The 144179-nt window shown below is 35.9% G+C and overlaps 9 protein-coding genes and 2 long non-coding RNA genes across 21 annotated transcripts; 5 read left to right on the top strand and 6 right to left on the bottom strand.

The window, feature by feature from the left end:
* The first annotated feature begins 1914 nt into the window (after window positions 1-1914).
* VP (pyrophosphate-energized vacuolar membrane proton pump) lies at window positions 1915-6485 on the top strand. The gene is given in 8 exon segments (NM_001308846.1): window positions 1915-2170; window positions 3417-3991; window positions 4080-4459; window positions 4547-4633; window positions 4731-5061; window positions 5310-5720; window positions 5816-5875; window positions 5969-6485. Coding segments are annotated over 8 exon segments (2307 nt in total). The 3' UTR covers window positions 6176-6485.
* Window positions 6486-6868: 383 nt separating this feature from the next.
* Window positions 6869-10201, bottom strand: LOC101202873 (probable 2-oxoglutarate-dependent dioxygenase ANS). Of its 2 annotated transcripts, none has more exons than XM_031880194.1 (4): window positions 9922-10201; window positions 8729-8976; window positions 7412-7748; window positions 6869-7314 (listed from the first exon to the last, which is right to left on the bottom strand). In XM_031880194.1, the coding sequence occupies exons 1-4, from the start codon at window positions 10165-10167 to the stop codon at window positions 7078-7080; spliced, it is 1068 nt and encodes a 355-aa protein (XP_031736054.1). In that variant the 5' UTR covers window positions 10168-10201; the 3' UTR covers window positions 6869-7077. The 2 variants fall into 2 exon arrangements, with proteins under 2 accessions (XP_031736054.1, XP_011655280.1); XM_011656978.2 differs by having other exon boundaries at window positions 6939-7314; window positions 7412-7745; window positions 9922-10200.
* Window positions 10202-11287: 1086 nt separating this feature from the next.
* Window positions 11288-13691, bottom strand: LOC101215876 (probable 2-oxoglutarate-dependent dioxygenase At5g05600). Of its 2 annotated transcripts, XM_031883638.1 has the most exons (3): window positions 12453-13691; window positions 11611-11938; window positions 11288-11534 (listed from the first exon to the last, which is right to left on the bottom strand). In XM_031883638.1, exons 1-3 carry the CDS (start codon window positions 12479-12481, stop codon window positions 11481-11483), a joined length of 411 nt encoding a protein of 136 aa, XP_031739498.1. In that variant the 5' UTR covers window positions 12482-13691; the 3' UTR covers window positions 11288-11480. The 2 variants fall into 2 exon arrangements, with proteins under 2 accessions (XP_031739498.1, XP_031739497.1); XM_031883637.1 differs by having other exon boundaries at window positions 11288-11938.
* A 17789-nt stretch (window positions 13692-31480) lies between these two features.
* On the top strand, window positions 31481-90715 carry LOC116404790. 6 transcript variants are annotated; one of them, XR_004217868.1, is made up of 4 exons: window positions 31481-31797; window positions 31922-31999; window positions 77967-78014; window positions 78833-78877. XR_004217868.1 is itself a non-coding variant. In XM_031888260.1 (3 exons), exons 1-3 carry the CDS (start codon window positions 69703-69705, stop codon window positions 90696-90698), a joined length of 744 nt encoding a protein of 247 aa, XP_031744120.1. In that variant the 5' UTR covers window positions 69612-69702; the 3' UTR covers window positions 90699-90714. The 6 variants fall into 6 exon arrangements, 2 of the variants coding, with proteins under 2 accessions (XP_031744120.1, XP_031744122.1); XR_004217869.1 differs by lacking the exons at window positions 77967-78014; window positions 78833-78877 and adding an exon at window positions 32079-32435; XM_031888260.1 differs by lacking the exons at window positions 31481-31797; window positions 31922-31999; window positions 77967-78014; window positions 78833-78877 and adding exons at window positions 69612-69874; window positions 74224-74229; window positions 90133-90714.
* On the top strand, window positions 41853-42780 carry LOC105435363. Its single transcript, XM_031888280.1, has 3 exons — window positions 41853-41987; window positions 42119-42169; window positions 42254-42780. Exons 1-3 carry the CDS (start codon window positions 41957-41959, stop codon window positions 42763-42765), a joined length of 594 nt encoding a protein of 197 aa, XP_031744140.1. The 5' UTR covers window positions 41853-41956; the 3' UTR covers window positions 42766-42780.
* LOC116404793 lies at window positions 42794-64822 on the top strand. 4 transcript variants are annotated; one of them, XM_031888270.1, is made up of 3 exons: window positions 42794-43396; window positions 48723-48728; window positions 54582-54764. In XM_031888270.1, exons 1-3 carry the CDS (start codon window positions 42820-42822, stop codon window positions 54629-54631), a joined length of 633 nt encoding a protein of 210 aa, XP_031744130.1. In that variant the 5' UTR covers window positions 42794-42819; the 3' UTR covers window positions 54632-54764. The 4 variants fall into 4 exon arrangements, 2 of the variants coding, with proteins under 2 accessions (XP_031744130.1, XP_031744134.1); XR_004217873.1 differs by lacking the exons at window positions 42794-43396; window positions 54582-54764 and adding exons at window positions 47542-47716; window positions 47813-47939 and having other exon boundaries at window positions 48723-48780; XR_004217872.1 differs by lacking the exons at window positions 42794-43396; window positions 48723-48728 and adding exons at window positions 52927-53546; window positions 53643-53769.
* On the bottom strand, window positions 82982-84232 carry LOC116404798. Its single transcript, XR_004217877.1, has 3 exons — window positions 84015-84232; window positions 83792-83918; window positions 82982-83046 (listed from the first exon to the last, which is right to left on the bottom strand). It is a non-coding gene; the product is annotated as an uncharacterized LOC116404798 (long non-coding RNA).
* Window positions 90716-102379: 11664 nt separating the features above from the next.
* Window positions 102380-102757, top strand: LOC116404138. Its single transcript, XM_031886397.1, has one exon. The coding sequence runs from the start codon at window positions 102380-102382 to the stop codon at window positions 102755-102757; it is 378 nt and encodes a 125-aa protein (XP_031742257.1).
* A 2514-nt stretch (window positions 102758-105271) lies between these two features.
* Window positions 105272-117729, bottom strand: LOC116404788. Its single transcript, XM_031888256.1, has 3 exons — window positions 116581-117729; window positions 111405-111410; window positions 105272-105428 (listed from the first exon to the last, which is right to left on the bottom strand). The coding sequence occupies exons 1-3, from the start codon at window positions 117620-117622 to the stop codon at window positions 105379-105381; spliced, it is 1098 nt and encodes a 365-aa protein (XP_031744116.1). The 5' UTR covers window positions 117623-117729; the 3' UTR covers window positions 105272-105378.
* Window positions 117730-118265: 536 nt separating this feature from the next.
* On the bottom strand, window positions 118266-119897 carry LOC116404799. Its single transcript, XR_004217883.1, has 3 exons — window positions 119298-119897; window positions 119075-119201; window positions 118266-118328 (listed from the first exon to the last, which is right to left on the bottom strand). It is a non-coding gene; the product is annotated as an uncharacterized LOC116404799 (long non-coding RNA).
* Window positions 119898-133362: 13465 nt separating this feature from the next.
* On the bottom strand, window positions 133363-133740 carry LOC116404139. The gene has a single exon (XM_031886398.1). It carries the CDS (start codon window positions 133738-133740, stop codon window positions 133363-133365), a length of 378 nt encoding a protein of 125 aa, XP_031742258.1.
* Between the last annotated feature and the right edge of the window lie 10439 nt (window positions 133741-144179).

Below are 144179 nucleotides of genomic sequence, written 5' to 3' on the forward strand. Positions count from 1 at the left end.
GGTTTTAAATATAGTTTTAGTTTTCATACGTTCAAAATGTTTATTTGACTTCCTATACCTTTAACTTTTATATATATATATATATTGGTAATTATACTTTTGACTTTGTCCATCTTTTATTCTTATACATTTAAAATGTGAGAATTTTTTGGGTTGGTTAATTTGATGTTTAAGCGCTAAAATTTGAAGAATTTAAATGAGTCATTTGTTAACCTTTTGAAAAGGAGTAATTTAAATTTTGGAGTAAAGTAGGGGTTAACATAAGGGAGGGTTGGTTATCATGTTTTTATAGAAAAGAAAAAGGAAGGAAGGAAGGAAGGAAAAGGAAAAAAAGGAAAAAGTAGGAAAAAGAAGAAAATAGTTTGGTAATGAAATGGAAGAAGATGAGATTAAAATGTAATTAAGGGTAGATGAAAGGTGAGATTAAAGAGAATAATATATATATATATATATATATGAAGAAAAAAGGGGGAAAAGAAAAAAGAAAGAGAAAGAGAAAGAGAAATGAAAGAAAAGGTGATTCGGATGAATAATAAGAGGATGCGTTTAGTTTACGCTCTCTCTCTCTCTCATGGTGTGTTAAGTTGGGTTGTATCTTGACAGGACTTATCCGAATAACTCCCTCCTTTCTTTGCCACCTCATAACTATTTCAATGATATAATTATAATATCATGTAATTAAATTAAGAACAACGGCGGAGAGAAGGCTTCCAATTTAAGGAAAAACAAACCCTCAGGAGACAGGAGCTAACACTTTTTAACATCATTCAATTTTGCTTTCTTCTTTAAAACGCTGTCGTTTTTCCTTCTCCCAATCTCCTTGGAAAAACCATCCCCTTTTCTTCTTCTCTTTATATTCTATTCAATTAATATTCAAATCATATATATCCCATTTCCTACTCTTTCATTTCTATATTTACACTTCCTTCCCTCTACCCTCCTAAATTATCTCACTACCCCACAACCCATTTATTTTACCTTTTTTCTTTTTTACTTTTACTTTTTACTTACAAACATCTTCATTCTAAATAAATAAAGGCACATTTTGTCATTTTTTTTCTTTTATAAATTGTCAATTTTAACAGCCCATTGGATGCAGTTTGTGTTTTATAATAACAATAATAAATTATGCACTTTTGATTCATTTACTACCTTAATTAATTAAAGTTAATTATTTCTAAACATTAGGCGGCACATTGGGTGAATTGTGTGTAATTATTATTATTTTGTTCTTTTTTTAGTAGCACAATAATATGAGGGATTGGGATTGGGATTGGGATTGGGATTGGGATTGGAATTGGAATTGGAATTGGATTTGAGATTGGTTGAAAAAAATAAAATATTTATTTATAGTTTGAATTATAAAGAAGAAAATGATTTAAAAAAGAAATCAAGTGGATGGCAAGATAAAGTAAATATGAAGAAATGTATGGAGGATTTTGAAAAGGATGGTTAATTTAATTTAAGAAAAAGAAAAAAGAAAAAAAAGAAGAAAAAAGAAAGGTATGTGTTTGGTTACGAGGAGAAGGAAAAGCAGTAGGTGAAAAAAAGCTAAAAATAGAAGAAGAGAAGTAGAAAAGAGAATAGGGTTAGGCAGGTTAAAAAGGAATGTGGGAATAGGAAAACAACAAAATCCAAACAAACCCTAATCCGCAATTAAATCACATTTGTTTGTTCAGGCGCGTAACACGCACAACACATCCTATCCCCCGTTTTTTCTCTCTCAAACATAATATAAATCTGAGTTCTCATTTTCCCTCACAATCTCATCATCTCTCTTCTCTTCTTCCCTTCCTTCATTTCCCTTCACTCACTGCTCCCTCAGACCAACAAAACACCCACACCCCCAAATCCAAAAACCCTCTCTTTTTTCCTCCTGCCTTCCCCCCTCCCTTTTCTTTTTTTCTTTCCGCCATGGGCGCCACCATTCTTCCAGATCTCGGTGCTCAGATTTTCATTCCTCTCTGTGCTATTGTCGGAATCCTCTTCTCTTTAGTCCAGTGGTACTACGTTTCACAAGTTAAACTCTCTTCTGCTCGTGATTCCGCTAATAACAATTCCTCTTCTGCTAAAAATGGCTACTCTGACTACCTTATTGAAGAGGAAGAAGGTGTTAATGACCATAACGTTGTTATTAAATGTGCCGAAATTCAAAACGCCATCTCTGAAGGTATATTTTCTTTTTCTTCTTTCCTCTCAGATTTGTTTTCTCTTCTCTTTTTTATTGCTAGATCTGATGCCTGGATTCTTAGATTTATTGATTTTTTTTTTCCATTCTGTTTTTCTTTTTCTTCTTTTTCCATTTTTTTTATTGCTTTAGGGTTTATCTTTATCTTCTTTTGTTTTTTGTTTTTTTTTTTTTTTTAAATTTATGGAGAGATTTGTAACCTGCAGTTTGGCTTACGTGTTTTTCTAGTTCTTACGCTATTATTATGTGTAGTAGATGTTTGGATATTACATTGGCTCTTTGTTTGTTGTCGTTTAGTTATTATGTTACGATGGAATCTGAGGCATGGTTATCCATGCTTTGCTTCTCCGTAAAATCTGGGTCATTTACTGGTTTCTCCGCATTTTCATGGATGCGTTACTTAGCTACCGTTTACGAATTAATTGTTTGTTTTTATTGGTTATCGTGTATGCCATTCACGTTGTTTTCATGGGTTTTTTTTCAAGATTCTTCAAGGGAACTATGAAATTCTGAATTTATGAAGAGATCTAGAAAATGTTGAAATATGACTGAATAGTGAATAGTTTTTATTTATTGAAAACAGAGCAATACGTTCTGTCAAGTATCAGATGTTTTGGAACTTATTCTCTTATATGGGTGTCGTTTTTATCCTTTTTGGGTTTTGTAATGTTTTTCTTTTAAGTAGTGGATAGAGATAAGTTCATCACAATATCTAGAGCTGATGAACATTTCTTTCTAGCCTAGTTCATGAGATTACCTGTTTCTTTGAATCAGATTCTACGTTAAGTCTTTTGTTTGTCCTGTGTGATAAATTGATGTAATTGTTGTTTTTGTATACATATCCGTACATAAAATAATATCAATACATGTATTTTCTTTATCTCAGAAATTGGAAACATTTCTATGAGTTGTTTTTGTTGAAGTTTCTTTGTTGGTGGCTTTTAGAAATATTTTTATTGACCTTCGATATTTATGGATTCCTTTTATTAAAGATGCATCTTACAGAAATAAGAAGAATTTGTTTCCATTGCAATGAAGAAACGGTGAGAAGTATTGTAGTCTCGTCTTAGACTAATATGTAGGAATATGAAAGGTGTAAGATGGTTTCACCAGTTTCTTTCTCTCTAGTCGATCAGAATGTTTGTTCTTTACAACCTTATAGCCATATACTCTCTCATTGTGTTGATTTGGAGCTATTTCTAACCTTTTTAATTGTTTGATGATTTAGGGGCAACCTCCTTCCTTTTCACGGAGTACAAGTATGTTGGCATCTTTATGATATTGTTTGCAGCATTGATTTTTGTATTCCTTGGATCAGTAGAGGGTTTTAGTACCAAGCCCCAACCATGCTCATATGACAAAACAAAGACTTGTAAGCCAGCTTTGGCAACGGCTACATTCAGTACTATATCATTTTTGCTTGGTGCAGTGACTTCAGTGGTTTCTGGTTTCCTTGGAATGAAAATTGCTACATATGCAAATGCCAGAACCACCTTGGAGGCAAGAAAAGGTGTTGGAAAGGCATTTATTACTGCTTTTAGGTCTGGTGCTGTCATGGGCTTCCTCCTAGCTGCCAACGGTCTCTTGGTTTTGTTTATTGCCATTAACCTCTTCAAATTGTACTATGGTGAAGATTGGGGTGGTCTTTTCGAGTCTATCACTGGGTATGGTCTTGGTGGATCCTCCATGGCTCTCTTTGGTAGAGTTGGTGGTGGTATCTACACCAAAGCTGCTGATGTTGGTGCCGACCTTGTGGGTAAAGTGGAAAGAAACATTCCTGAGGACGACCCAAGAAATCCAGCTGTAATGACTGATGCTCTAGATATCATTTTGTATTTCATTTTCTGCTGATACTTCTGTCTCTTAATTTAATCACTCAATGTTTTGGCAGGTGATTGCTGATAATGTGGGTGACAATGTTGGGGATATTGCCGGTATGGGATCTGATCTTTTTGGTTCATATGCTGAGTCATCCTGTGCTGCTCTCGTTGTTGCATCTATCTCCTCTTTCGGCAACAACCATGAGTTCACAGCAATGCTCTATCCACTCATCGTTAGTTCTATGGGTATCCTTGTCTGTCTGATCACCACTTTATTTGCAACGGATTTCTTTGAGATCAAGGCTGTTAAGGAAATTGAGCCAGCATTGAAGAATCAACTCATAATTTCCACTGTTATAATGACCTTTGGAATTGCAATTGTTACTTGGGTGAGTGTTCCAGCAAAATTCACCATCTTCAACTTTGGAACTCAAAAAGTTGTACAGAACTGGTTAGTGCTTCTTGAATTATTGTCTTATTACAATTTCTTTTATTTATCACTAGTGGTTTGATCCACCGGAAAATATTTGGCCTTCAGGGAACTTTTCTTGTGCGTTGCTGTTGGTCTTTGGGCTGGGCTGATAATAGGATTTGTGACAGAGTACTATACTAGCAATGCATACAGGTAATTGATATATTGGCATTTATCTAGTCAGTTCTTAATGATTTAACTTATTGTATAAAAATGAAAATCTTATCACTCATTTGGTTTGCCTTTTCAGCCCTGTGCAAGACGTTGCTGATTCTTGCCGAACTGGAGCTGCTACAAATGTTATTTTTGGCTTGGCCTTGGGATACAAATCTGTCATTATCCCTATCTTTGCAATTGCAGCTAGTATTTTTGTGAGTTTCTCCTTTGCTGCAATGTACGGCATTGCCGTTGCTGCCCTTGGAATGTTGAGTACAATTGCTACTGGTTTGGCCATCGATGCATATGGTCCAATCAGTGACAATGCTGGAGGCATTGCTGAGATGGCTGGCATGAGCCACAGAATTCGGGAGAGAACCGATGCCCTTGATGCTGCTGGAAACACAACTGCAGCAATTGGAAAGGTAATTTATTATTATTATTTTTTTGTTCTTTGTGTTTGGACGTACTGTGTGGATCGTTCCTTTATTGGCATTGGCCTTGGTCTTCTTAGAATGTCCAGAAGGCAACATTGTCTCAATATTTCGTTTTCAGTCTTTCCTCCAAAGCCTTCCAATGATAATAACATTAATTTTGTGCGTGGAAACAATGCTTGCCATCATTAGTAAAAATAACCCAAGTCAAAACTTGATTCTTCGTTTGCATTTTCCAGGGTTTTGCCATTGGTTCAGCTGCTCTCGTGTCCCTTGCCCTCTTTGGTGCCTTTGTTAGCCGTGCTGGTGTTGTCGTTGTTGACCTCTTGACACCCAAAGTTTTCATTGGCTTGATCGTTGGTGCTATGCTGCCATACTGGTTTTCTGCCATGACAATGAAGAGTGTTGGGAGTGCAGCCCTAAAGATGGTTGAGGAGGTCCGAAGGCAATTCAACACAATCCCAGGTCTCATGGAAGGTACTGCCAAGCCCGACTATGCTACGTGTGTCAAGATCTCAACTGATGCATCTATTAAGGAGATGATCCCACCTGGTGCCCTTGTCATGTTGACACCCCTCATTGTTGGTATCCTATTCGGAGTTGAAACTCTTTCTGGCGTCCTTGCTGGATCCCTTGTTTCTGGTGTCCAGGTATGTGATTCCTGGAAATGCTAGTTAAATGTTTAAAATTTTTGCTTCAACCTTACAATACCTAACTGATTGATTCTTGTTTTTCTCAACTGTAGATTGCCATTTCCGCATCCAACACCGGAGGTGCTTGGGACAATGCTAAGAAGTACATCGAGGTATGTTGAATCCATAAGAGTCATCTTTACAATGTTACAATAATTTTATAGTACAAGATGTAATGACAAGTCGGTCTTAACTGTCGTGGACAGGCTGGTACCTCTGAGCACGCAAGAACCCTTGGCCCGAAAGGATCAGATCCACACAAAGCTGCTGTTATCGGGGACACAATCGGAGACCCACTCAAGGATACATCTGGACCTTCTCTCAACATTCTCATCAAGTTGATGGCTGTGGAGTCACTCGTGTTTGCTCCTTTCTTTGCCAGCCACGGTGGCATTCTGTTCAAGATCTTCTAAGAATGAAAGAGGAATGAATCTTTGCCATTACATCATCCTCTCTTCCTTCCATTGACATAACCTCTCCTCTACGAAATTTTCAATGCTTTTTTTAGACTTCATATTATCATATATTCAAGTCTGTAGCTTTGATTCCCTTTTGAGAAACTTGTAGTTTCAAGTGGCAGAGCCTTTTACCCTTTCATCGGTTGTGATGATGATGAAGAAGAAGAAAGATAAGAAGATAAATTGGTCAAATCTTGTGAAATGAGACTGCGAAGTTAAAATTCTCTTTTTCCCAATTGAGAACAGGCTATTATTGTTATTCTCACTCCTTTTCCTCCCTTTCTCTTTCTCTCTGTTGAATGCTGAGTTCAATTTTGAATTTTGAGGATCTTATACCAAACGCATTCATGGGTTTTGTCTTTGTTGAAAATCTTTGCCTTTTTCATTTATCTAATTTAAAGCAAGCTGTGGTTGGTAACTATTCTTGATCCAAAACATTCTCTTATTTGAAGAACCTGTCTGGTACCTTTTATTTTTATTTATTTTTCATTAAACCTGATCGTTTTAGTCTTGCTTTTAGTTTATTTAGAAAATCGTTTTTCCGAAGTTCTCAGCTTTTTAAAACAAACATGTTTGGATCTGGATGATAATACATTTGAAAGTCTTGTTTGAATTGAGTGTCCAATGAAATTTTAATTGAAATACCAGTTTCAAGTACATAATATAATCATTGAGATTTTCAAAGGCCAACCAAATATAGTTTTTGGAAGCAAAGATATAGGTGTTGATAGTGGGAGACAACCTTGTCAGTTTTTGAAACTGTTTATTCTAACGTGGTAAAAGCACATGAATCACCATGAAATAAGTTATATGTTCCATCTTACAAACACCATGAAACACACAGAAACAGGAGGACTCTAAATCCTCAATCCATCAACTGTTCTCTGTCCCTCTTGGTAGTTCTGGAAATAAGTTTCCAAATAGTTCTTCACACTTCTGAACAATCTTGGTCTCTTCTCGTCGATCAGCCCCTCCACTGGCTTGATCTCAATATCTTTTTCTGGGCAGCAGAAACACACCACTGAAATCCTCTGTCTCTCTGAATTCGTCACCGCCCGATGAACAGAGCTCTTGAAGATTCCATTACTCATAACCTCCATACACATAACACATGGCATTAATGATCCTTTAAAAACCCAGTATGCAACATCAAAAATAAAAAGATAAAAATTAAGTATTTAATATTGTTACTTCGGCTTGTTCCCCAATGACGAGGAGAAGAGAATCAGCAATGGCAGGAACAGGGACTCTATACCACTGATCATCCTTTCGCAATTGGAGGCCTTCAACTTGTTTGTCGAGTAGAAGAATGGTGATAGCTGAACCATCGGAGTGTTCTTTGAGTCCAAGAACAAGATGTGGCGTCGAACATGGTGGATAGAAATTAAACCTTGTGAATAATGTTGGTCGCTCCCCTACCTGATCGGTAAAGCTATTGGGCTCCACGTTTAGGGATCTTGCCATGGCTATCAGCACCGTCTCAATTATTTCCATTATTTTTACTGTATACTCATGTAGATCTTCTCTGCTTGAATAAGGGTAAGCACTCAATACTAATTCCTATTTATTTGTTTTTGGGTTGTTGAAAAGGATGAAAATATCCATCCACATGATGTGTTATTGCATAGTTTTAGGGTTAATGTTTTTAGAGCTTATTATTATTGATATATTTCTATACGAAGTAGGGGGTCGCCAAGGTCCGCATTATGTAATCCTACAAACTTTGTGTTGGTGTTGTTATCGGGATATGTTTGGCAATACTCATTTAGACTAAGGTGAAGTGTTTACACTGTGAATTGCGATTCACTACAGTTCACACCATTACTTAGTGAAGCCTAAGCTAACATTACACTCTCACTCCTTTGATGTGAGTTGTTATATCATAGAGATGACAAGACTTTATACTTGAGAGGAGCTAAAGTAAGTGTGTTTGAGGAGATCTCGAACATAGCTGGAAGAGCTTTTGCAAAAGTAATAGAATCTCAAACTTAGGGAAGCTTATGTCAAAACTAAGAAACTATTATTCTATCACTAAAGTTAACTTGATATATATACACATATACAAGCACACACGTGCACACATACAAACACAATTTCAATTTAAAAACGTTAATGGAATCATATAAAATCTTAATTTTAAATCATGAATGGAATTACAATTGTAGAATTTCAATTTAAAATCCTCCATGGAATCATAAGATTTCAATCTAAAATTATTAAAGAAATCACATGGCAGAATTTGAACTAAAAAATTGTTAATGGAATCACATCACATGGGTATGTTCATATATTAAAATGAAAGGGATCGGATCATTGTTGCTTGTATAAATTAAAATATAGATGGCAGCAACCTTTTACTAAAAATTTGAACCATTTTCATTTACTTCTCTTCCTCTTATCTTTTTCTATATTTTCCTGCTCATTCACCAGAAATTTCAGTTTTGAAAAATAATTTTAGAGAAAGTTGAATTGATTTAAACCTATGAAAATTTAGAGTTTAAAACCAACCTGAAAGATGGAGGATTTAGAGGCCAAAGATCGAGACGTCTTTCATCCTCCGGACTTGTCACGAAATATAAACGATCAGACCAATCTAGAGTTTGTTGGTTCGAAAAAGTTAAATCATTCCCATATCCTTCCATTCCATCAACTTCTCTTCCATATCTCATCTTCTCTTCAATGGGCAGTGAGAAAAATTGCTCACTTATTTTTCTCAACTTCTCCAAAAATGAACTTGAAATGCTGTGATTAGTAGCCTGAAACCTCACTCTCAGATTAATTAATCTCAATTAGTTTTAAATAATCATTTCATATTTGCCCATTTTATAGACCATTTAGAGATGGCTATTTTATTTCAATTTATTTAAAACTATAATTCATAGAAACAAATTTAAAAATTATAAAATAAACTAAAATATTTATAAGCGTCCCAAAATTTTTTGATTCTATCCGTGATAAAAACTGATAGACTTTTATTAAGGATAGAAATTGATAGACTTTTCAAATTAGAGCTAATTTTTGGAAATATTAAGATGGTCAGTAGATAATAAAATAATAAATTTATTGATAAAAGCCATTTCCATTCTTATTTTGTTTTGTGATATAATTTTTAAAATTACTGTTTTAAAAAATAAAGTTCAATTTTGAAAACCAAAGGATTATTTATTTATTTTTGAATTAGCTAGAATTCAACTTTAAATTACGGCAACAAAATAGAAAAAAAATAGATTTAATTAGTTGCCTACCATACCATATATATATATATATTATATTCTTGATTTTAATCTATTTGTACCCATAATGAATTTGTATTTTTGAAATACAATTGGGAAAGTGAAAGTCTATATTATTGATTATTCATAACTTTCGTCTAAAAATATATAGAATTAACATACAAAAAAACAAACAGATATGTGTTTGGACACAAGCAAATAAACAAAAGTATATCTAATAATGTATTTCTTTATATTATCCCATCTTTTAAAAACCACAAACATAATATTAATAATAAGTTTTGAAACTTAAAAATAATTGTCTCCATTTACTAATCTTTCCTCTCAAAATTTAGCTAAAAACTCAAATATATTTTTAAAAAAAGTCGAAATGTATAATTAAAAGTTTGAAGCAGAAAATTAGAAGAAAATAGAATTAAAAATAAAGTTGATATGAAAAGGGCAGTGTTGAGGTTCATGAAAGCTCACCTGAAAGCATCCCCAAGTACTAAGAGCCAAACGGAGGTCGTTCAACGGACCCTCGCCGGCAGACGGCGATGAAAGTTGAGAAAGGTCAACGACCGGAATCTCTGCCAGTGGAAGTGGAGTATTATTGTTGGAACCTCCGCCGTGGTAGCCGCCTTTGTAAATATAACTTTCCGGCGTGTGGCCGCCGTTGATGAGAAGTTGTTGTTGGAGTGTTTGTGTTTGTGTGTTCTGAGAATTTTGTGCCATTATTGTTTATGTTGATGAGCTTCACATATCCACATATATATATTTATATTCTTTTTTATTAAACATTTTTAAGACTAAACTGCCCTTTTCATTTTAATTTATTACACTTATGTCTTTTCAATTCAAGCATTAATTATTGAGCCATGTTATTTATTTTTCTATCACATAATACACAAACAACCCAAATATTCAACCCTCACAAATTAAATTATAAGCCTCCACTCATATATCTATCCCATAATAATTAGCCCTCCAACAACTTTAGTGATAGTTGCAACTTACAAATGACAACCAATATATCCAACCAACCAACCTTAACTCTACCAATATAGTAATTTAATTTCCCTCTCCAAAGATAGGAAACGAGGGAAGAAATTATGAACAATTTTTCCATGCAAAACAAACACACCTAAGCTATAATAGAAAGATTTATAGGATGCACCAAGATTAAGTTTGTGAGGTTGTTTTAGAGTAAGATTATAAATAGTTAAATTAGGGTTGACTTTTCATCCTTATATGCCTATCAAAATTGTTCTTATAAAGATTTCTCTCCATTTGGATAAACTTTTCTTTTTCATGGCTGTGAATTTGGCCTAACATCTCAATCCACTGCATCAATAATATATACACATGTTTTTTTGTAAGTACTCAAGTATCGATTGTTGTGTTTCAGAGCGAGACGCGACACAACTTGGTGAATAAGTTCTAAATCATCAAGCGCTCTCCAAAATTAACCCAACTCCCGATCTTTGAAGCTTGCTGGTCAAAGAATGGAATGGGATTGATGAAAAAATGCTTAGAAAACAAACAAAAACATAAAGGGAGGAGAAAGACATATTTTCTCTCTTTTTTTTCTTCCAAAACTAGAGCATTTTTAAGGGAAAAAAATTGAAGAATTAAACCAAAACCGTTGTTTTAATCAGAATTTCATCTTAAAACTATTTAAAAATGAATTGAGATTATAATATAACTTTTCTTTTTTCCAAAAAGGAAAAGAAAAGAAAAGAAAACATTCAAACTTCAATCAATTCAGTCTGGAGAAAGCCCCCTGCCGGATTAATCAAAATCAAAATGAATTTAGATATGGAGAGCTTTGGAGACAAAATTAATGTGTTGTTAGTGAGGGAATTGTTTGAGATACGGTTTCTCTTTGGATTAATAATTTTGGAAACGGACTGTCTGATGCGCAACCTCCCTTAATCAACCTCAACTCAATGTTGTACAAGAGTTTCATTAATCACCTCCTCTAATGGTTCAATTTCTTTTTCTGAATCTGGAACCTAAAACACTGCCAATGATACCCTCTCCCCCTCTCAGTTTGTCAATACTCTATGAACTGGACTCTTGAATATCCCATTACTTGTGATCTACTATCAAATCACCACTCTGTTTACAAACATGTTTCACAGTGATTTTAGAATAAACGAGTGTTTCTTCTTTTACCTCTACTTGATCCCCCACATTGACGAGAAGAGCGTCCGGAACAATCGAAGCATTGAACCACTCATTGTCTTTCATGAACTGAAGACCTTCTACTTCCTTATCCTGCAACAAAATGGTGATTGCCGATCCATCGGCGTGCGGCTTAACACCGAGAACAAGATCGGGATTTCGACATCGAGGGTAGAAGTTGAACCGTGCGCCGAGTTTAATTTGCTCGCCATATTGCTTAAGAAAACTACTCTCATCTAAATCCAATGATCTTGCCATGGCCTTGAAGATTTTCTCACTTATCAGCTTCACATTAGTAGTGTACTCATCAATAACTTCCCTACAATGAATCCAAGATCAGATATGTTTATGTAGATTCATAAACAAAATCACAAGCAAAACAAGATTTAAGAAAGAAAAAGTAACCTAAATCTTTGAGGATTTGTTGGCCAATACTTGAAACGACCACTTTGGTGTGGATATATAGTAAGGTATAATCGATCAGTCCAATCAAGAATTTATTGGTTTGAAAAAATCATGTCGTTCCCAATCAAGAATTTATTGGTTTGAAAAAATCATGTCGTTCCCATATCCTTCTATTTCATGATCTTCTCTTGAGTATTTTAATTTCTCTTCCATTGAAAGACCAAATAATTGTTTCGTTAATCCACGAACTTCATCAAGATGTTCACTTGTCATTCCATGATTTATAGCTTATGAGAACATCACAAACATTTATGAATATCTTCAATTTAATCTTTAATGGGATCGAAATACAGAGGCACAGAAATCAGAAATTCCTAACCCCCTTTACAAATTAGTGTTTTAGAGAGCAAAATGAAGAGAGATCGAACCTGAAAGCAGCCCCATGATTGAAGTACATGTCGGAGTTCCTCCAGTTCCGGTCCGGATTTGGAGGAAGAGGAGAGGAGAGCAATGTCGATTACAGGAGCTGCCATTGTCGGAGCATTTCGAGCTCCTCGATCGCTTTCTTTATGGATGTATCTTTCAGGGACTTCCCCTTTAGAAGCTGCATCTTGAACATTGCCGGAAGGGTTAGTAACGGCCATGGCAGGCAGTTTAGAAACGGCGGCGTTAAATGTAATTCCGATCGCAAAACAGAGTGAATGAAATGGGTTTAGAATCATTTTCAAAGAAAAATAAAGAAATGGGTTTAGAATTAATGTTGGAGTTATCAGCAGCAGTCTCGAGAAATACAGAATGTTGAATCGGAGCCTTATAATATTATAAAGTATAATATTAAAGACTACAGGAAAAATGAGGAAATTGAATTAGACTTTTCAATCAACAATTTAACGAAAATCTATTCTAGAACAGATCTTATTATCATAAATTTCTTATTATTCTAAGAAATTGAAGCGCCCCACGAAGTACAAACACTCTTAATCACAATCATATCAGCAGAAGGAATTCCATTAAAAAACGAAGAGGAACAACTTTTGAGCTTCGAAATGGCCTTGCAACAAGTGGGGTGAGCAGCAATTGGGTGTTTAAACACATCGATCATACATTTCGTCGCCTCTGGAACAAACGAAAAGCAGGGGAAAAAAGAGATATCCTCTGTTGGGAATGGTTGAGGTTGTGTTGGCGCCATTGCGACCTTCATCGCCGCCGCTGGTGGTGCGAAAATGGCTGTACAGCATATGAATACGAGGATTAGCTTCATTGTAGGTGTTTTTAGTGATTTCGCCGCCATTGTTAGTGAAAATTTTTGATGTAAAAGCTCAGAGAAGGGTTGAATTAGGGGATTTTTTTTTTGGTTTCTGTGAGAAAATTGAGGAGTACGAAGGTTATATATGGGAAGAAGAATTGAGTTTGAAAACGTCTGGTATGTTTATGGGAATTGAAAAACTGCAATTCTGGTAACGAAACTTTGGAGTTACAGAATTTAGTGTTTAATTTGGAAAAATTTCAGCGACCGGAGCGTTTCTGTAACTCGAACGAAGGTTAGATGGCGGTTGAGTATTCGATTGCGCCCCTGTCGCTGTGGCGGCTTTGGCGGCAGCTGCTTTCCGGTGTGTTATCGTTGTCTTAACGGAGAGAGGTGGGGGAGCTGACTCGGTATAATTGGATTTTTTTTTTTCTTTCTCAATGCATACAAAAATAACTATAAAATTTCCACAAAATATTCCATTAGAATTTTTTTAAAAAATAATAGATTTTACAAAATATTTACGATAACAAATTCTACTTTAATTTATTTTGCTATAAATGCCTCATAATTATTTGGTTTGAGATTTTTTAAGAAATAATAGATTTTACAAAATATTTACAATAACAAATTTTACTTTAATTTATTTTGCTATAAATGCCTCATAATTATTTGGTTTGAGATTTTTTAAGATAAAAAATAAATATAAGAAAAGTGCTAAATATCTGCCGTCATATAACAATTAACAAAAATTCATGAACCAAATTACTTATTCATAAATTTCATATTTATTCTTATTAGTTTTGATTGTTATTATTGTAGTACGATTTTTCAATTCTTTCTGTTATATTTCTTTGTTATTTATTCTTCTCTTTTTAAGAGAATTTCTTTCATTTTTCATCTTAGTACAAAATCTAAATGATATTGATACAAAATCTAAATGATATTGGTACAAGATCTAAACGATCGTGTACCAATATTTAAACGATAAGTTGTTTATCTTAGATAGACAGAGATAGATCACTATCACTAATAAACTGTTTAGATTTGTAAAAGATCGTTTAAACTTGGTACGAGTTTGTTTAGATGAGGTATAAAATTATTTTTTCATGCGTGTGTGACCGATTAATCGATGAAGTATTTTTGTTATTTCATGTGAACTTTTTCCTTTTTTAAAACTATTCTATACGATTAAATATTGTCATGCTTTATTCTATTTTTGAAACAACCTCATTTTTAAATTAATATTTGAATTTTTAGTCAAATATTATTTTTGAAAAACTACAAAGAATTGTTTTTTGAATGTTTTAAAATTTCTTTAGTTTTTTAAACAACAGTGAAAAATTTAGTAACAAAAGAAAAAAAATGAAACTTTATTATGAGTATAATTTGGTTTATTTGCTTAACCTTTAATAATTAAAAAAAAAACGTGAAATACACCACAATGTTTTATTTTTTGTTTTAAAAAACCCAATCAAGTTTTTAAACTTCAAAATGTTTGAAAACTGTAAATTAAAATTGAGAAAATATTTTGAAAACAGCATACAAAAAATAAAATTGTTGAAAGGAAAATTTAAATAAATAGAAGAAAATACAGAGTATTTATATTTTATAGCAAAAAAAAAAAATGAAGAACATATATTACTTTTATATTCCTTAGCACACTAAAATATTCGCACGTGATCATTTTTTTTGACGACTTCATTGTCTTCTTCCTTTAGTTTTCTTATGATCTTCTTCATTTTTTTTTTTGGTGACATGGTCTCTACTTGATGATCACACTGACATATCTCTCCAACATCGAAACTCTAGTTATATTAGTATCTACCAAAGTTATCATACCGAAACTCCATGTATATTTTTCAAATTAAATCCTATAGAATTAAATCATGTGATATATAGACTACATATCGCACTAAGATACACATTGATATCATAGAAACTGATACATTTCTATAAGTGTTTATCACTAATAGATACCAATAGAAAGAAACTCCATGTTTCCAATCACAGTTAAACTCAGCCCCGAGATGGTTTGAAATCGAGGCCTCTTAACTTCTTTGCCTTCCATTCCAGTCATGCAAGCATCTGTATTAGCCCGAGAACTCAATGTCTAAAGTTTTCTGTTCTTTATCTTGGTTGGAAAACATTGAGACTAGCCTCGTAATTTCACATCTTTCTTGTATTTCGCCTGAGATTGTCCAAGTTTTATACTTCTTAACTTCTTTGTCTTCCATCTCGGTCGGACAAGCTTTGAGATTAGCCTGAGAACTCAATTTCTAAAGCTTTTTGTTCTTCAACTAGACCGAGAAACATAGTGATTAGCCTCAAAATTTTGTATGCCGAGTGTAGAAAGAAAAAAATCGCGATTAATTTGGATGATTTAAGTTTTTATGAGCTTTTTGGTATTTTACCCTTTGTTTTGAGCGGCTACATAATGGGTTAAAATTTTGCTAAATATTATGCTTATTTATTCTGTTTTTGAAAATACTCTTATTATTTTTTTTTAATCAATTCCAATTAAAATTAAACTTTGAATAAATAAATTACTCTTTTTTAAAAGTAAATTGATCTCCAAACTTAAATAACCCTGACAATTTTAACCTTGTACTATAATGTGTTAGCAATCTACTTTGACAAGCTTTTCTTTCAAAAGATAGTTTGAAAATATATTTTGGTATGATTTCAATGGATTATAAAACATGTCCCGTGCAACTTTGGTTGTGAACAACAATGTCATTCAATAGTTAATATATAGAGACAATTTTAAAAGTAGTAAAATAAATTAAAATATTTACAAGCTATAGCAAAATTTTGAATTCTGTCACTAATGTTAGTCTTTTATCACTATAGTATATCGATGACTATTAGTGATATAATTTATTGTAAGTTATATATATTTGGTAAGCTTTGTTATTTTTGAAATTTTTTCTAACTTTTCTAATTTGTCAAAAATAAATTTTAGTGTTTACTATTAGGAAAAAAAAAGAAAAAAAAGGAAAGAAGTTATTTGGTGTTTCTAATTGTGAGCTTTTGTAATGTAGCAGCACTAATTTCCTTCTATTTTGATGTGAATCGGGTGGAGTCCTAAAATTTATAAAGATGAATTTATTTACTTACAGAAAATAAATAAACAATTTTAATTTAATTAAATGTCTTTAATATTTAAATACTACCTCAAATAGCAATCACATGTTAATATGTCAATTTGATTGATTGCATTTTGGTAGAATAGTTGATGGACTAATTGGTTGAGTTATATGAAAAGATAGATGTGATTTGAGATATTCATTACATTTTTATTGTGTGGTTGTTATCTAATTAATATTTTATTATTATGACAAAACATTATTACAAAAAAAAAAATCATCAAATTTGTCAAAAAAAAAAAAAAAAAAACTAACCAAATAACAATTTGAAGGTAGTAGAGCAATATAAAAAATTACAATAACTTAATAAAATAATTCAAATGTCAATAAGAAGGTAACCAAATGACAATCTCAGTATTTTATTGTTCTGGTTAAGCTTCCTATGCTCATTTTTCATAGTGGCAATGAGATGATCGACAATATGTTATGTAGATTACAAAAATGGATGGTAACCAGAAACTGCTTAGTAATTGACAATTTTTTTTTGTGTAAGATAAGTAAATGAAAATAATCATAATGCAGTAAACAAAAATCCTTACCACACTTGACAAAATATTGAACGTAATCATATAATAATATGATGGTAATCATAAACTACTTAATAATTGACAAAAGTTGAGGTATCCACCTAATAGAGATGTTCGGGTACACCCAACTGATCAATAGTATCTTGTTAAAAAACAACCATGCTTAGCGTTTCTATAGTTATTTTTACTTATTGCTCTTCCAATTGTTTTGTCATTTATTAATAATGTGTGCTAGAAGGAGGTTGTTAACTGATTTATTTTTAATAAGAAAACTGGAGCAGAAATATAAAAACATTAATCTCCATTATAACTTTCTAACAATATAAAAGTACCGTAGAAAAAAAGAAAACTTTTTTATTCAAAATAGTTCATAATTAGCCTAAAGAACCTTTTGATTGTCAAGACAGAAAATGCTTCACAAACTATAATTTTTTTTAATAATATCCATGTCAGGAATATGTTGATAAGTTTTAGAAGAACAATGGTTAAGATCAAAAATAACTTTGCAACAAGAAGGAAGAGGAGCAACTTAGAATTTTATCACACCTACTACACACATTGTGGCATCTAAAAGAAATGGTGTGCAGTTGGAGAAAGATAGATCTTCTAGTGCTAATGTACTAGGTGTTGCTGCCTCCATGCTAGCCTTGGCTGATGATGCCAAAATGGCCATGCTTACTAGAAATAATGTAAGCGATATCTTCATTATGGAGGTGCTCATACCCTAGTTCTTCATTGGCTTTATTTATTTATTTTATTTTTTTTAGAAAAATGAGTGTGAAAATTGAAAGAATAAGAGAATTCTTTGTTTAGTATGTTTGAGAAAAATTGTGAAATGTGGAGGTTCTTATGTAGTAGTGGATATAGACTAAGTAGGTAATAATTTTGTCATCTTTCTTTAATTCTGTCATTGAAAAATACAATGGTTGGATTGTTGTTGCAAGACTAGTTATTCATAGTATCTTTCATTTTCCCTTCTATATTCAACAATATACCGACCAAGTTATCACAAATGTTCTTTTCAATATGCATTACATTCAATTTATGACGTAATAACAGACTTGGTCAGTAAGGGATTTCAAAAAAGATACTTCTCTTCGTCCAATTCAGAGCTCTCTCTCTTTTTTTTTTTCTTTTTCTTTTTCTCTTTCAGTGATGGATGTTTACTCATTACTAGAAACTCCAGGGACTCCAGCTGTTTGAAGATATCATGGCCATTTAGTACAATTGGACAAGACCTACGCTCAACACTTCCATCTACTATTACAAAAACAGGCTCTCTTGACGTTTTTAAACTATCAAGAATCACTATTCTTGACGGTTGTAAAACCGTCCTTGAAGCCAGCGTCAAGAAAGCCAAAGTTCTTGACGATTGAAAAAAACGTCAAGAATAGTTAACGTTGACGTTTTATAAACGTCAAAAATACAAATTTTCATGACAGTTAAAAACCGTCAAGTGTATGAATGTTCATGACATTTAATAACCATCAAGAAATTCATTGGTTATGACATTTTAAAACCGTCAAGAATGCACTTATTTATGACATTTTAAAACCGTAAAAAATGCACTTGTTTATGATATTTAAAAACCGTCAAGCATGTTTCAATTTTTTTTAAAAAATTAATTCAATGACATTTTTGTTCCTGTATTATGCTCCCATAGTCCTGTATAGTTGGACAACAATATTAATATAGTTTCAAAACTTGAATATATATAAATAAAATCTTTCACTATATATATATATATAATCATTTCCAAAACTTTACATATATATATATATATATATATGAATATTTCATATAATTCACAAAAACAATATAAATAACTCCATCAAATTGCCACACTAATTCAACTCAACATCCCAATCAACTAACTTATCCCAAAACTATCTAGCTACAATAAATCTAGTTTCAAAAGTATAACAATCAATATTATGGTAGTCTTCTTAAGTGTACCAATCAACATTTTGGAGCTTGAGTGACACCTCTTGTTTAAGCTTTTTGTTGACGATGACGACATCGTTGTCATCGATGAGGGCATTGTCATCCGACTTCAACCACTTTCAGATATGCATATTCTCAAGCATTTCAGCATCTCCAAATGCTATTGCTGATGTTATCATGGTTGAAGGTTGATTTTCGCTTCGCACATCGAACACTTCCTGCAATGGAGGATGATGTGAACACTTGCTGCAATCTGCATATTTCAAGCATCTCAACGTGAGTACAATTTAATGAATAATTATCATTATGATTAATCCACAAAATTCAAAGAGTAAAATGTCACACACGTATATATAACTGGATCTGCATGCATCAAATATATATTCAAACAGTCAGGTTGGATTCGAGCAAAGAACAATAAAAGCAATAAAGAAATATACCCGCTCATTACAAGATGCATTATACCTTAGTCATGGATTAATCAAACTTATACCATGTGTTCCTACTGGTTGTAATGCTAGCTATGAATGATTAAACAAAAAGAGAATTGACACCTCATATGGATGACAGAACTACATTATTACATATTCACAACTTACTGTTTTTCAAGCATGATCAGTCATTCAACCACAAATTTTGGCTGTAAGAGCATCCTTGATTGGTATAGTTCACAATGATTTAAGTATGTATGTGCTAACAAAAATTGGGTAAGAACGTGTTAAAAGAACATCAAAGCATCGGATAAAAAATTGCTGCCCATGTAAAAAAATTTGTAGTCTATTGTGGAAAAAAAAACTTTTATCACAATAGAAAGCAGTGTTACTGTTCAGTGTGAGCATGTAGAGTTAGTGTTGTGTAGTATATCAATACTACAATAAATATTTATCCAAAGAACATAAAATGATGACATTAAAATTACTATACAGAACATTGCAAATTAGTCAGAGTAACAAATAGTTCACACTACTACTTAAAAATTAATAGAGATTGATTAATTATTAATTAATAAATATAAAAAGAAAACAAAGAAAATAAATAGTGCTATATACCAACCTTAGGCATAGATACCTATGAGATGGTTTAATTTTCTTGCTGGCCCATAAAATCAAAACTGTCATAAAATTCTTCTTCGTGTGAAGTGAAGAAATCATGTTCATCAGCTCAAAGTCCAGAATGACCAAGAGATAAAAACAAATAAGAAGAAAACTAGAATTAGGAGGTTAAAAAAACCTCGTGAAGATAAAATGATGAAACTTAATAATATCACATGTACAAATTGTTTTGGATGTGGAAAAAAGTTAAAATAGAAAACTTGCGTCAAATTGAGAATCTAAAAAATCAATATCCAAATTCCACCACTGTACATGTTCTCGATTTTGAAAACTATATATGTTATATGTACACATATAATATACAACATTAAACTTACCATGAGTCAAATGCCCCCCTTCAAAATATCAATAACTTTGTACTCAAAGTTAAGCCCTAAAAAGTATAAAAAAAAAAAGTCTGAAAATTGATTTAAATTGGTTAAAAATACCACTCATTTTGTGAGTAAAGCTTAATCAAAAAAATCAAAAGCAAATAAACTCATCAAATGTGGAATACCTTCTCATCCATCACTTGCATTCATTCTATTCAATGTCAAACCTGAACCTTAATTCATTGGAAGAATAAAATCAGCACAATATGCCATTCCAGCAAAGCTATTGACTCCTCTAAGATGAGGGTGTTTACGAAATCAACTTCAAGCCTTTTCCATAAGCATTAATGAAAAGTCCAATAACTTTTCTTCATCTGTTAAATTCTTGAATAGTCCAGGAAAAGTCAATTAAGAAGCCATTAGGAATAGAAAGAGATACCAAAAAGCACATCAGCCCCCATCTCCTTTGGAGGAGCGTCTTTCTCAATGTAGAAAATTGTCCAGTGTAGATGTCATTCTCATCCAAATGCCCAATGTTGATCTGAACAGAAACATGGTCCTTGGAAGTAATCAGGGGATTCGTTGCGGAGCTGCATCAACGACACATTAACCCATTAAAAAAGTTCAACCCATATGAAAGTTAACGACAGAACCATCGAAGTCAGACAAATAATAGTTGTGTTACGTACGAACCATTTTCTGGGAATATAAAGCTCTGTGATTTTTCAAGATCACAGCACGACAAACGAAGCACGATGCACGACGAACGGAGCATGGCGGTCAAGAAGCGTTGTTTTCGAATTGATTAGGCAGTGATTTCAAACGAAATACAAATGAAGTTCTTCTCCGATGGTGATTTTGAACGGAGCATGACAAATGACGTTTCATTTTCGAACGAGAGGAGTGAAGGATATCGAGCAGCGATTTATTTCGAAGGAGAGGTGTGAAGAAGTATTTCTACATCAATCCACGCGCGTGTTTCTTTCTTTTTATTTTTTTAAAGTTATTTAATCAACTTGACGTTTTTAAAATGTCAAGAAAATTATCTCAACTTGATGTTTAGAAAACGTCAAGAATTTAATAGATTTTTCTTGACATTTTTAAAACGTCAAGAACAAATATTTTTCGCTTCACGTTTAAAAAATGTCAAGAAAATTGAAAATTTGCTTATCTCTGTCGTTTCATAAATTTTTTTGACGTTTTGTCTTTAAAATAACCTATTTCTTGACGTTTTTTTCAAAAGCCGTCAAGTAATTAAAACTACAAACGTCAAGAAAGCCCTCTTTTGTAGTAGTGATCATGTAGCTTACTTCTACACCAAACATGATTATTTGGAAGATAAGATCGGTATCGCATGTAAGCTATTTTTCTACTTATTCTGAATGACTATCTGGAAGATTTATCTCCCATGCATATGAGACATGTCTGATACCCTTTCGTACTCCATCCAAATAAGTTACCATACACCGAAAAGCTATTAATCGTCCACAACAAAGTTGCTACAAGTGAAAAAACTGACAGGTAAGAGAATCATACGTACAAACACCAAGATTCCATAATTCTTTTAGTTCCTCAATCAATGGTTGGAGGTAAACATCAATTTTTCTACCAGGAGATGTTTGACTGGGCATTAGCAAAGACATGAAGAAGTTAGACTCTTTCATGCATTTCTAAGGTGGCAAATTGTAAGGAATTAACCTCAAATGTTATATACTGTAGGTGGTACTGATATGTCCAAACAGATTGGACCCATCAGAAGCTAATCCCAAATGAACGTTTTGTGGATCTGAAGCAAACTCTGAAAATTCATAATCAAAATGCTTCCATTATCCATTTGCATCAGTTGTGTAAGACCCAAAGATAAATTAAAAGTTAAAAGATAAAATTTTGACTAAATATGTTACTTGGTGTTTTGAACAAGAAGGCGTTTTAGTTCGAGTACGTGTTAAGAGCTTAAGGTAAGATAGTCCGTGAGAGGGATTTATGGTAAGACCTCTAAGTCTAAACACTCAAAAGAGAATAAATCTTCGGGAGAAAAGTGGGCAGTTCGTAAAAGAAGTTATGCGATAAGACCTTGAGAAGCTGTTAAGTGGTTGAAGTTATTCGCGAAATGGTATTAGGCGAGAAGAAAAGTTTGGCGAGAAAATGTCAAATATGATTTGACAAGGGTTAACGTGTAACATTAAGGTTTTAAGCATGGCTAAAACAAATAGATATTTTACAAGTGTAAGGTTGAAGTAGGAGCTAGTAATCAGATAAAGAACTAAGGATGACTAATCCATGTTAAAAGAGTAGTATAAATAGAGGATTTGGGTAACTAAGTAGAGGATGATGAGAATTTCGTTGAAATGCTAAAGTACTGTCACTTGGTCTCCACAAGAAAACTTTGTGAGAGGAGGAAAGTTAAAGAGTGAGTGCTTTTCTTTCAAACTTTTGTGAGTGCTTTCCTTAATATTTATGTCAAATGTTTTCTTATAAATATCTACTGATTTGAGTTAATGATTTCGATTCAAAATGATTTCTAAAAGAGATTAATAGGAAAAAATGTTATGATGTTTAAAGCATGATTTGATCTTAATGTTTGCAAATCATTAGTTACTTCCTTTGAATAAGCTAACTTTTATGTGCACATAAAGAGTTAAAGGCCACCATGAGTGTACGAGACTACTTGGTGATGAAGGTGACTTATGCGTTGAAAGAAGCGTATAATGCTTAGCGGTCTGAGCAACAAGGACGAATCGAGATACTATCGGATGCTGATGATTCAGTAGTCTAAAGCATGATTTGATCTTAATGTTTATGTGCTTTCCTTAATATTTTATGTCAAATGTTCCATGACCTAGCGTAGAAAGTGATTTAGGATCCTTGGCGAAATGAAATAGTTGCGAAATGATTTGTTAAGCATAAAGAAAGGTTTATGTGAAATGAAATTATTTGTTGGTGTGTTTAAATGATTTGATATTATTTTTACGAAATGATTATGAAAAGGTATTGCGAAAGGTTTTCATAAAACCTCCCGAGTCTTTCGACTGATGTTTTCAAAATCTATCTTCCATTACCAGACGTTTATACCAAGTAGAGAAGAGGTTGAAGGATTTGCAACGAGATGAGAAAACTACTAGGTGTTTAAGAGTTTATTTAATAATGTAATTTTAGGTCAAAGTGTTGTAAGTTACATTCATCTAAACTCCTGATATTAGTAAAGTGTAAGTTTTGGCTGAATTGATCACGTTAAGTTTTACGCATCAATTATGTCTTTGAATGTGTTTGACATTCGATACGAATTCTGTTGCGTAATGTTTTCTCTTGGTAGTTTAAAAAGAATTGAGGTTGAATTAGTCGATAAGAAAATTTGAAGGTTGTAACTAAATCGCATCCTATTCTTATTACTTTGGCTGTTTGGGGTGTGACAAATTGGTACCAGAGTAATATGTTCTTTGGAAAAGCATAAGTAAATTTGAGTTAAGTTGAGTATGTTCTGGAAGAATTGAAACAACAATGAACTTATAGGCTAATTCTGTAAACTTCAATGCAAGAAGAGAGCTAGAAGAAGCTCTGTATAATAAAGTTGCGGAAAGGTTGATTGACGTTTTAACTCAACAGCCCAAGGAGAAATTTGGAGATGAAAGACTGAAAGTGTTGGGAGCTATTGAGTTTAGTGGAACCACTAGACCCAAAGAAGCTGAAAATATGGTTAAAAACATTGAAAAAGTTCTTCCACATTATGCAGTGTACAGGGGAAAGGAAATTTGAGTTAATCAATTATTTTTAGTACAAGGAGAAGCTGAAGATTGGTGGACTCTAGAGGAAGGCAGACGAGGAAGGGTGACTTGGGAGGAATTCAAAGAAATATTTTATAGTAAATATTTCTCGTCGATCTATATAGAAGAAAAAAGAGATGAGTTCCTCAATCTAAAATGTGCAAAACTCTCAGTTGCGTAATATGAAAAGAACTATATAGAATTAGCAAAGTATGCTTTGATGTTAATTTTGGACGGACAGAAGATGTAGTTGTTTTGTCAATGGTTTGCGAGAGGAGATCAAAACCCCTATTGTTTCGATTTTGATAAGAAGTGATTACACATAGCTACTAGATGTAGCCCTGCAAGTAGAAATGAGTTTGGGCTTAAAAAGATCAAGTTCTGACTTAAGCGAAGAAGGAGGGAAAAAGAAAGTATGGGCAAGAAAGCTAAAACCACCTTAAGTCAAGTGGTTAAGTGTAATGATTGCGAGAGAAACCACACGGGAGTTTGTAGGAGAAAAAGTGTTACTTGTTACTTGATATATCTGTTGCAAGGAAGGGCATTATAGAAGTGAATGTCCAAATAAGAAAATGTAATAGTTATAGCTTTTATTTTTGGTATTGTAAAGTTGTAACTCCAAAAGTTAAATAATAAAAGCAGTACATTTCTTCAAAGTACTGTCTTTTGTCTAAATTTCAAGGATGAAATCTCCAAGAGGGGAAGAGTTGTAAGACCTGAACATAAATTAAAAGTTACACCTCATAAATTCTAAATTTTCTTCTTGAATAAGTCACATCTCACAAGTATCCAATATTTCAACTTTCACTATATCTAAGTTTAAACTATAAAATCTATCTAACATTTCCAACTAACAAACGTTAGTAGCAAACTAACACTTCGAACAAATTATCATAAACTAAGGACTAAGATAATTCTAAATAAATAACTCTTCAATGTTCATTTTATGTGAGATGGTATGCTGAACGCCTCATAAGCAGAACAACTTCTTACAACATAGAGTTAAACGCTGAATTCATACTTTAAGGAATTAAAGAGAACTTCATTGATAGACAATTTCAGAGAGTACATTTGATTTCTAGTACACAAATTGTTTAAAAAATAAATACAGACTCAAACAACGACTTCACTTTCTCTGCTTAGCTTCTCTATATAGTACATGAGATAAAAGTGGCCACTACCAAAACAATGGGATTCTGGTGGCATGGTGGGCGATCAAGACAACAAGTTCTATGTCAGATGTCTTTCCCTAACTATGGGGAGTAAAACAAACATGGAAAGAGTTGGAAGAAACGTCTAGTGAGTGTGGAATCTCTTTAACAAGTGCTTTATGTAAATTAATCGCCTTCTCACCACACAATCATTTCTTAAATCTATTTACTTTAAAATGTAAATCAACTATTTCGTGGATTCATTTTATACAATTTATTTCGTTTTTGTGTACCCTCTCCCTAACTCAAACGTTTACCACACTCTTTAGTTAAGATGTAGCCATGCAGAGAAATCTCAACGTACTGGTAAGTACCATAAATTTTCCTACGCATAACATGACTTTCCATGTTAGATCACACAACAAGAAAATGTGCATCCCATACCAAATTACACAGCAAGTATGAGGCTTTCTAATCAAGATCACACAACATGAATAAGACATTCTATTTCATATTACACTACAAGAATTTTTGGATCTCCTGACACGTCAATTTAGACTGTCGGGAGAGATGGTATCTTCCGATGAAATAACTAGAGAGCTTCAGAAGATCAAAAAACTCTCGATGCATCGTTGGTGGCGTCAGGAAATAGCAGGGATTTTTTGACGCACGTTTTAATGCATCGAGAGTTATCCTTTAAACGTTTGCCCCCATTTCTGATTCATAGATCTGCAAAGGGAAATGGGTTGCAAAAAAGGTAATGCGAAGGGGAGAAGAAAGGGTTCGACGCCACCGCTCGTTCCACATATGCTTTCTTCTTCACTCAATTTCTACATTCTCAAACGCTTATCTCGTTGACGTTAAAAGGTTAGCGAATTTGTTTCATCCTTCTCATTCTAGGTTTTCATCATTCTTTTATGAATACAAAATTTTAAGGGTTTGGCGAAATTATGGTTTTTTTTCCACATGAGTAAGTTGAGGTTGAGAGAGCAAAGAACAACGTTGATAATTTTTGGATTTTCGTCGAACTTTTGTAGATCCATTCTTTTGGATGGGGAGGATCAAGAATGCTTTGAATGGTAAGCTTTACTTTCCTTCATCCATTGTTTTGTATTCTAACTTTGGAGTTAATGATTCGATGTTCTTGAATCCAAATATTGAAATTAAAACGACCAATGACAATCACTCTTGTTTCTATTGCCTATTGAACTTGCAACATTTGAGATTTTTTTTATATGGGTCTTATTTGTGCTTCAGATCAATGATGATGAGGTCGAATCATGGGTCGTGAAGGCCATTATTAACATTCATAATTAAAAGTGAGCATGAGTAATTTGGAGTCGATTTGTAGGCCAATACACCGTCAACTAACTTAGTCAGTTTCATAAATCTTCGAACCGACTTTGACCATGAAAGAGTACAAATCAAAGCGTACAAATCGACTATTGGTTGTCTATCGATTTAGGTCAGTTTAGGCTTTTGAATTTTTGTTTTAAATTAATGTTAGTTTGGATTTTCTCAAACCAAGAGGAACGGTGACTCCATCCCTCCTTATCTTCAATAGACTAAAACCGACCCCTAACTAAAAGTGAGTATTTATTGAAAAATAAAGTATAAAAAAAATGTAAATTAAATCTTGAAACATATAGACTAAATAAAATTAAAACTCCAAAATCAAGGAGCAAAATCAGTGCAATACATTGAATACCGAGGAGCATAGTAGAAATTAAAACTCATCAAAATCAAAGGTAATTATGAGAGTAATTTTTTAAACCTAAACCAACCTTAGCTTAAAATTAGATAGCAAAGGAATATTCTTTGGCCCTAAAATAAAGCAATGAGTCCCATACTATATTTTCGAGTTATATAAAACATGATATTATTGCATACAATAATCCATAAATAGAATGAACACTTCCAAATCCAAACAATCCTTCAAGACAACGAGTAACAATGGAGTTGGAAACTAAGAGTAAGAACACAATACCTGTACACATAAATGTCGTCGAAGTACTTCTCAGAGTACTGAATCTGATCCATCTATCACTGTGTGGCATTCGTCTTGCAGAGAGAATTACAATACAACGAAGCAGATTCAATGGTTTTGATCGGGGAAATGAAGCAATGTACGAATAGTGAACTTAAGCCTCAACTAGGGCTTCAGAACCTGACGAAAGGGCATATTATTTATATAAATACGTAAACGAAATTCAAAGTCGGCCAATCATTTTTAGCCACATGTATCGCAGTAAGGAATTTTTTCTTTTTAATTTTGTACTTTAAAGTATTTTAGCTGACGGAAAAGTAAACGGAACTCATATTTTTTCCTCTTCCCTAATAGCTTCTAAAAATGTTTGTATATAACTTCCAAAAGTTTTTAACTTTTTTTCGATTTTCTAACAAACAAAAAACTTGAATTAAAAAGGCATAATGAGCAAACGTTCCACAATTATTGCAGCTTATATCTAAAAAAGAGTATAACTTGATGGTAAATGACACGTCTCTTCAAAGGTTGCAGAGGTTCGATCCCCTCCTACCACATATGAATTACCGTTTAAATATTAAATTTGTACCTTCAAGAGTTATCTATTCATCTTACTAACAGAACGTCCTTTTAGAACAATGGCAAACAAAATGTTTTCTACATATTTAACATTGATATTCAATTTCTCTCTTCAAACCCACAATCATGTTCAAATTTAAAACATCCATGATCACAAATTCAAAGAATTACATCATCTGGATGCAAAAAAAAAAAAAAAAAAAACACCAATAAAGTCATAGCAAAATACACTATGGAATTTAAAACCGAGAACAAAATTTTGGAAAGCTTTCTTTATCCAAACACTTTCTTCCTCCACAAGCCTTCACCAAACTAATTACCATCCTTTTTTGTTTTCCTTTTTTTCTCCTTCTATACACTAGCAAAAAAATTTGGTTAAACCTATCCTTCAAGGGTTATATGACCATTTTTTTTGTTACACCCAACAAAAAAAAAAAAAAAAGAGAAAAAAAGCAACACCCCTCCCCTTCCCTCCCTATGTATAGATTTCATAAGAGCAAGTGGGGTTAGTTCATTTGCTTTCCACTGCAAAGGAATTTCATCCACTGTCAGTTACCTAAGTTCTATTATGTTTCATCTTCAGCTTCCTGGATTTTCTGCACTATTAATTACAGATATTTTGGTACTAGATGAAATTTATTTACAGTTTCTTTAAAATTAAACTCATGAATATAGACTCCTAAATCTCTTCTACTTTTTATTCATGTTCAAAAACTAAGCCAAAACTCCTAAATCTCTTTCATAAAAACCAAACCAAAATATAGAAGAAAAAATAGTTATTCAAATTTTATTCTTTCTTTAATGAAGTTGGACCAAAAATGGAACTTTTATACTTGAAATTGAATTTCAAACCATGATTCAAAAAAAAAAAAGTAACCTTACTTTTGAAATTGAATTTCAAACCACGATTCAAAAAAAAAAAGTAACCTTACTTTTAAAAAACCAAACACCAAAAACAAAATAGCTGCTAAATAATCAAGCAACTTAACAAATATAAATTAAATTTAAGAAAAAAAGAAATGAGTGAGGATTGGAAGAGAAATTACTAATGGGCCCAAGCCCAAGTCCAAGCTCAACAACTCAACAAGCAAATGGGTCCAAGCCCACAAATTTTCTCTATAAGTAGAGACCTTTGTCATTCATTCGAGAGATCTTTTGTTGAAGGAAGAAATGAAGCTCTGAAGTACTGAAGCTTTGAAGAATTGAAGATTCAAACTTCTATAGAGCTCTCAAGACGTGCAAGTTCTTATCAACTTCGAGATCATCATCTTCTGAAATATTGAAGACTTGGAAGATCAAAATTTCCTTGAATTCCAGAAGACTGAAGCTGAAATAGACCGAACCATTTAAATTCGGTTTGGACAATTTGAGACAGCAACAAACTGTGTTTTTTGTTTTGTACATAAATGGTGTGGTTTGATTCGGTTTTAACAAGCGGTTCAATTTATACCGTTTAGACTTGATCTTATATAATGTGAAATTATTTTTTTTTTCTTTGAATTTTTATCTAAGTGTACTCAAATTGTATACCATGTTACAAAATTAATTGCAATAAATTTTTTAAAATTTTCAAAAATATCATAAATTGACTAATATTTTATACAAATATAGAGTAAAAATGACCAATTTACTCTTTTTATTATTAATAATATATTAAAAATAAAAAGAAAAGTGAACCACGTTTAAGATTTTCATTTATTAAATATCCTATGAAAATATGGATTAAATTCTATTAAAGTAATATTAATAATAAAAATTGTCCTTAGTTTGCTTTTTATGATTTTATTAAAAAATTGTCCTTTTTTATTTTGCATTCTTTTTCATATATTTTATATAATAATAGTATATATTGAATAATATAATGTATATTTTATTAGTGAAATGTTCTTATATCAATTTATTTATTTATTTTATTTAAATATTCATATCTTACGTAGTAAATAATACATTATGTTTGAAATAATATTAATTATATATGAAAGTTGTTTATGTTTACAAGAACATGAATGAGAAATAATTATGATGAGTATATGTAATATATGTCATTAACAGATTTGTTATTCTCTAGTATATGTAATAGGGGTGTTCAAAATGAAGTTGAAAACTTAATCGAATCACTAATCGAACCGAAATCGAATGCATATGGTTCGGTTCGATTCGATTTCTATTTCAAAAAAACCACATAAAATTCGGTTTCGGTTCAGTTTAAGATGTTAAGAACCGATTCTCAAACCGAACTGAATTGCTTTATTTTAAAAACAAAAATATATATATATATATATATATATGTTAATAATAAGACTTTTTTAGACTTCAAAGCGGGTATAGAGGCAAAAATCAATGAGAGGAACGAAAAGGAGAAGAATGACATAATCAAAACGTAAATGACAAGTTGTCTTGACGAAGTTTGCATGACTGTAGGACTTTTATTCATCTTAGGTGGATTTTAAAACTTCTATGTGTTGTTGGACTTTCAAATTTCAATGTTTGAAACATCTATGTCTGTAATTTTGAAATTTCTATGTTTATAACTTTGTATAAGCCGTTCGGTTTTGATTTGATTTTATTTATGTATATGTGGTTCGGTTTTCATTCGGTTTGGCATAGATGAGCGGTTCGGTTCGGTTTCAATGAAGATTTTTTTTATCATTTTGCGGTTCGATGCGGTTTTAGCTTCAAACCGAACCGTGAACACCACTAATATGTAATGTCGAGATCAACTGAATATGTTTGTAATGTAGGGACTTTGATGAAAGAATTGAAGATTCAGGAAATTGTATGAAAAAAAATGGTTGAATGTTAAATTGACTTATGAATAGTGTATATGAAACAATACATTATATATTTTATGAATGAAATGTTATGCAATCAATTTGTTAAACTGGTTTATTTATTTTATTTCAAATATTTATTTTATATGTAATAAATAATAAGTTATGTTTGAAACAGTAGTATAAGGATATATCATAATATATATTGTTCATTTAAGGTTAGTAAAATTTTATATTTTGTATTTGAAATATACTATGATATATTGAGTACATCAAAGATGACATCATTTATGTACTATTGAAAATATGAAGTAGTATATATATGTAACAAATCACATAAGATATATGTATCATGTACTAGTATATACGTCATTATTTATATATACATACTTAATGAAAAAAAGTAGAGTGTGTGGGACCCACGTATATAAATAATGAGAAAATAAAAAATGTTGGCCCAATGTGATATATATATAAAGTAAAAAATAAACTATGTAGGGTCCACTGCATGAAAATTGTGTAGGGGTACAATACAAAACTTCACCTCAACTCACCTATTTTTGTCAATAGTTTTGCATTCACCTACTTTTGACATATGTTTCAAAATTTACATTATTTTTAAAAAAAAGTTCTATACATAATAAATAATAACTCGTGATTGAAACAAGAGTGGTTATGTGTAATGCCCCAAAGGTATATATATATATATATATATTTTTTTTGTTTTTTATTTTATATATATATATATATATATATATATATATTTATTTATTTATTTATTTATATTTAATTTAAATAAAAAGGAAAAATAAAAAATAAAGAAAGAAAGAAAAAAAAAAAGAAAAAATCACTCTTTCTCTCTCCCTCGCGCGCCGCGACCCCCCCCCCCCCCCCGTTCTCTTCTCTTTTCCTTTCTCTCTTTTCTCTTCTCCCTTCCGTTTTCTTCCCGTCGCAGCCCAGCGGCAACCGCCGCCGATCCTTTCTCTTCCGTTCTCTTCCCGCCGCAGGTCAGCCGCCCCATCCGTTTCCTTCTCTCCGTTCGTCGCGTGAACATGTAACCGCCGGCTGTCTTCCCCTCTCCTTTCTCCTCTGTTCTCTGCCCAGCACCGCGTGACCCTCCGTCCAGCGCCGTGTGTCCCTCTGCCCACCGCCGCGCGACCTCTGTCTCCGCGCCGTTACCCAGATCTGCGTCGCCGTGCCCCGTCCTAATCGTCTCTGTCTCTGTCGAAGTTTTGTTGGTAAGATTGAAGTTATGAAATTGTAGTCGTTTACAAAACAATTTAAGTATGGGTTGTGATGTTTTCAAGGTGTTCAGACGTTACGGATGGGTTAATTGACTAATTTGATAAATTATTCTTGAAGGTGTGAAAGGTAACTTTGGATCACTTAAATTCACAACCAATTTGTGAATTGTTGAGGGTTCAGTTCGCCAATATATCGGTGAGTTGGAACTTACGTTGAGGAAAGTAAGTGAGATATGTATCGTGAAAGTAATTGAATTTTGTGTTGTTGTGCTTAGGATTGTTTCGAGGACGTTAGTTGATTAAGGAGCTTCCCCAACTTTGAGGTAAGGGACTTTCTACTGGACTCACCTAAAGTTTTTGAGTTGTGTTGGACTGTATGGATGATGATTAAGATGTACATGTTTGGTTGCAGACTAAATGTTTAGTGTATGTTGTATTTGACTGGAAACATATATATATACATTGTTGTGTGAATTGATGTGGATTGCCGAAAGTATACATGTGAATGACTGAAATTATGCTTATGTGTACATGATGATATTAATAGATTGTGTTGTATAAAGATTTGGATGTGAACTAGTGAATTTGTTTCGGTTGGATGTGGATTATACTGAACTGTGGTTTGTGCTGGTGAACTGAGGGGTGTATTGACTGTATAGTTTGATTGACTGACGTATTAGTATATTATTGACAGACATATGACTAAAGTGAGTTAAGTTGACTGTTAGGACGTTGAGAGAAAGAACTTTATGTTTTGAAGTAACTGAAAGATGGATTGAATGGAATGAGGGGATAAATTGTTAGATTGTATTGGGATGTTTACCTTGTAGGTGTCCCACGGGATCACCAATTTATTTTGCACCTTCGGGAGCATTTGACTGATATGTGTTTCTGCAGAACACTAGACTGATATGTACGTCCCTCGGGGCGTTAGACTGATATGTACGTCCCTCGGGGCGTTAGACTGAGATGTGTATCCTACGGGATCACAAGACTGCGACTGTACAGGGTGTCCCAATAGAACTTTAACAATTTATTTTCCCCTGACGAGACCAGTAGAGGGTCTCTTACTGAGTATTATTATACTCACCCTTCTTATGTTTAATTTTCAGGCAAAGGAAATAAAGGTGGCAAACCGGCGAGGGGCAGCAAGGAAGCGTGATTGCCATAGGGAATGTGTTATTTTGCTTCCGCTTATGATTTCTTTTAAGGTTTAAGATGTACTAAAACTTAGTTTACAAACTTTTATTTGTAAATAGGGTTATTGTTAAGTTTTCTTGAATATTTGAAAATCAGGCCTTACATAAATTGTTTTTAAATTGACTTATGTTTCAATTTGTATCAACCAAAGTCTTTTGTCAAAAATTAACGATCTCGACTTACCCAGAAAAGTTGGGTCGTTACAACTAATATGTAATGTTGAGATCAACTGAATATGTTTGTAATGTAGGGACTTTGATGAAAGAATTGAATATTCAGGAAATTGTATGAAAAAAAATGGTTGAATGTTAAATTGACTTATGAATAGTGTATATGAAACAATACATTATATATTTTATGAATGAAATGTTATGCAATCAATTTGTTAAACTGGTTTATTTATTTTATTTCAAATATTTATTTTATATGTAATAAATAATAAGTTATGTTTGAAACAACAGTATAAGGATATATCATAATATATATTGTTCATTTAAGGTTAGTAAAAATTTATATTTTGTATTTGAAATATACTATGATATACTGAGTACATCAAAGATGACATCATTTATGTACTATTGAAAATATGAAGTAGTATATATATGTAACAAATCACATAAGATATATGTATCATGTACTAGTATATACGTCATTATTTATATATACACACCTAATGAAAAAAAGTAGAGTGTGTGGGACCCACGTATATAAATAATGAGAAAATAAAAAATGTTGGCCCAATGTAATATATATATAAAGTAAAAAATAAACTATGTAGGGTCCACTGCATGAAAATTGTGTAGGGGTACAAAAATTCACCTCAACTCACCTATTTTTGTCAATAGTTTTGCATTCACCTACTTTTGACATATGTTTCAAAATTTACATTATTTTTTAAAAAAAGTTCTATACATAATAAATAATAACTCGTGATTGAAACAAGAGTGGTTATGTGTAATGCCCCAAAGGTATATATATATATATATATATATTTTGTTTTTTATTTTTATATATATATTTATTTATTTATATTTAATTTAAATAAAAAGGAAAAAGAAAAAATAAAGAAAGAAAGGAGAAAAAAAAAGAAAAAATCTCTCTTTCTCTCTCCCTCGCGCGCCGCGACCCCCCCCCCGTTCTCTTCTCTTTTCCTTTCTCTTTTCTCTTCTCCCTTCCGTTTTCTTCCCGTCACAGCCCAGCCGCAACCGCCGCCGATCCTTTCTCTTCCGTTCTCTTCCCGCCGCAGCTCAGCCGCCCCATCCGTTTCCTTCTCTCCGTTCGTCGCGTGAACATGTAACCGCCGGCTGTCTTCCCCTCTCCTTTCTCCTCTGTTCTCTGCCCAGCACCGCGTGACCCTCCGCCCAGCGCCGTGTGACCCTCTGCCCACCGCCCCGCGCGACCTCTGTCTCCGCGCGTTACCGTTACTACGACCAGATCTGCGTCGTCGTGCCCCGTCCTAAATCGTCTTTGTCTCCGTCGAAGTTTTGTTGGTAAGATTAAAGTTATGAAATTGTAGTCGTTTCCAAAACAATTTAAGTATGGGTTATGATGTTTTCAAGGTGTTCAAACGTTACGGATGGGTTAATTGACTAATTTGATAAATTATTCTTGAAGGTGTGAAAGGTAACTTTGGGTCACTTAAATTCACAACCAATTTGTGAATTGTTAAGGGTTCAGTTCGCCAGTATTTCGGTAAGTTGGGGAATTTACATATGGAGTAATTTGAAAGGTTGAAACTATTTAGAACGATGTTTGATTTTATGAATTGAATTATGTTTAGGATTTGATTCATTGGATTTAGTAGATTGAAGAATTTGCATAGAAATCGAGGTAAGGGATTTTCTACTGGACTCAATTGTGATTGTGAACTGTGATTGTGAACTGTATGTGTGTTGAATGTATACTGGGGTTGACTGAAAATATATATGAATGTATATAAATTGAAGTAGACTTGACGTCGAATGTATGTCGTGATTGTCATGGAATCTATATATAAATGTGTGTATGTGGACAGGACGGAGATTGTAGATTGTGTTTGTATGAGATTCTCGTTTAGATTGGGTGTATGATTACGCTAAAGTATGACTGTGTGCTGGTGAACTGAGGGGTGCATTGACTGTATAGTGGATTGACTGATGTATTAGCATATTATTGACAGACATATGACTGTAGTAAAATAAGTTAACTGTTAGGATGTTGAAAGAAAGAACTTTGTGACTTGAAGTAACTGAAAGATGGGTTGAATGGAATGAGGGGATAAATTGTTAGATTGTATTGGGATGTTTACCTTGTAGGTGTCCCACGGGATCACCAATTTATTGTGCACCTTCGGGAGCATTTGACTGATATGTGTTTCTGCAGAACACTAGACTGATATGTACGTCCCTCGGGGCGTTAGACTGAGATGTGTATTCTACGGGATCACAAGACTGCGACTGTACATGGTGTTCCAATAGAACTTTAACAATTTATTTTCCCCTGACGGGACCAGTAGAGGGTCTCTTACTGAGTATTTAAAATACTCACCCTTCTTATGTTAAATTTTCAGGCAAAGGTAATAAAGGCAACAAACAGGCGAGGGGCAGGAAGGAAGCGTGATGCCATAGGAAACGTGTTTTTGCTTCCGCTTATGGGTTCTTGTGAGGTTTAAAATGAATTGAAATTTAGTTTACAAACGTTGGTTGTAAATAGTATTATTTTATGTTTTCTTGAATGTTTAAAAATCAGGCCTGACTTAAAGATGTTTTGTTTTTAAATTGCTTACGTTTTGTTTTATATTAATCAAAGTCTTTATTTGTTAAAAATTAACGATCTCGACGTACTTAGAAAAGTTGGGTTGTTACAGTTGGTATCAGAGCCTAAGTTTTAGGTTCTGTAGACTGACTTACGATGTAAGTCTATGTTTTTGTGTCCCTATGGCTAACGCGACCCTTCGTCTCTCGTCAGGTATGCTTTATGCTTATATGTATGGTTTATGTATATGACCTTGCCTAAGTTAAACTAGAATTACATGAATGTTATGATTCAACAAGTTAAAGTAGTTGCTTGTGCTCCTCGTCAGTTGAAGAGTCATGAGGAAAATTATACAACTTATGATATGGAATTGACAGTTGTGGTTTTTACATTAATGATTTGAAGGCACTATTTGTATGATGAAAAGATATAGATATTTTCTAACCAAAAGAGTATAAAATACTTCTTCACTCAAAAGAAGTTGAGTATGAGATAGCAAAGATGGTTTCAGTTAGTAAATGACTATGATTGTGAGATTTTGTACCATCTAGGTAAGGCGAATGTGGAAGTTGGTGCTCTTCGTAGAAAAGTATCACATTTTGACAGCACTTATTACCAGACAGGTTTCATTAGACAAAAACCACGAGAGAGCTGAGATTGTAGTTTTAGTGGGAGAAGTCACCTCACAGTTAGCTCAGTTGTCAGTACATCCGATCTTGAGACAAAGAATTCTTGTGGTTCAATTCATTGATCCTTATTTGATTGAGAAGCATCGCCTAGTAGAAGTAGGGCAAGTTAAGGAGTTTTCCATATCCTTTGATGATGAACTTATGTTTGAGAGAGAATTATGTGTGCCAACAGAAAAAGCAATTAAGACAAGGTTATTGGTTGAGACTCATAGTTTCCCATTTCTCATGCATCCAAGTAGCACAAAAATGTATCCGTATCTGAAAAGAGTTTGTTACTAGCGTAATATGAAGAGAGAAATGGAAGATCTTGTTAGTAAGTGCTTAGTATGTCAGCAAGTTAAGGCACCTAGACAGAAACCAGCAGGTTTGTTACAACCTTTAAGTGTGCCAGAGTGGAAGTGGGAGAATGTGTCGATGAATTTTATTTCAGGGCTGCCTAAGACCCTGAAGGGTTTCACAGTGATTTTGGTTGTCATAGACAGGCTTACGAAATCGGCACATTTTGTACCAGGGAAATCCACTTATACTGCTAGTAATTGGGCAGAGTTGTATTTAACTGAGATTGTGAGACTGCATGGAGTGCCTGTATCGATTGTTTCTGATAGGGATGCACGGTTTACTTCCAAGTTTTGGAAGGGACTTCAGACTGCTATGGGTACGAGATTGGATTTTAGTACAGCCTTTCATCCACAGACTGATGGTCAAACTGAACGTTTGAACCAAGTTTTAGAGGATATGCTACGAGCTTGTGTTATAGAGTTTCCAGGTAGTTGGGACTTTCATCTACATTTGATGGAGTTTTCTTATAACAACAGTTTCCAGGTTACCATCGGTATGACACCATTTGAGGCTTTGTATGGCAAATGTTGTAGAACCCCTGTTTGTTGGGGTGAGGTTGGTGAACATAGGTTGATGGGACCTGAATTAGTTCGGTCTACTAATGAGGCTATTCAAAAGATTAGAGCACGTATGCAAACAGCGCAGAGTAGACAGAAGAGTTATGCGGATGTACGGCGAAAAGACCTTAAGTTCGATGTGGGAGAAAAGGTATTCTTGAAGGTAGCACCTATGAAGGGTGTTATGCGTTTTGAGAAGAAAGGAAAGTTAAGTCCTCGTTTTGTTGGACCATTTGAGATCTTAGAGACGGTTGGTGTTGTGGCGTATCGCTTGGCATTACCACCATCTCTCTCTGAAGTCCATAATGTTTTCCATGTTTCGATGTTGAGGAAGTATATGGCCGATACATCTCATGTAGTAGACTATGAACCCTTGGAGATTGATGAGCGTTTGAGCTATGTAGAACAACCTGTGGAGATTCTGGCTAGAGAGGTAAAGACGCTTCGTAATAGAAGTATTCCATTAGTAAAGGTTTTGTGGCGGAACCATCGAATTGAAGAGGCGACATGGGAGCGAGAGGAAGAGATGAGGACTCGTTATCCAGAGTTATTTCAGGATTAGAACTTTCGAGGACGAAAGTTTCTTAAGGAGGGAAGAATGTAACGCCCCAAACTTGAAGGTAAATTATTTTGAGAGAATTATTTCGATTTGTTCAAGATTTTTTTTAAAAATATGTTGAAGGGGAGAAAGAAGATTTGAAAATGTATTAATATAATTAAATATATATATGTATTTAATTATATTTTTATTATTATATATATTTTACATTTTATTAAATAAAAGAAAAGAAAATGAAAAAAAAAATTTACTTTCTTCTTCCTCCCGTACGCCCATCCCTTCCGTTCTCTCCGTTCGCGCAGCAACCGCCGTCGGCCATCTCCGTTCCTCTTCTCCTTCCGTTCGTGCCCAGCCGCAGCCCAGCCGCCGATCCTTTCCCTTCCGTTTCCTTCCCGCCGCAGCCTAGCCGCAGCCAGCCGCCGGTCCCTTCCTTCCATTTTCTTCTTCCGTCTGCAGCCCCGCCGCGAAGCAAGACCGTGCCGCTGCCAGTCCAGATCTGCGTTGCAGTTGTCCCGCGCGCCGATCTGCCGTCTCCATCTCCGTTCGCGAAGCAAAATTGCCGCCGCTCGCCGAACCCAACCGCCACCCTCTCTTTTCTCCTTCGGATCGAAACCGCCGTCCAGATCTGCATCACAACTGCCGCTCGTAACCGTCGGCCGGTTCGTGAAGCCAGCTGCGCAACCTTCGTTCCAACCGCTGCACTGCCGCGCGATTCTCCAGCCACGTCTTCTTTAGCCGACCGCTGACCGACCCACACTTAGGATTTTGCTGCGAGTCGACAGTCGTGCGTTGAGGTGTTGGGAGTAACCTTGGGCTCCCTTAAATTCACAACAAATTTGTGAATTGTTGAGGGTTCAGTTCGCCAGTATTTCGGTAAGTTGTGGAATTTACATATGGAGTAATTTGAAAGGTTGAAACTATTTAGAACGATGTTGATTTTATGATTGATTATGTTTAGGATTTGATTCATTGGATTTAGTAGATTGAAGAATTTGCATAGAAATCGAGGTAAGGGATTTTCTACTGGACTCACTTATGATTGTGAATTGTATGTCTGTATGATTATCTCTGACTGAGTAAAGATGATGAGATGATATATATATACACACGTATGGATGTAGATTCGGTGTTGAATGTATATTGTGGATTGACTGAAAATATATATATGCATATGAATTGAAGTAGACTTAATGTTGAATGCATATTGTGATTGTCATGGAATATATATATGTGTGTGGATGTGGACAGGACGAAAATTGTAGATTGTGCTTGTATGAGATGCAGATGCGATCTTGTGATTGTCGTTTAGATTGGGTGTACGTTACGCTAAAGTATGACTGTGTGCTGGTGATCTGAGGGGTGTATTGACTGTATAGTTTGATTGATTGACGTATTAGTATATTATTGACAGACATATGACTAAAGTGAGATAAGTTGACTGTTAGGACGTTGAGAGAAAGAACTCTATGTTTTGAAGTAACTAAAAGATGGATTGAATGGAATGAGGGGATAAATTGTTAGATTGTATTGGGATGTTTACCTTGTAGGTGTCTCACTGGATCACCAATTTATTTTGCACCTTCGGGAGCATTTGACTGATATGTGTTTCTGCAGAACACTAGACTGATATGTACGTCCCTCGGGGCGTTAGACTGAGATGTGTATCCTACGGGATCACAAGACTGCGACTGTACAGGGTGTCCCAATAGAACTTTAACAATTTATTTTCCCCTAACGAGACCAGTAGAAGGTCTCTTACTGAGTATTGTTATACTCACCCTTCTTATGTTTAATTTTCAGCAAAGGTAATAATGGCGGCAAACAGGCGAGGGGCAGGAAGGAAGCGTGATGCCATAGGAAACGTGTTTTTGCTTCCGCTTATGGATTCTTGTGAGGTTTAAAATGAATTGAAATTTAGTTTACAAACGTTGGTTGTAAATAGTATTATTTTATGTTTTCTTGAATGTTTAAAAATCAGGCCTGACTTGAAGATGTTTTGTTTTAAATTGCTTACGTTTTGTTTTATATTAATCAAAGTCTTTATTTGTTAAAAATTAACGATCTCGACGTACTTAGAAAAGTTGGGTCGTTACATTATGTATGAAGGATAGTATATTAAATATAATAAATTGAAAAACTTTAATTGGTACCGTAGATGAAAATTTATGAAAAAATATAGAAATAAAATAACTAAATTAAAAACTGAAATATGAATATTTCAAATAAAAGTATAAATCAACATACTAAAAGTTTAATAATAAGAAAGAAAAATTAGTTCAATAAGGAAAGCTTGCATCTCTTTCGTTTATGACAGCCACATTTAAAACTTCATTTTAGAATGAACTCTAATATTTTTTTGTTGACCAACTGAACGTTTTACATTCAATGGGATGATGTCAACTTCAATTACTGTATTATTGAATATATGCATTAGTATGTATGTAACAAATCAAATAAAATACTAATTGAATATAGAAAAATATAAAGAAAATGATACAAAACGTGAAGGAAAAAAACTGAACTATATATGTGTCACAAAATACGTGTTATTATATTTATATAAATGTATATATTGATAACATCACCTGTCTATGTAGTGATATATATTGAAATTCAACTATAAATTATGTAGAACTATATGTCACTAAATATTTATGTTGTAAATAAGGTGTATCTATATATTAAATCACATCATAAACATATTATAATTTACGAGTATATTATAGTATATATTGTTCATTTAAAAAATATATGACAAATAGAAGGTATATAATTATACGAAGTGAGAATATGTATGTATGATATTCTCACTGCATATTATATTACACTAAGAATGTGTATTTTACTGTTTTAGTAGTATTTACTATATAAATATATATTTTAAATATTAATTATGATTGATTATGTTTAGGATTTGATTCATTGGATTTAGTAGATTGAAGAATTTGCATAGAAATCGAGGTAAGGGATTTTCTACTGGACTCAATTGTGATTGTGAATTGTGATTGTGAATTGTATGTGTGTTGAATGTATACTGTGAGTTGACTGAAAATATATATGAATGTATATGAATTGAAGTAGACTTGACGTCGAATGTATGTCGTGATTGTCATGGAATCTATATATAAATGTGTGTATGTGGACAGGACGGAGATTGTAGATTGTGTTTGTATGAGATTCTCGTTTAGATTGGGTGTATGATTACGCTAAAGTATGACTGTGTGCTGGTGAACTGAGGGGTGCATTGACTGTATAGTGGATTGACTGATGTATTAGCATATTATTGACAGACATATGACTGTAGTAAAATAAGTTGACTGTTAGGATGTTGAAAGAAAGAACTTTGTGACTTGAAGTAACTGAAAGATGGGTTGAATGGAATGAGGGGAAAATTGTTAGATTGTATTGGGATGTTTACCTTATAGGTGTCCCACGGGATCACCAATTTATTGTGCACCTTCGGGAGCATTAGACTGATATGTGTTTCTGCAGAACACTAGACTGATATGTACGTCCCTCGGGGCGTTAGACTGATATGTACGTCCCTCGGGGCGTTAGACTGAGATGTGTATCCTACGGGATCACAAGACTGCGACTGTACAGGGTGTCCCAATAGAACTTTAACAATTTATTTTCCCCTGACGAGACCAGTAGAGGGTCTCTTACTGAGTATTTAAATACTCACCCTTCTTATGTTTAATTTTCAGGCAAAGGTAATAAAGGCGGCAAACAGGCGAGGGGCAGAAAGGAAGCGTGATGCCATAGGAAACATGTTTTTGCTTCCACTTATGGGTTCTTGTGAGGTTTAAAATGAATTGAAATTTAGTTTACAAACGTTTGTTGTAAATAGTATTATTTTATGTTTTCTTGAATGTTTAAAAATCAGGCTTGACTTGAAGATGTTTTTTTTAAATTGCTTACGTTTTGTTTTATATTAATCAAAGTCTTTTATTTGTAAAAAAATAATAACGACCTCGACTTACTTAGAAAAGTTGGGTCGTTACAGTTGGTATCAGAGCCTAAGTTTTAGGTTCTGTAGACTGACTTACGATGTAAGTCTATGTTTTTGTGTTCCTATGGCTAACGCGACCCTTCGTCTCTCGTCAGGTATGCTTGATGCTTATATGTATGGTTTATTTGCATGACCTTGCCTAAATTAAACTAGATTGCATGACGATAAAGACTTGCTTATGCTTATGATTAAGATTTTGTTAAAGAGTGTTGTTGGTGGATAATAGGAATTATGCCGCCAAGGGAAGGTGTACGTAGAGGAGGTCGTAGAGGCCGAGGTAGAGGAGTAGGAGGCCGAGGTAGAGGAGCAGGAGGCCGAGGTAGAGGAGTAGGAGGCCGAGGTAGAGGAGTAGGAGGCCGAGGTAGAGGAGCAGGTCGTAATCAGCCTACTGAGGGTCAAGCTGAACAGCGAATTCCTGCTGCACCCGTGACTCACGTTGAGTTTGATGCACTGTCTGCTCACATGGAGCAGAGGTTTACAGAACTTATGACAGCTATAGCTCAAAACCAGCAGGCACCTGCAGTCCCACCTGCACCTGTAGTTCCCCCTGCACCAGCAGCCCCTCCTACACAAGGATTACCTAACCAACTTTCTGCTGAGGCGAAACATTTGAGGGACTTTCGGAAGTATGACCCTCAGACGTTTGATGGGTCACTGGAGGATCCTACTAAAGCTGAAATGTGGTTGTCCTCTGTGGAAACCATATTTAATTACATGAGATGTCTCGAGGAGCACAGAGTTCAGTGTGCTGCTTTTCTACTGAGGGACAGAGGCATTATCTGGTGGAGGACTACAATGCGCATGCTAGGTGGAGATGTGAGGCAGATTACTTTGGATCAGTTTAAGGACTGCTTCTATACCAAGTTTTTCTAGGCTAACCTTAGAGACGCCAAAAGCCAGGAATTCTTGGAGTTGAAGTAAGGATATATGACAGTCGAGGAGTACGACCAGGAGTTTGATATGCTGTCACGTTTTGCCCCTGAGCTTGTTAGTAATGAGCAGGCTAGAGCTGATAGGTTCGTCAAGGGATTGAGAGATGAAATTAGGGGCTTTGTGCGAGCACTAAAGCCCACTACCCAAGCTGAAGCACTGCGTCTGGCAGTGGATATGAGCATTGGGAAGGATGAAATACAGCCAAGGAGCTTTGATAAGGGATCGTCGTCAGGTCAAAAGAGAAAAGTAGAGCAGAGAACTGTAGGAGTTCCTCAGAGGAACTTGAGACCAGGTGATCCTTTTCGCAGTTTCCAGCAGAGTTCTGGCGGGGCAGGAGACACTAATCGAGAGAGGCCAGTATGTAATACGTGTGGGAAACGCCACCTGGGTCGTTGTTTGATGGGAACGAGAGTCTGTTATAAGTGCAAGCAAGAGGGACACATGGCTGATAGGTGTCCCTTGAGATCTACTGGGGCTGGATCGAGCAGTCAGGGAGAGAGACCTCCACAGCGGGGTACAATCTTTGCCACTAATAGATCAGAGGCAGAGAAGGCCGGCACAGTAGTGACAGGTACATTACCAGTGTTAGGGCATTTTGCCTTGACCTTGTTTGACTCGGGATCTTCTCATTCATTTATTTCATCGCTTTTTGTGACGCATGCATGCTTAGAGGTGGAACCCTTAGACTATGTTTTGTCAGTGTCTACACCGTCTGGAGAAATTATGTTGTCTAAGGAAAAGATTAAAGCATGTGAAATTGAGATAGCTGGTCGTGTGCTGGACGTAACCTTGTTGGTATTAGATATGCGTGACTTTGATGTAATTTTAGGTATGGATTGGCTAGCTACTAATCATGCTAGTATTGATTGTTCTCGTAAGGAAGTTGTGTTCAGTCCCCCTACTGCATCTAGCTTTAAATTCAAGGGGGTAGGAACAGTAGTACTGCCTAAAGTAATCTCAGCTATGAAAGCTAGTAAACTACTCAACCAGGGTACTTGGAGTATTTTGGCAAGTGTGGTGGATACTAGGGAAGGTGAGACTTCTTTAACTTCAGAACCTGTGGTAAGAGAATACCCAGATGTATTTCCAAAAGATCTTCCAGGACTACCGCCACATAGAGAGGTTGATTTTGCCATTGAGTTGGAGCCAAACACTACTCCTATTTCTAGAGCCCCTTATAGGATGGCTCCTGCTGAGTTGAAAGAACTGAAGGTACAGTTACAGGAATTGCTTGACAAAGGCTTTATTCGACCTAGTGTGTCACCTTGGGGTGCACCAGTATTGTTTGTGAAGAAGAAGGATGGGTCGATGCGTCTTTGCATTGACTATAGAGAGTTGAATAAAGTAACAGTCAAGAACAGATATCCTTTACCCAGAATCGATGATTTGTTCGATCAGTTACAGGGAGCCACGGTGTTCTCTAAGATTGACTTACGGTCAGGTTATCACCAGTTGAGGATTAGAGACCGTGATATTCCTAAGACTGCTTTTCGTTCGAGGTATGGACATTATGAATTCATAGTAATGTCTTTTGGTTTGACTAATGCACCTGCTGTATTTATGGATTTGATGAACAGGGTGTTTAAGGATTTCTTGGACACTTTTGTGATAGTCTTCATTGATGATATTTTGGTTTATTCCAAGACTGAAGCCGAACATGAGGAACACTTACATAAGGTGTTAGAGACTCTTCGAGTCAATAAACTGTATGCTAAGTTCTCTAAGTGCGAATTTTGGTTGAAGCAGGTGGCTTTTCTTGGTCATGTGGTTTCCAGTGAGGGAGTTTCAGTAGACCCTGCAAAGATAGAAGCGGTTACCAGTTGGTCTCGACCCTCTACAGTTAGTGAGGTTCGTAGTTTTCTGGGTTTAGCAGGGTACTACCGGAGGTTTGTGGAGGATTTTTCACGTTTGGCTACTCCCTTGACTCAGTTGACAAGGAAGGGAACTCCGTTTGTTTGGAGTCCAGCTTGTGAGGATAGTTTTCAGAACTTAAAGCAAAGGTTAGTTACTGCACTGGTCCTTACGGTACCAGATGGATCTGAAAGTTTTGTGATTTACAGTGATGCTTCCAAGAAAGGACTGGGTTGTGTTTTGATGCAGAAAGGTAAGGTGGTTGCTTATGCCTCTCGTCAGTTGAAGAGTCACGCGCAGAACTACCCCACACATGATTTGGAGTTGGCAGTAGTGGTTTTTGCATTGAAGATATGGAGACATTACTTGTACGGTGAAAAGATACAAATCTTTACTGACCATAAGAGCCTAAAGTACTTCTTCACTCAGAAGGAGTTGAATATGAGACAGCGAAGGTGGCTCGAGTTGGTAAAAGATTATGACTGTGAGATATTGTACCATCCTGGTAAGGCGAATGTGGTGGCTGATGCTCTTAGTAGAAAAGTATCACATTCGGCAGCACTCATTACTAGACAGGTACCATTGCATCGAGACTTGGAGAGAGCTGAGATTGCAGTGTCTGTGAGGAGAGTCACCTCACAGCTAGCTCAATTAACGGTGCAACCGACTCTGAGGCACAAGATTGTTGATGCTCAGAGTAATGATCCTTATTTGATGGAGAGACGTCGCCTTGTTGAAACAGGGCAGACTGATGAGTTCTCCATATCCTCTGATGGTGGGTTGATGTTTGAGAGACGTTTATGTGTGCCAGCGAACAGTACAGTTAAGATTGGCTTACTAGATGAAGCCCATAATTCCCCATTTTCCATGCATCCTGGTAGCACGAAAATGTATCAGGATCTAAAACGATTTTATTGGTGGCGGAATATGAAAAGGGAAGTGGCGGAATTTGTTAGTAAGTGTCTAGTATGTCAGCAAGTTAAGGCACCTAGACAGAAACCAGCAGGTTTGTTACAACCCTTAAGTGTGCCAGAGTGGAAGTGGGAGAATGTGTCGATGGATTTTATTTCAGGGCCGCCTAAGACCCTGAAGGGTTTCACAGTGATTTTGGTTGTCATAGACAGGCTTACGAAATCGGCACATTTTGTACCAGGAAAATCCACTTATACTGCTAGTAAGTGGGCAGAGTTGTATTTAACTAAGATTGTGAGACTGCATGGAGTGCCTGTATCGATTGTTTCTGATAGGGATGCACGGTTTACTTCCAAGTTTTGGAAGGGACTTCAGGCTGCTATGGGTACGAGATTGGATTTTAGTACAGCCTTTCATCCACAGACTGATGGTCAAACTGAACGTTTGAACCAAGTTTTAGAGGATATGCTACGAGCTTGTGTTATAGAGTTTCCAGGTAGTTGGGACTCTCATCTACATTTGATGGAGTTTGCTTATAACAACAGTTTCCAGGCTACCATCGGTATGGCACCATTTGAGGCTTTGTATGGCAAATGTTGTAGAACCCTTGTTTGTTGGAGTGAGGTTGGTGAACATAGATTGATGGGACCTGAATTAGTTCGGTCTACTAATGAGGCTATTCAAAAGATTAGAGCACGTATGCAAACAGCGCAGAGTAGACAGAAGAGTTATGCGGATGTACGGCGAAAAGACCTTAAGTTCGATTTGGGAGAAAAGGTATTCTTGAAGGTAGCACCTATGAAGGGTGTTATGCGTTTTGAGAAGAAAGGGAAGTTAAGTCCTCGTTTTGTTGGACCATTTGAGATCTTAGAGAGGGTTGGTGTTGTGGCGTATCGCTTGGCATTACCACCATCACTCTCTGCAGTTCATAATGTTTTCCATGTTTCGATATTGAGGAAGTATGTGGCCGATACATCTCATGTAGTGGACTATGAACCCTTGGAGATTGATGAGCATTTGAGCTATGTAGAACAACCTGTGGAGATTCTGGCTAGAGAGGTAAAGATGCTTTGTAATAGAAGCATTCCATTTGTAAAGGTTTTGTGGCGGAATCATCGAATTGAAGAGGCGACATGGGAGCGAGAGGAAGAGATGAGGACTCGTTATCCAGAGTTATTTCAGGATTAGAACTTTCGAGGACGAAAGTTTCTTAAGGAGGGAAGAATGTAACGCCCCAAACTTGAAGGTAAATTATTTTGAGAGAATTATTTCGATTTGTTCAAGATTTTTTTTTAAATATGTTGAAGGGGAGAAAGAAGATTTGAAAATGTATTAATATAATTAAATATATATGTATTTAATTATATTTTTATTATTATATTTATTCTACATTTTATTAAATAAAAGAAAAGAAAATGAAAATTTTAAATATATATATATTTATATATTTTTTATTATAATTATTTTATATATTTTTTTAAATAAAAAGAAAAAGAAAATGAAAATTTCTTTTTTTCCCTTTTCTTCTTCCTCCCGTGCGCCGCGACCCTCCTTCCCCTTCTCTCCGTTCGTGCAGCAACCGCCCCAACCGTCCTCTTCTCCGTCCGTTCGTGCCCAGCTGCAGCCCAGCCGCAATCACCACCTCTATCTTCTTCTTCCCGTCCCGCCGCAGCCAACCGCAGCCAGCCGCCGATCCTTTCCTTCCATTTTCTTCTTCCGTCCGCAGCCCCGCCGCGAAGCAAGACCGCGCCGCTGCCAGTCCAGATCTGCGGAGCCGTTGCTCTTCCGCCGCTGCCCAACCGTCTCAGCCGGTTCTATCTCTGTCGAAGCCACGGTTCTGCAACCGTCTCAGCCGTCTCTATCTCCGTCCGCGAGGCAAGTCGCACGCCTCAATCACAAACAGCCTCGCCGACGCAGGTCACGCCGTATCGCACGAATTCGGCTACGTTGCCGGGCTACTCCCGTCCGCGCGTAACTGCTGTTGAACGTCCGAACCGTTCTGCCTTCGTCGATACCCACCGTCGCGGACCAGTTCGCGTGCAAAAGTGTTTTGCACGATGTCTTTTGTGTAGATCCTACGGCAACTTCTATTTAACGTCGATTGTCAAAGTCTTGTTACAAGATATTGGTAAGGATGAGATTGTTCGGTAATAAGGTCTTACATTTGTAAATACATTAAGATGTGATGTTGTTTAATTGGTTGAATTGATCTTTGTTCTTGAAGGCGACATCGGTGATTTGGAGTTAGTGTCCTTGAGTTACGCCTTAAGCTTTGTTGGAGTTCGATTCTTTACTCTTGGGGTTTGTTTGTTGAAGTTAGTTCGACTAAGGAATTTTACATAAAGATCCAGGTAAGGGATTTTCTACTGGACTCAATTGTGATTGTGAACTGTATGTGTGTTGAATGTATACTGTGGTTTGACTGAAAATATATATGAATGCATATGAATTGAAGTAGACTTAACGTCGAATGTATATCGTGATTGTCATGGAACATATATATAAGTGTGTGTATGTGGACAGGAAGAAGATTGTAGATTGTGTTGGTATGAGATGTAGATATGAACTTGTGATTCTCGTTTAGATTGGGTGTATGATTACGCTAAAGTATGACTGTGTGCTGGAGAACTGAGGGGTGCATTGACTGTATAGTGGATTGACTGATGTATTAGCATACTATTGACAGACATATGACTGTAGTAAAATAAGTTGACTGTTAGGATGTTGAAAGAAAGAACTTTGTGACTTGAAGTAACTGAAGGATGGGTTGAATGGAATGAGGGGATAAATTGTTAGATTGTATTGGGATGTTTACCTTGTAGGTGTCCCACGGGATCACCAATTTATTGTGCACCTTCGGGAGCATTTGACTGATATGTGTTTCTGCAGAACACTAGACTGATATGTACGTCCCTCGGGGCGTTAGACTGATATGTACGTCCCTCGGGGCGTTAGACTGATATGTACGTCCCTCGGGGCGTTAGACTGAGATGTGTATCCTAAGGGATCACAAGACTTCGACTGTACAGGGTGTCCCAATAGAACTTTAACAATTTATTTTCCCCTGACGAGACCAGTAGAGGGTCTCTTACTGAGTATTTAAAATACTCACCCTTCTTATGTTTAATTTTCAGGCAAAGGTAATAAAGGCGGCAAACAGGCGAGGGGCAGGAAGGAAACGTGATGCCATAGGAAACGTGTTTTTGCTTCCGCTTATGGGTTCTTGTGAGGTTTAAAATGGATTGAAATTTAGTTTACAAACGTTTGTTGTAAATAGTATTATTTTATGTTTTCTTGAATGTTTAAAAATCAGGCCTGACTTGAAGATGTTTTTTTTAAATTGCTTACGTTTTGTTTTATATTAAACAAAGCTTTTATTTGAAAAAAAAAAATAAGACTTACTTAGAAAAGTTGGGTCGTTACAGTTGGTATCAGAGCCTAAGTTTTAGGTTCTGTAGACTGACTTACGATGTAAGTCTATGTTTTTGTGTCCCTATGGCTAACGCGACCCTTCGTCTCTCGTCAGGTATGCTTTATGCTTATATGTATGGTTTATGTATATGACCTTGCCTAAGTTAAACTAGAATTACATGAATGTTATGATTTAATGGTGAAGGATTTAATGGTGAAATTTAGGAAAAATGTTGCCATGTAGAGGTGTTCAAAGGAGTTGTCGAGTAGTAGAAAAGTAAGACGTTGTTAGCGAAATTGTCTGTTTTGTGATTGGAAATCTAAGAAAAATAAGTTATGTAGGTGGTTTTAACGAGGACTAAATACACGGTCAAGTTTATACGAAACACATTAAATAGTTTTAGAATGGAGGTATTGGAAAAGAAACAAGGAAGATGAGCATGGTTGTCTTGATGTGACTTTAAGAAAGAATTTTGAGTTTCTCGTGAATGAAAAGTTACTAGTTTGGAGTTTGAAAATTGGAATGTAGTTTAACCATGGGCTAGTTTCAAGTACAAAGAGGTTGGAATTATCGTTTCGCTAAAAGTTATCCCAGCTATGAAGGTTAGTAAGTTGCTTGACCAGGGTACCTGTTGTATTTGACTAGTGTGGTAGACACCAGAGAAGTCGATGTTTCTTTGTTATTTGAATCAGTGGTGAAAAAGTATTATGATATTTTTCTAGAAGAGTTTCTAAGATTACCGCGCTAAACAGAAATTGGTCTTGCTATTGAGATAGAGTTAGACTCGTTCCTATATCTAAAGCTTCATACAAAATGGCCCCAACAGAGTTGAAAGATTTGAAGGTGCAATTGAAAGAAATGTTTGACAAGGACTACATTCGACGAAGTATGTTATCTTGGGGTGCACCAATTTTTGTTTATTAAGAAGAAAGATGGGTCGATGCACTTATGTTTTGATTGTAGAAAGTTGAATAAGGTGTCAGTTAAGAATAAATATTTTTTACCAATGAATGAGGATTTGTTTGATCAACTGCAATAAGTCCGTGTTCTTTAAGATTGAATTACATTCAGGTTATGGCTTGTTGAGGATTAGAGAACAGTGACATTCCTATGGCAGATTTTCGTTCGTGATATGGACATCATGAGTTCATTATGATGTCTTTTGAGTTGGCAAATGCTCAAACAATGTTTACGACTTGATGAACAAAGTGTTTAACGATCTCTTAGACACTTTCGTGATTGTATCTATTGACGATATCTTAATTTATTCCAAAATAGAGACAGCGCATGAGGAGCATTTAACATGGTTTTAGAGGCTCTTCGAGTCAACAAATTGTATGCAAAGTTTTCAAAATGTGAGTTTCGGATGAGGCCAAGTATCTTTCCAAGCCATGTGGTATCTAGAGATGACATTTATGTGGATCTCATAAAAGATTGAAGTCGTTACCAGTTGGCCTCAACCTTTCATAGTCAGTGAGGTTCGTAGTCTTTTTGGGTTCAGCAGGTTATTACTAACGGTTTGTATAAGAATTTTCTCGTATAGCTACTCCTTTGACTCAGTTAACTAAGAAAAGGGACTCTGTTTGTTTGGGACAAAGCCTATGAGGATAGTGTTTAGGATCTTAAGCAGAAGCTTGTACAACTCTCGTGCTTACCGTACATGATGGTTCAGAAAGTTTCGTAATTTATAGTGATGCTTTTAGGAAAGTTTAAAAGGTATTATGATTCAACAAGTTAAAGTAGTTGCTTGTACTCCTCGTCAGTTGAAGAGTCATGAGGAAAATTGTCCAACTTATGATATGGAATTGACAGTTGTGGTTTTTACATTAATGATTTGAAGACACTATATGTATGATGAAAAGATATAGATATTTTCTAACCAAAAGAGTATAAAATACTTTTTCACTCAAAAGAAGTTGAGTATGAGATAGCAAAGATGGTTTCAGTTAGTAAATGACTATGATTGTGAGATTTTGTACCATCTAGGTAAGGCGAATGTGGAAGTTGGTGCTCTTCGTAGAAAAGTATCACATTTTGACAGCACTTATTACCAGACAGGTTTCATTAGACAAAAACCACGAGAGAGCTGAGATTGTAGTTTTAGTGGGGGAAGTCACCTCAAAGTTAGCTCAGTTGTCAGTACATCCGATCTTGAGACAAAGAATTCTTGTGGTTCAATTCATTGATCCTTATTTGATTGAGAAGCATTGCCTAGTAGAAGTAGGGCAAGTTAAGGAGTTTTCCATATCCTTTGATGATGAACTTATGTTTGAGAGAGAATTATGTGAGCCAACAGAAAATGCAATTAAGACAAGGTTATTGGTTGAGACTCATAGTTTCCCATTTCTCATGCATCCAAGTAGCACAAAAATGTATCAGGATCTAAAACGATTTTATTGGTGGCGGAATATGAAAAGGGAAGTGGCGGAATTTGTTAGTAAGTGTCTAGTATGTCAGCAAGTTAAGGCACCTAGACAGAAACCAGCAGGTTTGTTACAACCCTTAAGTGTGCAAGAGTGGAAGTGGGAGAATGTGTTGATGGATTTTATTTCAGGGCTGCCTAAGACCCTGAAGGGTTTCACAGTGATTTTGGTTGTCATAGACAGGCTTACGAAATCGACACATTTTGTACCAGGAAAATCCACTTATACTGCTAGTAAGTGGGCAGAGTTGTATTTAACTGAGATTTGTGAGACTGCATGGAGTGCCTGTATCGATTGTTTCTGATAGGGGTGCACGGTTTACTTCCAAGTTTTGGAAGGGACTTCAGACTGCTATGGGTACGAGATTGGATTTTAGTACAGCCTTTCATCCACAGACTGATGGTCAAACTGAACGTTTGAACCAAGTTTTAGAGGATATGCTACGAGCTTGTGTTATAGAGTTTCCAGGTAGTTGGGACTCTCATCTACATTTGATGGAGTTTGCTTATAACAACAGTTTCAAGGCTACCATCGGTATGGCACCATTTGAGGCTTTGTATGGCAAATGTTGTAGAACCCCTGTTTGTTGGAGTGAGGTTGGTGAACATAGGTTGATGGGACCTGAATTAGTTCGGTCTACTAATGAGGCTATTCAAAAGATTAGAGCACGTATGCAAACAGCGCAGAGTAGACAGAAGAGTTATGCAGATGTACGGCGAAAAGACCTTAAGTTCGATGTGGGAGAAAAGGTATTCTTGAAGGTAGCACCTATGAAGGGTGTTATGATTTTTGAGAAGAAAGGGAAGTTAAGTCCTCGTTTTGTTGGACCATTTGAGATCTTAGAGAGGGTTGGTGTTGTGGCGTATCGCTTGGCATTACCACCATCACTCTCTGCAGTTCATAATGTTTTCCATGTTTCGATGTTGAGGAAGTATGTGGCCGATACATCTCATGTAGTGGACTATGAACCCTTGGAGATTGATGATCATTTGAGCTATGTAGAACAACCTGTGGAGATTCTGGCTAGAGAGGTAAAGATGCTTTGTAATAGAAGCATTCCATTAGTAAAGGTTTTGTGGCGGAATCATCGAATTAAAGAGGCGACATGGGAGCGAGAGGAAGAGATGAGGACTCGTTATCCAGAGTTATTTCAGGATTAGAACTTTCGAGGACGAAAGTTTCTTAAGGAGGGAAGAATGTAACGCCCCAAACTTGAAGGTAAATTATTTTGAGAGAATTATTTCGATTTGTTCAAGATTTTTTTTTTAAATATGTTGAAGGGGAGAAAGAAGATTTGAAAATGTATTAATATAATTAAATATATATGTATTTAATTATATTTTTATTATTATATTTATTCTACATTTTATTAAATAAAAGAAAAGAAAATGAAAATTTTAAATATATATATATATATATATATATATATATATATTTATATATTTTTTATTATAATTATTTTATATATTTTTTTAAATAAAAAGAAAAAGAAAATGAAAATTTCTTTTTTTCCCTTTTCTTCTTCCTCCCGTGCGCCGCGACCCTCCTTCCCCTTCTCTCCGTTCGTGCAGCAACCGCCCTAACCGTCCTCTTCTCCTTCCGTTCGTGCCCAGCCGCAGCCCAGCCGCAATCACCACCTCTATCTTCTTCTTCCCGTCCCGCCGCAGCCAACTGCAGCCAGCCGCCGATCCTTTCCTTCCATTTTCTTCTTCCGTCCGCAGCCCTGCCGCGAAGCAAGACCACGCCGCTGCCAGTCCAGATCTGCGGCGCCGTTGCTCTTCCGCCGCTGCCCAACCGTCTCAGCCGGTTCTGTCTCTGTCGAAGCCACGGTTCTGCAACCGTCTCCGCCGTCTCTATCTCCGTCCGCGAGGCAAGTCGCACGCCTCAGTCACGAACAGCCTCGCCGACGCAGGTCACGCCGTATCGCACGAATTCGGCTACGTTGCCGGGCTACTCCCATCCGCGCGTAACTGCTGTTGAACGTCCGAACCGTTCTGCCTTCGTCGATACCCACCGTCGCGGACCAGTTCGCGTGCAAAAGTGTTTTGCACGATGTCTTTTGTGTAGATCCTGCGGCAACTTCTATTTAACGTCGATTGTCAAAGTCTTGTTACAAGATATTGGTAAGGATGAGATTGTTCGGTAATAAGGTCTTACATTTGTAAATACATTAAGATGTGATGTTGTTTAATTGGTTGAATTGATCTTTGTTCTTGAAGGCGACATCGGTGATTTGGAGTTAGTGTCCTTGAGTTACGCCTTAAGCTTTGTTGGAGTTCGATTCTTTACTCTTGGGGTTTGTTTGTTGAAGTTAGTTCGACTAAGGAATTTTACATAAAGATCCAGGTAAGGGATTTTCTACTGGACTCAATTGTGATTGTGAACTGTATGTGTGTTGAATGTATACTGTGGTTTGACTGAAAATATATATGAATGCATATGAATTGAAGTAGACTTAACGTCGAATGTATATCGTGATTGTCATGGAACATATATATAAGTGTGTGTATGTGGACAGGACGAAGATTTTAGATTGTGTTGGTATGAGATGTAGATATGAACTTGTGATTCTCGTTTAGATTGGGTGTATGATTACGCTAAAGTATGACTGTGTGCTGGAGAACTGAGGGGTGCATTGACTGTATAGTGGATTGACTGATGTATTAGCATATTATTGACAGACATATGACTGTAGTAAAATAAGTTGACTGTTAGGATGTTGAAAGAAAGAACTTTGTGACTTGAAGTAATTGAAAGATGGGTTGAATGGAATGAAGGGATAAATTGTTAGATTGTATTGGGATGTTTACCTTGTAGGTGTCCCACGGGATCACCAATTTATTGTGCACCTTCGGGAGCATTTGACTGATATGTGTTTCTGCAGAACACTAGACTGATATGTACGTCCCTCGGGGCGTTAGACTGATATGTACGTCCCTCGGGGCGTTAGACTGAGATGTACGTCCCTCGGGGCGTTAGACTGATATGTACGTCCCTTGGGGCGTTAGACTGAGATGTGTATCCTACGGGATCACAAGACTGCGACTGTACAGGATGACCCAATAGAACTTTAACAATTTATTTTCCCCTGACGAGACGAGTAGAGGGTCTCTTACTGAGTATTTAAAATACTCACCCTTCTTATGTTTAATTTTCAGGCAAAGGTAATAAAGGCGGCAAACAGGCGAGGGGCAGGAAGGAAACGTGATGCCATAGGAAACGTGTTTTTGCTTCTGCTTATGGGTTCTTGAGAGGTTTAAAATGGATTGAAATTTAGTTTACAAACGTTTGTTGTAAATAGTATTATTTTATGAATGTTTAAAAATCAGGCCTGACTTGAAGATGTTTTTTTTAAATTGCTTACGTTTTGTTTTATATTAAACAAAGTCTTTATTTGAAAAAAAAAAAAATAACGACCTCGACTTACTTAGAAAAGTTGGGTCGTTACAGTAAATGTTTTTATATGACTAACAACATATATATGTATTATGGAGTAGTATAAATGTAATTGTTGAGCAAGAAATTTCAACCAATGAAATTACACCACGTCGTCACACCCAAGTTGTGATGATTATAATTTGATTGGATTTGGGTAGTCAAGTTTTCCAACCCAATTCAAGCCCCTGATAAAAAATCAGGCCAAATAAAGGGGCCTAAGCCCACTAAGAAAATGGGCCCAAGCCCAAGTCCAAGCTCAACAACTCAACAAGCAAATGGGTCCAAGCCCACATAAAGTCCACAAATTTTCTCTATAAATAGAGACCTTTGTCATTCATTCGAGAGATCTTTTGTTGAAGGAAGAAATGAAGCTCTGAAGTACAGAAGCTTTGAAGAATTGAAGATTCAAACTTCTATAGAGCTCTCAAGACGTGCAAGTTCTTATCAACTTCGAGATCATCATCTCCTGAAATATTGAAGACTTGGAAGATCAAAATTTCCTTGAATTCCAGAAGACTGAAGCTGAAATAGACCGAACCATTTAAATTCGGTTTGGACTATTTGAGCCAGCAACAAACTGTGTTTTTTGTTTTGTACATAAATGGTGTGGTTTGATTCGGTTTTAACAAGCGGTTCAATTTATACCGTTTAGACTTGATCTTATATAATGTGAAATTATTTTTTTTCTTTGAATTTTTATCTAAGTGTACTCAAATTGTATACCATGTTACAAAATTAATTGCAATAAATTTTTTAAAATTTTCAAAAATATCATAAATTGACTAATATTTTATACAAATATAGAGTAAAAATGACCAATTTACTCTTTTTATTATTAATAATATATTAAAAATAAAAAAGAAAAGTGAACCACGTTTAAGATTTTCATTTATTAAATATTCTATGAAAATATGGATTAAATTCTATTAAAGTAATATTAATAATAAAAATTGTCCTTAGTTTGCTTTTTATGATTTTATTAAAAAATTGTCATTTTTTATTTTGCATTCTTTTTCATATATTTTATATAATTATAGTATATATTGAATAATATAATGTATATTTTATTAGTGAAATGTTCTTATATCAATTTATTTATTTATTTTATTTAAGTATTCATATCTTACGTAGTAAATAATACATTATGTTTGAAATAATATTAATTATATATGAAAGTTGTTTATGTTTACAAGAACATGAATGAGAAATAATTATGATGAGTATATGTAATATATGTCATTAAAATATTTGTTATTCTCTAGTATCTGTAATAGGGGTGTTCAAAATGAAGTTGAAAACTGAATCGAATCACTAATCGAACCGAAATCGAATGCATATGGTTCGGTTCGATTCGATTTCTATTTAAAAAAAACCACATAAAATTCGGTTCGGTTCAGTTTAAGATGTTAAGAACGCGATTCTCAAACCGAACTGAATTGCTTTATTTTAAAAACTAAATATATATATATATATATATGTTAATATGTATGTATGATATTCTCTATAACACAAGCTCGTAGCATATCCTCTAAACCAATTTACTCTTTTTATTATTAATAATATATTAAAAATAAAAAGAAAAGTGAACCACGTTTAAGATTTTCATTTATTAAATATTCTATGAAAATATGGATTAAATTCTATTAAAGTAATATTATGTAATGCCCAAAGAAAAGGTAAATATATATATATATATATATATATATATATATATATATATTATTTTTATTTTAATATTAAAAAATTTCTTTATTTTTTTCTCTTCTTTTCTTCTTTTTCTTTTTCTTTTCTTTTCTCCCTTCTTCTTCCCCGTGCGACCGCGACCCCTATCCATCTTCTCCACTCCGTTCTCCATCTCCGTTCGCGAAGCAGCCTTGCAGCAGCCGCCGCGTAACTGTCTGATCCAGATCTGCGTCGCAGCCCGGGAACCGCCGCCCTTATTTTCTTTCCGGTCGTTTTCTTTCTCCTTCGGATCGAAACTGCCACGACCATCCACCTGTTACTGCCGTTGCTCTTCCGCCTCTGCCCAGTTTTGCCGCGCAACACCTGTCTCCGTCGAAGCCAACCCAGCCGTCGTCTCTATCTCCGTTCGCGAGGCAAATCGCACGCCTCAGTCACGAACAGCCTCGCCGACGCAGGTCACGCCGCATCGTACGAGTTCGGCTACGTTGCCGGGCTACTCCCGTCCGCGCGTAACTGCTGTTGAACGTCCGAACCATTCTGTCTTCGTCGATACTCGCTGTCCATTTACGAATTGTGGACCGATTCGCGTGCAGATTTGTTTGCACGATTTCTTTTGTGTAGATCCTGCTGCGGCAACTTCTATTTTAACGTTGATTGTCAAAGTCTTGTTATAAGTTATTGGTAAGGATGAGATTGTTGGGTAATAAGGTTTTACATTTGTAAATACATTAAGATGTGATGTTTGTTTAATTGGTTGAATTGATGTTTGTTCTTGAAGGCGACATCGGTGATTTGGAGTTACTGTCCTTGAGTTACGCCTTAAGCTTTGTTGGAATTCGATTCTTTACTCTTTGGGGTTTGTTTGTTGGAATTAGTTCGACCAAGAAATTTTACATAAAATCGAGGTAAGGGATTTTCTACTGGACTCAATTGTGATTGTGAACTGTGATTGTGAACTGTATGTGTGTTGAATGTATACTGTGGGTTGACTGAAAATATATATGAATGTATATGAATTGAAGTAGACTTGACGTCGAATGTATGTCGTGATTGTCATGGAATCTATATATAAATGTGTGTATATGGACAGGACGGAGATTGTAGATTGTGTTTGTATGAGATTCTCGTTTAGATTGGGTGTATGATTACGCTAAAGTATGACTGTGTGCTGGTGAACTGAGGGGTGCATTGACTGTATAGTGGATTGACTGATGTATTAGCATATTATTGACAGACATATGACTGTAGTAAAATAAGTTGACTGTTAGGATGTTGAAAGAAAGAACTTTGTGACTTGAAGTAACTGAAAGATGGGTTGAATGGAATGAGGGGAAAATTTTTAGATTGTATTGGGATGTTTACCTTGTAGGTGTCCCACGGGATCACCAATTTATTGTGCACCTTCGGGAGCATTTGACTGATATGTGTTTCTGCAGAACACTAGACTGATATGTACGTCCCTCGGGGCGTTAGACTGATATGTACGTCCCTCGAGGCGTTAGACTGAGATGTGTATCCTACGGGATCACAAGACTGCGACTGTACAGGGTGTCCCAATAGAACTTTAACAATTTATTTTCCCCTGACGAGACCAGTAGAGGGTCTCTTACTGAGTATTTAAATACTAACCCTTCTTATGTTTAATTTTCAGGCAAAGGTAATAAAGGCGCCAAACAGGCGAGGGGCAGGAAGGAAGCGTGATGCTATAGGAAACGTGTTTTTGCTTCCACTTATGGGTTCTTGTGAGGTGTAAAAAAAATAATAACGACCTCGACTTACATAGAAAAGTTGGGTCGTTACAGTTGGTATCAGAGCCTAAGTTTTAGGTTCTGTAGACTGACTTACGATGTAAGTCTATGTTTTTGTGTTCCTATGGCTAACGCGACCCTTCGTCTCTCGTCAGGTATGCTTGATGCTTATATGTATGGTTTATTTGCATGACCTTGCCTAAATTAAACTAGATTGCATGACGATAAAGACTTGCTTATGCTTATGATTAAGATTTTGTTAAAGAGTGTTGTTGGTGGATAATAGGAATTATGCCGCCAAGGGAGGGTGTACGTAGAGGAGGTCGTAGAGGCCGAGGTAGAGGAGTAGGAGGTCGAGGTAGAGGCGCAGGTCGTAATCAGCCTACTGAGGGTCAAGCTGAACAGCGAATTCCTGCTGCACCCGTGACTCACGTTGAGTTTGATGCACTGTCTGCTCACATGGAGCAGAGGTTTACAAAACTTATGACAGCTATAGCTCAAAACCAGCAGGAACCTGCGGTTCCACCTGCACCTGTAGTTCCCCCTGCACTGCAGCCCCTCGTGCACAAGGATTACCGAACCAACTTTCTGCTGAGGCGAAACATTTGAGGGACTTTCAGAAGTATGACCCTCAGACGTTTGATGGGTCACTGGAGGATCCTACTAAAGCTGAAATGTGGTTGTCCTCTGTGGAAACCATATTTAATTACATGAGATGTCCCGAGGAGCACAGAGTTCAGTGTGCTGCTTTTCTACTGAGGGACAGAGGCATTATCTGGTGGAGGACTACAATGCGCATGCTAGGTGGAGATGTGAGGCAAATTACCTGGGATCAGTTTAAGGACTGCTTCTATACCAAGTTTTTCTCGGCTAACCTTAGAGACGCCAAAAGCCAGGAATTCTTGGAGTTGAAGCAAGGATATATGACAGTCGAGGAGTACGACCAGGAGTTTGATATGCTGTCACGTTTTGCCCCTGAGCTTGTTAGTAATGAGCAGGCTAGAGCTGATAGGTTCGTCAAGGGATTGAGAGATGAAATTAGGGGCTTTGTGCGAGCACTAAAGCCCACTACCCAAGCTGAAGCACTGCGTCTGACAGTGGATATGAGCATTGGGAATGATGAAATACAGCCAAGGAGCTTTGATAAGGGATCGTCGTCGGGTCAAAAGAGAAAAGTAGAGTAGAGAACTGTAGGAGTTCCTCAGAGGAACTTGAGACCAGGCGATCCTTTTCGCAGTTTCCAGCAGAGTTCTGGCGGTGCAGGAGACACTACTCGAGAGAGGCCAGTATGTAATACATGTGGGAAACGCCACCTGGGTCGTTGTTTGATGGGAACGAGAGTCTGTTATAAGTGCAAGCAAGAGGGACACATGGCTGATAGGTGTCCCTTGAGATCTACTGGGGCTGGATCGAGCAGTCAGGGAGAGAGACCTCCACAGCGTGGTACAATCTTTGCCACTAATAGATCAGAGGCAGAGAAGGTCGGCACAATAGTGACAGGTACATTACCAGTGTTAGGGCATTTTGCCTTGACCTTGTTTGACTCGGGATCTTCTCATTCATTTATTTCATCGCTTTTTGTGATGCATGCATGCTTAGAGGTGGAACCCTTAGACTATGTTTTGTCAGTGTCTACACCGTCTGGAGAAATTATGTTGTCTAAGGAAAAGATTAAAGCATGTGAAATTGAGATAGCTGGTCGTGTGCTGGACGTAACCTTGTTGGTATTAGATATGTGTGACTTTGATGTAATTTTAGGTATGGATTGGCTAGCTACTAATCATGCTAGTATTGATTGTTCTCGTAAGGAAGTTGTGTTCAGTCCCCCTACTGCATCTAGCTTTAAATTCAAGGGGGTAGGAACAGTAGTACTGCCTAAAGTAATCTCAGCTATGAAAGCTAGTAAACTACTCAACCAGGGTACTTGGAGTATTTTGGCAAGTGTGGTGGATACTAGGGAAGGTGAGACTTCTTTAACTTCAGAACCTGTGGTAAGAGAATACCCAGATGTGTTTCCAAAAGATCTTCCAGGACTACCGCCACATAGAGAGGTTGATTTTGCCATTGAGTTGGAGCCAAACACTACTCCTATTTCTAGAGCCCCTTATAGGATGGCTCCTGCTGAGTTGAAAGAATTGAAGGTACAGTTACAGGAATTGCTTGACAAAGGCTTTATTCGACCTAGTGTGTCATCTTGGTGTGCACCAGTATTGTTTGTGAAGAAGAAGGATGGGTCGATGCGTCTTTGCATTGACTATAGAGAGTTGAATAAAGTAACAGTCAAGAACAGATATCCTTTACCCAGAATCGATGATTTGTTCGATCAGTTACAGGGAGCCACAGTGTTCTCTAAGATTGAATTATGGTCAGGTTATCACCAGTTGAGGATTAGAGACCGTGATATTCCTAAGACTGCTTTTCGTTCGAGGTATGGACATTATGAATTCATAGTAATGTCTTTTGGTTTGACTAATGCACCTGCTGTATTTATGGATTTGATGAACAGGGTGTTTAAGGATTTCTTAGACACTTTTCTTGGTCATGTGGTTTCCAGTGAGGGAGTTTCAGTAGACCCTGCAAAGATAGAAGCGGTTACCAGTTGGTCTCGACCCTCTACAGTTGGTGAGGTTCGTAGTTTTCTGGGTTTAGCAGGGTACTACCGGAGGTTTGTGGAGGATTTTTCATGTTTGGCTACTCCTTTGACTCAGTTGACAAGGAAGGGAACTCCGTTTGTTTGGAGTCCAGCTTGCGAGGACAGTTTTCAGAACTTAAAGCAAAGGTTAGTTACTGCACCGGTCCTTACTGTACCAGATGGATCTGGAAGTTTTGTGATTTACAGTGATGCTTCCAAGAAAGGACTGGGTTGTGTTATGATGCAGAAAGGTAAGGTGGTTGCTTATGCCTCTCGTCAGTTGAAGAGTCACGAGCAGAACTACCCCATACATGATTTGGAGTTGGCAGCAGTGGTTTTTGCATTGAAGATATGGAGACATTACTTGTACGGTGAAAAGATACAAATCTTTACTGACCATAAGAGCCTAAAGTACTTCTTCACTTAGAAGGAGTTGAATATGAGACAACGAAGGTGGCTCGAGTTGGTAAAAGATTATGACTGTGAGATATTGTACCATCCTGGTAAGGCGAATGTGGTGGCTGATGCTCTTAGTAGAAAAGTATCACATTCGGCAGCACTCATTACTAGACAGGTACCATTGCATCGAGACTTGGAGAGAGCTGAGATTGCAGTGTCTGTGGGGAGAGTCACCTCACAGTTGGCTCAATTAACGGTGCAACCGACTCTAAGGCAGAAGATTGTTGATGCTCAGAGTAGTCATCCTTATTTGATGGAGAGATGTCGCCTTGTTGAAACAGGGCAGACTGATGAGTTCTCCATATCCTCTGATGGTGGGTTGATGTTTGAAAGACGTTTGTGTGTGCCAGCGAACAGTACAGTTAAGATTGACTTACTAGATGAAGCCCATAATTCCCCATTTCCAATGCATCCTGGTAGCACGAAAATGTATCAGGATCTAAAACGATTTTATTGGTGGCGGAATATGAAAAGGGAAGTGGCGGAATTTGTTAGTTAGTGTCTAGTATGTCAGCAAGTTAAGGCACCTAGACAGAAACCAGCAGGTTTGTTACAACCCTTAAGTGTGCCAGAGTGGAAGTGGGAGAATGTGTCGATGGATTTTATTTCAGGGCTGCCTAAGACCCTGAAGGGTTTCACAGTGATTTTGGTTGTCATAGACAGACTTACGAAATCGGCACATTTTGTACCAGGGAAATCCACTTATACTGCTAGTAAGTGGGCAGAGTTGTATTTAACTGAGATTGTGAGACTGCATGGAGTGCCTGTATCGATTGTTTCTGATAGGGATGCACGGTTTACTTCCAAGTTTTGGAAGGGACTTCAGACTGCTATGGGTACGAGGTTGGATTTCAGTACAGCTTTTCATCCACAGACTGATGGTCAAACTGAACGTTTGAACCAAGTTTTAGAGGATATGCTACGAGCTTGTGTTATAGAGTTTCTAGGTAGTTGGGACTTTCATCTACATTTGATGGAGTTTGCTTATAACAACAGTTTTCAGGCTACCATCGGTATGGCACCATTTGAGGCTTTGTATGGCAAATGTTGTAGAACCCCTGTTTGTTGGAGTGAGGTTGGTGAACATAGATTGATGGGACCTGAATTAGTTCGGTCTACTAATGAGGCTATTCAAAATATTAGAGCACTTATGCAAACAGCGCAGAGTCGACAGAAGAGTTATGCGGATGTACAGCGAAAAGACCTTAAGTTCGATGTGGGAGAAAAGGTATTCTTGAAGGTAGCACCTATGAAGGGTGTTATGCGTTTTGAGAAGAAAGGAAAGTTAAGTCCTCGTTTTGTTGGACCATTTGAGATCTTAGAGAGGGTTGGTGTTGTGGCGTATCGCTTGGCATTACCACCATCTCTCTCTGCAGTTCATAATATTTTCCATGTTTCGATGTTGAGGAAGTATGTGGTGGATACATCTCATGTAGTAGACTATGAACCCTTGGAGATTGATGAGCATTTGAGCTATGTAGAACAACCTGTGGAGATTCTGGCTAGAGAGGTAAAGATGCTTCGTAATAGAAGCATTCCATTAGTAAAGGTTTTGTGGCAGAATCATCGAATTGAAGAAGCGACATGGGAGCGAGAAGAAGAGATGAGGACTCGTTATCCAGAGTTATTTCAGGATTAGAACTTTCGAGGACGAAAGTTTCTTAAGGGGGGAAGAATGTAAAGTCCCAAAGGTAAAAATATATATATATATATACATTTTTTTTAATTTATATATATATATATATATATATTTTCTTTTCTTTTCTTTTTCTTTTCTTTTCTCTCTTCTCCTTCCTCCCCGTGCGTTCTCCTTCCCGTTCGCAGCAACCGCCGCCCCATCTATTCTCTTTCCGTTCGTGCGCAGCCGCAGTCCAACCACCCCTTCTTTTCTTTTCTTCCTCTTTCGTTCGACGTCGACGGTCAGGCCAAGCCAAACCGCCGCTGCAACCGTCGGCCGCCGTCTCTGTTGCGAAGCAAGGCCGCCGCGTGACCTTCCGCCCACCGCCGTGTGACCCTCTGTCCAGATCTGCACCGCTAGATCGAGCCGTCCACCGGTTTCGTCTGTTTCTGTCTCCGTTCACCGAAGTCGAACCCAACCGCCACCCTTTCTTTTCTTCTTCGATCCAAAAACTGCCGCTGCAACCGTCAGCCGCCGCGTGACCTCTGCCCAGCACCGCCGCGCGACCTCTGTCTCTGCGCCGTTACCCAGATCTGCGTCGCCGTGCCCCATCCTAATCGTCTCTGTCTCTGTCGAAGTTTTGTTGGTAAGATTGAAGTTATGAAATTGTAGTCGTTTACAAAACAATTTAAGTATGGGTTGTGATGTTTTCAAGGTGTTCAAACGTTACGGATGGGTTAATTGACTAATTTGATAAATTATTCTTGAAGGTGTGAAAGGTAACTTTGGATCACTTAAATTCACAACCAATTTGTGAATTGTTGAGGGTTCAGTTTGCCAATATATCGGTGAGTTGGAACTTACGTTGAGGAAAGTAAGTGAGATATGTATCGTGAAAGTAATTGAATTTTGTGTTGTTGTGCTTAGGATTGTTTCGAGGACGTTAGTTGATTAAGGAGCTTCCCCAACTTTGAGGTAAGGGACTTTCTACTGGACTCACCTAAAGTTTTTGAGTTGTGTTGGACTGTATGGATGATGATTAAGATGTACATGTTTGGTTGCAGACTAAATGTTTAGTGTATGTTGTATTTGACTGGAAACATATATATATACATTGTTGTGTGAATTGATGTGGATTGCCGAAAGTATACATGTGAATGACTGAAATTATGCTTATGTGTACATGATGATATTAATAGATTGTGTTGTATAAAGATTTGGATGTGAACTAGTGAATTTGTTTCGGTTGGATGTGGATTATACTGAACTGTGGTTTGTGCTGGTGAACTGAGGGGTGTATTGACTGTATAGTTTGATTGACTGACGTATTAGTATATTATTGACAGACATATGACTAAAGTGAGTTAAGTTGACTGTTAGGACGTTGAGAGAAAGAACTTTATGTTTTGAAGTAACTGAAAGATGGATTGAATGGAATGAGGGGATAAATTGTTAGATTGTATTGGGATGTTTACCTTGTAGGTGTCCCACGGGATCACCAATTTATTTTGCACCTTCGGGAGCATTTGACTGATATGTGTTTCTGCAGAACACTAGACTGATATGTACGTCCCTCGGGGCGTTAGACTGATATGTACGTTCCTCGGGGCGTTAGACTGAGATGTGTATCCTACGGGATCACAAGACTGCGACTGTACAGGGTGTCCCAATAGAACTTTAACAATTTATTTTCCCCTGACGAGACCAGTAGAGGGTCTCTTACTGAGTATTGTTATACTCACCCTTCTTATGTTTAATTTTCAGGCAAAGGAAATAAAGGTGGCAAACCGGCGAGGGGCAGGAAGGAAGCGTGATTGCCATAGGAAATGTGTCATTTTGCTTCCGCTTATGGTTTCTTTTGAGGTTTAAGATGTACTAAAACTTAGTTTACAAACTTTTATTTGTAAATAGTGTTATTTTTAAGTTTTCTTGAATATTTGAAAATCAGGCCTTACATAAATTGTTTTTAAATTGACTTACGTTTCATTTTGTATCAACCAAAGTCTTTTGTTAAAAATTAATGACCTCGACTTACCTATAAAAGTTGGGTCGTTACAGATATATATTGAAATTCAACTATAAATTATGTAGAACTATATGTCACTAAATATTTATGTTGTAAATAAGGTGTATCTATATATTAAATCACATCATAAACATATTATAATTTACGAGTATATTATAGTATATATTGTTCATTTAAAAAATATATGACAAATAGAAGGTATATAATTATACGAAGTGAGAATATGTATGTATGATATTCTCACTGCATATATATATATACACTAAGAATGTGTATTTTACTGTTTTAGTAGTATTTACTATATAAATATATATTTTAAAATATTAATTATAAATGAATATATAGTTTACTACATGTTGTTACAACATACTTAAGATATAAATGTTTATATGACTAACAACATAATATTACTATAAGATAAACAAAAAAATAAAGAACAGATTGAATTGAAAAATATTTTCGATTACTGTATGTCACTATATATGTCTGATTGTATATATCTCTAAGCAATATTACATAATGAGGTAGTATATATGTAAACAAATCACATAATATATATGTATTATGGAGTAGTATAAATGTAATTGTTGAGCAAGAAATTTCAACCAATGAAATTACACCACGTCGTCGCACCCAAGTTGTGATGATTATAATTTGATTGGATTTGGGTAGTCAAGTTTTCCAACCCAATTCAAGCCCCTGATAAAAAATCAGGCCAAACAAAGGGGCCTAAGCCCACTAAGAAAATGGGCCCAAGCCCAAGTCCAAGCTCAACAACTCAACAAGAAAATGGGTCCAAAGCCCACATAAAGTCCACAAATTTTCTCTATAAGTAGACCTTTGTCATTCATTCGAGAGATCTTTTGTTGAAGGAAGAAATGAAGCTCTGAAGTACTGAAGCTTTGAAGAATTGAAGATTCAAACTTCTATAGAGCTCTCAAGACGTGCAAGTTTTTATCAACTTCGAGATCATCGTCTTCTGAAATATTGAAGACTTGGAAGATCAAAATTTCCTTGAATTCCAGAAGACTGAAGCTGAAATAGACCGAACCATTTAAATTCGGTTTGGACTATTTGAGACAGCAACAAACTGTGTTTTTTGTTTTGTACATAAATGGTGTGGTTTGATTCGGTTTTAACAAGCGGTTCAATTTATACCGTTTAGACTTGATCTTATATAATGTGAAATTATTTTTTTTTCTTTGAATTTTTATCTAAGTGTACTCAAATTGTATACCATGTTACAAAATTAATTGCAATAAATTTTTTAAAATTTTCAAAAATATCATAAATTGACTAATATTTTATACAAATATAGAGTAAAAATGACCAATTTACTCTTTTTATTATTAATAATATATTAAAAATAAAAAGAAAAGTGAACCACGTTTAAGATTTTCATTTATTAAATATTCTATGAAAATATGGATTAAATTCTATTAAAGTAATATTATGTAATGCCCAAAGAAAAGGTAAATATATATATATATATATATATATATATATATATATATATATATATATTACTTTTATTTTAATATTAAAAAATTTCTTTATTTTTTTTCTCTTCTTTTCTTCTTTTTCTTTTTCTTTTCTTTTCTCCCATCTTCTTCCCCGTGCGACCGCGACCCGTATCCATCTTCTCCACTCCGTTCTCCATCTCCGTTCGCGAAGCAGCCTTGCAGCAGCCGCCGCGTAACTGTCTGATCCAGATCTGCGTCGCAGCCCAGAAACCGCCGCCCTTATTTTCTTTCCGGTCGTTTTCTTTCTCCTTCGGATCGAAACCGCCACGCCCATCCACCTGTAACTGTCGTTGCTCTTCCGCCTCTGCCCAGTTTTGCCGCGCAACACCTGTCTCCGTCTAAGCCAATCCAGCCGCCGTCTCTATCTCCGTTCGCGAGGCAAATCGCACGCCTCAGTCACAAACAGCCTCGCCGACGCAGGTCACGCCGCATCGCACGAGTTCGGCTACGTTACCGGGCTACTCCCGTCTGCGCGTAACTGCTGTTGAACGTCCGAACCATTCTGCCTTCGTCGATACCCGCTGTCCATTTACGAATTGTGGACCGATTCGCGTGCAGATTTGTTTGCACGATTTCTTTTGTGTAGATCCTGCTGCGGCAACTTCTATTTTAACGTCGATTGTCAAAGTCTTGTTATAAGTTATTGGTAAGGATGAGATTGTTGGGTAATAAGGTTTTACATTTGTAAATACATTAAGATGTGATGTTTGTTTAATTGGTTGAATTGATGTTTGTTCTTGAAGGCGACATCGGTTATTTGGAGTTAGTGTCCTTGAGTTACGCCTTAAGCTTTGTTGGAATTCGATTCTTTACTCTTTGGGGTTTGTTTGTTGGAATTAGTTCGACCAAGAAATTTTACATAAAATCGAGGTAAGGGATTTTCTACTGGACTCAATTGTGATTGTGAACTGTGATTGTGAACTGTATGTGTGTTGAATGTATACTGTGGGTTGACTGAAAATATATATGAATTGAAGTAGACTTGACGTTGAATGTATGTCGTGATTGTCATGGAATCTATGTATAAATGTGGGTATGTGGACAGGACGGAGATTGTAGATTGTGTTTGTATGAGATTCTCGTTTAGATTGGGTGTATGATTACGCTAAAGTATGACTGTGTGCTGGTGAACTAAGGGGTGCATTGACTGTATAGTGGATTGACTGATGTATTAGCATATTATTGACAGACATATGACTGTAGTAAAATAAGTTGACTGTTAGGATGTTGAAAGAAAGAACTTTGTGACTTGAAGTAACTGAAAGATGGGTTGAATAGAATGAGGGGAAAATTGTTAGATTGTATTGGGATGTTTACCTGGTAGGTGTCCCACGGGATCACCAATTTATTGTGCACCTTCGGGAGCATTTGACTGATATGTGTTTCTACAGAACACTAGACTGATATGTACGTCCCTCGGGGCGTTAGACTGAGATGTGTATCCTACGGGATCACAAGACTGCGACTGTACAGGGTGTCCCAATAGAACTTTAACAATTTATTTTCCCCTGACGAGACCAGTAGAGGGTCTCTTACTGAGTATTTAAATACTCACCCTTCTTATGTTTAATTTTCAGGCAAAGGTAATAAAGGCGGCAAACAGGCGAGGGGTAGGAAGGAAGCGTGATGCCATAGGAAACGTGTTTTTGCTTCCACTTATGGGTTCTTGTGAGGTTTAAAATGAATTGAAATTTAGTTTACAAACGTTTGTTGTAAATAGTATTATTTTATGTTTTCTTGAATGTTTAAAAATCAGGCCTGACTTGAAGATGTTTTTTTTAAATTGCTTACGTTTTGTTTTATATTAATCAAAGTCTTTTATTTGTAAAAAACTAATAACGACCTCGACTTACTTAGAAAAGTTGGGTCGTTACAGTTGGTATCAGAGCCTAAGTTTTAGGTTCTGTAGACTGACTTATGATGTAAGTCTATGTTTTTGTTTTCCTATGGCTAACACGACCCTTCGTATCTCGTCATGTATGCTTGATGCTTATATGTATGGTTTATTTGCATGACCTTGCCTAAATTAAACTAGATTGCATGACGATAAAGACTTGCTTATGCGTATGATTAAGATTTTGTTAAAGAGTGTTGTTGGTGGATAATAGGAATTATGCCGCCAAGGGAAGGTGTACGTAGAGGAGGTCGTAGAGGCCGAGGTAGAGGAGTAGGAGGCCGAGGTAGAGGAGCAGGTCGTAATCAGCCTACTGAGGGTCAAGCTGAACAGCGAATTCCTGCTGCACCCGTGACTCACGTTGAGTTTGATGCACTGTCTGCTCACATGGAGCAGAGGTTTACAGAACTTATGACAGCTATAGCTCAAAACCAGCAGGCACCTGCGGTTCCACCTGCACCTGTAGTTCCCCCTGCACCAGCAGCCCCTCCTGCACAAGAATTACCGAACCAACTTTCTGCTGAGGCGAAACATTTGAGGGACTTTCGGAAGTATGACCCTCAGACGTTTGATGGGTCACTGGAGGATCCTACTAAAGCTGAAATGTGGTTGTCCTCTGTGGAAACCATATTTAATTACATGAGATGTCGCGAGGAGCACAGAGTTCAGTGTGCTGCTTTTCTACTAAGGGACAGAGGCATTATCTGGTGGAGGACTACAATGCGCATGCTAGGTGGAGATGTGAGGCAAATTACCTAGGATCAGTTTAAGGACTGCTTCTATACCAAGTTTTTCTCGGCTAACCTTAGAGATGCCAAAAGCCAGGAATTCTTGGAGTTAAAGCAAGGATATATGACAGTCGAGGAGTACGACCAGGAGTTTGATATGCTGTCACGTTTTGCCCCTGAGCTTGTTAGTAATGAGCAGGCTAGAGCTGATAGGTTCGTCAAGGGATTGAGATATGAAATTAGGGGCTTTGTGCGAGCACTAAAGCCCACTACCCAAGCTGAAGCACTGCGTCGGGCAGTGGATATGAGCGTTGGGAAGGATGAAATACAGCCAAGGAGCTTTGATAAGGGATCGTCGTCGGGTCAAAAGAGAAAAGTAGAGCAGAGAACTGTAGGAGTTCCTCAGAGGAACTTGAGACCAGGCGATTCCTTTTCGCAGTTTCCAGCAGAGTTCTGGCGGTGCAGGAGACACTACTCGAGAGAGGCCAGTATGTAATACGTGTGGGAAACGCCACCTGGGTCGTTGTTTGATGGGAACGAGAGTCTGTTATAAGTGCAAGCAAGAGGGACACATGGCTGATAGGTGTCCCTTGAGATCTACTGGGGCTGGATCGAGCAGTCAGGGAGAGAGACCTCCACAGCGGGGTACAATCTTTGCCACTAATAGATCAGAGGCAGAGAAGGCCGGCACAGTAGTGACAGGTACATTACCAGTGTTAGGGCATTTTGCCTTGACCTTGTTTGACTCGGGATCTTCTCATTCATTTATTTCATCGCTTTTTGTGACGCATGCATGCTTAGAGGTGGAACCCTTAGACTATGTTTTGTCAGTGTCTACACCGTCTGGAGAAATTATGTTGTCTAAGGAAAAGATTAAAGCATGTGAAATTGAGATAGCTGGTCGTGTGCTGGACGTAACCTTGTTGGTATTAGATATGCGTGACTTTGATGTAATTTTAGGTATGGATTGGCTAGCTACTAATCATGCTAGTATTGATTGTTCTCGTAAGGAAGTTGTGTTCAGTCCCCCTACTGCATCTAGCTTTAAATTCAAGGGGTAGGAACAGTAGTACTGCCTAAAGTAATCTCAGCTATGAAAGCTAGTAAACTACTCAACCAGGGTACTTGGAGTATTTTGGCAAGTGTGGTGGATACTAGGGAAGGTGAGACTTCTTTAACTTCAGAACCTGTGGTAAGAGACTACCCAGATGTATTTCCAAAAGATCTTCCAGGACTACCGCCACATAGAGAGGTTGATTTTGCCATTGAGTTGGAGCCAAACACTACTCCTATTTCTAGAGCCCCTTATAGGATGGCTCCTGCTGAGTTGAAAGAACTGAAGGTACAGTTACAGGAATTGCTTGACAAAGGCTTTATTCGACCTAGTGTGTCACCTTGGGGTGCACCAGTATTGTTTGTGAAGAAGAAGGATGGGTCGATGCGTCTTTGCATTGACTATAGAGAGTTGAATAAAGTAACAGTCAAGAACAGATATCCTTTACCCAGAATCGATGATTTGTTCGATCAGTTACAGGGAGCCACGGTGTTCTCTAAGATTGACTTACGGTCAGGTTATCACCAGTTGAGGATTAGAGACCGTGATATTCCTAAGACTGCTTTTCGTTCGAGGTATGGACATTATGAATTCATAGTAATGTCTTTTGGTTTGACTAATGCACCTGCTGTATTTATGGATTTGATGAACAGGGTGTTTAAGGATTTCTTAGACACTTTTGTGATAGTCTTCATTGATGATATTTTGGTTTATTCCAAGACTGAAGCCGAACATGAGGAACACTTACATAAGGTGTTAGAGACTCTTCGAGTCAATAAACTGTATGCTAAGTTCTCTAAGTGCGAATTTTGGTTGAAGCAGGTGGCTTTTCTTGGTCATGTGGTTTCCAGTGAGGGAGTTTCAGTAGACCCTGCAAAGATAGAAGCGGTTACCAGTTGGTCTCGACCCTCTACAGTTAGTGAGGTTCGTAGTTTTCTGGGTTTAGCAGGGTACTACCGGAGGTTTGTGGAGGATTTTTCACGTTTGGCTACTCCCTTGACTCAGTTGACAAGGAAGGGAACTCCGTTTGTTTGGAGTCCAGCTTGTGAGGATAGTTTTCAGAACCTTAAGCAAAGGTTAGTTACTGCACCGGTCCTTACTGTACCAGATGGATCTGGAAGTTTTGTGATTTACAGTGATGCTTCCAAGAAAGGACTGGGTTGTGTTTTGATGCAGAAAGGTAAGGTGGTTGCTTATGCCTCTCGTCAGTTGAAGAGTCACGAGCAGAACTACCCCACACATGATTTGGAGTTGGCAGCAGTGGTTTTTGCATTGAAGATATGGAGACATTACTTGTACGGTGAAAAGATACAAATCTTTACTGACCATAAGAGCCTAAAGTACTTCTTCACTCAGAAGGAGTTGAATATGAGACAGCGAAGGTGGCTCGAGTTGGTAAAAGATTATGACTGTGAGATATTGTACCATCCTGGTAAGGCGAATGTGGTGGCTGATGCTCTTAGTAGAAAAGTATCACATTCGGCAGCACTCATTACTAGACAGGTACCATTGCATCGAGACTTGGAGAGAGCTGAGATTGCAGTGTCTGTGGGGAGAGTCACCTCACAGCTAGCTCAATTAACGGTGCAACCAACACTGAGACAGAAGATTGTTGATGCTCAGAGTAATGATCCTTATTTGATGGAGAGACGTCGCCTTGTTGAAACAGGGCAGATTGATGAGTTCTCCATATCCTCTGATGGTGGGTTGATGTTTGAGAGACGTTTATGTGTGCCAGCGAACAGTACAGTTAAGATTGACTTACTAGATGAAGCCCATAATTCCTCATTTTCCATGCATCATGGTAGCACGAAAATGTATCAGGATCTAAAACGATTTTATTGGTGGCGGAATATGAAAAGGGAAGTGGCGGAATTTGTTAGTAAGTGTCTAGTATGTCAGCAAGTTAAGGCACCTAGACAGAAACCAGCAGGTTTGTTACAACCCTTAAGTGTGCCAGAGTGGAAGTGGGAGAATGTGTCGATGGATTTTATTTCAGGGCTGCCTAAGACCCTGAAGGGTTTCACAGTGATTTTGGTTGTCATAGACAGGCTTACGAAATCGGCACATTTTGTACCAGGAAAATCCACTTATACTGCTAGTAAGTGGGCAGAGTTGTATTTAACTGAGATTGTGAGACTGCATGGAGTGCCTGTATCGATTGTTTCTGATAGGGATGCACGGTTTACTTCCAAGTTTTGGAAGGGACTTCAGACTGCTATGGGTACGAGATTGGATTTCAGTACAGCCTTTCATCCACAGACTGATGGTCAAACTGAACGTTTGAACCAAGTTTTAGAGGATATGCTACGAGCTTGTGTTATAGAGTTTCCAGGTAGTTGGGACTCTCATCTACATTTGATGGAGTTTGCTTATAACAACAGTTTCCAGGCTACCATCGGTATGGCGCCATTTGAAGCTTTGTATGGTAAATGTTGTAGAACCCCTATTTGTTGGGGTGAGGTTGGTGAACATAGGTTGATGGGACCTGAATTAGTTTGGTCTACTAATGAGGCTATTCAAACGATTAGAACGCGTATGCAAACAGCGCAGAGTAGACAAAAGAGTTATGCAGATGTACGGCGAAAAAGACCTTAAGTTCGATGTGGGAGAAAAGGTATTCTTGAAGGTAGCACCAATGAAGGGTGTTATGCGTTTTGAGAAGAAAGGGAAGTTAAGTCCTCGATTTGTTGGACCATTTGAGATCTTAGAGAGGGTTGGTGTTGTGGCGTATCGCTTGGCATTACCACCATCACTCTCTGCAGTTCATAATGTTTTCCATGTTCCGATGTTGAGGAAGTATGTGGCCGATACATCTCATGTAGTGGACTATGAACCCTTGGAGATTGATGAGCATTTGAGCTATGTAGAACAACCTGTGGAGATTCTGGCTAGAGAGGTAAAGATGCTTCGTAATAGAAGCATTCCATTAGTAAAGGTTTTGTGGCGGAATCATCGAATTGAAGAGGCGACATGGGAGCGAGAGGAAGAAATGAGGACTCGTTATCCAGAGTTATTTCAGGATTAAAACTTTCGAGGACGAAAGTTTCTTAAGGAGGGAAGAATGTAATGCCCAAAGAAAAGGTAAATATATATATATATATATATATATATATATATATATATATATATATATATATATTATTTTTATTTTAATATTAAAAAATTTCTTTATTTTTTTTCTCTTCTTTTCTTCTTTTTCTTTTTCTTTTCTTTTCTCCCATCTTCTTCCCCGTGCGACCGCGACCCCATCCATCTTCTCCACTCCGTTCTCCATCTCCGTTCGCGAAGCAGCCTTGCAGCAGCCGCGGCGTAACTGTCTGATCCAGATCTGCGTCGTAGCCCAGAAACCGCCGCCCTTATTTTCTTTCCGGTCGTTTTCTTTCTCCTTCGGATCGAAACCGCCGCGCCCATCCACCTGTAACTGCCATTGCTCTTCCGCCTCTGCCCAGTTTTGTCGCGCAACACCTGTCTCCGTCGAAGCCAACCCAGCCGCCGTCTTTATCTCCGTTCGCGAGGTAAATCGCACGCCTTAGTCACGAACAGCCTCGCCGGTATTAGCATATTATTGACAGACATATGACTGTAGTAAAATAAGTTGACTGTTAGGATGTTGAAAGAAAGAACTTTGTGACTTGAAGTAACTGAAAGATGGGTTGAATGGAATGAGGGGATAAATTGTTAGATTGTATTGGGATGTTTACCTTGTAGGTGTCCCACGGGATCACCAATTTATTGTGCACCTTCGGGAGCATTTGACTGATATGTGTTTCTGCAGAACACTAGACTGATATGTACGTCCCTTGGGGCGTTAGACTGATATGTACGTCCCTCGGGGCATTAGACTGAGATGTGTATCCTACGGGATCACAAGACTGCGACTGTACAGGGTGTCCCAATAGAACTTTAACAATTTATTTTCCCCTGACGAAACCAGTAGAGGGTCTCTTACTGAGTATTTAAATACCCACCCTTCTTATATATGTTTAATTTTCAGGCAAAGGTAATAAAGGCGACAAACAGGCGAGGGGCAGGAAGGAAGCGTGATGCCATAGGAAACGTGTTTTTGCTTCCACTTATGGGTTCTTGTGAGGTTTAAAATGAATTGAAATTTAGTTTACAAACGTTTGTTGTAAATAGTATTATTTTATGTTTTCTTGAATGTTTAAAAATCAGGCCTGACTTGAAGATGTTTTTTTTTAAATTGCTTACGTTTTGTTTTATATTAATCAAAGTCTTTTATTTGTAAAAAAATAATAACGACCTCGACTTACTTAGAAAAGTTGGGTCGTTACATATTAATAATAAAAATTGTCCTTAGTTTGCTTTTTATGATTTTATTAAAAAATTGTCCTTTTTTATTCTGCATTCTTTTTCATATATTTTATATAATTATAGTATATATTGAATAATATAATGTATATTTTATTAGTGAAATGTTCTTATATCAATTTATTTATTTATTTTATTTAAATATTCATATCTTACATAGTAAATAATACATTATGTTTGAAATAATATTAATTATACATGAAAGTTGTTTATGTTTACAAGAACATGAATGAGAAATAATTATGATGAGTATATGTAATATATGTCATTAAAATATTTGTTATTCTCTAGTATATGTAATAGGGGTGTTCAAAATGAAGTTGAAAACTGAATCGAATCACTAATCGAACCGAAATCGAATGCATATGGTTCGGTTCGATTCGATTTCTATTTCAAAAAAACCACATAAAATTCGGTTCGGTTCAGTTTAAGATGTTAAGAACCGATTCTCAAACCGAACTGAATTGCTTTATTTTAAAAACTAAATATATATATATATATATATATATATATATGTGTGTGTTAATAATAAGACTTTTTTAGACTTCAAAGCGGGTATAGAGGCAAAAATCAATGAGAGGAACGAAAAGGAGAAGAATGACATAATCAAAACGTAAATGACAAGTTGTCTTGACGAAGTTTGCATGACTGTAGGACTTTTATTCATCTTAGGGGGATTTTAAAACTTCTATGTGTTGTTGGACTTTCAAATTTCAATGTTTGAAACATCTATGTCTGTAATTTTGAAATTTCTATGTTTATAACTTTGTATAAGCCGTTCGGTTTTGATTTGATTTTATTTATGTATATGTGGTTCGGTTTTCATTCGGTTTGGCATAGATGAGCGGTTCGGTTCGGTTTCAATGAAGATTTTTTTTATCATTTTGCGGTTCGATGCGGTTTTAGCTTCAAACCGAACCGCGAACACCACTAATATGTAATGTTGAGATCAACTGAATATGTTTGTAATGTAGGGACTTTGATGAAAGAATTGAAGATTCAGGAAATTGTATGAAAAAAAATGGTTGAATGTTAAATTGACTTATGAATAGTGTATATGAAACAATACATTATATATTTTTATGAATGAAATGTTATGCAATCAATTTGTTAAACTGGTTTATTTATTTTATTTCAAATATTTATTTTATATGTAATAATAATAATAAGTTATGTTTGAAACAGCAGTATAAGGATATATCATAATATATATTGTTCATTTAAGGTTAGTAAGAATTTTATATTTTGTATTTGAAATATACTATGATATATTGAGTACATCAAAGATGACATCATTTATGTACTATTGAAAATATGAAGTAGTATATATATGTAACAAATCACATAAGATATATGTATCATGTACTAGTATATACGTCATTATTTATATATACACACCTAATGAAAAAAAGTAGAGTGTGTGGGACCCACGTATATAAATAATGAGAAAATAAAAAATGTTGGCCCAATGTAATATATATATAAAGTAAAAAATAAACTATGTAGGGTCCACTGCATGAAAATTGTGTAGGGGTACAAAACTTCACCTCAACTCACCTATTTTTGTCAATAGTTTTGCATTCACCTACTTTTGACATATGTTTCAAAATTTACATTATTTTTTAAAAAAGTTCTATACATAATAAATAATAACTCGTGATTGAAACAAGAGTGGTTATGTATGAATGATAGTATATTAAATATAATAAATTGAAAAAAATTGATTGGTACCGTAGATGAAAATTTATGAAAAAATATAGAAATAAAATAACTAAATTAAAAACTGAAATATGAATATTTCAAATAAAAGTATAAATCAACATACTAAAAGTTTAATAATAAGAAAGAAAAATTAGTTCAATAAGGAAAGCTTGCATCTCTTTCGTTTATGACAACCACATTTAAAACTTCATTTTAGAATGAATTCTAATATTTTTTTGTTGACCAACTGAACGTTTGACATTCAATGGGATGATGTCAACTTCAACTACTGTATTATTGAATATATGCATTAGTATGTATGTAACAAATCAAATAAAATACTAATCGAATATAGAAAAATATAAAGAAAATGATACAAAACGTGAAGGAAAAAAACTGAACTATATATGTGTCACAAAATACGTGTTATTATATTTATATAAATGTATATATTGATAACATCAACCTGTCTATGTAGTGATATATATTGAAATTCAACTATAAAATTATGTAGAACTATATGTCACTAAATATTTATGTTGTAAATAAGGTGTATTTATATATTAAATCACATCATAAACATATTATAATTTACGAGTATATTATAGTATATATTGTTCATTTAAAAAATATATGACAAATAGAAGGTATATAATTATACGAAGTGAGAATATGTATGTATGATATTCTCACTACATATTATATATACACTAAGAATGTGTATTTTACTGTTTTAGTAGTATTTACTATATAAATATATATTTTAAATATTAATTATTAATGAATATATAGTTTACTACATGTTGTTACAACATACTTAAGATATAAATGTTTATATGACTAACAACATAATATTACTATAAGATAAACAAAAAAATAAAGAACAGATTGAATTGAAAAATATTTTCGATTATTGTATGTCACTATATATGTCTGATTGTATATATCTCTAAGCAATATTGTAATGCCCCAAGAAGAGAGGAAGAAAAAAGAGGAAAAGAAGGAAAGGTATATATATTATTTTTTTTCTTTTTTTTCTTTTCTTTTTCTTTTTTTCTTTTCTCTTCTCTTCTCCTCCCGTGCGCCCTTCCCCTTCTCCCCGTTCGCAGCGCAGCAACCGCCGCCGGTCATCTCCATCTTTTCTTCTCCTCTCCGCTCCTTCCAGACCCAGCCTCACCGTCGCGTCTCCCCTACTGAAGCCGAACGCCCGATCTGCCGTCTCCATTTCCGTTCGCAAAGCAGGACCGCGCCGTTGCTCTTCCGCCGCTGCCCGGTCCAGATCTGCGTCGCAGCCCAGCAACCGCCGCCGCCGCCCCTATTTTTCTTTCCGGTCGTTTTCTTCTCTTCTTCGGATCCACAACTGCCGTTGTAACCGTCGGCCGCCGCGTGACCTCTGCCCAGTTCCGCCGCGCAACACCTGTCTCCGTCGAAGCCAAGCCAGCCGCCATCCATTCCTTTCCTTTCTCCTCTGTTTTCAGCACTGTCGCGCGACCGCTAACCGACCCACATTTAGGATTTTTGCTGCGAGTTCGACATTCGTGCGTTGAGGTGTTGGGAGTATCGTTAGACTCCCTTACATTCACAATCAGTTTGTGAATTGTTGAGGGTTCAGTTCGCCAATATTTCGGTGAGTTGGAACTTACGTTGAGGAAAGTAAGTGAGATATGTATCGTGAAAGTAATTGAAGTTTTGTGTTGTTGTGCTTAGGATTGTTTCGAGGACGTTAGTTGATTAAGAAGCTTCCCCAACTTTGAGGTAAGGGACTTTCTACTGGACTCACCTAAAGTTTTTGAGTTGTGTTGGACTGTATGGATGATGATTAAGATGTACATGTTTGGTTGCAGACTAAATGTTTAGTGTATGTTGTATTTGACTGGAAACATATATATATACATTGATGTGTGAATTGATGTGGATTGCCGAAAGTATACATGTGAATGACTGAAATTATGCTTATGTGTACATGATGATATTAATAGATTGTGTTGTATAAAGATTTGGATGTAAACTAGTGAATTTATTTCGGTTGGATGTGGATTATACTGAACTGTGGTTTGTGCTGGTGAACTGAGGGGTGTATTGACTGTATAGTTTGATTGACTGACATATTAGTATATTATTGACAGACATATGACTAAAGTGAGATAAGTTGACTGTTAGGACGTTGAGAGAAAGAACTTTATGTTTTGAAGTAACTGAAAGATGGATTGAATGGAATGAGGGGATAAATTGTTAGATTGTATTGGGATGTTTACCTTGTAGGTGTCCCACGGGATCACCAATTTATTTTGCACCTTCAGGAGCATTTGACTGATATGTGTTTCTGCAGAACACTAGACTGATATGTACGTCCCTCGGGGCGTTAGACTGATATGCACGTCCCTCGGGGCGTTAGACTGATATGTACGTCCTTCGGGGCGTTAGACTGAAATGTGTATCCTACGGGATCACAAGACTGCGACTGTACAGGGTGTCCCAATAGAACTTTAACAATTTATTTTCCCCTGACGAGACCAGTAGAGGGTCTCTTACTGAGTATTGTTATACTCACCCTTCTTATGTTTAATTTTCAGGCAAAGGAAATAAAGGTGGCAAACCGGCGAGGGGCAGGAAGGAAGCGTGATTGCCATAGGAAATGTGTCATTTTGCTTCCGCTTATGGTTTCTTTTGAGGTTTAAGATGTACTAAAACTTAGTTTTACAAACTTTTATTTGTAAATAGTGTTATTTTTAAGTTTTCTTGAATATTTGAAAATCAGGCCTGACATAAATTGTTTTTAAATTGACTTACGTTTCATTTTGTATCAACCAAAGTCTTTTGTTAAAAATTAACGACCTCGACTTACCCAGAAAAGTTGGGTCGTTACAAATATTACATAATGAGGTAGTATATATGTAACAAATCACATAATATATATGTATTATGGAGAAGTATAAATGTAATTGTTGAGCAAGAAACTTCAACCAATGAAATTACACCACGTCGTCGCACCCAAGTTGTGATGATTATAATTTGATTGGATTTGGGTAGTCAAGTTTTCCAACCCAATTCAAGCCCCTGATAAAAAATCAGGCCAAACATAGGGGCCTAAGCCCACTAAGAAAATGGGCCCAAGCCCAAGTCCAAGCTCAACAACTCAACAAGCAAATGGGTCCAAGCCCACATAAAGTCAACAAATTTTCTCTATAAGTAGAGACCTTTGTCATTCATTCGAGAGATCTTTTGTTTAAGGAAGAAATGAAGCTCTGAAGTACTGAAGCTTTGAAGAATTGAAGATTCAAACTTCTATAGAGCTCTCAAGACGTGCAAGTTATTATCAACTTTGAGATCATCGTCTTCTGAAATATTGAAGACTTGGAAGATCAAAATTTCCTTGAATTCCAGAAGACTGAAGCTGAAATAGACCGAACCATTTAAATTCGGTTTGGACTATTTGAGACAGCAACAAACTGTGTTTTTTGTTTTGTACATAAATGGTGTGGTTTGATTCGGTTTTAACAAGCGGTTCAATTTATACCGTTTAGACATGATCTTATATAATGTGAAATTATTTTTTTTTCTTTGAATTTTTATCTAAGTGTACTCAAATTGTATACCATGTTACAAAATTGCAATAAATTTTTTAAAATTTTCAAAAATATCATAAATTGACTAATATTTTATACAAATATAGAGTAAAAATGACCAATTTACTCTTTTTATTATTAATAATATATTAAAAATAAAAAGAAAAGTGAACCACGTTTAAGATTTTCATTTATTAAATATTCTATGAAAATATGGATTAAATTTTATTAAAGTAATATTAATAATAAAAATTGTCCTTAGTTTGCTTTTTATGATTTTATTAAAAAATTGTCCTTTTTTTATTTTGCATTCTTTTTCATATATTTTATATAATTATAGTATATATTGAATAATATAATGTATATTTTATTAGTGAAATGTTCTTATATCAATTTATTTATTTATTTTATTTAAATATTCATATCTTACGTAGTAAATAATACATTATGTTTGAAATAATATTAATTATATATGAAAGTTGTTTATGTTTACAAGAACATGAATGAGAAATAATTATGATGAGTATATGTAATATATGTCATTAAAATATTTGTTATTCTCTAGTATATGTAATAGGGGTGTTCAAAATGAAGTTGAAAACTGAATCGAATCACTAATCGAACCGAAATCGAATGCATATGGTTCGGTTCGATTCGATTTCTATTTCAAAAAAACCACATAAAATTCGGTTCGGTTCAGTTTAAGATGTTAAGAACCGATTCTCAAACCGAACTGAATTGCTTTATTTTAAAAACTAAATATATATATATATATATATATATATATATATATATGTGTGTGTGTGTTAATAATAAGACTTTTTTAGACTTCAAAGCGGGTATAGAGGCAAAAATCAATGAGAGGAACGAAAAGGAGAAGAATGACATAATCAAAACGTAAATGACAAGTTGTCTTGACGAAGTTTGCATGACTGTAGGACTTTTATTCATCTTAGGTGGATTTTAAAACTTCTATGTGTTGTTGGACTTTCAAATTTCAATGTTTGAAACATCTATGTCTGTAACTTTGTATAAGCCGTTCGGTTTTGATTTTATTTTATTTATGTATATGTGGTTCGATTTTCTTTGGCATAGATGAGCGGTTCGGTTCGGTTTCAATGAAGATTTTTTTTATCATTTTGCGGTTCGATGCGGTTTTAGCTTCAAACCGAACCGCGAACACCACTAATATGTAATGTTGAGACCAACTGAATATGTTTGTAATGTAGGGACTTTGATGAAAGAATTGAAGATTCAGGAAATTGTATGAAAAAAAATGGTTGAATGTTAAATTGACTTATGAATAGTGTATATGAAACAATACATTATATATTTTATGAATGAAATGTTATGCAATCAATTTGTTAAACTGGTTTATTTATTTTATTTGAAATATTTATTTTATATGTAATAAATAATAAGTTATGTTTGAAACTGCAGTATAAGGATATATCATAATACATATTGTTCATTTAAGGTTAGTAAGAATTTTATATTTTGTATTTGAAATATAATATGATATATTGAGTACATCAAAGATGACATCATTTATGTACTATTGAAAATATGAAGTAGTATATATATGTAACAAATCACATAAGATATATGTATCATGTACTAGTATATACGTCATTATTTATATATACACACCTAATGAAAAAAAGTAGAGTGTGTGGGACCCACGTATATAAATAATGAGAAAATAAAAAATGTTGGCCCAATGTAATATATATATAAAGTAAAAAATAAACTATGTAGGGTCCACTGCATGAAAATTGTGTAGGGGTACAAAACTGCACCTCAACTCATCTATTTTTGTCAATAGTTTTGCATTCACCTACTTTTGACATATGTTTCAAACTTTACATTATTTTTTAAAAAAAGTTCTATACATAATAAATAATAACTCGTGATTGAAACAAGAGTGGTTATGTATGAAGGATAGTATATTAAATATAATAAATTGAAAAACTTTGATTGGTACCGTAGATGAAAATTTATGAAAAAATATAGAAATAAAATAACTAAATTAAAAACTGAAATATGAATATTTCAAATAAAAGTATAAATCAACATACTAAAAGTTTAATAATAAGAAAGAAAAATTAGTTCAATAAGGAAAGCTTGCATCTCTTTCGTTTATGACAACCACATTTAAAACTTCATTTTAGAATGAATTCTAATATTTTTTTGTTGACCAACTGAACGTTTGACATTCAATGGGATGATGTCAACTTCAACTACTGTATTATTGAATATATGCATTAGTATGTATGTAACAAATCAAATAAAATACTAATCGAATATAGAAAAATATAAAGAAAATGATACAAAACGTGAAGAAAAAAAACTGAACTATATATGTGTCACAAAATACGTGTTATTATATTTATATAAATGTATATATTGATAACATCACCTGTCTATGTAGTGATATATATTGAAATTCAACTATAAATTATGTAGAACTATATGTCACTAAATATTTATGTTGTAAATAAGGTGTATCTATATATTAAATCACATCATAAACATATTATAATTTACGAGTATATTATAGTATATATTGTTCATTTAAAAAATATATGACAAATAGAAGGTATATAATTATACGAAGTGAGAATATGTATGTATGATATTCTCACTGCATATTATATATACACTAAGAATGTGTATTTTACTGTTTTAGTAGTATTTACTATATAAATATATATTTTAAATATTAATTATTAATGAATATATAGTTTACTACATGTTGTTACAACATACTTAAGATATAAATGTTTATATGACTAACAACATAATATTACTATAAGATAAACAAAAAAATAAAGAACAGATTGAATTGAAAAATATTTTCGATTATTGTATGTCACTATATATGTCTGATTGTATATATCTCTAAGCAATATTAGATAATGAGGTAGTGTAACGACCCAACTTTTCTAAGTAAGTCGAGATCGTAAATTTTTAACAAATAAAGACTTTGATTAATATAAAACAAAACGTAAACAATTAAAAAAAAACATTTTCAAGTCAGGCCTGATTTTTAAACATTCAAGAAAACATAAAATAATACTATTTACAACAAACGTTTGTAAACTAAATTTCAATTCATTTTAAACCTCACAAGAACCCATAAGCGGAAGCAAAAACACGTTTCCTATGGCATCACGTTTCCTTCCTGCCCCTCGCCTGTTTGCCGCCTTTATTACCTTTGCCTGAAAATTAAACATAAGAGGGGTGAGTATTTAAATACTCAGTAAGAGACCCTCTACTGGTCTCGTCAGGGGAAAATAAATTGTTAAAGTTCTATTGGGACACCTTGTACAGTCGCAGTCTTGTGATCCCGTAGGATACACATCTCAGTCTAACGCCCCGAGGGACGTACATATCAGTCTAACACCCCGAGGGACGTACATACAGTCTAGTGTTCTGCAGAAACACATATCAGTCTAATGCTCCCGAAGGTGCACAATAAATTGGTGATCCCGTGGGACACCTACAAGGTAAACATCTCAATACAATCTAACAATTTTCCCCTCATTCCATTCAACCCATCTTTCAGTTACTTCAAGTCACAAAGTTCTTTCTTTCAACATCCTAACAGTCAACTTATTTTACTACAGTCATATGTCTGTCAATAATATGCTAATACATCAGTCAATCCACTATACAGTCAATGCACCCCTCAGTTCACCAGCACACAGTCATACTTTAGCGTAATCATACACCCAATCTAAACGAGAATCTCATACAAACACAATCTACAATCTCCGTCCTGTCCACATACACACATTTATATATAGATTCCATGACAATCACGACATACATTCGACGTCAAGTCTACTTCAATTCATATACATTCATATATATTTTCAGTCAACCCACAGTATACATTCAACACACATACAGCTCACAATCACAGTTCACAATCACAATTGAGTCCAGTAGAAAATCCCTTACCTGGATCTTTATGTAAAATTCCTTAGTCGAACTAACTTCAACAAACAAACCCCAAGAGTAAAGAATCGAACTCCAACAAAGCTTAAGGCGTAACTCAAGGACACTAACTCCAAATCACCGATGTCGCCTTCAAGAACAAAGATCAATTCAACCAATTAAACAACATCACATCTTAATGTATTTACAAATGTAAGACCTTTTTACCGAACAATCTCATCCTTACCAATATCTTGTAACAAGACTTTGACCATCGACGTTAAATAGAAGTTGCCGCAGGATCTACACAAAAGACATCGTGCAAAACACTTCTGCACGTGAACAGGTCCGCGATTCGTAAATGGGACAGCGGGTATCGACGAAGGCAGAACGGTTCGGACGTTCAACATCAGTTACGCGCGGACGAGAGTAGCCCGACAACGTAGCCGAACTCGTGCGATGCGGCGTGACCTGCGTCGGCGAGGCTGTTCGTCTGAGGCGTGAGCGCGTGCGACTTGCCTCGCGGACGGAGATAGAGACGGCGGTTGGGTTCGGCTTCCACGGAGACAGAATCGACGATGGAGACGGCAGATCGGCGCGCGGGCTGCAGCTGGGCTGCGGCGGGAAGAAAACGAAAGGGAAAGGATCGGTGGGAGTCGCGGCGCACGGCGGAAGAAGGAAATAGGGGCGGCGGTTGCTGGGCTGCGACGCAGATCTGGACTGGGCACGAACGGAAGGAGAAGAGGAACGGAGATGGCCGGCGGCGGTTGCTGCGCGAACGGAGAGAAGGGGAAGGTGGGTCGCACGACGCACGGGAGGAGAAGAGAAATAGGGAAAAGAAAAGAAAAAGGAAAAGAAAAACAAAATATATATATTTCTTTTTCTTTTCTTTTTATTTAAATTAATTACAAAATATATATATATATATATATATATATATATATATATATATATATATATAATATATATACCTTTGGGGCATTACACGTAGTATATATGTAACAAATCACATAATATATATGTATTATGGAGTAGTATAAATGTAATTATTGAGCAAGAAATTTCAACCAATGAAATTACACCACGTCGTCGCACCCAAGTTGTGATGATTATAATTTGATTGGATTTGGGTAGTCAAGTTTTCCAACCCAATTCAAGCCCCTGATAAAAAATCAGGCCAAACAAAGGGGCCTAAGCCCACTAAAAAAATGGGCCCAAGCCCAAGTCCAAGCTCAACAACTCAACAAGCAAATGGGTCCAAGCCCACATAAAGTCCACAAATTTTCTCTATAAGTAGAGACCTTTGTCATTCATTCGAGAGATCTTTTGTTGAAGGAAGAAATGAAGCTCTGAAGTACTGAAGCTTTGAAGAATTGAAGATTCAAACTTCTATAGAGCTCTCAAGACGTGCAAGTTCTTATCAACTTCGAGATCATCGTCTTCTGAAATATTGAAGACTTGGAAGATCAAAATTTCCTTGAATTCCAGAAGACTGAAGCTGAAATAGACCGAACCATTTAAATTCGGTTTGGACTATTTGAGACAGCAACAAACTGTGTTTTTTGTTTTGTACATAAATGGTGTGGTTTGATTCGGTTTTAACAAGCGGTTCAATTTATACCGTTTAGACTTGATCTTATATAATGTGAAATTATTTTTTTTCTTTGAATCTTTATCTAAGTGTACTCAAATTGTATACCATGTTACAAAATTGCAATAAATTTTTTAAAATTTTCAAAAATATCATAAATTGACTAATATTTTATACAAATATAGAGTAAAAATGACCAATTTACTCTTTTTATTATTAATAATATATTAAAAATAAAAAGAAAAGTGAACCACGTTTAAGATTTTCATTTATTAAATATTCTATGAAAATATGGATTAAATTCTATTAAAGTAATATTAATAATAAAAATTGTCCTTAGTTTGCTTTTTATGATTTTATTAAAAAATTGTCCTTTTTTATTTTGCATAACTTTTCATATATTTTATATAATTATAGTATATATTGAATAATATAATGTATATTTTATTAGTGAAATGTTCTTATATCAATTTATTTATTTATTTTATTTAAATATTCATATCTTACGTAGTAAATAATACATTATGTTTGAAATAATATTAATTATATATGAAAGTTGTTTATGTTTACAAGAACATGAATGAGAAATAATTATGATGAGTATATGTAATATACGTCATTAAAATATTTGTTATTCTCTAGTATATGTAATAGGGGTGTTCAAAATGAAGTTGAAAACTGAATCGAATCACTAATCGAACCGAAATCGAATGCATATGGTTCGCTTCGATTCGATTTCTATTTCAAAAAAACCACATAAAATTTGGTTCGGTTCAGTTTAAGATGTTAAGAACCGATTCTAAAAAAAAACCGAACTGAATTGCTTTATTTTAAAAACTAAATATATATATGTTAATAATAAGACTTTTTTAGACTTCAAAACGGGTATAGAGGCAAAAATCAATGAGAGGAACAAAAAGGAGAAGAATGACATAATCAAAACGTAAATGACAAGTTGTCTTGACGAAGTTTGTATGACTGTAGGACTTTTATTCATCTTAGGTGGATTTTAAAAATTCTATGTGTTGTTGGACTTTCAAATTTCAATGTTTGAAACATCTATGTCTGTAATTTTGAAATTTCTATGTTTATAACTTTGTATAAGCCGTTCGGTTTTTTGATTTGATTTTATTTATGTATATGTGGTTCGGTTTTCATTCGGTTTGGCATAGATGAGCGGTTCGGTTCGGTTTCAATGAAGATTTTTTTTATCATTTTGCGGTTCGATGCGGTTTTAGCTTTAAACCGAATCGCGAACACCACTAATATGTAATGTTGAGATCAACTGAATATGTTTGTAATGTAGGGACTTTGATGAAAGAATTGAAGATTCAGAAAATTTTACGAAAAAAATGGTTGAATGTTAAATTGACTTATGAATAGTGTATATGAAACAATACATTATATATTTTATGAATGAAGTGTTATGCAATCAATTTGTTAAACTGGTTTATTTATTTTATTTCAAATATTTATTTTATATGTAATAAATAATAAGTTATGTTTGAAACAGCAGTATAAGGATATATCATAATATATATTGTTCATTTAAGGTTAGTAAGAATTTTATATTTTGTATTTGAAATATACTATGATATATTGAGTACATCAAAGATGACATCATTTATGTACTATTGAAAATATGAAGTAGTATATATATGTAACAAATCACATAAGATATATGTATCATGTACTAGTATATACGTCATTATTTATATATACACACCTAATGAAAAAAAGAAGAGTGTGTGGGACCCACGTATATAAATAATGAGAAAATAAAAAATGTTGGCCCAATGTAATATATATATAAAGTAAAAAATAAACTATGTAGGGTCCACTGCATGAAAATTGTGTAGGGGTACAAAACTTCACCTCAACTCACCTATTTTTGTCAATAGTTTTGCATTCACCTACTTTTGACATATGTTTCAAAATTTACATTATTTTTTAAAAAAAGTTCTATACATAATAAATAATAACTCGTGATTGAAACAAGAGTGGTTATGTATGAAGGATAGTATATTAAATATAATAAATTGAAAAACTTTGATTGGTACCGTAGATGAAAATTTATGAAAAAATATAGAAATAAAATAACTAAATTAAAAACTGAAATATGAATATTTCAAATAAAAGTATAAATCAACATACTAAAAGTTTAATAATAAGAAAGAAAAATTAGTTCAATAAGGAAAGCTTGCATCTCTTTCGTTTATGACAACCACATTTAAAACTTCATTTTAGAATGAATTCTAATATTTTTTTGTTGACCAACTGAACGTTTTACATTCAATGGGATGATGTCAACTTCAATTACTGTATCATTGAATATATGCATTAGTATGTATGTAACAAATCAAATAAAATACTAATCGAATATAGAAAAATATAAAGAAAATGATACAAAACGTGAAGGAAAAAAACTGAACTATATATGTGTCACAAAATACGTGTTATTATATTTATATAAATGTATATATTGATAACATCACCTGTCTATGTAGTGATATTGTAAAGTCCCAAAGGTAAAAATATATATATATACATTTTTTTTAATTTTTATATATATATATATATTTTTTCTTTTATTTTCTTTTTCTTTTCTTTTCTCTCTTCTCCTTCCTCCCCGTGCGTTCTCCTTCCCGTTCGCAGCAACCGCCGCCCCATCTATTCTCTTTTCGTTCGTGCGCAGCCGCAGTCCAACCGCCGCCCCTTCTTTTCTTTTCTTCCTCTTTCGTTCGACGTCGACGGTCAGGCCAAGCCAAACCGCAGCTGCAACCGTCGGCCGCCGTCTTTGTTGCGAAGCAAGGCCGCTGCGTGACCTTCCGCCCACCGCCGTGTGACCCTCTGTCCAGTTCTGCACCGCTAGATCGAGCCGTCCACCGGTTTCGTCTATTTCTGTCTCCGTTCACCGAAGCCGAACCCAACCGCCACCCTTTCTTTTCTTCTTCGATCCAAAAACTGCCGCTGCAACGCGTCAGCCGCTGCGTGACCTCTGCCCAGCACCGCCGCGCAGCCTCTGTCTCTGCGCCGTTACCCAGATCTGCGTCGCCGTGCCCCGTCCTAATCGTCTCTGTCTCTGTCGAAGTTTTGTTGGTAAGATTGAAGTCATGAAATTGTAGTCGTTTCCAAAACAATTTAAGTATGGGTTGTTATGTTTTCAAGGTGTTCAAACGTTACGGATGGGTTAATTGACTAATTTGATAAATTATTCTTGAAGGTGTGAAAGGTAACTTTGGATCACTTAAATTCACAACCAATTTGTGAATTGTTGAGGGTTCAGTTCGCCAATATATCGGTGAGTTGGAACTTACGTTGAGGAAAGTAAGTGAGATATGTATCGTGAAAGTAATTGAATTTTGTGTTGTTGTGCTTAGGATTGTTTCGAGGACGTTAGTTGATTAAGGAGCTTCCCCAACTTTGAGGTAAGGGACTTTCTACTGGACTCACCTAAAGTTTTTTGAGTTGTGTTGGACTGTATGGATGATGATTAAGATGTACATGTTTGGTTGCAGACTAAATGTTTAGTGTATGTTGTATTTGACTGGAAACATATATATATATACATTGATGTGTGAATTGATGTGGATTGCCGAAAGTATACATGTGAATGACTGAAATTATGCTTATGTGTACATGATGATATTAATAGATTGTGCTGTATAAAGATTTGGATGTGAACTAGTGAATTTGTTTCGGTTGGATGTGGATTATACTGAACTGTGGTTTGTGCTGGTGAACTGAGGGGTGTATTGACTGTATAGTTTGATTGACTGACGTATTAGTATATTATTGACAGACATATGACTAAAGTGAGATAAGTTGACTGTTAGGACGTTGAGAGAAAGAACTTTATGTTTTGAAGTAACTGAAAGATGGATTGAATGGAATGAGGGGATAAATTGTTAGATTGTATTGGGATGTTTACCTTGTAGGTGTCCCACGGGATCACCAATTTATTTTGCACCTTCGGGAGCATTTGACTGATATGTGTTTCTGCAGAACACTAGACTGATATGTACGTCCCTCGGGGCGTTAGACTGATATGTACGTCCCTCGGGGCGTTAGACTGATATGTACGTTCCTCGGGGCGTTAGACTGAGATGTGTATCCTACGGGATCACAAGACTGCGACTGTACAGGGTGTCCCAATAGAACTTTAACAATTTATTTTCCCCTGACGAGACCAGTAGAGGGTCTCTTACTGAGTATTGTTATACTCACCCTTCTTATGTTTAATTTTCAGGCAAAGGAAATAAAGGTGGCAAACCGGCGAGGGGCAGGAAGGAAGCGTGATTGTCATAGGAAATGTGTCATTTTGCTTCCGCTTATGGTTTCTTTTGAGGTTTAAGATGTACTAAAACTTAGTTTACAAACTTTTATTTCTAAATAGTGTTATTTTTAAGTTTTCTTGAATATTTGAAAATCAGGCCTGACATAAATTGTTTTTAAATTGACTTACGTTTCATTTTGTATCAACCAAAGTCTTTTGTTAAAAATTAATGACCTCGACTTACTTATAAAAGTTGGATCGTTACAGTTGGTATCAGAGCCAGGTTTTAGGTTCTGTAGACTGACTTACGATGTAAGTCTATGTTTTTGTGTTCCTATGGCTAACGCGACCCTTCGTCTCTCGTCAGGTATGCTTGATGCTTATATGTATGGTTTATTTGCATGACCTTGCCTAAATTAAACTAGATTGCATGACGATAAAGACTTGCTTATGTTTATGATTAAGATTTTGTTAAAGAGTGTTGTTGTTGGATAATAGGAATTATGCCGCCAAGGGAAGAAGTACGTAGAGGAGGTCGTAGAGGCCGAGGTAGAGGAGCAGGAGGCCGAGGTAGAAGAGCAGGAGGCCGAGGTAGAGGAGCAGGTCGTAATCAGCCTACTGAGGGTCAAGCTGAACAGCAAATTCCTGCTGCACCCGTGACTCACGTTGAGTTTGATGCACTGTCTGCTCACATGGAGCAGAGGTTTACAGAACTTATGACAGTTATAGCTCAAAACCAGCAGGCACCTGCGGTTCCACCTGCACCTGTAGTTCCCCCTGCACCAGCAGCCCCTCCTGCACAAGAATTACCTAACCAACTTTCTGCTGAGGCGAAACATTTGAGGGACTTTCGGAAGTATGACCCTCAGACGTTTGATGGGTCACTGGAGGATCCTACTAAAGCTGAAATGTGGTTGTCCTATGTGGAAACCATATTTAATTACATGAGATGTCCCGAGGAGCACAGAGTTCAGTGTGCTGCTTTTCTACTGAGGGACAGAGGCATTATCTGGTGGAGGACTACAATGCGCATGCTAGGTGGAGATGTGAGGCAGATTACCTAGGATCAGTTTAAGAACTGCTTCTATACCAAGTTTTTCTCGGCTAACCTTAGAGACGCCAAAAGCCAGGAATTCTTGGAGTGGAAGCAAGGATATATGACAGTCGAGGAGTACGACCAGGAGTTTGATATGCTGTCACGTTTTGCCCCTGAGCTTGTTAGTAATGAGCAGGCTAGAGCTGATAGGTTCGTCAAGGGATTGAGAGATGAAATTAGGGGCTTTGTGCGAGCACTAAAGCCCACTACCCAAGCTGAAGCACTGCGTCTGGCATTGGATATGAGCATTGGGAAGGATGAAGTACAGCCAAGGAGCGTTGATAAGGGATCGTCGTCGGGTCAAAAGAGAAAAGTAGAGTAGAGAACTGTAGGAGTTCCTCAGAGGAACTTGAGACCAGGCGATCCTTTTCGCAGTTTCCAGCAGAGTTCTGGCGGTGCAGGAGACACTACTCGAGAGAGGCCAGTATGTAATACGTGTGGGAAACGCCACCTGGGTCGTTGTTTGATGGGAACGCGAGTCTGTTATAAGTTCAAGCAAGAGGGACACATGGCTGATAGGTGTCCCTTGAGATCTACTAGGGCTGGATCGAGCAGTCAGGGAGAGAGACCTCCACAGCGGGGTACAATCTTTGCCACTAATAGATCAGAGGCAGAGAAGGCCGGCACAGTAGTGACAGGTACATTACCAGTGTTAGGGCATTTTGCCTTGACCTTGTTTGACTCGGGATCTTCTCATTCATTTATTTCATCGCTTTTTGTGACGCATGCATGCTTAGAGGTGGAACCCTTAGACTATGTTTTGTCAGTGTCTACACCGTCTGGAGAAATTATGTTGTCTAAGGAAAAGATTAAAGCATGTGAAATTGAGATAGCTGGTCGTGTGCTGGACGTAACCTTGTTGGTATTAGATATGCGTGACTTTGATGTAATTTTAGGTATGGATTGGCTAGCTACTAATCATGCTAGTATTGATTGTTCTCGTAAGGAAGTTGTGTTCAGTCCCCCTACTGCATCTAGCTTTAAATTCAAGGGGGTAGGAACAGTAGTACTGCCTAAAGTAATCTCAGCTATGAAAGCTAGTAAACTACTCAACCAAGGTACTTGGAGTATTTTGGCAAGTGTGGTGGATACTAGGGAAGGTGAGACTTCTTTAACTTCAGAACCTGTGGTAAGAGAATGTTGGATCGGTATGGCAACCCTAGAGGGGGGTGAATAGGGTTTAAATAAACTTTTTGACAAATAAAAAGTAAAATCAACTAATTAGATATTTTCTAAAATTTAAATAAAGAACTTTGTAAACTTTGTTAAATAACAAGATTGATAAAAAGATATGAATGGAAGTATGCAATCAAACTCAACCAATAATAATATGTAACTAAAATTAAATTAAAAAATAATTAGAAAAGAGTTAGAGAAGAAGACACCGTAATTTTATAGTGGTTCGGTTAAACTCAACCTACATCCACTTTCCCAAGCACCCCTTGGGATTTTGATTAAAAATCTTCTTTGGACTCTTTCCACGGATTTGAGCCGAACCGATTCTTGCTCCTTTTTCGGGTTCAAGAGCAAACCCGATCCTTTCCACGGGTTAGGATCCAACCGTTACAATATGATGAAATTTTTAAATCACACAAAAGAAAACTCTATAAAAGAGTGAGTATACAATTTGAAGCTCACAAATTTAATCCTCACAATACAATAAGAAGCTCTCAAGAATAAGATGAAAAGAATAAAAATTGGAAGCTTTAGAGAGAATAACAATGTTGGCTTTTTGCTTGAGGATTGTAAAGATGTTGTGATCTTGTGTAAATGTGAAGTATTTAAAAAGAGAGGAAAGATAAATTCAAAATCATTTGGGTCATTAGATATAAGTAAAAGAAAAATGAATGGTTGAGATTTAAACTTAATTAGCCGTTAGACACAATACAAATAATAATATAATAATATGTCTTTTCAAAATATTTTGTTTAAAATGAAATCAATTAAGCAACTTCACCCTCTTTTAAAAAAACTAGCCGTTAGACACAAGAAAAAATAATAATATTAAAATCATTTTTCTTTTAAATTCATTTTCTTTATAAAAGCCAATAAAACATAACAAAAAGCCACATTTGTTACTCCTTCATTGCTCCAAGTGACTTTCTCTAATTGGTTCAAATTGAATGCTTGGTCGCCACGTCACCATCTCGGGTATTTTTCCGTTAACCTTCTTTTAGCAATATTTTCTTCATTTGAACTTCGATTTGGGTGATTGAAGAGGCGTTAGAATCATTTTTCCAAGCTCTACGATATGGTCTATTCAAATTAATAAAATTGTCAATAAAAAAAGTCAGATTTGTTATCATCAAAACATAAATTAATTGAATAATTAAAAATAAATTAATTTGAGATTAAGGGCCAAAAAGCCAACAATCTCCCCCTTTTTGATGATGACAAATCATTTGAAGAAAAATAACTTGAAACACACATGATCAACAAGTAATTCTATTATCAAGATGTATAACCATAAAGCTCATGTATATATTTCACCACAAAGAACATACTTGAAAACAATTGATAAGAGAACCTTTTTTGTCCTTAATTAATTTTTTTTTCTCTAAAAAAATATGCATTATTCAATAGAAACAATTATGCAACAAATTGATAAAAACATATTTTTCTTATACTTCTCCCCCTTTGGAATCATCAAAAACAATACCAATGAAGTTAGCTCCCCAAAAAAAACATGAACACATACAAAATGTCTAATTCTCCCCCTATCAATATGCATTACGGTAACAATATCAAGTAAGATATAAAATCAAGATGCATCCCAACGAATAATTCCAAGCTCAAGCCTATTTTTACAAAAGCTTTCTTCACTCAAAGGTTTGGTAAATATATCCGCTAATTGATTATTGGAACTTACAAACTCAAGAGTAATATGACCATTTTGTACATGCTCTCTAATAAAGTGATGCCTAATATCTATATGCTTAGTTCTAGAATGATGAATAGGATTCTTAGTCAAATTTATGGCACTAGTATTATCACAAAATATAGGCACATTATCAAATTTTAATCCAAAATCACAAAGAGTTTGTTTCATCCAAAGAATTTGTGCACAACAACTAGCAACCGCAATATATTCCGCTTCGGTAGTGGATAAGGCAACCGAATTTTGCTTTTTACTAAACCAAGATACTAAGGAACTACCAAGAAATTGACAAGTCCCACTAGTACTTTTACGGTCAAGTAAACTACCGGCAAAGTCCGCATCGGAATATCCTACCAAATTAAACTCAACATTTCTAGGATACCATAATCCAACATCAATAGTTCCAAGCAAATATTTAAGTATCCTTTTAACAGCATGGAAATGTGATTCTTTAGGACAAGATTGAAATCTAGCACAAAGACATACACTAAACATGATATCGGGTCTACTAGCGGTCAAATAAAGTAAAGATCCAATCATACCTCGATAAGTCTTTATATCCACACACTTACCTTTTTCATCTTTGTCAAGCTTAGTGGTAGTGCTCATAGGAGTTTTTGCAACTTTACCTTCATTTAATTTGAATTTCTTGAGCAAATCCCTTGTGTATTTTTCTTGACTTATGAAGATGCCATCCTTGAGTTGTTTGATTTGAAGACCAAGGAAGAAACTAAGTTCTCCCATCATACTCATCTCAAACTCATTATGCATACACTTGGAAAATTCTTCACACAAAGATGAATTAGTAGAACCAAATATAATATCATCCACATAAATTTGTACTATAAGCATGTCATTATTTTTAACTTTAATAAATAGAGTATTATCAATTTTTCCCATCTTAAAGTCATTCTCAAGTAAAAACTTGCTAAGTCTATCATACCAAGCTCTTGGAGCTTGTTTTAAGCCATAAAGAGCCTTTTTCAACTTATAAACATGATTAGGTAAATCAAAACTTTCAAAGCCCGGAGGTTGTTCTACGTAAACTTCCTCCACAATATAACCGTTTAAAAAAGCACTTTTTACATCCATTTGATACAAAATGAAATTTTTATAAGAAGCAAAAGCAAGCAACATTCTAATAGCTTCTAATCTAGCAACCGGTGCAAAAGTTTCTTCATAATCTATACCTTCTTCTTGACAATAACCTTGAGCTACAAGTCTAGCTTTATTTCTAATGATATTTCCATTTTCATCCATCTTATTTCTAAAAACCCATTTAGTTCCGATTATAGATGCATTAGAAGGCCTAGGGACTAATTTCCAAACTTTGTTTCTTTCAAATTGATTTAATTCTTCTTGCATAGCTAAAATCCAAAACTCATCACATTCGGCATCTTTAAAACTTCTAGGTTCAATTTGAGACACAAAAGCAAGATTACTAAATAAATTAAGAGAAGAACGAGTTTTGACACCTTGTTCGGGATTGCCAAGAATTAGATCCTTGGGATGGGATAGAGCATATCTCCACTCTTTAGGCAAGGATGAAGAACCCTCTTCTTTCTTCTCTATGATGTTCACATCTTGCATACTTGGAACAATTTCTTTGCCTTTGTCATTAACAAGTAAATCTCCAAAATCTTTTTCTAAATCATCACTACAAATAGACTCATTAGAAACATTATTCCAAGATTCATCAAATACAACATGAATAGATTCCTCAATAACTAAAGTTTTCTTATTGAAAACTCTATAAGCTTTACTAGTAGAGGAATATCCTAGAAAAATACCAACATCCGTCTTAGAATCAAATTTTCCAAGTTTTTCTTTGTTATTCAAAATAAAACATTTACAACCGAAAACTTTGAAATACCCAATATTTGGAATTTTTCCATGCCAAAGTTCATAAGGAGTTTTATCTAAAGATGGTCTAACTAAAACTCTATTTGAAACATAGCAAGCGGTGTTAACGGCTTCCGCCCAAAAATATTTAGGTAAACCATACTCATTCAACATTGATCTAGCAAATTCTTGCAAAGTACGATTTTTCCTTTCAACTACACCATTTTGTTGAGGAGTTCTTGGAGAGGAAAAATTATGGGAAAAACCATTTTCTTCACAAAAAGCTTTAAAAGCATCATTATCAAATTCTCCTCCGTGATCACTCCTAATTTTGGAAATAAAAAATCCTTTTTCATTTTGTACTCTTTTTGCAAAACTAATAAAACTTTTCAAAGCATCATCCTTATGTTTTATCATCAAAACCCAAGTAAATCTAGAAAAATCATCAACTATCACAAAAGCATAATAATTTCCTCCATAGCTAGCAATTCTAGAAGGGCCAAATAAGTCCATGTGTAATAGTTGTAAGGGTCTAGTAGTAGAGATCACATTTTTAGATTTGAAAGAGGACTTAGTTTGCTTACCCATTTGACAAGCATCACAAACTTTGTCTTTTTCAAATTTAAAACTAGGAAGACCTCTAACCAAACAATTTTTAGAAATATTTGAAATTAAGTGCATGCTAGCATGTCCTAGTCTTCTATGCCATAACCAAGAATCATTATGCAAAACCGAAAGACATTTATCAATAATAGGATAATCATTCAAATCAAGAGTGTACACATTTTCATCCCTATTTCCAACAAACAAAACTTTTCTATCACTAACATTTTCAATTATGCAATTTCTTTTATCAAATATTACTCTAAATCCTTTATCACACAATTGACTAATACTAAGCAAATCATGCTTTAAACCATCAACCAAATGAACATTTTCAATCAAAGTAGATGAATCATTTCCTATATTACCCTTACCAATTATTTTACCTTTCTTGTTGTCACCAAAGGTTACCATGCCTCCATTCTTTTTGGAGAAAGAGATAAGCTTGGATCGGTCTCCCGTCATGTGTCTTGAGCAACCACTATCCAAGTACCATTTGTTTTTCTTGGAGGCTTTCAAACAAACCTAAAAACAACTAATTTCAAGTTTGATCCTTTGGTACCCATACTTGTTTGGGTCCTAGAATGTTAGCATTTACATATTTAGGGATCCATTTCATTTTTTCATAGACATTACAAGCACTAGATCTAGATAGGTAACAAGAATAAGCTTTATGTCCATACTTGCCACAAGAAAAACAAACAACATTATGCAAAGATTTATTTTTCATAACAAATTTATGTACTCTACTTTTATTGGAGAAATTCTTCCTTGGAGCAATGTAAAACTTTGCTCTTTGCGAAAAATTTCTTCTTGAATAAGTATTTTGAGCATACTTCAATTTAAAGCATTTAGGTCTAATGTGACCTTCAACACCACAATTATGACATATGGGTACAAAACTAGATTTAACATGATTAGACACATGATTAGACATGTTAAACTTAGGCACAATAGGTGATGCTTTAACGAATGTAGTTTTAGAACTTGAAGGAGTAGATGATTCATCAATATAGCCTAAACCTCTCTTATCACCATAAGATTTTCCTACTTCAATAATTTTGTCCAATCTTTGAGCACCTATTGTCAACTTTTTAATAGTTTCTTTAGCTTTATCAAGTTCTTGTAAAACACTTAGTTCATTTTCTTTAAGCACTTTAATCAAGTTATCTTTTTCACAACTATCATGCTCAAGAAATCTAACTTTATCAAGCAAAGCATCTTTCTCAATACAAACATGCTTATCACTAGAGACATTCAATTCTTCAATTTGCTCAAAATTTTCATTCTCTTTAAAGCAAGCAATTGTATCAAGTAAAGACTTATTTTCACTAATTAAAACATTGTATTTCTTCTTAAGCACAACATACTTAGAACTAAGTTTTTCTAGGTCATTTTGCATGCTTTCAAAATTTTCAAATAATTCATCAATAGAAAGAGGTTCTAGAGTTACCTTATCATCATGTTCATCATCTTTGTCACTATGAGCCATGAGACCAAGATTTGCCATTTCTTCAACTTCACTTTCACTTTCACTACTATCATCCCATGTAGCCTTCATTGCCTTCTTCTTGGATTTCTTAGATGATTTGAGGAGAGGACAATCCGTTCTTATATGACCCGATCTTTTGCATTCATAACAAATCACCTCATCCTTTTTGCTTTTCTCACCTTTTGACTCTTTTTGGGTTGATAGGTGTTTCTTGAAATATTTCTTTCTTTTTATGAAATTTTTGTACTTACGTGAGAAATAAGCAATGTCATCTTCATCAAGGCCATCCTCATCTTCGGGATCAACTTCCAAGGAGATAGTCTTTAATGCAATGCTCTTCTTCTTTTTGGACTCATCCTCCAAGTGCTCCTTCATGATGATCTCATGAGTCATGAGTGAGCCAATAAGCTCCTCTAGTGGAAGTTTGGTGAGATCCTTTGCTTCTTGAATCGCCGTTACCTTAGCTTCCCAAGTCTTAGGTAGAGACCTTAGAATTTTTCTAACATTTTCGGAAGTTGTATAAACTTTACCAAGACCCTTCAAAGCATTTATGATGTTAGTAAATCTAGTAAACATATCGGTGATAGTCTCATTAGCATCCATCTTAAACAATTCATAATTATGAACAAACATGCTAATTTTAGACTCTTTAACTTGATTTGTTCCTTCATGAGTAATTTCAAGAGTATTCCAAATTTCTTGAGCGGAAGAACACATGGATATTCTATTAAATTCATCTTTACTCAAGGCACAATACAAACAGTTAATAGCCTTAGCATTAAATGAACACTTTTTCATTTCATTTTCATCATACTCTTCTTCTAATTTAGGCGTATCAACATTATCAACATTTTTCATGGGTACATAAGGACCTTTAGCAACAATTAACCACAAATTATAGTCAATAGATTGCAAATAAATTTTCATTCTAGCTTTCCAATATGCATAATTTGAACCATCAAAATAAGGAGGTCTAGAAGTAGATTGACCTTCAACAATACCATTTGCCAATAGGTTTGCCATAATGCTCTAACAATAAAGTTTATCAAGAAATTAAAATTTCAAGATGAGCAACCTCGCTCTGATACCAATTGTTGGATCGGTATGGCAACCCTAGAGGGGGGTGAATAGGGTTTAAATAAACTTTTTGACAAATAAAAAGTAAAATCAACTAATTAGATATTTTCTAAAATTTAAATAAAGAACTTTGTAAACTTTGTTAAATAACAAGATTGATAAAAAGATATGAATGGAAGTATGCAATCAAACTCAACCAATAAGAATATGTAACTAAAATTAAATTAAAAAATAATTAGAAAAGAGTTAGAGAAGAAGACACCGTAATTTTATAGTGGTTCGGTTAAACTCAACCTACATCCACTTTCCCAAGCACCCCTTGGGATTTTGATTGAAAATCTTCTTTGGACTCTTTCCACGGATTTGAGCCGAACCGATTCTTGCTCCTTTTTCGGGTTCAAGAGCAAACCCGATCCTTTCCACGGGTTAGGATCCAACCGTTACAATATGTTGAAATTTTTAAATCACACAAAAGAAAACTCTCTAAAAGAGTGAGTATACAATTTGAAGCTCACAAATTTAATCCTCACAATACAATAAGAAGCTCTCAAGAATAAGATGAAAAGAATAAAAATTGGAAGCTTTAGAGAGAATAACAATGTTGGCTTTTTGCTTGAGGATTGTAAAGATATTGTGATCTTGTGTAAATGTGAAGTATTTAAAAAGAGAGGAAAGATAAATTCAAAATCATTTGGGTCATTAGATATAAGTAAAAGAAAAATGAATGGTTGAGATTTAAACTTAATTAGCCGTTAGACACAATACAAATAATAATATAATAATATGTCTTTTCAAAATATTTTGTTTAAAAAGAAATCAATAAAGCAACTTCACCCTCTTTTAAAAAAACTAGCCGTTAGACACAAGAAAAAATAATAATATTAAAATCATTTTTCTTTTAAATTCATTTTCTTTATAAAAGCCAATAAAACATAACAAAAAGCCACATTTGTTACTCCTTCATTGCTCCAAGTGGCTTTCTCTAATTGGTTCAAATTGAATGCTTGGTCGCCACGTCACCATCTCGGGTATTTTTCCGTTAAGCTTCTTTTAGCAATATTTTCTTCATTTGAACTTCGATTTGGGTGATTCAAGAGGCGTTAGAATCATTTTTCCAAGCTCTACGATATGGTCTATTCAAATTAATAAAATTGTCAATAAAAAAAGTCAGATTTGTTATCATCAAAACATAAATTAATTGAATAATTAAAATAAATTAATTTGAGATTAAGGGCCAAAAAGCCAACAGAGAATACCCAGATGTGTTTCCAAAAGATCTTCCAGGACTACCGCCACATAGAGAGGTTGATTTTGCCATTGAGTTGGAGCCAAACACTACTCCTATTTCTAGAGCCCCTTATAGGATGGCTCCTGCTGAGTTGAAAGAACTGAAGGTACAGTTACAGGAATTGCTTGACAAAGGCTTTATTCGACCTAGTGTGTCACCTTGGGGTGCACCAGTATTGTTTGTGAAGAAGAAGGATGGGTTGATGCGTCTTTGCATTGACTATAGAGAGTTGAATAAAGCAACAGTCAAGAACAGATATCCTTTACCCAGAATCGATGATTTGTTCGATCAGTTACAGGGAGCCACGGTGTTCTCTAAGATTGACTTACGGTCAGGTTATCACCAGTTGAGGATTAGAGACCGTGATATTCCTAAGACTTCTTTTCGTTCGAGGTATGGACATTATGAATTCATAGTAATGTCTTTTGGTTTGACTAATGCACCTGCTGTATTTATGGATTTGATGAACATAGTGTTTAAGGATTTCTTGGATACTTTTGTGATAGTCTTCATTGATGATATTTTGGTTTATTCCAAGACTGAAGCCGAACATGAGGAACACTTACATAAGGTGTTAGAGACTCTTCGAGTCAATAAACTGTATGCTAAGTTCTCTAAGTGCAAATTTTGGTTGAAGCAGGTGGCTTTCTTGGTCATGTGGTTTCCAGTGAGGGAGTTTCAGTAGACCCTGCAAAGATAGAAGCGGTTACCAGTTGGTCTCGACCCTCTACAGTTGGTGAGGTTCGTAGTTTTCTGGGTTTAGCAGGGTACTACCGGAGGTTTGTGGAGGATTTTTCATGTTTGGCTACTCCTTTGGCTCAGTTGACAAGGAAGGGAACTCTGTTTGTTTGGAGTCCAGCTTGCGAGGACAATTTTCAGAACTTAAAGCAAAGGTTAGTTACTGCACCGGTCCTTACTGTACCAGATGGATCTGGAAGTTTTGTGATTTACAGTGATGCTTCCAAGAAAGGACTGGGTTGTGTTTTGATGCAGAAAGGTAAGGTGGTTGCTTATGCCTCTCGTCAGTTGAAGAGTCACGAGCAGAACTACCCCACACATGATTTGGAGTTGGCAGCAGTGGTTTTTGCATTGAAGATATGGAGACATTACTTGTACGGTGAAAAGATACAAATCTTTACTGACCATAAGAGCCTAAAGTACTTCCTCACTCAGAAGGAGTTGAATATGAGACAGCGAAGGTGGCTCGAGTTGGTAAAAGATTATGACTGTGAGATATTGTACCATCCTGGTAAGGCGAATGTGGTGGCTGATGCTCTTAGTAGAAAAGTATCACATTCGGCAGCACTCATTACTAGACAGGTACCATTGCATCGAGACTTGGAGAGAGCTGAGATTGCAGTGTCTGTGGGGAGAGTCACCTCACAGCTGGCTCAATTAACAGTGCAACCGACTCTGAGGCAGAAGATTGTTGATGCTCAGAGTAGTGATCCTTATTTGATGGAGAGACGTCGCCTTGTTGAAACAGGGCAGACTGATGAGTTCTCCATATCCTCTGATGGTGGGTTGATGTTTGAAAGACGTTTGTGTGTGCCAGCGAACAGTACAGTTAAGATTGACTTACTAGATGAAGCCCATAATTCCCCATTTTCAATGCATTCTGGTAGCACGAAAATGTATCAGGATCTAAAACGATTTTATTGGTGGCGGAATATGAAAAGGGAAGTGGCGGAATTTGTTAGTAAGTGTCTAGTATGTCAGCAAGTTAAGGCACCTAGACAGAAACCAGCAGGTTTCTTACAACCCTTAAGTGTGCCAGAGTGGAAGTGGGAGAATGTGTCGATGAATTTTATTTCAGGGCTGCCTAAGACCCTGAAGGGTTTCACAGTGATTTTGGTTGTCATAGACAGGCTTACGAAATCGGCACATTTTGTACCAGGGAAATCCACTTATACTGCTAGTAAGTGGGCAGAGTTGTATTTAACTGAGATTGTGAGACTTCATGGAGTGCCTGTATCGATTGTTTCTGATAGGGATGCACGGTTTACTTCCAAGTTTTGGAAGGGACTTCAGACTGCTATGGGTACGAGGTTGGATTTCAGTACAGCTTTTCATCCACAGACTGATGGTCAAACTGAACGTTTGAACCAAGTTTTAGAGGATATGCTACGAGCTTGTGTTATAGAGTTTCCAGGTAGTTGGGACTCTCATCTACATTTGATGGAGTTTGCTTATAACAACAGTTTTCAGGCTACCATCGGTATAGCACCATTTGAGGCTTTGTATGGCAAATGTTGTAGAACCCCTGTTTTGTTGGAGTGAGGTTGGTGAACATAGATTGATGGGACCTGAATTAGTTCGGTCTACTAATGAGGCTATTCAAAAGATTAGAGCACTTATGCAAACAGCGCAGAGTAGACAGAAGAGTTTTATGCGGATGTACGGCGCAAAGACCTTAAGTTCGATGTGGGAGAAAAGGTATTCTTGAAGGTAGCACCTATGAAGGGTGTTATGCGTTTTGAGAAGAAAGGAAAGTTAAGTCCTCGTTTTGTTGGACCATTTGAGATCTTAGAGAGGGTTGGTGTTGTGGCGTATCGCTTGGCATTACCACCATCTCTCTCTGCAGTTCATAATGTTTTCCATGTTTCGATGTTGAGGAAGTATGTGGCCGATACATCTCATGTAGTAGACTATGAACCCTTGGAGATTGATGAGCATTTGAGCTATGTAGAACAACCTGTGGAGATTCTGGCTAGAGAGGTAAAGATGCTTCGTAATAGAAGCATTCCATTAGTAAAGGTTTTGTGGCAAAATCATCGAATTGAAGAGGCGACATGGGAGCGAGAAGAAGAGATGAGGACTCGTTATTCAGAGTTATTTCAGGATTAGAACTTTCGAGGACGAAAGTTTCTTAAGGGGGGAAGAATGTAAAGTCCCAAAGGTAAAAATATATATAAAGGTGGCAAACCGGCGAGGGGCAGGAAGGAAGCGTGATTGCCATAGGAAATGTGTCATTTTGCTTCCGCTTATGGTTTCTTTTGAGGTTTAAGATGTACTAAAACTTAGTTTACAAACTTTTATTTGTAAATAGTGTTATTTTTAAGTTTTCTTGAATATTTGAAAATCAGGCCTGACATAAATTGTTTTTAAATTGACTTACGTTTCATTTTGTATCAACCAAAGTCTTTTGTTAAAAATTAATGACCTCGACTTACCTATAAAAGTTGGGTCGTTACAGATATATATTGAAATTCAACTATAAATTATGTAGAACTATATGTCACTAAATATTTATGTTGTAAATAAGGTGTATCTATATATTAAATCACATCATAAACATATTATAATTTACGAGTATATTATAGTATATATTGTTTATTTAAAAAATATATGACAAATAGAAGGTATATAATTATACGAAGTGAGAATATGTATGTATGATATTCTCACTACATATTATATATACACTAAGAATGTGTATTTTACTGTTTTAATAGTATTTACTATATAAATATATATTTTAAATATTAATTATTAATGAATATATAGTTTACTACATGTTGTTACAACATACTTAAGATATAAATGTTTATATGACTAACAACATAATATTACTATAAGATAAACAAAAAAATAAAGAACAGATTGAATTGAAAAATATTTTCGATCATTGTATGTCACTATATATGTCTGATTGTATATATCTCTAAGCAATATTACATAATGAGGTAGTATATATGTAACAAATCACATAATATATATGTATTATGGAGTAGTATAAATGTAATTGTTGAGCAAGAAATTTCAACCAATGAAATTACACCACGTCGTCGCACCCAAGTTGTGATGATTATAATTTGATTGGATTTGGCGTAGTCAAGTTTTCCAACCCAATTCAAGCCCCTGATAAAAAATCAGGCCAAACAAAGGGGCCTAGGCCACTAAGAAAATGGGCCCAAGCCCAAGTCCAAGCTCAACAACTCAACAAGCAAATGGGTCCAAGCCCACATAAAGTCCACAAATTTTCTCTATAAGTAGAGACCTTTGTCATTCATTCGAGAGATCTTTTGTTGAAGGAAGAAATGAAGCTCTGAAGTACTGAAGCTTTGAAGAATTGAAGATTCAAACTTCTATAGAGCTCTCAAGACGTGCAAGTTCTTATCAACTTCGAGATCATCATCTTCTGAAATATTGAAGACTTGGAAGATCAAAATTTCCTTGAATTCCAGAAGACTGAAGCTGAAATAGACCGAACCATTTTAAATTCGGTTTGGACTATTTGAGACAGCAACAAACTGTGTTTTTTGTTTTGTACATAAATGGTGTGGTTTGATTCGGTTTTAACAAGCGGTTCAATTTATACCGTTCAGACTTGATCTTATATAATGTGAAATTATTTTTTTTTTCTTTGAATTTTTATCTAAGTGTACTCAAATTGTATACCATGTTACAAAATTGCAATAAATTTTTTAAAATTTTCAAAAATATTATAAATTGACTAATATTTTATACAAATATAGAGTAAAAATGACCAATTTACTCTTTTTATTATTTAATAATATATTAAAAATAAAAAGAAAAGAGAACCACGTTTAAGATTTTCATTTATTAAATATTCTATGAAAATATGGATTAAATTCTATTAAAGTAATATTAATAATAAAAATTGTCCTTAGTTTGCTTTTTATGATTTTTCTAAAAAATTGTCCTTTTTTATTTTGCATTATTTTTCATATATTTTATATAATTATAGTATATATTGAATAATATAATGTATATTTTATTAGTGAAATGTTCTTATATCAATTTATTTATTTATTTTATTTAAATATTCATATCTTACGTAGTAAATAATACATTATGTTTGAAATAATATTAATTATAAAGGAGAAGAATGACATAATCAAAACGTAAATGACAAGTTGTATTGATAACATCACCTGTCTATGTAGTGATATATATTGAAATTCAACTATAAATTATGTAGAATTATATGTCACTAAATATTTATGTTGTAAATAAGGTGTATCTATATATTAAATCACATCATAAACATATTATAATTTACGAGTATATTATAGTATATATTGTTCATTTAAAAAATATATGACAAATAGAAGGTATATAATTATACGAAGTGAGAATATGTATGTATGATATTCTCACTGCATATTATATATACACTAAGAATGTGTATTTTACTGTTTTAGTAGTATTTACTATATAAATATATATTTTAAATATTAATTATTAATGAATATATATGTAACGACCCAACTTTTCTAAGTAAGTCGAGATCGTTAATTTTTAACAAATAAAGACTTTGATTAATATAAAACAAAACGTAAACAATTAAAAAAAAAAAACATCTTCAAGTCAGGCCTGATTTTTAAACATTCAAGAAAACATAAAATAGTACTATTTACAACAAACGTTTGTAAACTAAATTTTAATTCATTTTAAACCTCACAAGAACCCATAAGCGGAGCAAAAACACGTTTCCTATGGCATCATGCTTCCTTCCTGCCCCTCGTCTGTTTGCCGCCTTTATTACCTTTGCCTGAAAATTAAACATAAGAAGGGTGAGTATTTTAAATACTCAATAAGAGACCCTCTACTGGTCCCGTCAGGAGAAAATAAATTATTAACGATCTATTGGGACACCCTGTACAGTCACAGTCTTGTGATCCCGTAGGATACACATCTCAGTCTAACGCCCCGAGGGACGTACATATAAGTCTAGTGCTTCTGCAGAAACACATATCAGTCTAATGCTCCCGAAGGTGCAAAATAAATTGGTGATCCCGTGGGACACCTACAAGGTACACATCCCAATAAATCTAACAATTTTCCCCTCATTCCATTCAATCCATCCTTCAGTTGCTTCAAAACATAAAATTTTTTCTCTCAACGTCCTAACAGTCAACTTACTTTACTTTAGTCATCTGTCCGTCAATAATATACTAATACGTCAGTCAATCAACTATACAGTCAATACACCCCTCAGTTCACCAGCACACAATCATACTTTAGCGTAATCGTACACCCAATCTAAACGAGAATCACAAAGTTTCGTAGCCTACATCTCATACCAACACAATCTACAATCTTCGTCATGTCCACATACACACACTTATATATATCTTCCATGACATTCACGATATACATTGGACGTTATGTCTACTTCAATTCACATGCATTCATATATATTTTCAGTCAAACCACAGTATACATTCAACACACATACAGTTCACAATCACAATTGAGCCCAGTAGAAAATCCCTTACCTGAAAGTTAGGGAAGCTCCTTAATCAACTAACATCCTAAGCATAACAACATAAAATTCAATTACTTTCACGATACATATCCCACTTATTTTCCTCAACGTAAGTTTCAACTCATCGATATAATGGCGAACTGAACCTTCAACAATTCACAATCTGGTTGTGAATGTAAGGGAGCCTAACGTTACTCCCAACACCTCAACGCCCGACTCGAACTCGCAGCAAAATCCTAAGTGTGGGTCGGTTAGCGGTCGGCCAAAGGGAACGTGGCGGCTGGGCCTTCACAGATGGAGACACGTCGCGAACAGACCGCGAATCTGAACGGTTACAGCAAATCTGAACGGTTATACAGCAACTAGTCGGCCGACGTCGATAGCAGGTGGAGCGGCGGTTGTGAGCGGGGAGCGTGGTCGACGGAGACAGAATCGGCGATGGAGACGGCAGATTGGCGCGCGGGACGACTGCTGCAAGGTTGCTTCGCGAACCGGAGATGGCGGCCGACGGTTGCAGACGGAGAGGCTGCAGCGGCAGCTGGGTATGGTAGAAAAGAAAGAGAAACGGAAGAAGAGAAATTTGGGGTGGCCGGCCGTAGAAAACGAAAAGAAAAGAGGAAGAAAAAAGAAGAAAGAAAAGAGAAAGGAAAAGAGATGGTTGTGGTCGTACGTTGAACAGGAAGAGAAAGGAAGAAGATGAATAGGAAAAGAGAAAAATAAAATAAAATATTATAAGTATATTTTTTTCTTTCTTTTTCCTTTCTTTTATTATTATTCTTTTTTCTTTTTTTTTCTTAAAATAGAATTATTAATAATAATAATATAATTATAATATATTATTATTACTTTTCTGTTTCCTTTACTTTTCCTCTTCCCAAAACAAACATTCTCTCTCTTCATTAAATACTATCAATTCCAACTTTTTATCCCTTCTTTAAAATAACAAAATTTTAGATTATTCAAACTAATTATATTATTTCCAATAATATAATTTTCTCATCCTTCCATAACATCAAACACATATATCTATACTCAAAATCCTAAAATAAATTACCAAGATCATTCTCTTTTATTCATCCATAACAATATAAAAAAAATCAATTTTCATAATTAATTAGATATTCTTCCATAAATATTCAATTAATTATAATCTTCACAAAACAAACAAATCTCTTAATTTATCTAAAATAACACCCAAATAATTCCAACTTAAATTCAATTCCATTAAGATAAATTAAATTTAAAATTACCTTAAATTTTGGGATGTTACAATCTTTCCCTCCTTTTAGAAACTTTCATCCTTGAAAGTACTAATTCTCAACAACTCTATAATATCCCTGGGTAATGAGCTCTCATATCATCTTCTCGTTCTCATGTCGCTTCTTTAACTCGATGATTCTGCCACAATACTTTTACTAATGAAATTCCTCTATTACGAAGCATCATCACTTCTCTAACCAGAATCTCAACTGGTTGCACCACATAGCTCAAATTCTCGTCAATCTCTAGTGGTTCATAGTCCACTACATGAGATGGATCTGCCACATACTTTCTCAACATCGAAACATGGAAAACATGGAAAACATTATGAATTGCAGAGAGAAATGGAGAGAGAAATGGTGGTAATGCTAAACGATATGCCACAACACCAATTCTCTTTAAAATCTCAAACGGTCCAACAAAACGAGGATTTAACTTCACTTTCTTCTCAAAATGCATAACATCCTTCATAGTTGCTACCTGCAAGAACACCTTATCTCCCACATCAAACTCAAGGTTCTTTCACCTCAGATCTGCATAACTTTTTTTTTTCTACTTTGCGTTGTTTGCATAAGTACTCTAATATTCTGAATAAACTCATTAGTAGACTAAACCAACTCATAACCCATCAATCTCTGTTCACCAACCTCATTCCAACAAACAGAAGTTCTACAACATTTACCATACAAAGCTTCAAACGGTGTCATGCCAATGGTAACCTGAAAACTGTTATTATAAGCAAACTCCATCAAATGTAAGTGAGAGTCCCAACTACCTGGAAACTCTAGAACACAAGCTCGTAGCATATCCTCTAAAACTTGGTTCAAACGTTCAGTTTGGCCATCAGTCTGTGGGTGAAAGGTTGTACTAGAAATCTAACCTCGTTCCCATGGCAGTCTAAAGTCCCTTCCAAAACTTGGAAGTAAAAAGTGCATCTCTGTTAGAGACAATCAATACGGGCACTCCATGTAGTCTCACAATCTCAATCAAATATAATTATGCTCATTTACTAGTAGTATAAGTGGATTTTTTTTTTTTTGAAATGAAATGTGTCGATTTCGTAAGCCTATCGACAATAACCCAAATCACTGTGTAACCCTTCAGGGTTTTAGGCAATTATATAATAAAATTCATAGATACATTCTCCCACTTCCACTCTAATATACTCAAAGGTTGCAACAAACCTGTTGGTTTCTATCTTGGTGCTTTAACCTGCTAGCACACCAAGCACTTACTAAAAAGATCTTCCATTTCTCTCTTCATATTACGCTAGTAACAAACTCTTTTCAGATCCGGATACATTTTTGTGCTACTTGGATGCATGAGAAATGGGAAACTATGAGTCTCAACCAATAACGTTGTCTTAATTGCATTTTCTGTTGGCTCACATAATTCTCTCTCAAACATAAGTTCATCATCAAAGGATATGGAAAACTCCTTAACTTGCCCTACTTCTACTAGGCAATGCTTCTCAATCAAATAAGGATCAATGAATTGAACCACAAGAATTCTTTGTCTCAAGATCGGATGTACTGACAACTGAGCTAACTGTGAGGTGACTTCCCCCACTAAAACTACAATCTCAGCTCTCTCGTGGTTTTTGTCTAATGAAACCTGTCTGGTAATAAGTGCTGTCAAAATGTGATACTTTTCTACAAAGAGCACCAACTTCCACATTCGCCTTACCTAGATGGTACAAAATCTCACAATCATAGTCATTTACTAACTGAAACCATCTTTGCTATCTCATACTCAACTTCTTTTTGAGTGAAAAAGTATTTTATACTCTTTTGGTTAGAAAATATCTATATCTTTTCATCATACATATAGTGCCTTCAAATCATTAATGTAAAAACCACAACTGTCAATTCCATATCATAAGTTGGACAATTTTCCTCATGACTCTTCAACTGACGAGGAGTACAAGCAACTACTTTAACTTGTTGAATCATAATACCTTTTTAAACTTTCCTAAAAGCATCACTATAAATTACGAAACTTTCTGAACCATCATGTACGGTAAGCACGGGAGTTGTACAAGCTTCTGCTTAAGATTCTGAACACTATCCTCATAGGCTTTGTCCCAAACAAACAGAGTCCCTTTTCTTAGTTAACTGAGTCAAAGGAGTAGCTATACGAGAAAATTCTTATACAAACCGTTAGTAATAACCTGCTGAACCCAAAAAGACTACGAACCTCACTGACTATGAAAGGTTGAGGCTAACTGGTAACGACTTCAATCTTTTATGAGATCCACATAAATGTCATCTCTAGATACCACATGGCTTGGAAAGATACTTGGCCTCATCCAAAACTCACATTTTGAAAACTTTGCATACAATTTGTTGACTCGAAGAGCCTCTAAAACCATGTTAAATGCTCCTCATGCGCTGTCTCTATTTTGGAATAAATTAAGATATCGTCAATAGATACAATCACGAAAGTGTCTAAGAGATCGTTAAACACTTTGTTCATCAAGTCGTAAACATTGTTTGAGCATTTGCCAACTCAAAAGACATCATAATGAACTCATGATGTCCATATCACGAACGAAAATCTGCCATAGGAATGTCACTGTTCTCTAATCCTCAACAAGTCATAACCTTAATGTAATTCAATCTTAAAAAACACGGACTTATTGCAGTTGATCAAACAAATCCTCATTCATTGGTAAAAGATATTTATTCTTAACCGACACCTTATTCAACTTTCTACAATCAAAACATAAGTGCATCGACCCATCTTTCTTCTTAATAAACAAAAATTGGTGCACCCCAAGATAACATACTTCGTCGAATGTAGTCCTTGTCAAACATTTCTTTCAATTGCACCTTCAAATCTTTCAACTCTGTTGGGGCCATTTTGTATGAAGCTTTAGATATAGGAACGAGTCTAACTCTATCTCAATAGCAAGACCAATTTCTGTTTAGCGCGGTAATCTTAGAAACTCTTCTAGAAAAATATCATAATACTTTTTCACCACTAATTCAAATAACAAAGAAACATCGACTTCTCTGGTGTCTACCACACTAGTCAAATACAACAGGTACCCTGGTCAAGCAACTTACTAACCTTCATAGCTGGGATAACTTTTAGCGAAACGATAGTTCCAACCTCTTTGTACTTGAAACTAGCCTCTGGAGAAGGATTAGAAACTACATTTGCGCTGAACATTTTATGTTTACATGGTTAAACTACATTCCAATTTTCAAACTCCAAACTAGTAACTTTTCATTCACGAGAAACTCAAAATTGTTTCTTAAAGTCACATCAAGACAACCATGCTCATCTTCCTTGTTTCTTTTCCAATACCTCCATTCTAAAACCATTTAATGTGTTTCGTATAAACTTGACCGTGTATTTAGTCCTCGTTAAAACCACCTACATAACGTATTTTTCTTAGATTTCCAATCACAAAACAGACAATTTCGCTAACAACGTCTTACTTTTCTACTACTCGACCACTCCTTTGAACACCTCTACATGACAACATTTTTCCTAAATTTCACCATTAAATCTTTCACCATTAAATCAGAACATTCATGTAATTCTAGTTTAACTTAGGCAAGGTCATATACATAAACCATACATATAAGCATAAAGCATACCTGACGAGAGACGAAGGGTCGCGTTAGCCATAGGGACACAAAAACATAGACTTACATCGTAAGTCGGTCTACAGAACCTAAAACTTAGGCTCTGATACCAACTGTAACGATCCAACTTTTCTAAGTAAGTCGAGATCGTTAATTTTTAACAAATAAAGACTTTGATTAATATAAAACAAAATGTAAACAATTAAAAAAAAAAACATCTTCAAGTCAGGCCTGATTTTTAAACATTCAAGAAAACATAAAATAGTACTATTTACAACAAACGTTTGTAAACTAAATTTCAATTCATTTTAAACCTCACAAGAACCCATAAGCGGAGCAAAAACACGTTTTCTATGGCATCACGCTTCCTTCCTGCCCCTCGCCTGTTTGCCGCCTTTATTACCTTTGCCTGAAAATTAAACATAAGAAGGGTGAGTATTTTAAATACTCAGTAAGAGACCCTCTACTGGTCCCGTCAGGAGAAAATAAATTATTAACGATCTATTGGGACACCCTGTACAGTCACAGTCTTGTGATCCCGTAGGATACATATCTCAGTCTAACGCCCCGAGGGACGTACATATCAGTCTAACGCCCCGAGGGACGTACATATCAGTCTAGTGTTCTGCCAGAAACACATATCAGTCAAATGCTCCCGAAGGTGCACAATAAATTGGTGATCCCGTGGGACACCTACAAGGTAAACATCCCAATACAATCTAACAATTTATCCCCTCATTCCATTCAACCCATCTTTCAGTTACTTCAAGTCACAAAAGTTATTTCTTTCAACATCCTAACAGTCAACTTATTTTACTACAGTCATATGTCTGTCAATAATATGCTAATACATCAGTCAATCCACTATACAGTCAATGCACCCCTCAGTTCACCAGCACACAGTCATACTTTAGCGTAATCATACACCCAATCTAAACGAGAATCTCATACAAACACAATCTCTACAATCTCCGTCTTGTCCACATACACACATTTATATATAGATTCCATGACAATCACCGACATACATTCGACGTCAAGTCTACTTCAATTCATATACATTCATATATATTTTCAAGTCAACCCCAGTATACATTCAACACACATACAGTTCACAATCACAGTTCACAATCACAATTGAGTCCAGTAGAAAATCCCTTACCTGGATCTTTATGTAAAATTCCTTAGTCGAACTAACTTCAACAAACAAACCCCAAGAGTAAAGAATCGAACTCCAACAAAGCTTAAGGCGTAACTCAAGGACACTAACTCCAAATCACCGATGTCGCCTTCAAGAACAAAGATCAATTCAACCAATTAAACAACATCACATCTTAATGTATTTACAAATGTAAGACCATATTACCGAACAATCTCATCCTTACCAATATCTTGTAACAAGACTTTGACAATCGACGTTAAATAGAAGTTCCCGCAGGATCTACACAAAAGACATCGTGCAAAACACTTTTGCACGCGAACTGGTCCGCGATTCGTAAATGGGACAGCGGGTATCGACGAAGGCAGAACGGTTCGGACGTTCAACAGCAGTTACGCGCGGACGGGAGTAGCCCGGCAACGTAGCCGAATTCGTGCGATGCGGCATGACCTGCGCGTCGGCGAGGCTGTTCGTGACTGAGGCGTGCGACTTGCCTCGCGGACGGAGATAGAGACGGCGGAGACGGTTGCAGAACCGTGGCTTCGACAGAGACAGAACCGGCTGAGACGGCTGGGCAGCGGCGGAAGAGCAACGGCGCCGCAGATCTGGACTGGCAACGGCGCGATCTTGCTTCGCGGCTGGGCTGCGGACGGAAGAAGAAAGTGGAAGGAAAGGACTGGCGGCTGGCTGCGACTGGCTGCGATTGGCTGCGGCGGGACGGGAAGAAGAAGATAGAGGTGGTGGTTGCGGCGGAAAGAAAAACGGAAGGGAAGGGAGGCGACGGTTTGCGAACGGGAGAGAAGGGGGAAGGGATCGACGCGCACGCAGAAGAAGAAGGGAGAAAAGAAAAGAAAAAGAAAAAGAAGAAAAGTAAAATAATAAAGAAATTTTGTAATATTAAAATAATATATAAATAAAATAAAATATATATATATATATATATATATATATATATATATATATATATATATATATATATATATTTACCTTTTCTTTGGGCATTACAATCTTCCCTCCTTAAGAAACTTTCGTCCTCGAAAGTTCTAATCCTGAAATAACTCTGAATAACGAGTCCTCATCTCTTCTTCTCGCTCCCATGTCGCCTCTTCAATTCGATGTTTCTGCCACAAAACCTTTACTAATGGAATGCTTCTATTACGAAGCATCTTTACCTCTCTAGCCAGAATCTCCACAGGTTGTTCTACATAGCTCAAATGCTCATCAATCTCCAAGGGTTCATAGTCCACTACATGAGATGTATCGGCCACATACTTCCTCAACATCGAAACATGGAAAACATTATGAACTGCAGAGAGAGATGGTGGTAATGCCAAGCGATACGCCACAACACCAACCCTCTCTAAGATCTCAAATGGTCCAACAAAACGAGGACTTAACTTTCCTTTCTTCTCAAAACGCATAACACCCTTCATAGGTGCTACCTTCAAGAATACCTTTTCTCCCACATCGAACTTAAGGTCTTTTCGCCGTACATCCGCATAACTCTTCTGTCTACCCTGCGCTGTTTGCATACGTGCTCTAATCTTTTGAATAGCCTCATTAGTAGACCGAACTAATTCAGGTCCCACCAATCTATGTTCACCAACCTCACTCCAACAAACAGGGGTTCTACAACATTAGCCATACAAAGCCTCAAATGGTGCCATACCGATGGTAGCCTAGAAACTATTGTTATAAGCAAACTCCATCAAATGTAGATGAGAGTCCCAACTACCTGGAAACTCTATAACACAAGCTCGTAGCATATCCTCTAAAACTTGGTTCAAACGTTCAGTTTGACCATCAGTCTGTGGATGAAAGGCTGTACTGAAATCCAATCTCGTACCCATAGCAGTCTGAAGTCCCTTCCAAAACTTGGAAGTAAACCGTGCATCCCTATCAGAAACAATCGATACAGGTACTCCATGCAGTCTCACAATCTCAGTTAAATACAACTCTGCCCACTTACTAGCAGTATAAGTGGATTTTCCTGGTACAAAATGTGCCGATTTCGTAAGCCTGTCTATGACAACCAGAATCACTGTGAAACCCTTCAGGGTCTTAGGCAGCCCTGAAATAAAATCCATCGACACATTCTCCCACTTCCACTCTGGCACACTTAAAGGTTGTAACAAACCTGCTGGTTTCTGTCTAGGTGCCTTAACTTGCTGACATACTAGACACTTACTAACAAATTCCGCCACTTCCCTTTTCATATTCCGCCACCAATAAAATCGTTTTAGATCCTGATACATTTTCGTGCTACCAGGATGCATGGAAAATGGGGAATTATGGGCTTCATCTAGTAAGTCAATCTTAACTGTACTGTTCGCTGGCACACATAAACGTCTCTCAAACATCAACCCACCATCAGAGGATATGGAGAACTCATCAGTCTGCCCTGTTTCAACAAGGCGACGTCTCTCCATCAAATAAGGATCACTACTCTTAGCATCAACAATCTTCTGCCTCAGAGTCGGTTACACCGTTAATTGAGCTAGCTGTGAGGTGACTCTCCCCACAGACACAGCAATCTCAGCTCTCTCCAAGTCTCGATGTAACTGTACCTGTCTAGTAATGAGTGCTGTCGAATGTGATACTTTTCTACTAAGAGCATCAGCCACCACATTCGCCTTACCAGGATGGTACAATATCTCACAGTCATAATCTTTTACCAACTCGAGCCACCTTCGCTGTCTCATATTCAACTCCTTCTGAGTGAAGAAGTACTTTAGGCTCTTATGGTCAGTAAAGATTTGTATCTTTTCACCGTACAAGTAATGTCTCCATATCTTCAATGCAAAAACCACTGCTGCCAACTCCAAATCATGTGTGGGGTAGTTCTGCTCGTGACTCTTCAACTGACGAGAGGCATAAGCAACCACCTTACCTTTCTGCATCAAAACACAACCCAGTCCTTTCTTGGAAGCATCACTGTAAATCACAAAACTTCCAGATCCATCTGGTACAGTAAGGACCGGTGCAGTAACTAACCTTTGCTTTAAGTTCTGAAAACTATCCTCACAAGCTGGACTCCAAACAAACGGAGTTCCCTTCCTTGTCAACTGAGTCAAGGGAGTAGCCAAACGTGAAAAATCCTCCACAAACCTCCGGTAGTACCCTGCTAAACCCAGAAAACTACGAACCTCACTAACTGTAGAGGGTCGAGACCAACTGGTAACCGCTTCTATCTTTGCAGGGTCTACTGAAACTCCCTCACTGGAAACCACATGACCAAGAAAAGCCACCTGCTTCAACCAAAATTCGCACTTAGAGAACTTAGCATACAGTTTATTGACTCGAAGAGTCTCTAACACCTTATGTAAGTGTTCCTCATGTTCGGCTTCAGTCTTGGAATAAACCAAAATATCATCAATGAAGACTATCACAAAAGTGTCCAAGAAATCCTTAAACACCCTGTTCATCAAATCCATAAATACAGCAGGTGCATTAGTCAAACCAAAAGACATTACTATGAATTCATAATGTCCATACCTCGAACGAAAAGTCTTAGGAATATCACGGTCTCTAATCCTCAACTGGTGATAACCTGACCGTAAGTCAATCTTAGAGAACACCGTGGCTCCCTGTAACTGATCGAACAAATCATCGATTCTGGGTAAAGGATATCTGTTCTTGACTGTTACTTTATTCAACTCTCTATAGTCAATGCAAAGACGCATCGACCCATCCTTCTTCTTCACAAACAATACTGGTGCACCCCAAGGTGACACACTAGGTCGAATAAAGCCTTTGTCAAGCAATTCCTGTAACTGTACCTTCAGTTCTTTCAACTCAGCAGGAGCCATCCTATAAGGGGCTCTAGAAATAGGAGTAGTGTTTGGCTCCAACTCAATGGCAAAATCAACCTCTCTATGTGGCGGTAGTCCTGGAAGATCTTTTGGAAATACATCTGGGTAGTCTCTTACCACAGGTTCTGAAGTTAAAGAAGTCTCACCTTCCCTAGTATCCACCACACTTGCCAAAATACTCCAAGTACCCTGGTTGAGTAGTTTACTAGCTTTCATAGCTGAGATTACTTTAGGCAGTACTACTGTTCCTACCCCCTTGAATTTAAAGCTAGATGCAGTAGGGGGACTGAACACAACTTCCTTACGAGAACAATCAATACTAGCATGATTAGTAGCTAGCCAATCCATACCTAAAATTACATCAAAGTCACGCATATCTAATACCAACAAGGTTACGTCCAGCACACGACCAGCTATCTCAATTTCACATGCTTTAATCTTTTCCTTAGACAACATAATTTCTCCAGACGGTGTAGACACTGACAAAACATAGTCTAAGGGTTCCACCTCTAAGCATGCATGCGTCACAAAAAGCGATGAAATAAATGAATGAGAAGATCCCGAGTCAAACAAGGTCAAGGCAAAATGCCCTAACACTGGTAATGTACCTGTCACTACTGTGCCGGCCTTCTCTGCCTCTGATCTATTAGTGGCAAAGATTGTACCCCGCTGTGGAGGTCTCTCTCCCTGACTGCTCGATCCAGCCCCAGTAGATCTCAAGGGACACCTATCAGCCATGTGTCCCTCTTGCTTGCACTTATAACAGACTCTCGTTCCCATCAAACAACGACCCAGGTGGCGTTTCCCACACGTATTACATACTGGCCTCTCTCGAGTAGTGTCTCCTGCACCGCCAGAACTCTGCTGGAAACTGCGAAAAGGATCGCCTGGTCTCAAGTTCCTCTGAGGAACTCCTACAGTTCTCTGCTCTACTTTTCTCTTTTGACCCGACGACGATCCCTTATCAAAGCTCCTTGGCTGTCTTTCATCCTTCCCAATACTCATATCCACTGCCAGACGCAGTGCTTCAGCTTGGGTAGTGGGCTTTAGTGCTCGCACAAAGCCCCTAATTTCATCTCTCAATCCCTTGACGAACCTATCAGCTCTAGCCTGCTCATTACTAACAAGCTCAGGGGCAAAACGTGACAGCATATCAAACTCCTGGTCGTACTCCTCGACTGTCATATATCCTTGCTTCAACTCCAAGAATTCCTGGCTTTTGGCGTCTCTAAGGTTAGCCGAGAAAAACTTGGTATAGAAGCAGTCCTTAAACTGATCCCAGGTAATCTGCCTCACATCTCCACCTAGCATGCGCATTGTAGTCCTCCACCAGATAATGCCTCTGTCCCTCAGTAGAAAAGCAGCACACTGAACTCTGTGCTCCTCGGGACATCTCATGTAATTAAATATGGTTTCCACAGAGGACAACCACATTTCAGCTTTAGTAGGATCCTCCAGTGACCCATCAAACGTCTGAGGGTCATACTTCCGAAAGTCCCTCAAATGTTTCGCCTCAGCAGAAAGTTGGTTAGGTAATTCTTGTGCAGGAGGGGCTGCTGGTGCAGGGGGAACTACAGGTGCAGGTGGAACTGCAGGTGCCTGCTGGTTTTGAGCTATAGCTGTCATAAGTTCTGTAAACCTCTGCTCCATGTGAGCAGACAGTGCATCAAACTCAACGTGAGTCACGGGTGCAGCAGGAATTCGCTGTTCAGCTTGACCCTCAGTAGGCTGATTACGACCTGCTCCTCTACCTCGGCCTCCTGCTCTCCTCTACCTCGGCCTCTACGACCTCCTCTACGTACACCTTCCCTTGGCGGCATAATTCCTATTATCCACCAACAACACTCTTTAACAAAATCTTAATCATAAGCATAAGCAAGTCTTTATCGTCATGCAATCTAGTTTAATTTAGGCAAGGTCATGCAAATAAACCATACATATAAGCATCAAGCATACCTGACGAGAGACGAAGGGTCGCGTTAGCCATAAGAACACAAAAACATAGACTTACATCGTAAGTCAGTCTACATAACCTAAAACTTAGGCTCTGATACCAACTGTAACGACCCAACTTTTCTAAGTAAGTCGAGATCGATAATTTTTAACAAATAAAGACTTTGATTAATATAAAACAAAACGTAAACAATTAAAAAAAAAAAATCATCTTCAAGTCAGGCCTGATTTTTAAACATTCAAGAAAACATAAAATAGTACTATTTACAACAAACGTTTGTAAACTAAATTTCAATTCATTTTAAACCTCACAAGAACCCATAAGCGGAAGCAAAAACACGTTTCCTATGGCATCATGTTTCCTTCCTGCCCCTCGCCTGTTTGCCGCCTTTATTACCTTTGCCTGAAAATTAAACATAACAAGGGTGAGTATTTAAATACTCAGTAAGAGACCCTCTACTGGTCTCGTCAGGGGAAAATAAATTGTTAAAGTTCTATTGGGACACCCTGTACAGTCGCAGTCTTGTGATCCCGTAGGATACACATCTCAGTCTAACGCCCCGAGGGACGTACATATCAGTCTAACGCCCCGAGGGACGTACATATCAGTCTAGTGTTCTGCAGAAACACATATCAGTCAAATGCTCCCGAAGGTGCACAATAAATTGGTGATCCCGTGGGACACCTACAAGGTAAACATCCCAATACAATCTAACAATTTATCCCCTCATTCCATTCAACCCATCTTTCAGTTACTTCAAGTCACAAAGTTCTTTCTTTCAACATCCTAACAGTCAACTTATTTTACTACAGTCATATGTCTGTCAATAATATGCTAATACATCAGTCAATCCACTATACAGTCAATGCACCCCTCAGTTCACCAGCACACAGTCATACTTTAGCGTAATCATACACCCAATCTAAACGAGAATCTCATACAAACACAATCTACAATCTCCGTCCTGTCCACATACACACATTTATATATAGATTCCATGACAATCACGACATACATTCGACGTCAAGTCTACTTCAATTCATATACATTCATATATATTTTCAGTCAACCCCAGTATACATTCAACACACATACAGTTCACAATCACAGTTCACAATCACAATTGAGTCCAGTAGAAAATCCCTTACCTGGATCTTTATGTAAAATTCCTTAGTCGAACTAACTTCAACAAACAAACCCCAAGAGTAAAGAATCGAACTCCAACAAAGCTTAAGGCGTAACTCAAGGACACTAACTCCAAATCACCGATGTCACCTTCAAGAACAAAGATCAATTCAACCAATTAAACAACATCACATCTTAATGTATTTACAAATGTAAGACCTTATTACCGAACAATCTCATCCTTACCAATATCTTGTAACAAGACTTTGACAATCGACGTTAAATAGAAGTTGCCGCAGGATCTACACAAAAGACATCGTGCAAAACACTTTTGCACGCGAACTGGTCCGCGATTCGTAAATGGGACAGCGGGTATCGACGAAGGCAGAACGGTTCGGACGTTCAACAGCAGTTACGCGCGGACGGGAGTAGCTCGGCAACGTAGCCGAATTCGTGCGATGCGGCGTGACCTGCGTCGGCGAGGCTGTTCGTGACTGAGGCGTGTGACTTGCCTCGCGGACGGAGATAGAGACGGCGGAGACGGTTGCAGAACCGTGGCTTCGACAGAGACAGAACCGGCTGAGACGGCTGGGCAGCGGCGGAAGAGCAACGGCGCCGCAGATCTGGACTGGCAATGGCGCGATCTTGCTTCGCGACGGGGCTGCGGACGGAAGAAGAAAATGGAAGGAAAGGACCGGCGGCTGGCTGCGGTTGGCTGCGGCGGGACGGGAAGAAGAAGATAGAGGTGGTGCTTGCGGCGGAAAGAAAAACGGAAAGAAAGGGAGGCGACGGTTTGCGAACGGGAGAGAAGGGGGAAGGGATCGGCGCGCACGCAGAAGAAGAAGGGAGAAAAGAAAAGAAAAAGAAAAAGAAGAAAAGAAAAATAATAAAGAATTTTTTTAATATTAAAATAATATATATAAAAATAAATAAATATATATATATATATAATATATATATATATATATATATATTTACCTTTTCTTTGGGCATTACAGGTTCGGTTTCAATGAAGATTTTTTTTATCATTTTGCGGTTCGATTCGGTTTTAGCTTCAAACCGAACCGCGAACACCACTAATATGTAATGTTGAGATCAACTGAATATGTTTGTAATGTAGGGACTTTGATGAAAGAATTGAAAATTCAGGAAATTGTATGAAAAAAAATGGTTGAATGTTAAATTGACTTATGAATAGTGTATATGAAACAATACATTATATATTTTATGAATGAAATGTTATGCAATCAATTTGTTAAATTGGTTTATTTATTTTATTTCAAATATTTATTTTATATGTAATAAATAATAAGTTATGTTTGAAACAGCAGTATAAGGATATATCATAATATATATTGTTCATTTAAGGTTAGTAAGAATTTTATATTTTGTATTTGAAATATACTATGATATATTGAGTACATCAAAGATGACATCATTTATGTACTATTGAAAATATGAAGTAGTATATATATGTAACAAATCACATAAGATATATGTATCATGTACTAGTATATACGTCATTATTTATATATACACACCTAATGAAAAAAAGTAGAGTGTGTGGGACCCACGTATATAAATAATGAGAAAATAAAAAATGTTGGCCCAATGTAATATATATATATAAGTAAAAAATAAACTATGTAGGGTCCACTGCATGAAAATTGTGTAGGGGTACAAAACTTCACCTCAACTCACCTATTTTTGTCAATAGTTTTGCATTCACCTACTTTTGACATATGTTTCAAAATTTACATTATTTTTTAAAAAAAGTTCTATACATAATAAATAATAACTCGTGATTGAAACAAGAGTGGTTATGTATGAAGGATAGTATATTAAATATAATAAATTGAAAAACTTTGATTGGTACCGTAGATGAAAATTTATGAAAAAATATAGAAATAAAATAACTAAATTTAAAACTGAAATATGAATATTTCAAATAAAAGTATAAATCAACATACTAAAAGTTTAATAATAAGAAAGAAAAATTAGTTCAATAAGGAAAGCTTGCATCTCTTTCGTTTATGACAACCACATTTAAAACTTCATTTTAGAATGAATTCTAATATTTTTTTGTTGACCAACTGAACGTTTTACATTCAATGGGATGATGTCAACTTCAATTACTGTATTATTGAATATATGCATTAGTATGTATGTAACAAATCAAATAAAATACTAATCGAATATAGAAAAATATAAAGAAAATGACACAAAACGTGAAGGAAAAAAACTGAACTATATATGTGTCACAAAATACGTGTTATTATATTTATATAAATGTATATATTGATAACATCACCTGTCTATGTAGTGATATATATTGAAATTCAACTATAAATTATGTAGAACTATATGTCACTAAATATTTATGTTGTAAATAAGGTGTATCTATATATTAAATCACATCATAAACATATTATAATTTACGAGTATATTATAGTATATATTGTTCATTTAAAAGATATATGACAAATAGAAGGTATATAATTATACGAAGTGAGAATATGTATGTATGATATTCTCACTACATATTATATATACACTAAGAATGTGTATTTTACTGTTTTAGTAGTATTTACTATATAAATATATATTTTAAATATTAATTATTAATGAATATATAGTTTACTACATGTTGTTACAACATACTTAAGATATAAATGTTTATATGACTAACAACATAATATTACTATAAGATAAACAAAAAAATAAAGAACAGATTGAATTGAAAAATATTTTCGATTATTGTATGTCACTATATATGTCTGATTGTATATATCTCTAAGAAATATTACATAATGAGGTAGTGTAACGACCCAACTTTTCTAAGTAAGTCGAGATCGTTAATTTTTAACAAATAAAGACTTTGATTAATATAAAACAAAACGTAAACAATTAAAAAAAAAACATCTTCAAGTCAGGCCTGATTTTTAAACATTCAAGAAAACATAAAATAATACTATTTACAACAAACGTTTGTAAACTAAATTTCAATACATTTTAAACCTCACAAGAACCCATAAGCGGAAGCAAAAACACGTTTCCTATGGCATCATGTTTCCTTCCTGCCCCTCGCCTGTTTGCCGCCTTTATTACCTTTGCCTGAAAATTAAACATAACAAGGGTGAGTATTTAAATACTCAGTAAGAGACCCTCTACTGGTCTCGTCAGGGGAAAATAAATTGTTAAAGTTCTATTGGGACACCCTGTACAGTCGCAGTCTTGTGATCCCGTAGGATACACATCTCAGTCTAACGCCCCGAGGGACGTACATATCAGTCTAACGCCCCGAGGGACGTACATATCAGTCTAACGCCCCGAGGGACGTACATATCAGTCTAGTGTTCTGCAGAAACACATATCAGTCTAATGCTCCCGAAGGTGCACAATAAATTGGTGATCCCGTGGGACACCTACAAGGTAAACATCCCAATACAATCTAACAATTTTCCCCTCATTCCATTCAACCCATCTTTCAGTTACTTCAAGTCACAAAGTTCTTTCTTTCAACATCCTAACAGTCAACTTATTTTAATACATCAGTCAATCCACTATACAGTCAATGCACCCCTCAGTTCACCAGCACACAGTCATACTTTAGCGTAATCATACACCCAATCTAAACGAGAATCTCATACAAACACAATCTACAATCTCCGTCCTGTCCACATACACACATTTATATATAGATTCCATGACAATCACGACATACATTCGACGTCAAGTCTACTTCAATTCATATACATTCATATATATTTTCAGTCAACCCACAATATACATTCAACACACATACAGTTCACAATCACAGTTCACAATCACAATTGAGTCCAGTAGAAAATCCCTTACCTGGATCTTTATGTAAAATTCCTTAGTCGAACTAACTTCAACAAACAAACCCAAAGAGTAAAGAATCGAACTCCAACAAAGCTTAAGGCGTAACTCAAGGACACTAACTCGAAATCACTGATGTCGCCTTCAAGAACAAAGATCAATTCAACCAATTAAACAACATCACATCTTAATGTATTTACAAATGTAAGACCTTTTTACCAAACAATATCATCCTTACCAATATCTTGTAACAAGACTTTGACCATCGACGTTAAATAGAAGTTGCCGCAGGATCTACACAAAAGACATCGTGCAAAACACTTCTGCACGCGAACCGGTCCGCAATTCGTAAATGGGACAGCGGGTATCGACGAAGGCAGAACGATTCGGACGTTCAACATCAGTTACGCGCGGACGGGAGTAGCCCGGCAACGTAGCCGAACTCGTGCGATGCGGCGTGACCTGCGTCGGCGAGGCTGTTCGTGACTGAGGCGTGCGACTTGCCTCGCGGATGGAGATAGAGACGGCGGCTGGGTTCGGCTTCGACGGAGACAGAACCGACGATGGAGATGGCAGATCGGCACGCGGGCTGCAGCTGGGCTGCGGTGGGAAGAGGAACGGAGATGGCCGGCGGCGGTTGCTGCGCGAACGGAGAGAAGGGGAAGGTGGGTCGCACGGCGCACGGGAGGAGAAGAGAAATAGGGAAAAGAAAAGAAAAAGGAAAAAGAAAAGAAAAGGAAAAAGAAAAACAAAATATATATATTTCTTTTTCTTTTCTTTTTATTTAAATTAAATACAAAAAAATATATATATAAATACCTTTGGGGCATTACACGTAGTATATATGTAACAAATCACATAATATATATGTATTATGGAGTAGTATAAATGTAATTGTTGAGCAAGAAATTTTAACCAATGAAATTACACCAAGTTGTGATGATTATAATTTGATAGGAATCGGGTAGTCAAGTTTTCCAACCCAATTCAAGCCCCTGATAAAAAATCAGGCCAAACAAAGGGGCCTAAGCCCATTAAGAAAATGGGCCCAAGCCCAAGTCCAAGCTCAACAACTCAACAAGCAAATGGGTCCAAGCCCACATAAAGTCCACAAATTTTCTCTATAAGTAGAGACCTTTGTCATTCATTCGAGAGATCTTTTGTTGAAGGAAGAAATGAAGCTCTGAAGTACTGAAGCTTTGAAGAATTGAAGATTCAAACTTCTATAGAGCTCTCAAGACGTGCAAGTTCTTATCAACTTCGAGATCATCATCTTCTGAAATATTGAAGACTTGGAAGATCAAAATTTCCTTGAATTCCAGAAGACTGAAGCTGAAATAGACCGAACCATTTAAATTCGGTTTGGACTATTTGAGACAGCAACAAACTATGTTTTTTGTTCTGTACATAAATGGTGTGGTTTGATTCGGTTTTAACAAGCGGTTCAATTTATACCGTTTAGACTTGATCTTATATAATGTGAAATTATTTTTTTTCTTTGAATTTTTATCTAAGTGTACTCAAATTGTATACCATGTTACAAAATTAATTGCAATAAATTTTTTAAAATTTTCAAAAATATCATAAATTGACTAATATTTTATACAAATATAGAGTAAAAATGACCAATTTAATCTTTTTATTATTAATAATATATTAAAAATAAAAAGAAAAGTGAACCACGTTTAAGATTTTCATTTATTAAATATTCTATGAAAATATGGATTAAATTCTATTAAAGTAATATTAATAATAAAAATTGTCCTTAGTTTGCTTTTTATGATTTTATTAAAAAATTGTCCTTTTTTTATTTTGCATTCTTTTTCATATATTTTATATAATTATAGTATATATCGAATAATATAATGTATATTTTATTAGTGAAATGTTCTTATATCAATTTATTTATTTATTTTATTTAAATATTCATATCTTACGTAGTAAATAATACATTATGTTTGAAATAATATTAATTATATATGAAAGTTGTTTATGTTTACAAGAACATGAATGAGAAATAATTATGATGAGTATATGTAATATATGTCATTAAAATATTTGTTATTCTCTAGTATATGTAATAGGGGTGTTCAAAATGAAGTTGAAAACTGAATCGAATCACTAATCGAACCGAAATCGAATGCATATGGTTCGGTTCGATTCGATTTCTATTTCAAAAAAACCACATAAAATTCGGTTCGGTTCAGTTTAAGATGTTAAGAACCGATTCTCAAACCGAACTGAATTGCTTTATTTTAAAAACTAAATATATATATATATATATATATATATATATATAATATATATATATATATAATATATATATGTTAATAATAAGACTTTTTTAGACTTCAAAGCGGGTATAGAGTCAAAAATAAATGAGAGGAACGAAAAGGAGAAGAATGACATAATCAAAACGTAAATGACAAGTTGTCTTGACGAAATTTGTATGACTGTAGGACTTTTATTCATCTTAGGTGGATTTTAAAACTTTTATGTGTTATTGGACTTTCAAATTTCAATGTTTGAAACATCTATGTGTGTAATTTTGAAATTTCTATGTTTATAACTTTGTATAAGCCGTTCGGTTTTGATTTGATTTTATTTATGTATATGTGGTTCGGTTTTCATTCGGTTTGGCATAGATGAGCGGTTCGGTTCAGTAACGACCAAACTTTTCTAAGTAAGTCGAGATCGTTAATTTTTAACAAATAAAGACTTTGATTAATATAAAACAAAACGTAAACAATTAAAAAAAAAAAAAACATCTTCAAGTCAGGCCTGATTTTTAAACATTCAAGAAAACATAAAATAGTACTATTTACAACAAACGTTTGTAAACTAAATTTCAATTCATTTTAAACCTCACAAGAACCCATAAGCGGAAGCAAAAAAACACGTTTCCTATGGCATCACGCTTCCTTCCTCCCTCTCGCCTGTTTGTCGCCTTTATTACCTTTGCCTGAAAATTAAACATAAGAAGGGTGAGTATTTTAAATACTCAGTAAGAGACCCTCTACTGGTCTCGTCAGGGAAAAATAAATTGTTAAAGTTCTATTGGGACACCCTGTACAGTCGCAGTCTTGTGATCCCGTAGGATACACATCTCAGTCTAACGCCCCGAGGGACGTACATATCAGTCTAGTGTTCTGCAGAAACACATATCACTCAAATGCTCCCGAAGGTGCACAATAAATTGGTGATCCCGTGGGACACCTACAAGGTAAACATCCCAATACAATCTAACAATTTATCCCCTCATTCCATTCAACCCATCTTTCAGTTACTTCAAGTCACAAAGTTCTTTCTTTCAACATCCTAACAGTCAACTTATTTTACTACAGTCATATGTCTGTCAATAATATGCTAATACATCAGTCAATCCACTATACAGTCAATGCACCCCTCAGTTCACCAGCACACAGTCATACTTTAGTGTAATCATACACCCAATCTAAACGAGAATCTCATACAAACACAATCTACAATCTCCGTCCTGTCCACATACACACATTTATATATAGATTCCATGACAATCACGACATACATTCGACGTCAAGTCTACTTCAATTCATATACATTCATATATATTTTCAGTCAAACCCAGTATACATTCAACACACATACAGTTCACAATCACAATTGAGTCCAGTAGAAAATCCCTTACCTGGATCTTTATGTAAAATTCCTTAGTCGAACTAACTTCAACAAACAAACCCCAAGAGTAAAGAATCGAACTCCAACAAAGCTTAAGGAGTAACTCAAGGACACTAACTCGAAATCACTGATGTCGCCTTCAAGAACAAAGATCAATTCAACCAATTAAACAACATCACATCTTAATGTATTTATAAATGTAAGACCTTATTACCCAACAATCTCATCCTTACCAATAACTTATAACAAGACTTTGACAATCGACGTTAAAATAGAAGTTGCCGCAGGATCTACACAAAAGACATCGTGCAAAACACTTCTACACGCGAACCAGTCCGCGATTCGTAAATGGGACAGCGGGTATCGACGAAGGCAGAACGGTTCGGACGTTCAACAGCAGTTACGCGCGGACGGGAGTAGCCCGGCAACGTAGCCGAACTCGTGCGATGCGGCGTGACCTGCATCGGCGAGGCTGTTCGTGACTGAGGCGTGCGACTTGCCTCGCGAACGGAGATAGAGACGGCGGCTGGGTTCGGCTTCGACGGAGACAGAACCGGTGATGGAGACGGCAGATCAGCGCGCGGGTTGCGGCGGGAAAAAAACGAAAGGGAAAGGATCGGTGGGAGTCGCGGCGCACGGCGGAAGAAGGAAATAAGGGCGGCGGTTGCTGGGCTGCGACGCAGATCTGGACTGGGCACGAACGGAAGGAGAAGAGGACGGTTGGGGCGGTTGCTGCGCGAACGGAGAGAAGGGGAAGGAGGGTCGCGGCGCACGGGAGGAAGAAGAAGAGAGAGAGAGAGAAAAAAAGAGAAAAGAAAAAGAAAGAAAAAAAATATATATATAATAAGAATTTTTTTTTCTTTTTCTTTTCTTTTCTTTTTTATTTAAATTAATATTAAAATATATAAAAATTTAAAAATATATATATATACATATATATTTTTACCTTTGGGTCTTTACATTCTTCCCTCCTTAAGAAATTTTCGTCCTCGAAAGTTTTAATCCTGAAATAACTCTGGATAACGAGTCCTCATCTCTTCCTCTCGCTCCCATGTTGCGTCTTCAATTCGATGATTCCGCCACAAAACCTTTACTAATGGAATGCTTCTATTACGAAGCATCTTTACCTCTCTAGCCAGAATCTCCATAGGTTGTTCTACATAGCTCAAATGCTCATTAATCTCCAAAGGTTCATAGTCCACTACATGAGATGTATCGGCCACATACTTCCTCAACATCGAAACATGGAAAACATTATGAACTGCAGAGAGTGATGGTGGTAATGCCAAGCGATACGCCACAACACCAACCCTCTCTAAGATCTCAAATGGTCCAACAAAACGAGGACTTAACTTTCCTTTCTTCTCAAAACGCATAACACCCTTCATAGGTGCTACCTTCAAGAATACCTTTTCTCCCACATCGAACTTAAGGTCTTTTCGCCGTACATCTGCATAACTCTTCTGTCTACTCTGCGCTGTTTGCATACGCGTTCTAATCTTTTGAATAGCCTCATTAGTAGACCGAACTAATTCAGGTCCCATCAATCTATGTTCACCAACCTCACTCCAACAAACAGGGGTTCTACAACATTTGCCAAAGAAAGCCTCAAATGGTGCCATACCGATGGTAGCCTGAAAACTGTTGTTATAAGCAAACTCCATCAAATGTAGATGAGAGTCCCAACTACCTGGAAACTCTATAACACAAGCTCGTAGCATATCCTCTAAAACTTGGTTCAAACGTTCAGTTTGACCATCAGTCTGTGGATGAAAGGCTGTACTGAAATCCAATCTCGTACCCATAGCAGTCTGAAGTCCCTTCCAAAACTTGGAAGTAAACCGTGCATCCCTATCAGAAACAATCGATACAGACACTCCATGCAGTCTCACAACCTCAGTTAAATACAACTGTGCCCACTTACTAGCAGTAAAAGTGGATTTCCCTGGTACAAAATGTGCCGATTTCGTAAGCCTGTCTACAATAACCCAAATCACTGTGAAACCCTTCAGGGTTTTAGGCAATTATATAATAAAATCCATAGATACATTCTCCCACTTCCACTCTAATATACTCAAAGGTTGCAACAAACCTGTTGTTTTCTATCTTGGTGCTTTAACCTACTAGCACACCAAGCACTTACTAACAAGATTTTCCATTTCTCTCTTCATATTACGCTAGTAACAAACTCTTTTCAATTCCGGATACATTTTTGTGCTACTTGGATGCATGAGAAATGGGAAACTATGAGTCTCAACCAATAACCTTGTCTTAATTGCATTTTCTGTTGGCACACACAATTTTCTTTCAAACATAAGTTCATCATCAAAGGATATGGAAAACTCCTTAACTTGCCCTACTTCTACTAGGTGATGCTTCTCAATCAAATAAGGATCAATGAATTGAACCACAAGAATTCTTTGTCTCAAGGTCGGATGTACTGACAACTGAGCTAACTTTGAGGTGACTTCCCCCACTGAAACTACAATCTCAGCTCTCTCGTGGTTTTTGTCTAATGAAACCTGTCTGGTAATAAGTGCTGTCAAAATGTGATACTTTTCTACGAAGAGCACCAACTTCCACATTCGCCTTACCTAGATGGTACAAAATCTCACAATCATAGTCATTTACTAATTCAAACCATCTTTGCTATCTCATACTCAACTTCTTTTGAGTGAAGAAGTATTTTATACTCTTTTGGTTAGAAAATATCTATATCTTTTCATCATACATATAGTGCCTTCAAATCATTAATGTAAAAACCACAACTGTCAATTCCATATCATAAGTTGGACAATTTTCCTCATGACTCTTCAACTGACGAGGAGTACAAGCAACTACTTTAACTTGTTGAATCAGAATACCTTTTAAACTTTCCTAAAAGCATCACTATAAATTACGGAACATTCTGAACCATCATGTACGGTAAGCACGGGAGTTGTACAAGCTTCTGCTTAAGATCCTGAACACTATCCTCATAGGCTTTGTCCCAAACAAACAGAGTCCCTTTTCTTAGTTAACTGAGTCAAAGGAGTAGCTATACGAGAAAATTCTTATACAAACCGTTAGTAATAACCTGCTGAACCCAAAAAGACTACGAACCTCACTGACTATGAAAAGTTGAGGCCAACTGGTAACGACTTCAATCTTTTATGAGATCCACATAAATGTCATCTCTAGATACCACATGGCTTGGAAAGATACTTGGCCTCATCCAAAACTCACATTTTGAAAACTTTGCATACAATTTGTTGACTCGAAGAGCCTCTTAAAACCATGTTAAATGCTCCTCATGCGCTGTCTCTATTTTGGAATAAATTAAGATATCGTCAATAAATACAATCACGAAAGTGTCTAAGAGATCGTTAAACACTTTGTTCATCAAGTCGTAAACATTGTTTGAGCATTTGCCCACTCAAAAGACATCATAATGAACTCATGATGTCCATATCTCGAACGAAAATCTGCCTTAGGAATGTCACTGTTCTCTAATCCTCAACAAGTCATAACCTGAATGTAATTCAATCTTAAAGAACACGGACTTATTGCAGTTGATCAAACAAATCCTCATTCATTGGTAAAAGATATTTATTCTTAACCGACACCTTATTCAACTTTCTACAATCAAAACATAAGTGCATCGACCCATCTTTCTTCTTAATAAACAAAAATTGGTGCACCCCAAGATAACATACTTCGTCGAATGTAGTCCTTGTCAAACATTTCTTTCAATTGCACCTTCAAATCTTTCAACTCTGTTGGGGCCATTTTGTATGAAGCTTTAGATATAGGAACGAGTCTAACTCTATCTCAATAACAAGACCAATTTCTGTTTAGCACGGTAATCTTAGAAACTCTTCTAGAAAAATATCATAATACTTTTTCACCACTGATTCAAATAACAAAGAAACATCGACTTCTCTGGTGTCTACCACACTAGTCAAATACAACAGGTACCCTGGTCAAGCAACTTACTAACCTTCATAGTTGGGATAACTTTTAGCGAAACGATAGTTCCAACCTCTTTGTACTTGAAACTAGCCTCTGGAGAAGGATTAGAAACTACATTTTCGCTGAACATTTTATGTTTACATGGTTAAACTACATTCCAATTTTCAAACTCCAAACTAGTAACTTTTCATTCACGAGAAACTCAAAATTGTTTCTTAAAGTCACATCAAGACAACCATGCTCATCTTCCTTGTTTCTTTTCCAATACCTCCATTCTAAAACCATTTAATGTGTTTCGTATAAACTTGACCGTGTATTTAGTCCTCTTTAAAACCACCTACATAACTTATTTTTCTTAGATTTCCAATCACAAAACAGACAATTTCGCTAACAACGTCTTACTTTTCTACTACTCGACCACTCCTTTGAACACCTCTACATGGCAACATTTTTCCTAAATTTCACCATTAAATCCTTCACCATTAAATCATAACATTCATGTAATTCTAGTTTAACTTAGGCAAGGTCATATACATAAACCATACATATAAGCATAAAGCATACCTGACGAGAGACGAAGGGTCGCGTTAGCCATAGGGACACAAAAACATAGACTTACATCGTAAGTCAGTCTACAGAACCTAAAACTTAGGCTTTGATACCAACTGTAACGACCCAACTTTTCTAGGTAAATCGAGGTCATTAATTTTTAACAAAAGACTTTGATTGATACAAAATGAAACGTAAGTCAATTTTAAAAACAAATTATGTCAGGCCTGATTTTCAAATATTCAAGAAAACATAAAAATAACACTATTTACAAATAAAAGTTTGTAAACTAAGTTTTTAGTACATTTTAAACCTCACAAGAACCCATAAGCGGAGCAAAAACACGTTTCCTATGGCATCACGCTTCCTTCCTGCCCCTCGCCTGTTTGCCGCCTTTATTACCTTTGCCTGAAAATTAAACATAAGAAGGGTGAGTATTTTAAATACTCAGTAAGAGACCCTCTACTGGTCTCGTCAGGAGAAAATAAATTATTAACGATCTATTGGGACACCCTGTACAGTCACAGTCTTGTGATCCCGTAGGATACATATCTCAGTCTAACGCCCCGAGGGACGTACATATCAGTCTAGTGTTCTGCAGAAACACATATCAGTCAAATGCTCCCGAAGGTTCACAATAAATTGGTGATCCCGTGGGACACCTACAAGGTAAACATCCCAATACAATCTAACAATTTATCCCCTCATTCCATTCAACCCATCTTTCAGTTACTTCAAGTCACAAAGTTCTTTCTTTCAACATCCTAACAGTCAACTTATTTTACTACAGTCATATGTCTGTCAATAATATGCTAATACATCAGTCAATCCACTATACAGTCAATGCACCCCTCAGTTCACCAGCACAAACCACAGTTCAGTATAATCCACATCCAACCGAAACAAATTCACTAGTTCACATCCAATCTTTATACAGCACAATCTATTAATATCATCATGTACACATAAGCATAATTTCAGTCATTCACATGTATACTTTTGGCAATCCACATCAATTCACACATCAATGTATATATATATGTTTCCAGTCAAATACAACATACACTAAACATTTAGTCTGCAATCAAACATGTACATCTTAATCATCATCCATACAGTCCAACACAACTCAAAAACTTTAGGTGAGTCCAGTAGAAAGTCCCTTACCTGGATCTTTATGTAAAATTCCTTAGTCGAACTACGAACTAACTTCAACAAACAAACCCCAAGAGTAAAGAATCGAACTCCAACAAAGCTTAAGGCGTAACTCAAGGACACTAACTCCAAATCACCGATGTCACCTTCAAGAACAAAGATCAATTCAACCAATTAAACAACATCACATCTTAATGTATTTACAAATGTAAGACCTTATTACCGAACAATCTCATCCTTACCAATATCTTGTAACAAGACTTTGACAATCGACGTTAAATAGAACTTGCCGCAGGATCTACACAAAAGACATCGTGCAAAACACTTCTGCACGCGAACCGGTCCGTGATTCGTAAATGGGACAGCGGGTATCGACGAAGGCAGAACGGTTCGGACGTTCAACAGCAGTTACGCGCGGACGGGAGTAGCCCGGCAACGTAGCCGAACTCGTGCGATGCGGCGTGACCTGCGTCGGCGAGGCTGTTCGTGACTGAGGCGTGCGACTTGCCTCGCGGACGGAGATAGAGACGGCGGAGACGGTTGCAGAACCGTGGCTTCGACGGAGACAGACTCGGCTGCGACGGCTGGGCAGCGGCGGAAGAGCAACGGCGCCGCAGATCTGGACCGGATAGTTACGTGGCGGCTGCTGCAAGGCTGCTTCGCGAACGGAGATGGAGAACGGAATGGAGGTCGAGGCGCTCGGCTTTAGTAGGGGAGACGCGGCGGCCGACGGCTGCTGCGAACGGAAGACAAGAAGACGGTGGGGTCGTCGCGGCGCACGGGAGGAAGGAGAAGAGGGGCGGCGGTTGCGGCTGGGCACGAACGAAAGGAGAAGAGGACGGTTGGGGCGGTTGCTGCTGCGCGAACGGAGAGAAGGGGAAGGAGGGTCGCGGCGCACGGGAGGAAGAAAAAGAGAATTTTCTTTTTCTTTTCTTTTATTTAATAAAAATATAATTATAAATATATATATATATATATATATATATATATTTATATAATTATATTAATACATTTTCAAATCTTCTTTCTCTCCTTCAACATATTTTTTTAAAAAAAATATCTTGAACAAATCGAAATAATTCTCTTAAAATAAAATACCTTCAAGTTTAGGGCGTTACATTCTTCCCTCCTTAAGAAACTTTCGTCCTCGAAAGTTCTAATCCTTAAATAACTCTAGATAACGAGTCATCATCTCTTCTTCTCGCTCCCATGTCGCCTCTTCAATTCGATGATTCTGCCACAAAACCTTTACTAATGGAATGCTTCTATTACGAAGCATCTTTACCTCTCTAGCCAGAATCTCCACAGGTTGTTCTACATAGCTCAAATGCTCATCAATCTCCAAGGGTTCATAGTCCACTACATGAGATGTATCGGCCACATACTTCCTCAACATCGAAACATGAAAAACATTATGAACTGCAGAGAGAGATGGTGGTAATGCCAAGCGATACGCCACAACACCAACCCTCTCTAAGATCTCAAATGGTCCAACAAAACGAGGACTTAACTTTCCTTTCTTCTCAAAACGCATAACACCCTTCATAGGTGCTACCTTCAAGAATACCTTTTCTCCCCACATCGAACTTAAGGTCTTTTCACCGTACATCTGCATAACTCTTCTGTCTACTCTGCGCTGTTTGCATACGCGTTCTAATCTTTTGAATAGCCTCATTAGTAGACCGAACTAATTCAGGTCCCATCAACCTATGTTCACCAACCTCACCCCAACAAACAGGGGTTCTACAACATTTGCCATACAAAGCCTCAAATGGTGTCATACCGATGGTAGCCTGGAAACTGTTGTTATAAGAAAACTCCATCAAATGTAGATGAGAGTCCCAACTACCTGGAAACTCTATAACACAAGCTCGTAGCATATCCTCTAAAACTTGGTTCAAACGTTCAGTTTGACCATCAGTCTGTGGATGAAAGGCTGTACTAAAATCCAATCTCGTACCCATAGCAGTCTGAAGTCCCTTCCAAAACTTGGAAGTAAACCGTGCATCCCTATCAGAAACAATCGATACAGGCACTCCATGCAGTCTCACAACCTCAGTTAAATACAACTCTGCCCACTTACTAGCAGTATAAGTGGATTTCCCTGGTACAAAATGTGCCGATTTCGCAAGCCTGTCTATGACAACCAGAATCACTGTGAAACCCTTCAGGGTCTTAGGCAACCCTGAAATAAAATCCATCGACACATTCTCCCACTTCCACTCTGGCACACTTAAAGGTTGTAACAAACCTGCTGGTTTCTGTCTAGGTGTCTTAACTTGCTGACATACTAAGCACTTACTAACAAGATCTTCCATTTCTCTCTTCATATTACGCTAGTAACAAACTCTTTTCAGATCTGGATACATTTTTGTGCTACTTGGATGCATGAGAAATGGCAAACTATGAGTCTCAACCAATAACCTTGTCTTAATTGCATTTTCTGTTGGCACACACAATTTTCTTTCAAACATAAGTTCATCATCAAAGGATATGGAAAACTCCTTAACTTGCCCTACTTCTACTAGGTGATGCTTCTCAATCAAATAAGGATCAATGAATTGAACCACAAGAATTCTTTGTCTCAAGGTCGGATGTACTGACAACTGAGCTAACTTTGAGGTGACTTCCCCCACTGAAACTACAATCTCAGCTCTCTCGTGGTTTTTGTCTAATGAAACCTGTCTGGTAATAAGTGCTGTCAAAATGTGATACTTTTCTACGAAGAGCACCAACTTCCACATTCGCCTTACCTAGATGGTACAAAATCTCACAATCATAGTCATTTACTAACTGAAACCATCTTTGCTATCTCATACTCAACTTCTTTTGAGTGAAGAAGTATTTTATACTCTTTTGGTTAGAAAATATCTATATATTTTCATCATACATATAGTGCCTTCAAATCATTAATGTAAAAACCACAACTGTCAATTCCATATCATAAGTTGGACAATTTTTCTCACGAGGAGTACAAGCAACTACTTTAACTTGTTGAATAAGAATACCTTTTAAACTTTCCTAAAAGCATCACTATAAATTACGGAACATTCTGAACCATCATGTACGGTAAGCACGGGAGTTGTACAAGCTTCTGCTTAAGATCCTGAACACTATCCTCATAGGCTTTGTCCCAAACAAACGGAGTCCCTTTTCTTAGTTAACTGAGTCAAAGGAGTAGCTATACGAGAAAATTCTTATACAAACCGTCAGTAATAACCTGCTGAACCCAAAAAGACTACGAACCTCACTGACTATGAAAGGTTGAGGCCAACTGGTAACGACTTCAATCTTTTATGAGATCCACATAAATGTCATCTCTAGATACCACATGGCTTGGAAAGATACTTGGCCTCATCCAAAACTCACATTTTGAAAACTTTGCATACAATTTGTTGACTCGAAGAGCCTCTAAAACCATGTTAAATGCTCCTCATGCGCTGTCTCTATTTTGGAATAAATTAAGATATCGTCAATAAATACAATCACGAAAGTGTCTAAGAGATCGTTAAACACTTTGTTCATCAAGTCGTAAACATTGTTTGAGCATTTGCCAACTCAAAAGACATCATAATGAACTCATGATGTCCATATCTCGAACGAAAATCTGCCTTAGGAATGTCACTGTTCTCTAATCCTCAACAAGTCATAACCTGAATGTAATTCAATCTTAAAGAACACGGACTTATTGCAGTTGATCAAACAAATCCTCATTCATTGGTAAAAGATATTTATTCTTAACCGACACCTTATTCAACTTTCTACAATCAAAACATAAGTGCATCGACCCATCTTTCTTCTTAATAAACAAAAATTGGTGCACCCCAAGATAACATACTTCGTCAAATGTAGTCCTTGTCAAACATTTCTTTCAATTGCACCTTCAAATCTTTCAACTCTGTTGGTGCCATTTTGTATGAAGCTTTAGATATAGGAACGAGTCTAACTCTATCTCAATAACAAGACCAATTTCTGTTTAGCACGGTAATCTTAGAAACTCTTCTAGAAAAATATCATAATACTTTTTCACCACTGATTCAAATAACAAAGAAACATCGACTTCTCTGGTGTCTACCACACTAGTCAAATACAACAGGTACCCTGGTCAAGCAACTTACTAACCTTCATAGTTGGGATAACTTTTAGCGAAACGATAGTTCCAACCTCTTTGTACTTGAAACTAGCCTCTGGAGAAGAATTAGAAACCACATTTGCACTGAACATTTTATGTTTACATGGTTAAACTACATTCCAATTTTCAAACTCCAAACTAGTAACTTTTCATTCACGAGAAACTCAAAATTGTTTCTTAAAGTCACATCAAGACAACCATGCTCATCTTCCTTGTTTCTTTTCCAATACCTCCATTCTAAAACCATTTAATGTGTTTCGTATAAACTTGACCGTGTATTTAGTCCTCTTTAAAACCACCTACATAACTTATTTTTCTTAGATTTCCAATCACAAAACAGACAATTTCGCTAACAACGTCTTACTTTTCTACTACTCGACCACCCCTTTGAACACGTCTACATGGCAACATTTTTCCTAAATTTCACCATTAAATCCTTCACCATTAAATCATAACATTCATGTAATTCTAGTTTAACTTAGGCAAGGTCATATACATAAACCATACATATAAGCATAAAGCATACCTGACGAGAGACGAAGGGTCGCGTTAGCCATAGGGACACAAAAACATAGACTTACATCGTAAGTCAGTCTACAGAACCTAAAACTTAGGCTCTGATACCAACTGTAACGACCCAACTTTTCTGGGTAAGTCGAGGTCGTTAATTTTTGAACAAAAGACTTTGGTTGATACAAATTGAAACATAAGTCAATTTAAAAACAAAACATGTCAGGCCTGATTTTCAAATATTCAAGAAAACTTAACAATAACACTATTTACAAATAAAATTTTGTAAACTAAGTTTTAGTACATCTTAAACCTTAAAAGAAATCATAAGCGGAAGCAAAATAACACATTCCCTATGGCAATCACGCTTCCTTCCTGCCCCTCGCCGGTTTGCCACCTTTATTTCCTTTGCCTGAAAATTAAACATAAGAAGGGTGAGTATAACAATACTCAGTAAGAGACCCTCTACTGGTCTCTTCATGGGAAAATAAATTGTTAAAGTTCTATTGGGACACCTTGTACAGTCGCAGTCTTGTGATCCCGTATGATACACATTTCAGTCTAACGCCCCGAGGGACGTACATATCAGTCTAACGCCCTGAGGGACGTACATATCAGTCTAACGCCCCGAGGGACGTACATATCAGTCAAGTGTTCTACAGAAACACATATCAGTCAAATGCTCCCGAAGGTGCAAAATAAATTGGTGATCCCGTGGGACACCTACAAGGTAAACATCCCAATACAACCTAACAATTTATCCCCTCATTCCATTCAACCCATCTTTCAGTTACTTCAAATCACAAAGTCCTTTCTTTCAACATCCTAACAGTCAACTTATTTTACTACAATCATATGTCTGTCAATAAAATGCTAATACATCAGTCAATCCACTATACAGTCAAGTCAATACACCCCTCAGTTCACCAGCACAAACCACAGTTCAGTATAATCCACATCCAACCGAAACAAATTCACTAGTTCACATCCAATCTTTATACAGCACAATCTATTAATATCATCATGTACACATAAGCATAATTTCAGTCATTCACATGTATACTTTTGGCAATCCACATCAATTCACACATCAATGTATATATATATGTTTCCAGTCAAATACAACATACACTAAACATTTAGTCTGCAATCAAACATGTACATCTTAATCATCATCCATACAGTCCAACACAACTCAAAAACTTTAGGTGAGTCCAGTAGAAAGTCCCTTACCTGGATCTTTATGTAAAATTCCTTAGTCGAACTACGAACTAACTTCAACAAACAAACCCCAAGAGTAAAGAATCGAACTCCAACAAAGCTTAAGGCGTAACTCAAGGACACTAACTCCAAATCACCGATGTCGCCTTCAAGAACAAAGATCAATTCAACCAATTAAACAACATCACATCTTAATGTATTTACAAATGTAAGACCTTATTACCGAACAATCTCATCCTTACCAATATCTTGTAACAAGACTTTGACAATCGACGTTAAATAGAAGTTGCCGTAGGATCTACACAAAAGACATCGTGCAAAACACTTCTGCACGCGAACCGGTCCGCGATTCGTAAATGGGACAGCGGGTATCGACGAAGGCAGAACGATTCGGACGTTCAACAGCAGTTATGCGCGGACGGGAGTAGCCCGGCAACGTAGCCGAACTCGTGCGATGCGGCGTGACCTGCATCGGCGAGGCTGTTCGTGACTGAGGCGTGCAACTTGCCTCGCGGACGGAGATAGAGACGGCGGAGACGGTTGCAGAACCGTGGCTTCGACGGAGACAGAACCGGCTGCGACGGCTGGGCAGCGGCGGAAGAGCAACGGCGCCGCAGATCTGGACCGGATAGTTACGCGGCGGCTGCTGCAAGGCTGCTTCGCGAACGGAGATGGAGAACGGAATGGAGGTCGAGGCGCTCGGCTTCAGTAGGGGAGACGCGGCGGCCGACGGCTGCTGCAAACGGAAGAGAAGAAGACGGTGGGGTCGTCGCGGCACACGGGAGGAAGGAGAAGAGGGGCGGCGGTTGCGGCTGGGCACGAACGGAAGGAGAAGAGGACGGTTGGGGCGGTTGCTGCGCGAACGGAGAGAAGGGGAAGGAGGGTCGCGGCGCACGGGAGGAAGAAAAAGAGAATTTTCTTTTTCTTTTCTTTTATTTAATAAAAATATAAAATATATATATATATAATTATATTAATACATTTTCAAATCTTCTTTCTCTCCTTCAACATATTTTTTTAAAAAAAATATCTTGAACAAATCGAAATAATTCTCTTAAAATAAAATACCTTCAAGTTTAGGGCGTTACAGTTCGATTCGATTTCTATTTCAAAAAAACCACATAAAATTCGATTCGGTTCAGTTTAAGATGTTAAGAACCGATTCTCAAACCGAACTGAATTGCTTTATTTTAAAAACTAAATATATATATATATATATATATATGTTAATAATAAGACTTTTTTAGACTTCAAAGCGGGTATAGAGGCAAAAATAAATGAGAGGAACGAAAAGGAGAAGAATGACATAATCAAAACGTAAATGACAAGTTGTCTTGACGAAGTTTGTATGACTGTAGGACTTTTATTCATCTTAGGTGGATTTTAAAACTTCTATGTGTTGTTGGACTTTCAAATTTCAATGTTTGAAACATCTATGTCTGTAATTTTGAAATTTCTATGTTTATAACTTTGTATAAGCCGTTCGGTTTTGATTTGATTTTATTTATGTATATGTGGTTCGGTTTTCATTCGGTTTGGCATAGATGAGCGGTTCGGTTCGGTTTCAATGAAGATTTTTTTTATCATTTTGCGGTTCGATGCGGTTTTAGCTTCAAACCGAACCGCGAACAACACTAATATGTAATGTTGAGATCAACTGAATATGTTTGTAATGTAGGGACTTTGATGAAAGAATTAAAGATTCAGGAAATTGTATGAAAAAAATGGTTGAATGTTAAATTGACTTATGAATAGTGTATATGAAACAATACATTATATATTTTATGAATGAAATGTTATGCAATCAATTTGTTAAACTGGTTTATTTATTTTATTTCAAATATTTATTTTATATGTAATAAATAATAAGTTATGTTTGAAACAACAGTATAAGGATATATCATAATATATATTGTTCATTTAAGGTTAGTAAGAATTTTATATTTTGTATTTGAAATATACTATGATATACTGAGTACATCAAAGATGACATCATTTATGTACTATTGAAAATATGAAGTAGTATATATATGTAACAAATCACATAAGATATATGTATCATGTACTAGTATATACGTCATTATTTATATATACACACCTAATGAAAAAAAGTAGAGTGTGTGGGACCCACGTATATAAATAATGAGAAAATAAAAAATGTTGGCCCAATGTAATATATATATAAAGTAAAAAATAAACTATGTAGGGTCCACTGCATGAAAATTGTGTAGGGGTACAAAACTTCACCTCAACTCACCTATTTTTGTCAATAGTTTTGCATTCACCTACTTTTGACATATGTTTCAAAATTTACATTATTTTTTAAAAAAAGTACTATACATAATAAATAATAACTCGTGATTGAAACAAGAGTGGTTATGTATGAAGGATAGTATATTAAATATAATAAATTGAAAAACTTTGATTGGTACCGTAGATGAAAATTTATGAAAAAATATAGAAATAAAATAACTAAATTAAAAACTGAAATATGAATATTTCAAATAAAAGTATAAATCAACATACTAAAAGTTTAATAATAAGAAAGAAAAATTAGTTCAATAAGTAAAGCTTGCATCTCTTTCGTTTATGACAACCACATTTAAAACTTCATTTTAGAATGAATTCTAATATTTTTTTGTTGACCAACTGAACGTTTTACATTCAATGGGATGATGTCAACTTCAATTACTGTATAATTGAATATATGCATTAGTGTGTATGTAACAAATCAAATAAAATACTAATCGAATATAGAAAAATATAAAGAAAATGATACAAAACGTGAAGGAAAAAAACTGAACTATATATGTGTCACAAAATACGTGTTATTATATTTATATAAATGTATATATTGATAACATCACCTGTCTATGTAGTGATATATATTGAAATTCAACTATAAATTATGTAGAACTATATGTCACTAAATATTTATGTTGTAAATAAGGTGTATCTATATATTAAATCACATCATAAACATATTATAATTTACGAGTATATTATAGTATATATTGTTCATTTAAAAGATATATGACAAATAGAAGGTATATAATTATACGAAGTGAGAATATGTATGTATGATATTCTCACTACATATTATATATACACTAAGAATGTGTATTTTACTGTTTTAGTAGTATTTACTATATAAATATATATTTTAAATATTAATTATTAATGAATATATAGTTTACTACATGTTGTTACAACATACTTAAGATATAAATGTTTATATGACTAACAACATAATATTACTATAAGATAAACAAAAAAATAAAGAACAGATTGAATTGAAAAATATTTTCGATTATTGTATGTCACTATATATGTCTGATTGTATATATCTCTAAGAAATATTACATAATGAGGTAGTATATATGTAACAAATCACATAATATATATGTATTATGGAGTAGTATAAATGTAATTGTTGAGCAAGAAATTTCAACCAATGAAATTACACCACGTCGTCGCACCCAAGTTGTGATGATTATAATTTGATTGGATTTGGGTAGTCAAGTTTTCCAACCCAATTCAAGCCCCTGATAAAAAATCAGGCCAAACAAGGGGCCTAAGCCCACTAAGAAAATGGGCCCAAGCCCAAGTCCAAGCTCAACAACTCAACAAGCAAATGGGTCCAAGCCCACATAAAGTCCACAAATTTTCTCTATAAGTAGAGACCTTTGTCATTCATTCGAGAGATCTTTTGTTGAAGGAAGAAATGAAGCTCTGAAGTAGTGAAGCTTTGAAGAATTGAAGATTCAAACTTCTATAGAGCTCTCAAGACGTGCAAGTTCTGATCAACTTCGAGATCATCATCTTGTGAAATATTGAAGACTTGGAAAATCAAAATTTCCTTGAATTCTAGAAGACTGAAGCTGAAATAGACCGAACCATTTAAATTCAGTTTGGACTATTTGAGACAGCAACAAACTTTGTTTTTTGTTTTGTACATAAATGGTGTGGTTTGATTCGGTTTTAACAAGCGGTTCAATTTATACCGTTTAGACTTGATCTTATATAATGTGAAATTATTTTTTTTTCTTTGAATTTTTATCTAAGTGTACTCAAATTGTATACCATGTTACAAAATTAATTGCAATAAAATTTTTAAAATTTTCAAAAATATAATAAATTGACTAATATTTTATACAAATATAGAGTAAAAATGACCAATTTACTCTTTTTATTATTAATAATATATTAAAAATAAAAAGAAAAGTGAACCACGTTTAAGATTTTCATTTATTAAATATTATATGAAAATATGGATTAAATTCTATTAAAGTAATATTAATAATAAAAATTGTCCTTAGTTTGCTTTTTATGATTTTATTAAAAAATTGTCCTTTTTTATTTTGCATTCTTTTTCATATATTTTATATAATTATAGTATATATTAAATAATATAATGTATATTTTATTTGTGAAATGTTCTTATATCAATTTATTTATTTATTTTATATAAATATTCATATCTTACGTAGTAAATAATACATTATGTTTGAAATAATATTAATTATATATGAAAGTTGTTTATGTTTACAAGAACATGAATGAGAAATAATTATGATGAGTATATGTAATATATGTCATTAAAATATTTGTTATTCTCTAGTATATGTAATAGGGGTGTTCAAAATGAAGTTGAAAACTGAATCGAATCACTAATCGAACCGAAATCGAATGCATATGGTTCGGTTCGATTCGATTTTTATTTCAAAAAAACCACATAAAATTCGGTTCGGTTCAGTTTAAGATGTTAAGAACCGATTCTCAAACCGAACTGAATTACTTAATTTTAAAAACTATATATATATATATATATGTTAATAATAAGACTTTTTTAGACTTCAAAGCGGGTATAGAGGCAAAAATCAATGAGAGGAACGAAAAGGAGAAGAATGACATAATCAAAACGTAAATGACAAGTTGTCTTGACGAAGTTTGCATGACTGTAGGACTTTTATTCATCTTAGGTGGATTTTAAAACTTCTATGTGTTGTTGGACTTTCAAATTTCAATGTTTGAAACATCTATGTCTGTAATTTTGAAATTTCTATGTTTATAACTTTGTATAAGCCGTTCGGTTTTGATTTGATTTTATTTATGTATATGTGGTTCGGTTTTCATTCAGTTTGGCATAGATGAGCAGTTCGGTTCGGTTTCAATGAAGATTTTTTTTATCATTTTGCGGTTCGATGCGGTTTTAGCTTCAAACCGAACCGCGAACATCACTAATATGTTGTAACGACCCAACTTTTCTAAGTACGTCGAGATCGTTAATTTTTAACAAATAAAGACTTTGATTAATATAAAACAAAACGTAAGCAATTTAAAACAAAACATCTTCAAGTCAGGCCTGATTTTTAAACATTCAAGAAAACATAAAATAATACTATTTACAACCAACGTTTGTAAACTAAATTTCAATTCATTTTAAACCTCACAAGAACCCATAAGCGGAAGCAAAAACACGTTTCCTATGGCATCACGCTTCCTTCCTGCCCCTCGCCTGTTTGCCGCCTTTATTACCTTTGCTGAAAATTAAACATAAGAAGGGTGAGTATAACAATACTCAGTAAGAGACCTTCTACTGGTCTCGTCAGGGGAAAATAAATTGTTAAAGTTCTATTGGGACACCCTGTACAGTCGCAGTCTTGTGATCCCGTAGGATACACATCTCAGTCTAACGCCCCGAGGGACGTACATATCAGTCTAACGCCCCGAGGGACGTACATATCAGTCTAACGCCCCGAGGGACGTACATATCAGTCTAGTGTTCTGCAGAAACACATATCAGTCAAATGCTCCCGAAGGTGCAAAATAAATTGGTGATCCCGTGGGACACCTACAAGGTAAACATCCCAATACAATCTAACAATTTATCCCCTCATTCCATTCAATCCATCTTTCAGTTACTTCAAAACATAGAGTTCTTTCTCTCAACGTCCAAACAGTCAACTTATCTCACTTTAGTCATATGTCTGTCAATAATATACTTATACGTCAGTCAATCAAACTATACAGTCAATACACCCCTCAGATCACCAGCACACAGTCATACTTTAGCGTAACGTACACCCAATCTAAACGACAATCACAAG

This window comes from Cucumis sativus, chromosome 1, assembly GCF_000004075.3.
Source record: "Cucumis sativus cultivar 9930 chromosome 1, Cucumber_9930_V3, whole genome shotgun sequence".
NCBI classification, from domain to species: Eukaryota; Viridiplantae; Streptophyta; class Magnoliopsida; order Cucurbitales; family Cucurbitaceae; genus Cucumis; species Cucumis sativus.

Bases quoted from the DNA above. Each gene is read 5' to 3' on its own strand.
- LOC101202873 (XM_031880194.1), bottom strand. From the start codon at position 10,167: ATGGCACAAAATTCTCAGAACACACAAACACAAACACTCCAACAACAA. The intron at 7,749-8,728 runs GTTGGTTTTAAA...CCCTTATTCAAG, and splicing joins CTAAATCCTCCATCTTTCAG to CAGAGAAGATCTACATGAGT. The intron at 7,315-7,411 runs GTAACAATATTA...ATGTGTATGGAG, and splicing joins TCATTGGGGAACAAGCCGAA to GTTATGAGTAATGGAATCTT.
- LOC101215876 (XM_031883637.1), bottom strand. From the start codon at position 12,481: ATGTACTTCAATCATGGGGCTGCTTTCAG. The intron at 11,939-12,452 runs GTTCGATCTCTC...GATTCATTGTAG, and splicing joins AATCATGGGGCTGCTTTCAG to GGAAGTTATTGATGAGTACA.
- LOC105435363 (XM_031888280.1), top strand. From the start codon at position 41,957: ATGGCTAACGCGACCCTTCGTCTCTCGTCAG. The intron at 41,988-42,118 runs GTATGCTTGATG...GGTGGATAATAG, and splicing joins GACCCTTCGTCTCTCGTCAG to GAATTATGCCGCCAAGGGAA. The intron at 42,170-42,253 runs GTAGAGGAGTAG...TAGGAGGCCGAG, and splicing joins AGGAGGTCGTAGAGGCCGAG to GTAGAGGAGCAGGTCGTAAT.
- LOC116404793 (XM_031888270.1), top strand. From the start codon at position 42,820: ATGACAGTCGAGGAGTACGACCAGGAGTTTGATATGCTGTCACGTTTT.
- LOC116404790 (XM_031888260.1), top strand. From the start codon at position 69,703: ATGGGAACGAGAGTCTGTTATAAGTGCAAGCAAGAGGGACACATGGCT.
- LOC116404138 (XM_031886397.1), top strand. From the start codon at position 102,380: ATGCGTTTTGAGAAGAAAGGAAAGTTAAGTCCTCGTTTTGTTGGACCA.
- LOC116404788 (XM_031888256.1), bottom strand. From the start codon at position 117,622: ATGGAGCAGAGGTTTACAGAACTTATGACAGCTATAGCTCAAAACCAG.
- LOC116404139 (XM_031886398.1), bottom strand. From the start codon at position 133,740: ATGCGTTTTGAGAAGAAAGGAAAGTTAAGTCCTCGTTTTGTTGGACCA.